Source organism: Cetorhinus maximus, chromosome 19, assembly GCF_964194155.1.
Source record: "Cetorhinus maximus chromosome 19, sCetMax3.hap1.1, whole genome shotgun sequence".
In the NCBI taxonomy this organism is placed as follows: domain Eukaryota; kingdom Metazoa; phylum Chordata; class Chondrichthyes; order Lamniformes; family Cetorhinidae; genus Cetorhinus; species Cetorhinus maximus.
In genome coordinates, this window is record NC_135897.1 from 95206061 (window position 1) to 95321135 (window position 115075).

General features: G+C 44.3%; 1 protein-coding gene across 1 annotated transcript; it reads left to right on the forward strand.

The window, feature by feature from the left end:
- Nucleotides 1–33381: 33381 nt before the first annotated feature.
- LOC144694125 (uncharacterized) lies at nucleotides 33382–98197 on the forward strand. Its single transcript, XM_078564481.1, has 12 exons — nucleotides 33382–33409; nucleotides 34966–35028; nucleotides 51088–51217; nucleotides 53141–53231; nucleotides 57661–57763; nucleotides 60878–61480; nucleotides 64986–65113; nucleotides 67106–67150; nucleotides 67401–67538; nucleotides 76905–76984; nucleotides 79123–79202; nucleotides 95164–98197. The coding sequence occupies exons 1-12, from the start codon at nucleotides 33382–33384 to the stop codon at nucleotides 95172–95174; spliced, it is 1500 nt and encodes a 499-aa protein (XP_078420607.1). The 3' UTR covers nucleotides 95175–98197.
- Nucleotides 98198–115075: the final 16878 nt, after the last annotated feature.

A 115075-nucleotide genomic window follows, 5' to 3' on the forward strand; every position in this document is an offset into this window, starting at 1 on the left:
CACCCCCCTCACCCCTCTCACCCTCACCCCCCTCACCACTCTCCCCTCACCCTCACCCCACCCTCACCCTCACCCCCCATCCCCCTCACCCCCCGTCCCCCTGACCCTGACCCTCACCCCCCGTCCCCCTCACCCTCACCCCCTGTCCCCCTCACCCTCACCCTCTCCCTCCCCGTCACCCTCACCCTCCCTGTCACCTTCCCCCTCCCCTCACCCTCTCCCCACCCCCCTCACCCTCTCCCCACCCCCCTCACCCTCTCCCCCAACCCCTCACCCCCCTCCCCCACCCCCTCACCCCCCCTCCCCCACCCCCTCACCCTCCCCCCCCCCGTCCCCCTCCCCCTCACCCTTGAGAGGGTGCAGCAATAATAATTTACATTTCAAAAGCACCTTTTAACGTAAAACATCCCCAGGAATGTGTACAGATCAAAATTGACAGAGTGACTAATAGATTAGTCATAAGATCATAAGAAATAGGAGCAGGAGTAGGCCATTCAGCCCATCAAGTCTGCTCTGCCAGTCAATAAGATCATGGCTAGGCTGATTGTGGCCTTAACTCCACTTTCCTGCCTGTTCCCCATAATCCTTGACTCCCTTGTCAATAGAAAATCTATCTAACTCAGCCATGAATATAATTGAATGACCCAGCCTCCAGTGCACGTTTTGGAAGAGAATTCCAAACACTAACAACCTTCCGAGAGAAGTCAAAGAGTTGGGATTTAGGGAGGACCTTAAAGGAGAGAGAGATGCTGGAATTCAGTGAGGGATTCAAGAGCTTGGGGCCCAGGCAGCTGAAGGCACAGCCACCAATAGGATGTGGAAGAGGGCAGAATTGGGTGAGCACAGAGTTCTTGGAAGGTTGAAGGGCTATGGAAGTTATGGGTGTAGAGGGGTCAGGCCAGGGGGGGATTTGAAAGTAAAGATGAGATGTTAAATTCGAAGTTTGGTTTAACCAGGAATCAGTGGATGTCAGTGACCATGATGGGTGAATGGGAGTTGGTGTGGATACTGGTTTTGGGGAATCAAAATGGTAAGGAAATGTTAAGCAGCATTGGGATGGTCCTGTGCCAGGAGAGGAATACTGACTGGAATTGGCAGAGTTTGCAGTGGACATGAGTTAAAAGCAAGGTTAGGATTGAGGAGCCAAGCAACAGCTTTTAAGAAACGAACACAGAACGTGTTGGGAAGAGTCAGCATGTCAGGCAGCATCTGTGGAGAGAATGGAGGTGTTGGCGTTTCAGGTATGGAGCCTTCATCAAAGCTGAGTTTTGACCACGAGTCCACACCTGAGGCAGCACCACCTCCAGAACATGAGTTCAGATTCTATGGGACAATCTGAGGAGTTGCATTTAGATGAATAAAATCTGGAAATAAAAGACCCGTCTCAGTAAAAGTCAGCATGAAAATGCTTGATTGTTGTAAGAGCCCACGTTGTTTGCTGTCCCTCGATTCGCGCCCACGTCGCGTGAATGAATAAAAAAAAAAGACATCATAAGGGAGTCACTATCATTTACAACAGCTTTGCCAGTACAGCCCTAAGTTAATGAAAGCATCCTACAGGATATAGACATCACTGCCAAAGGCCAACCTTTATTACGCATCCCAAGTTGCTAGAAAACTTCAGAGAGCCATTAAAATTCAACCATGCTGCTGTGGGATTGAAATGATTTAATCGGCCCAGACTGGGCAAGTTTTATGCTCGGGGACGAGTTTCTGCCATGGGTCTTCATGTGACTGAACAGGTTGATTCTTGACCCGCAGAATTTTGGGCACATGGGGCAGGATGTCCCACAAGATACTGGATTGCACATGGGTTACTAATGTCATTCTCAGGCCAGCATTTATTGCCCGTCCCTAGTTGTCCTTGAGAAAGTGGTGTTGAGCTGCCTTCTTGAGCCGCTGCTGTCCATGTGGTGTAGGTACATCCACAGTGCTGTTAGGGAGGGAGTTCCAGGGATTTGACCCAGCGACAGTGAAGGAACGGGGATCTATTTCCAAGTCAGGATAGTGAGTGACTTGGAGGGGAAATTCCAGGTGGTGGTGGTGATGTTCCCATCTATCTGCTGCCCTTGTCCTTCTAGATGGTATTGGCCGTGGTTTTGGGAGGTGCTGTCTAAGGAGCCTTGGTGAATTCCTGCAGTGCATCTTGTAGATGGTACACACACTGCTGCTACTTTGTGTCAGCGGAGGAGGGAGTGAATGTTTGTGTGAAATGTCTGCTGTTCTAATTGTGACATGATATCTAAATTATCTTGTGATAATACAAAAGCACTTATTGAAAAGTCATTGCTAAAAAATGTCACAGTCAGCACGTTAGATATTTGTATCTGTGCAAATCGTTTTACCAATGTTCCCCATTCCTCCTCTGAAGACACCTTATTCAGGGGCTGCGAGCTATTTTGTGTTCATAATTACTTCACCATGAAGTTCTTTGATGAGCACATATCAGCATAAATTGACACATTAACCCAGGCCAGACAGAAAGAGAAACTTCCATTTCTAAGGAACCTTTCATGATTTCAGGGTGTCTGAAAGCACTTTACAGCCAATGAAGTGCTTCTGTCGCTGCTGTAATGTAGGAAAAGCAGCAACCAATTTATGTAGAGCATGGCCCCACAAATAGTAATGAGATAAATGACAAGACAATCTGTTTATTCCTGGCGTAGATTGAAGGATAAATGCTGACCACGATACCAGGGGAAAAACCTGCCTGCTCTCCTTCAAATAGTGAATTGGAACCTTCCATACCCACCTGAGTGGGCCTGACATCTCACCTGAAAGACAACACTGTCGAGATGATGTTCTTAAGTCACTGGAACTTGAATCCACAACCTTCCCAATCCAAGGCAAAAAATGCTTTTTAGTTAATGCTGCAATTGAGGCAATGAGTTTGCTGCATTTTCAGCAAGACTTATTTGGATTTGCTAGAGTGAAAACTTCTTCCTGTTTCCTCAGAGTAATGATCTAAAAATAAAATATGCACCATTATTTTTCCCTGGAGCCCTACATATATGTAATAAAATCATTGGAGCAAAGAGAGATTCCTATAGTCCTTTGTGGACTATGGCTGATTGCATGAACTGTAAACACATTTCAGTCACATTTCCACAATCATCAGTTGCAGTACAACTATTATTCAGACCATCTTCAGACTGTCCTAGGATCACTTTACCTTCATTGTATTATTAAAAGCAATGCAGGCAATTAGCTACTGGGCAACTGAAGTTCAAGAGACCAGCCTGGGTTCATCTCCTTCCTGAGATTTGCTTCATTGCACTGTCATAGGAACAAGAGGAGACCTTTTAACCCCTTTAATTTGTTCCGCCATTCAATGAGATCACGATTGACCTGTGACAAACTCCGTATACTCACCTTGTCCCCATATCCCTTAATATTTGGTTAACAAAAACCTCTCAATCTCGGCTTTGAAATTAGCAATTGATTTAGCATCCATTGTTTACGGAAGAGAGGCAAAGGTCAGCTGTGAAATCAGGCCACTTATAGTGATGGTCTTTTGCGTAAAAAGAGATTTTTACTGACTGGCATAAAATTCTGCACCGACCTTTAACTCCCAGAGTGTCTCTTCATTGGTGCAGAAAGAGGAACTAGAAATAGTTACTAGGCATTTTAATCATCTAGACATGTCAGAGATCGCTGAGGTTAATATGCTCAGCACTTGTGATGCTCCCGCTCATTTCTGCTCCCTCTGCAGTAGGAATGTGCAGGTTATGGTCTTGTAAAAATATATGTTAGTGTTGTCACCGGCACTGCAATGAAGTGTAATGCTTGGTGTGTGAAACTGGCATGCTGTATCCACCTGAACTGTAGAAAGTAAACAGTTCTGTCACTATATAACACTGGGGTACAGAACTAGTGGATACAAGTCAGTCATTGTATAACACGGGTACAGTACTGGTGGGACAAGTCTGTCACTGTATAACACTGGGGTACAGTATTGGGGTGGGGACGGGTCTGTCACTGTATAACACGGGTACAGTACTGGTGGAGATAGGTCTGTCACTGTAGAACATTGAGTACAGTATTGGGGTGGGGACAGGTCTGTCGCTGTAGAGCATTGAGTACAGTATTGGGGTGGGGACAGGTCTGTCACTGTAGAACATGAATACTGTGTTGGTGGGGGACCATGCTATCTGAACTCTGATGTTCCTCCATGTGTATAGCTGAAAAACGCTTCCTGTTCTTCTAGGGCAGAGGGACCGTTACCTTGTGAGCAACAGGCCTAGGTTGGAATTCTGAGCATGGATGGATATATTGCTGATTTTCTCAATTATAGTTTGGATCCGGAATATTTGGTATCATACTATTGTTTTAGATTTTAAGCAATGGCTAGTGCGTGTGTTGTGGTACCGTGCATTATCTGATAGCTGTATCATTGGGCTGTTGATCTTGTTCCATACTCCACGTATATAGCTCATCATTCACATGATGTTTCTGGAGGGGTTGATGAAATTTATCCTGTATTTTGAGAGAGAGAGAGAGATGCGCATGTCTAATATTTGAATGGTACGCTCGTTCAGGCAGTGCCTTGCTGACTCACATCGCTCTCTTCTAACGGAATATGGTTTCTTATGTCTGTTGCGTTTTGAAGCAGTGATTTCATTTGGCACGGTTTGCATTGTTTTGGGAAGGGTAATTGGCTCCATGAGGATTTGGTTGTCTACAAACGTCCTGTAGCCCCACTTGGGGTCAAAGTGTCTTTAAATATATTGTTGTGTAGATGAAGAGCTAAGTTAGTGGGCAAAGGTTACATGCCTGATTTTCAAAGGTTTGCAGTTGTTTGATGCTTTGGTGGTGCCGCCTAAGGTCTTGGGCTGCAGTGAAAGAGGGATTACTCAGCAGCCAGAGAGCGAGTACGCTGGATCTCTCCAGTGCTTCAGCCAATGAGTAGCTGAGTTGTAAAACTCCAGCTTCTTTCCGCACTCCCTAATCATTGCTCATCTGTTTAAGGACTATAATTTGCTCCTGAAGCTAATAAAGGGCCTTAGTCAAAGTGTCATTATGTGACTGTCAAGTGAGAACAGAATGGGGCTTTGCAGCGATTCATCACATAGTCAAATAGCCTGCCAACACTCAGTGTCAATTCTCAAGTTGGAATAGTGGTCACTTGCATGGGATATTGGATGGTGATCTTCAGGAAAAGGGAAATTGGAATTATTTTTTAACATTTCAGTAAATTTATAAATAGGCTACACCTGGACTAATGCATTTACCAACAGGCTTGAGGTTGCTCTTACTCTTTCATGGGATGTGGGTGTCGCTGATTTCTGAGTGGCTTGCTAGGCCATTTCAGAGGGCAGTTAAGAGTCAGCCACATTGTTGTGGGTCTAGAGTCACGTGTAGGCCAGATTTCCTTTCCTAAAAGAACATTAGTGAACCAGGTAGGTTTTTATGATCGTCTTAGTAACGGTGATCACAAAACTAACTTTCAATTCTCGATTTGTTATCGACTGAATTTAAATTCAACCAGCTGCCAGGGTGGGATTTGAATCCATGTCCCCAGAACATTAGCCTGGGCCTCTGGATTACTAATCCAGTGATGTTACCACTTTGTCACCATCTCCCCTTTTGGGATAGATGGCTATGGAATAAATCATTTTCAATTTTTGTCAACAGCAAGCCTCAGTCAGGCATAACGTATCTGGGTGCATGCCTCTCTCGCATCTGCCCTGACAATGTGCCTCCCTGAACCAGTTTCCCAAAATTGCGGCACACCCACAGCAGCTATTTCTGGCTGCCTAAACTGAATTTGCTCAGGATTTGTAGAGCGTGCAGACTTCTCAACCCAGCTGCCTCAGTCCCAACCCCAAAACTGAAAAGTTAATGCCCAGTGTGCTGCATTGGGTCTCCCAACATTGGCATGTCTCTCTGAACAGTTGAGTATTGACAACTCAAAATATATAAAATGGTTGAGCACAAGATCCAGGAACTTGGTTAAAAGGGAATTTTCACACTCGATTGTGGCTGGGTCAAAATTCTGGAGCTGCCCCCTGAACAGCACAGTGCCAGTATCTTCACCAAATGGACTGCAGCAGTTCAAGAAGGCAGCTCACCACCATTTTCTCAAGAGGAAAACACTTGGGGAAAGGGCCTAGAAAAATCCCATTGGGGAAGATCTGCAAATGAGCAGTCCTAAAATATATGTTCTGAGCAAAAACTACCTAAAGTCGTTCATTTTCAGGACAGCCCCTTCTGAGCTGTGACTCTTTAGACAGGTGAAGGGTATTTAATGTGTGGGATAAGAAGTACCCCCTGTCAAAGACCAAACAGAAAATAAGTTCTCAGTAACAAAAACAGAATTACCTGGAAAAACTCAGCAGGTCTGGCAGCATCGGCGGAGAAGAAATCAGTTAACGTTTCGAGCCTTCATGGCCCTTCTGCCGAAGTTTGCAGATGATGCAAAACTAGGTGGAAGTTTGGGTTGTGTGGAGGATGCAAAGAGGCTTCAAAGGGATTAGGAGAGGTGAAGGGAGTGGGCAAAAATTTGGCAGATCGAATACAATGTGGAGAAATGCGAGGTCATCCACTTTGGTAGAAAAAATAGAGCATTTCCTAAATGGTGAGAGGCTGGGAAGCATTGAACTTTAATGGGATTTGGGTGTCCTTGCTCATGAGTCACTGAAAGGGAACATGCAGCTAACAGCAAATAATTAAAAAGGCATATGATATGTTGGCCTTTATTACAAGAGGATTTGAGAATAGGAGTAAAGATGTCTTACTGCAAAGATATGGAGTATTGTGTGCAGTTTTGGTCTGCTTACCTAAGGAAAGAAATAGAGGGAGTGCAACGAAGGTTCACCAGACTGATTCCTGGGATGGAGGGATTGTTCAATGGGCAAAGATTAAATAGACTGGGCCCTGATTCCCTGGTGTTAGAAGAATGAGAGGTGATCTCATTCAAACATACAACATTTTTACAGGACTCGACAGAGTAGATGCAGGAAGGATGTTTCCCATGGCTGGGGGTGGTCTAGAACCAGGGGGCACAAGTCTCAGAATAAGGGGCAGGCCATTTAGGGCTGAGATGAGGAATTTCTTCACTCAGAGGGTGGTGAATCTTTGGAATTCTCTGCCCCAGAGCCCTGTGGAGGCTCAGTCATTGAGTATGTTCAAGACTCAGATCGATAGATTTCTACATATTAAAAACATTAAGGGATACAGGGATAGAGCAGGAAGATGGTTTTGAAGTAGAAGATCAGCCATGGTCTCACTGAATGGCAGAGTGGGCTCGAGGGCCGAGTGGCCTATTCCTGTATCTATTCCTTATGTTCTTACCCAATTGAAAGGTGGTACAGGCTGGAGCAGCTGATAGGCCTTCTCTTGTTCTTTATGTCAGGTCATCCCAGAAGATTAAGGATCCTCACCTAAAACACTAACTCAACAATTCTAGCCTCAGATGCTGATTGATCTGCTAAGTTGTTCCTTCAGTTTTTTATTTTATTTTTGGCTATAGAAACTGAAGCTGTTTCTAAGTTGGGTGTTGGCTCTAACATCACAGCGTCAAGGCAGTGCTGCACTTCCATTGCCTGGTCTGTGGGGCGTAAGCAGAAAGCTGAACGCTCTGCACATTTACTCAAATTCTATGCAGTTAGCCAGCTGTTGGGATCGTGCAAGTAACCGATGAGGCAGAGTTCAATTTGTGAAATTGGTGCATTGGGCACTGTTAATTATACTGGTTAAAACTTCAACCATTTCCTGCAGACTTCACGTGACCATTTTTGCACTGGGTGTGATCTTGCTTGTGATCTTAGCTACCGTTTATACCGCACTACTGTGTTTAGTTCTGGTCTCCATATTAGAAAATGACCTGTAAGCAGTGGAGCTGCTGCAAAAAGGATTTACTAGAATTATACCAGAATGCCTCTCAACCATGGATTGTGCCCCAGCCAGATGCCAAGTACAATCATGGTGGCTGTGGGAAACTGGCCCCACTGCTAATACATTGAGAACACCACCATTTTCACAACCATTGGATATCTTATTTAAGGAAGGATGTAGATGTGTTGGAAGCAGTTCAGAGAAGGTTTAGCAGACTAACACCTGGAATGGGTGGGTTGCTTTATGAGGAGAGGCTGGACAGGTTAGGCTTGTATCCACTGGAGTTTAGACGAGTAAGAGGCAACTTGATTGAAACATATAAGACCCTGAAGGTCCTTGACAGGGTGGATGTGGAGAGGATGTTTCTTCTTGTGGGAGAATCTAGTACTTGGGGTCACTGTTGAAAAATAAGGGGTCACTTGTTTAAGACAGAGAAAAGGTAAAATTTTTCTCTCAGAAGATCATGAGTCTTTAGAACTCTCTTCCTCAAAAGGCGGTGGAAGCAGAGTCTTTGGATATCTTTTAAGGCAGATGATAAGCAAGGGAGTACAAGGTTATCGGGGGTAGGCAACAACGTGGAGTTGAGGTTCAAATTAGAACAGCCAAAATCTTATTGAATGGTGGAGCAGGCTTGAGGGGCCGAGTGGCCTACTCCTGCTCCCAATTCGTATGTTCGTTTGAAACATTTGGATCAGTGAACTCCTGTGTAAACCTAGTGGGTGGTAGACCAGGAGTACAATGAAGCACTGCATGATGCAGTGGTGGTTACTGGATGAGGAATCCAGAACATGAGATCTCAAATCTGGCAGAATGAGAATTTAAATTCCGTTTAAAAGTTCTGGAAATAAAAAGCTGGCGTCAGTAAAAATGACCATGAAGCTGTCACATTGTTGTTAAAAACCAACTGGTTCAGGGAGGAAAATCTATTACCCTTAACTGGCCTGTGACTCCAGTCCCGTGCTGCTGTAGTCATCTCTTAACTGCTCCCTGCAGTGGCCTAGCACGGCACTCAGTTCTGTCAAACCACGAGCAGCTCAAGGAAGCAGTTCGTCACTGTCTTGCAGGGCAGATAGGGACGGGCAGTTAACGTCAACCTTTCCAGCGACACTCGTATCCCTGGAGTGAATATAAAAAACATACAAAGCTTAAAACAATGTGCCCGTTAATGCAGTTATATCTTAAGCTCCAGACACTAAAAGATCCAAGTGCTTTCATTTAAGATTGACCTACCATAAGGCCACGACACAAAAAAAGCTTTACAAACCTCCGAGCCCATGAAACTCCAAGCAGCACAATCGAAATGAAATGGATCCGTCCGTCTGGAATACACGGGTCAGATTGTCAGGACTTGGTACTCGACCCAGGGCCTGGAGATTGGAGAATCCATTGTCCATTGTTCAAAACCACCTAAATCCTCACACCCACGACCTTGTGGATAAAAACACCACCTGATAAAGAGAAAGGCCCAAGGGCCTGACAATTTTGGGCCTGAACTGAACTAGGTTGTGCCAGCTGGGGTAATGGTTAGGGTGTTACAGCCATGAGGTTAATGAGCCTCAGCAGTGCTTTAAGAGGAGAGAACAAATGGAGGTTGGAGGTTCTGCCCTTGATGGCCATGCAGTGAGCCCTAAAACTGAGTGTGTCAGACCCAGTGTGATGCTGTCAGTGTTGAATAGTTTGTGTAGAGTGGCCGTCCGCCTGAGGTACTAGCGGATGATCTCGGTGTAAACCCATTCTCCAGTGAATCAGAGTGTGAGAGCAGGTCGTGTGTTGGAAAGAGAGAATGTGAAAGTCAGGGTCAGGAATAAGTTAAAGTCAGCACACAAATGGGCACTTCCAGAAATTTGCTTTGACTGAAAATAAAACCGAGAATGAGCTGGTTATTTCCTTGCGTGTGGGTGGGGATGCTGCATAGAGCTGATTTGTATGGAGACCGCTGCATGTGTTCACCTCTGCCGTGCAATCCAGGAATGAAGATGTTCAAAATTCCCAAAGTGCAGATTTTTGTTTCAAATTCATTTGAAGAATTGTTTTTTTGAAGAAGAGCTTTCTAAATCTGAGCATGATCTTATCTCAGTTGTGAGTTCTGGTAAAACATTGATATATTTCCCTTTTTGTCATGTAAGTTTGAACAAACACTGCTTGAACTTAATTGACTAAAGTCTTTCTTTAAAAATACACAACTTTTAGTCATTTCTTGTTGCTTCCCAGCATTTTAAAGCAGATGTGATTAACTGGTACATAGTGTGTGTGTGTGTGTGTGTGTGTGTTTGTGTGGCACGTGGCGAGTGTGTATGTGGCCGGTGGTGGGAGGGGGGTGGGGTGGGGGGGTGCGGGCGTGCGGTGCGTGTCATAGAGTCACAGACTCTGTGAGGGGGGCACCGCGAGTTTACATTGGGAAGGGCAGGTGACTCTGGCCCTCTGATTCCCTGAACTCTTCACCACTGGGGTTTATCTCGCCTCATGTCTGGGTGTGTTGTAGATGAAGATTGATCATTGTGATTAATCAATAACTATTATTGTTCCACAATTGCCAGGGAGGCGTAGTGGTATTGTCACTGGAGAGGGTCCAGAGGAGGTTCACGAGAATGATCCCAGGAATGAGGAACATTTATGATTCTGGGTCTATACTCGATGGAGTTTAAAAGGATATGGGGGGATCTGATTGAAACTTACAGAATACTGAAAGGCCTGGATAGAGTGGACGTGAGGAAGATGTTTCCATTAGTAAGAGAGACTTGGACCCGAGGGCACAGCCTCAGAGTAAAGGGAAGACCTTTTAGAACAGAGATGAGGAGAAACTTCTTTAGCCAGAGAGTGGTGAATCTATGGAATTCATTGCCACAGAAGGCTGTGGAAGCCAGGTCATTGAGTGTATTTAAGACCGAGATAGATAGGTTCTTGATTGGTAAGAGGATCAAAGGTTACGGGGAGAAGGCGGGAGAATGGGGTTGAGAAACTTATCAGCCATGATTGAATGGCAGAGCAGACTCGATGGGCCAAATGGCCTAATTTCTGCTCCTATGTCTTATGGTCACCACACTAGTAATCTAGAGATCCAGGGTAATGCTCTGAGGACCTGGGTTCCAATCCCATCATGGCAGATGGTGAAATTTGAATTTGATAAAAAATCTGGAATTAAAAGTCTAATGATGACCATGAAACCATTGTCAATTGTCGTAAAAACCCATCTGGTTCACTAATGTCCTTCAGGGAAGGAAATCTGCCCATCCCTGGCCTACATGTGACTACAGACCTACAGCAATGTGATTGACTCTTTTATGCCCTCTGAAATGGCCTCGCAAGCTACTCAGTTCTCAAGGGCAATTCGGGGTGGGTAATAGATGCTGGCCTAGCCAGCGACGCCCCCACCCCATGAACGAATTTTTAAAAAAAATTTCCACCACCATACCCGTCTGCCACTACCTTCAACATTTACTCCCTTCACCACTGCCGCACAATGGCAGCAGTGTATACCATCTACAGGATGCACTGTAGCACCCCCCACCCCAGTCTCCAAACCCGCAACCTCTCTCACCTCGTAAGACGAAGACAGCCAAGACATGGGACCACCACCAGCTGCAAGTTCCCCTCCAAGCCCTGACTTGGAAATATATCGCCGTTCCTTCACTGTCGCTGGGTCAATATCCTGCAACTCCCTCCCTAACAGCACTGTGGGTGTACTTACACCACATGGCCTGCAGCGGTTCAAGAAAGCGGCTCACCACCACCACTAGTACCTTGTCAAGGGCACTCGGGGATGGGCAATAAATGACCTAGCCAGTGACGCTCGCATCCCATTGGAAAAGTAAAATAAAATGCACCCACAGTGTGCTGGGAGGTGAATCAGATTGGCCTTGGCTTTTTTTGTTTAGCAATTCCATTGCGCAAAGTTGAGGCTCAAGCTGAGACATTGTGGCTGACGTGTGTGTTGGGCAGGTCAGAGAATGTCCCAGTTGTGCAAATAGGCAAGGAATGCTTTGTCTAAACTGTTGCTGCACTTGATATCTGAAGCTAATGCATGTAATGATTAAATGGGCAGGTACAGAAGTGTGGAATTTTACTATATTAGGAATCACTAAATTTCTGGCGGGGAGGTAACTGGCCAGATACAATAGTTTATTAACTCTGAAATGAAACTGTATTGAGGAGAGGGGGCAGGGCAGATGCTGTACCCAGTTTGGGCTGTGGAAATTCCAACTTTAATTTGAATTTAGAAAATGTGTGTGATCTGTGGGGTGACTCAGACTGCTTCCGACAGTTTGCCTAATTTGGGTTATTGTACTGTTCCAATTCGGTCACATTTCCTGCGTTGGTCACTCAGAATGCGCAGCTTGTATTTTTAGTAATAGTTTTCACCAACCAGTCCAGTTTGCAGTGAAAGGCGATTGGCATTAGCTCAAAGACAGACTGAGAGATTTACAAATGTATGATCTCTGTGATTGGGACTGATAAAACATCTCCACCTGATCAGTCTCAGGTTATCTGGACCTGGGTACTCCACTCCCTGAGATTCCCCTTGCTGCAGAATAATGACATTTCACTTAGTACTCTCAACATTCCAGAGAGTTTTCCCACCTTTCCTTTCCTCTCCAGAAGCTCTTAACTCAGTGTGCAGTTCCACAGATGCCAGCTCTCCTTCAGAGGACTCCCAAAGTGTGCAGTCATGATATCCATGAGGATTGATGCACTATTCAACTCGACGAGCGAGTAGACTGAAGCCTGTTTCTGCCCTTACCATGCACTCTATCACAGATCACTGAATAGCATTGGTAACTGTGAATCCCTTACTAATAATTTATCATCTTTCTTAACAAGGAGCTCCAGAGATCAGTTGTTGTTGCAGCTCTGCTGTCAATCTGGCTGGTGTAGCTGCTGGTGTTGAGCAGTGTGTCGCCAGCTACCTAACTATTCTGTCCTACAGTGGGCAGTACATTGACCAACAGGGCCATGGGAAGAACATATGAACAGAAGGAGGCTGTTCAGCACCTGGAGCCTGTTCTGCCATTCCTTCAGGTCATGGTTGGCTTATAGCTCATTCCCTCAATGCCCTTGGTCAACAAAAATCTCAGACTTGAGAGTTTTTTTTGTACCAGAATCCACAGCTTTCACAGGAGAGGGAGGTCAGATTTCCACCATCTTTTGGGTGGAAATATTGCTTTCAGATTTTGCTCCGGAATAGGCTAGGCTAGCTCTAATTGTAAGATCGTTCGTTGTTGTTGTGGATTCCCTCAGAGTAAAGACTTTCTTCGTAGTCAATCTAGCAAATCCCTTTATCATTTCAAACACTCCAGTTAGATCACCCCTTAACTCTCTAACCTCAAGGGAATACAAGCCACATTTGTGTAGCTTGTTCTCATAATTTCTCTCTTCAAGGCTCAACCTCAGTTACACCAGCCTGTCTTCATTGGTGCGGTTGTTCTATTTCAGGAAATCGCTGTACTAACACCTCCCTCAGGGGAGGTGGTGGTGTAGTGGTATTGTCACTGGACTAGTAATTCAGAGACCCAGGGCAATGCTCTGGGGACCCACGACAGATGGCGGAATTTGAGTTCGATTTTTAAAAAAAAAGAAATCTGGAATTAAAACTCTAATGATGATCATGAAACTATTGTCAATTGTTGTAAAAAACCCATCTGATTCACTAATATCCTTCAGGGAAGGGAAGGGAATCTGCTGCCCTTACCTGGTCTGGCCTACATGTGACTCCAGACCCACAGCAATGTGTTTGACTCTGAAATGCCTCCTGAACAAGGGCAACTAGAGATGGGTGACAAATGCTGGCCTGGCCAGTGACGCCCACATCCCATGAACAAATTTAAAAAAAAAACAGATTCTGTGCTGTACCCTCTGCAAGCTCAGTACAGCCTCTGAGTATGATATCCAGACTGACCCAGAACTCCAGATGGAATCTGACTGAGGCTCTGTTCAGCTGAAGTGTCGCTTCCTCATCTTTTTTTATTATTTGTGTGTGTTTGTTAGTCTTTTACAGCTTTGTGTAAACCACTGACACAGCTGGTCTTAGCTGCTTCAGGGAGATGGGCAGTGATGACAGCCTCAGTTACATCAACCTTGATTGATGCGGTTATTTTATTTCAGGAAGCCACTGCAACACCTCCAACAGCAATGAATGTACCTGCTTCCTCTGGCCAGTCAACCTGTGAAGTAACTTTCCGAGGATGTAATTTGGAGCCTTTAGCACTGGGTGGGCGCAGTCCGAGCTCAAAGGCTGAAAATCTGTGCCAAGCTCCCTCCCCATTCGGAGTGAGTTTAGCTTGTACAGATACTGTTCTGATTTTTACATGGTTGCTTCAGTAGGAAGGTATGGCTGCAGGTTTTTGAGAAATCAAGGGAGAGAGCCAATGGCAGATCAGAGGTGCTAGATGATAAAGTGGTGGTTAGATGATGTCCAGCTTGGGTTTTACAGGACTGTAATTATATGGAGAGGGGGAGATGGGGACTGGAAGAATTAGTGTTCCACAATGTTGAGGTCTTCGGAAAGAGTGAGGACAGAGAATGATTTGATGAGAACAAAAACAGAATTACCTGGAAAAACTCAGCAGGTCTGGCAGCATTGGCGGAGAAGAAAAGAGTTGATGTTTCGAGTCCGCATGACCCTTCAACAGTTCTGTTGAACTGTTACTATCCATCCGGCACATCATTGAAGTGTGTGGGAAGGTTTAAATGAAATCCTGGCATGAGTTAGGATATTGAGGTGAAAAGAGTTTTACAAAGATGATCCCAGGGATGAGAAGCTTTAGTTATGCCTTCATAAAGCCTGTAACTGCCTGTTCTTTAGTGCTATGGAAGTCAAAGTGCACTCCACTCGACCCAAGTTCAAAAATGCCAAGCTCCATCACAGTTCAAGTGGGTGAAGATTTTACACATCTTGGACTTGATGAAATCAAACTCTTGGCAGCGTCTCACTGAAAACAGCTCCAGCCCAGCCATCTGTTCATGTTGCTCAAAGTTTGTGGCTGGATCATTTCCTTAAACATTGTGGCTTGGATGTGCCAGGGCCATTTTGGACAAGACTTGTAAACATTGATAGATTTTATTTTTGAAAACCACAAAATGGATGCAGTTGGTCTCTGACATGAGCCTTACACACTGTGTGCGGTGATTGGCTTGTTGCCCTTGCTCTTAGACCAGTCCTGCTATACTTGAGCTACAGTCGCACAGCAGCCTTGGCAATGCTGAGAAGCTGAAAATCCTGTTTTAATCTCTGATTAATGTGACATTTCACAACAAGGGAAGCAGCTTCTATGGCAGTCTTTCTCTTGTGTTAATTTCTCTTGCCATTTTTTGCCTGTCGTTGATGACAATTTATTTGGTGCTCTGTGCTTTCCCTTCTTGTCAAGCCGCCACTTTGGCCCCTGCAAACCCTGCATTGAAATCAAGGCTCCCCGTGCTGCCTCATGTACTTTACCCATTCCTTTTCCAGCACTGTAAAAAAGGAATCCCCTCGCCTTCCATGGTTCTTCATTTTTCCTACAAGCTGCACTGGAACAGGAAATGGCCATTCAGCCCTCGAACTAGTTCTGTCCCATGGTTGCCCTGTACCTCAATTCCATTCCTCTGCCCTTGATCATAGGAAGATAGGAACAGGAGTAGGCCATTCAGCCCATCGAGCTTGCTCTGCCATCCAGTTAGACCATGGCTGATCATCTACCTTAACACCACTTTCCTGCAGTATCTCCATATCCCTTGGTGTCATTAGTCTCCAGAAATCTATTGATTTCTGTCTTGAACATGCTCAATGATTGAGCTTCCACAGCCCACTGGGGTAGAGAATTCCAAAGATTCACCACCCTCTGAGTGAAGAAATTCCTCCTCATTTCCATCTTAAATATCTTGCCCCTTATGCTGAGTCTGTGTACCCTGGTTCTAGACTCACCAGCCGGGGAAACATCTTATCTACATCCACCCTGTCACACCCTGTAAGAATTTTGTAAATTTCAATGAGGTCACCTCTCATTCTTCAAAATTCCAGAGAATACAACCCAGTCTCCTCAATCTCTCCTCACAAGACATGGATTAATCTGGTGAACATCAGGTCGCATCGTCCACATGCCTGACACAAGACTCCCGAAACAAGTGCTCTGCTCGGAGCTTCGACACGGCAAGTGAGCCCCAGGAAGGCGGAGGAAATGCTTCAAGGAAACCCTCAAAGCCTCCTTGACAAAGTGTAACATCCCCACCGAAGTCTGCGAATCCCTGGCCCAAGACAGCCTGAAGTGGAGGGAACGCATCCGGGAAGGAGCTGAACACCTCGAGTCTCATCGCCAAGGGTTAGCTGAAGCTAAGCGTCGACAGTGAAAGGAGCGCGTGGCAACCCGGGCACCCCACCCACCCGGTCCCCACATCACTGTCTGCCCCACCTGTGACAGAGACTGTAGGTCGCGCATTGGACTCTTCAGTCAACTGAGAACTGAATTCTTAGTGTGGAAGCAAGTCATCCTCGACTCCGAGGGACAGCCTAAGAAGAAGGATGGCAAGTATATCCCTCCCTAGATAAGGGACCAAAACTGTACCCCAATACCCCAGGTGAGGTCTCACCAAGCCTCTACATCTGCAGCAAGACATCTTTACTCTTGTTCTCAAATCCCCTTGTGATGAAGACCAACATACCATTTGCCTTAATCCATATCCCTGGTGCTCTTACTCAATAAAAATCTAATCGATCTCAACCTTGACAGTTTCAGTTGACACCCTGAATCAACAGCCTTATAAACCCAAGAGAATACAAACTAAATTTATGTTACTTGTTCTCATAATTTATCTCTGTAAGCCCCAGTAGATTCTGTGCTGTACCCTCTCCAAGCTCAATACAACCTCTGAGTACAACGTCCAGACCGAACCCAGAACTCCAGATGGAACCTGACTGAGGTTCTGTTCAACTGAAGCATCGCTTCCTCATTTAAAAAATAAATGTTTTGTGTGTGTTTGTTAGTCTTTTACAGCTTTGTGAAAACCATTGAAACAGCTGGTCTTAGCTGCTTTAGGGAGATGGGCAGTGATGACAGTCTCAGTTACATCAATCTATCTTGATTGATGCAGTTATTTTATTTCAGGAAGTCACTGTATAACCACCAACAGCAATGAATGTACCCACTTCCTCTAGCCAGTCACCTGTGAAGTAACTTTCTGAGGATGTAGTTTGGAGCCTTTAGCACTGGGTGGGTGCAGTCCGAGCTCAGAGGTTGGGAATCGGTGTCAAACTCCCTTCCTATTCGGAGTGAGTTTAGCTTGTACAGATACTGTTCTGATTTTTATGTGGTCACTTGAGTAGGAAGCTATGGCTGCAGGTTTTTGAGAAAACAAGGGAGGGAGCCAATGGCAGATCAGAGTTAGATGATAAAGTGGTGGTTAGGTGATGTTCAGCCTGGGTTTTACAGGACTGTAGAATATAGAGAGGAGAGAGATGGGGGACTGAAAGAATTAGAGTTCCATAGTCTTGTGGGGGAGTGTGTTTCAGATTTCTGCTGCCTTTGTATTCCTGAAGGGTAATGCAGGCTTTTAAACACTGAGCCTCAGCATTAGCTAATCATTAATTGTATCCTTCTGTCCTTCCTAATCTTAGTGCTTATCACAGATCCTTGGCATTCACCCAGGTTTTTTGGTTTCACACTATGTGCAGTTGGGATTTTTTTGAAGGTTCCCTGCTTTCCCCTGATGGATGCCTCTTGTGGAGTTGGCAGCAATCAAAAGAATTGCAGTTTGGTGAATTCCAGGCTGGTAGCAGTGGTTTCATGCAAACCAGTGATGAGAGGGTCAGAGCAACGGTTTGCCGCCAGTGAATTACTTTTGAAGTGTAAGCAAAAGCAGCAGCCAATTTATAGACAGCAGAATTTCACAAGCAGCAGTGAGGTAAGGAACCAGCTGATTTATTTTGGTTTCGGGATGAAACCGTAGCCTGGAAACTGGCAGAGGCTCCTTTTATTTTTTTTTTGAATTGTGGCATGAGGTGATTTTGCAATAATTTCAGTAGGCAGACTGGGTTTGATGCTCCCTCCAAAAGATGACTTCTTCAACGTTGCATCGCCCATTCTGTAATGTGCTGCAGTGTGAACTGAGATGATGTGCTGATGTCCTGGAGTGGGGTTTGAACCCATGACTTTCTGACTCAGACTGAGCCAAACTGAGTGCTACTTAAAGCATCATGGGGCATGTTACCATGTTAAAGACGCTAAATAAATACAAGTTTTGTTCTTCAATAAGCCATCGGTGTGTACCTCTTTTCCAGGAGTCTCAGTTTGTAGCATCAGGCTGATTGTAGAATTGTTGAAATGTCAGTGCAGGAAGAGGTTATTGTGCTGGTGCTAGCTCCCAAACACAGCTCCTTAATCTCGGTGTACTTTTTTCTTCTTTCTCAAAAGCTTGAATATTTTTAATTAAACTGTTTGTCTGACTCCCTTAAATGTGGTGGCATTTATCTCTGCTTTGGTCCTTCATTCTCGAATCTTCTATCTCTTTCTCCCAAATGTTTCTCGTGCTAATCCTGAGACTGCGCCATGACTCATTTAGCAGCCAATAGAAATAACCCTTCACTCTTCACTCCCTGTACTCTGATTTACACACAGCTGTGCTTGCTGTGTTATAACAGGGAAGCCTCACATATGTTCTGTATGTCCTAAGTTCATGTGTTGGCTTGTTTGACTACCCCCACTTAGTTTCTGCAGATAATGCTCCAGAGTACATAAGAATATAATGGGTGCAGGTATAGACCATACAACTCCTCAAGCCTGTTCAGCCATTCAGTACTATTGTGGCTGATCTCCTGATCTAAACTCCACTTTCCTGTCCACTTGCTATATCGCCTGATTCCATGAGAGACCAAAAATCTATCTCTTTCAGCCTTAAATAGGTTCAACGATGGAGCATCCACAACCCTCCGAGGTAGAGCATTCCAAAGATTCACAACCCTTTTGAGTGAAGAAATTACTCCTAATTTCAGTCCTGAATGACCAGGCCATTATCATGAGATTCTGCCCCCATGTTCTAGATTCCCCAGCCAGGGAAACAACCTCAGTCAAACCCCTTCAGAATCTTGTATGTTTCAATGCGATCACCTCTCATTCTTTTAAGTTCCTGAGAATATAGACCCAATTCACTTAGCCTCTCATCATAGGACAACCCTCTCATCCCAGGGACCAATCTAGTGAACCTTGGCTGTACTGTTTTCAATGTAAGTATATCCTTTCTTAAATATGGAGACCAAAACTATGCACAATATTCCAGGTATGGTCTCACCAAAGGCCTGTACAATTGTAGCCTTATTCTTGTACTCCATCCCCTTTCATAACAGCCTATATGCCATGTGCCATCCTAAGTACATGCTGTCCCTGCATGTTAGTGCATCTGTTCCTTGCACACGTTCACCCAAGGCCCTCTGGATGTCAGTATTTACAGGTTTCACACATGTATAAGAAGTATTCCACTTTTCTATTCTTGCTACCAAAGAAAATAGCCTCACACTTCCCGTGTTATATTTCATCTGCCACCTTGTTGCCCACTCACTTAAGCTGTCTATATCCCTTTGCAGCCTCTGTGTCCACCTAACATTCCCACCTAGCTCTGTATCATCAACAAATTTAGGTACCTACTCACTCACTCTTCATCTAAGTTATTAATATAGATTGTAAATAGCTGAAGCCCCAACACTGATCCTTGTGTCACTCCAGTAGTCACAGCCTGCCAAATTGGAAATACCCCGTTTTTCCCTACTCTTTGTTCCTTGTCTGTTAACCAATCCTCTATCCATAATAACCTCAATTCAACACAATGACACACTAACTGTTTATAACCCAAGATCCCCATGCCATTGGACTGTGGAGTCCCCACTTAATCCCAATAATGCACTTGTCAATGGGGAGAAAATTATAGAATCATAGAATGATGCAGGATAAGAGGTGGCCGTTTGCCTGCTGGCTTTTTAAAAACGCTATCCAATTCGTACCATTCCCTTTCCTCGTAGCCCTGCAGTTTTTTCCTTTCAAGTATTTATCCAATTCTCTTTTAAAGGTTACTGTTGAATCTGCTTCCACTACCTGTTCAGGCAATGAGTTCCGGATCACAATTTGCTGTTTAAAAATCGGAAGTCTCCCCCCTTCCCCTTCTGTCGTTTTGCCATTCATGCTAAATCTCTGTCCTCTGGTTCCTAACCCTCCTGCCTTTTCACTGCAATTCTTAAAGAAATGAAAATATAAGTGTTTCCGAGCAGTTCCACCATAAGTGACACTGAAGGTTGTTTTATAGTTGCAGGTTTTGGGTTGTAAAAGAAACCAATTTTCAGAGCCCACTTAAATGTCATCTGACACTCCAAGATATGGAAGACTTGACAACAGGGGGTTATTGCCTTTTGGTGGGAATAGAATTTGGAATAGTTCCGTTAATTTTAATAAACGCGTCTCACAATCTGTGAATTTCACAAAAACAAACTGAACCATTATTCTTCCCTTAACCAAAACAAAACTGACTAACTGATCAAGCACCTCGGAACTATTTTTGAGGTTGTGTTACAGGCAGAACAGCAGTGTCATCTGCTTAAATACCAAATGTGGTGTTTAAAGCCATTGTGTTCAAAACATGTTAAGACTTTTTGCAACAAAATACCACAATTGCTAGGGTTATCGTAATGACTGGTACATCTGCGACGATTGTCAAAATTAGTTAGAAATTCTTAAGAATAAGAACATTAAACAAAGTAGTATTACCTTGGTCACTGACAGCATTGGGGGTGGCCCTAAGAATTGCCAGTATTGGCATTAGGCTTGGTGTTGAGCCAGTACTTTGAGGTGGGCTCCAAGTATCTGGATGCACTAGAAGGGTGGCAGATCCTGAACTCTAGGATTCACTGGAAGAATCCTAGAACCTAAGGACTTTAGCATAGGGGCTTTGTGTCTGGGAGCATTGGGGTGATCATGGAATCTGGAAACAAAAACTAGGCACTTCTGAGTATTGGGAAGTGACAGGGGAGGAACCCTGATGAGGGAGTTCAGCAGGACTTAGGAGGAGAATTTGGAGCAGTGGAGATTGCTGGGATCTGGCACTATATGGGCTGAGGGGGCAGGAATGGGGTCATGCCTCCTTGTGCGACAGCGAGTGCCCAAGAAAATGTGGCCCAAGTGCTGTTGACCCCTTTTAAACTATTAGTGCCCCACCCCCACCGCACACATTCCTTCATGTAAGCCATTTCTGCTCTTGCCTTCAAGCATTGAAGTATAAATTTTCTGCGTGTTAAAATTAATGGATAGACGATCATTGGAAAAAGCAAAGAAACTCAAATCCTCCCAGGGTGAGAAGCCACATCCTACGGCTCCCTTTGATATGCAGGTGCCGTGTTAGAGAATACCACAAAGTGCACATGTTCAGAATGTACCGATGTGATTATAATCTCTCTGTGAAAATCTCTAGTTGAAGCCCAGGTTTTTCAGATCAAGTAAAAATTTTAATGAAGGCTTCGGAAGACCCAAAAGACAATTCCATGGTTAATTTTAACTAGACTATTGTGAAATATATGAACATACGAACAAGGAGCAGGAGTAGGCCATTCAGCCTCGCGATACAATTAAAACAACAGTACGTTTAAGCCATTATCTGGGATGTTCAAAATTTCTTACTAAGTAAAGAAATGGCAAGTTTTCAGAAAGGTTTTTGAGAGAATTGTGGGAACTGGACAGTTAGATTATGTAGGAAGAATGGTGAATTTACACAGGCAAATCCTGTTGGAAATATGAATATGGGATTTCTAATTGGGGGAAAATATGCATATTCAGCAGCATGGCAACAGATGCAGATAGGAACTCCGCGTGGCCACAAGATTTTTAATATGGATGTGTAGTACTCTTAGTTTCTTTACTTCTCTTCTCATCCCCTCCAGCCCCACTTCTTGTCTGCATGTTTTCCCAGCGTTGTACTGCTGTAGACTTGTAAGCATCACTATTTGATTTACATCAGCACCCTCCGTTTCTAATATCCATGTGAAACCACCTTTCACTGTTTGCTTAATAAAGAATGGGCTGAATATAAATGGAGGATATAAATCTCATCCTTCAGAATAAAGATGCATATTGTTACAATTTGCAGCGTCATCTCCTGGATTAAGCTGCAGTTAAGTGCTTGGCCGATGGCCATTTCACAGTCCCCTCAGCCAAAGGCCTCCTTCAGTGCTGTAAATCTTCCTATGTTTCTAATTACTCCACTTAATTTTTATCTTTCCAGAGTGAGCCAAGGACTGAGTCAGGGATAATGCTGAAATTGGAGTGCAGTCCTGTGTTGCGATTTGTAGCTGTCTGTCTGTGCTGTCGCATGGAAATAGGAAAGCACTGCAAATAAAAGGAATGTTGATCAGCGTCAGAATCGAGGAAAGGCAGGCTAGTGTTCCAAGTGCAGACTATTCATTAAAACTGAGGGTCTACACCTGAGATGTGAACCTTGTGTGCTTCCAGTGTTGTAAAGCAAACTCTTAATTGCTTCCACATTTCACTTCCCTGCCTCCCATGCAAAAATCACAAGCTTCTATCTGCAAGCAAGGAGTGTCACTGGGATTAGTGCATACACTCGCTGTGTGTGCTTTTGCCCTTGCGATCAGGGTTTGGTATCTGCCTGGTTTAGTTGGTATTTGCTTTCTAAGAATGGTTTTGAGCTTATTCCTTATTTCACCAATAGAGCCTGTAATCCAGACCGACACGCCTGTGCAGCCCTGAGCAAGTGCTGCATCACCAGCGCTGCTGCCTTTCAAAAGAGACCCCCTATTAAAGCGAGCCCCCTGAGCAAATAGTTTAGGTGGGGTTTAAGATGCAGTTCCACAATTCAAAGAGCAGGAAGTTATTCCTGTACACCATCCCTGAACCAATGCCACCAAGCAGATTCACTGGCCTCAACTTGGCTGGTCTGGGATTTTGCTGTGTGCACATTGCCTCTTCAATCACTGTAATTCAGTATGTGTCTTGTGCTCTCAGAGATGTGATTAGGTGCTGCATAAATGCAGCAAAAGCAGTTGATGTTCTTTTCCAAAGGACTTAAGATACATATTTCAGCAATGCTTTCTGTTAGACAGGGTGGTTCATTCATGCCTGGAATTCTAAAGGGAGTACAGTTGGTCAGGACTGTACATGTGAGCTCTAAGATTCAAAACAATTCTTGATCCATTTCAGGGAGTCTGTTAAATCTAACCTTGGATTAATGACATGTTAAATTAATGTCAATTAGAATTCCCAACAATGCCATCACTGGATTTCAGTAAGTTTCATGGCTGTCATGTGATATTTTCAGTACAATAGTAAATTCCACATTTCAAACTTCTGCCTGCAGAGCTGAACTCTGTGAAACAAATGGTTAGTGACAGATTTGTCAATGCATAACACTGGGGTACAGTACTGATGGGGACAGGTCTGTCACTCTATAACAGTAGGATACAGTACTGGTGCGGACAGGTCTGTCACTCTATAACAGTAGGATACAGTACTGGTGCGGACAGGCCTGTCACTGTATAACAGTAGGATACAGTACTGGTGTGGACAGGTCTGTCAGTGTATAACAGTAGGATACAGTACTGGTGCGGACAGGTCTGTCACTGTATAACAGTAGGATACAGTACTGGTGCGGACAGGTCTGTCAGTGTATAACAGTAGGATACAGTACTGGTGTGGACAGGTCTGTCAGTGTATAACAGTAGGATACAGTACTGGTGTGGACAGGTCTGTCAGTGTATAACAGTAGGATACAGTACTGGTGCGGACAGGCCTATCACTCTATAATACTGGAGTATGGTACTGATGGGAAAGTTCCCTCCAGGCTCTGCAGCAATCCTGAAGATACCACACAGTGCAGTAAACGGGCTGTGTTCAGCCAGCTTTCCCTTTTAAGATACGTACGCACGTGGACCCATAGCAATTTTAAAGGGATGGCCCCGTGCAGCAGTCACTACTTATGTGAGGAGTGGATTATATCTGCAAAAGGCAGATCTGTATCTGTTCTCCAGTTGCATTAAGTAAATAAATAAGGCATGAATAGTGCAACCACGTGAACTTCGACTTGCAGCTTGTACAGGGATTTAATGATGATCATGATCTTTGCTTTCTGATGTTGTTAATCTGAATTATCTGCAGTTGGAGGAAAGTGATCGGCTTTCTCTGTTGCACAGGGAAGGCGATGGCGCAGTGGTATTGTCGCTGGACTAGTAATCCAGCGACTCAGGGTAATACTCTGGGAACCCAGGTTCGAATCCCACCACAGCAGATGGTGGAAGTTGAATTCAGTAAAACAAATCTCGAATTAAAGGTCTGATGATGTCGATTGTTGTTCACTGATGCCCTTCAGGGAAGGAAATCTTGCCGTCCTGACCTGGTCTGGCCTACATGTGACTCCAGACCCACAGCAATGTCTGAACTAGGGGTGGGTAATAAATGCTGGCACTGGCCAGTGATGCCCACATCTCATGAATTTAAAAAAAAAGCACAGTTATCACCTTCAAAGTAGATCGACCTGCTTAACCAAGAAGCCTCTAAAATATTGCATCATTAGCAGACTGCCACTTCATCCCCATCTCCTTTGCGGTTTGAAAAAGAGAAGAATTAAAAGGCTGGTGTAAGTGTGGGTTGTTCAAAGCACTCCCCACATTATTGATTTTTAAAAATGCACTGATTTAAAATATAGCTTGATGTTTTGTCATCTTTGCACCCCTGATCCAGGCCCAGTTAGTAGTTTTTATGATACTGGGCTACTGAATCCACAAGGTTGGAGATCAGTTATCACTGCGGCGAGTTGTGATATTGAATTCAGTTAAGTTGGTAATTTCTGGCTGGCACCAGAAAACTGCCGTTAAAGCGGGCGGGTTGTTTTAAAAAGTGGCTCCCTGATGTCCTACAGGGAAGACAGCCCGTTACTCTACCTGGGCCTGAGTTTTACTGTCCACCTCAGTGCTGAATCTTAATACTTTCCAACATTGCCAAATCAGCCATTCAGTTGTCAAATTAACTAGAGATGTCCAATAATGTGGTCTTGCCAGTGCCGCCCACGTTCCCAGCCCTTATCGTTAAGCTTGCTTTCTCCAGGGTCGGGCTGCTCCCAGTAGATTCCAGCGCTGGTATCAAGCCGCAGTTCTCGTTGCAGTGAGGAGAGACTATTTAGCTAGTTGTGGATGAGGAAGTCCATTCAACCCTTCTAACTTCATCCACCTAGAAAGGTAATAAAATCCTCCAGTGCGCTATCTAAAGAGAGGTTTTTGTTTTTCCATTTCGAAATGGAAGACCATCCATACACTGATTGCTCTGAAAAATAATTTTCTGGCATCAATCCTAAATTTATCTGTGCCCACTTGTCCTTTTTTGACCATTTAGTATCCTCGGTTTCCCTTTTCTGTTGTATTAACTGTCTTCTGTATCACGATGTGAGCACCACGTATTTACACTGAACAGCCCAAGTTGCCCCCAGTGTGAGGGATCAACTTCATGGCCCATCTCTGCCCTGACTCTAGAGTATCACAGAATCACAGTGCAGAAGAGGCCCTTCGGCCCATCGATTCTGCACCGACACATGAGAAACACCTGACTTACCTACCGAATCCCATTTACCAGCACTTGGCCCATAGCCTTGAATGTTATGATGTGCCAAATGCTCATCCAGATACTTGTTAAAGGATGTGAGGCAACCCGCCTCCACCACCCTCCCAGGCACTGCATTCCAGACCGTTACCACCCTCTGGGTAAAAAAGTTTTTCCTCACATCCCCCCTAAACCTCCTGCCCCTCACCTTGAACTTACGCCCCCTTGTGACTGACCCTTCAACTAAGGGGAACAGCTGCTCCCTATCCACCCTGTCCATGCCCCTCAATCTTGTGCATCTCGATCAGGTCGCCCCTCAGACTTCACTGCTCCAACGAAAACAACCCAAGTCTATCCAACCTCTCTTCATAACTTAAATGTTCATCCCAGGTAACATCCTGGTGAATCTCCTCTACACCCCCTCCAGTGCAATCACATCCTTCCTATAATGTGGCGACCAGAACTGCACGCATTGCTCCAGCTGTGGCCTCACTAAGGTTCTATACAACTCCAATATGACCTCCCTACTTTTGTAACCTATGCCTCGATTGATAAAGGCAAGTGTCCCATATGCCTTTTTCACCACCCCACTAACATGCCCCTCCACCTTCAGAGATCTATGGACACACACGCCACACGCCAAGGTCCCTTTGTTCCTCAGAACTTCCTAGTGTCATGCCATTCATTGAATACTTCCTTGTCAAATTACTCCTTCCAAAGTGTATCACCTCACACTTTTCAGGGTTAAATTCCATCTGCCACTTATCTGCCCATTTGACCACCCTGTCTATATCTTCCTGTAGCCCAAGACACTCAACCTCACTGTTAACCACCTGGCCAATCTTTGTGTCATCCGCGAACTTACTAATCCTACCCCCCACATAGTCATCTATGTCGTTTATATAAATGACAAATAATAGGGGACCGAGCACAGATCCCTGTGGTACGCCACTTGACACTGGCTTCAGTCACTAAAGCATCCTTTTGTCATCACCCTCTGCTTCCTACAACTAAGCCAATTTTGAATCCACCTTATTAAAAGTCTCCCATGTGGGACCTTGCCAAAGTCTTTGCTGAAATCCATATAAACTACATCAACTGCACTACCCTCATCTACACACCTGGTCACCTCCTCAAAAAATTCAATCAAATTTGTTGGGCATGACCTCCCTCTGACAAAGCCATGCTGACTGTCCCTGATCAAACCTTGCCTCTCCAAGTGGAGATAGATACTCTCCTTCAGAACTTTCTCCAATAGTTTCCCTACCACTGACGTGAGACTCACTGGCCTATAGTTCCCTGGCTTATCTCTATAACCCTTCTTAAATAGCAGAACAACATTAGCTGTTCTCCAGTCCTCTGGCACCTCCCCTGTGGCCAGAGATCTCCTCCCTTGCCTCCCTCAGCAGTCTGGGACACAAATCATCCGGACCTGGAGATTTGTCCACTTTTAAGCCTGCCAACACCTCCAATACGTTGTCACTCCCTATATCAATTCGCTTAAGAACCTCGCAGTCTTTCTCCCCGAGTTCGAAACCTTCATCCTCATTCTCTTGGGTGAAGACGGACGTGAAGTATTCATTCAATACTCTAGCGATGTCCTCTGGCTCCACCCATAGATTGCCCCCTTGGTCCCTAATGGGGTCCCTACTCTTTCCCTGATTATCCTCTTCCCATTGATATACTTATAGAATATCTTGCAATTTTCCCTACTTTTACCAGCCAGAGCTTTCTCATATCCCCTCTTTGCTCTCCTAATTGCTTTCTTAAGCTCCACCCTGCACTTTCTGTACTCCACTAATGCCTCTGCTGATTTGCTTCCCTTGTACCTGCTAAAAGCCCCTCTTTTCCTTCTCATCGTAACCTGAATATCTCTGGTCATCCATGGTTCTCTGGGCTTGTTACTCCTTCCTATCACCCTAGAGGGAACATGTTGAGCCTGTACCCTCCCCATTTCCTTTCTGAATGCCCCCCACTGTTCCTCTGTAGATTTCCCCACAAGATTTCCCCAGTCTACCTTAGCCAGATCCTGCCTTATTTTACTAAAATCCACTCTGCCCCAATCCGAAACATTTTTTTGCAACTTGTCGATTTCTTTGTCCATAACAAACTTAAACTGTACCATGTTGTGGTTGCTATCACTAAAATGCTCGCCCACCACCACCTCAGCCACCTGTCTGGCTTCATTCCCCAGAATTAGGTCCAGCAATTCACCGTCCCTTGTTGGACCCTCTACATATTGACTTAAAAATTTCTCCCGTACACATTTCAAGAAATCCACTCCATCCAAGCCCTTAACACTATGTCTATCTCAATTAATGTTGGGAAAGTTGAAATCACCTAATATAATTACCCTATTATTATTGTTTTTACACTCCTCCACAAATTGTGCACATATTTGCTCCTCAATCTCCCGTTGACTATCTGGGGGTCTATAATAAACATCTAACAATGTGGTTGCCCCCTTTTTATTCCTAAGCTCTACTCACAAAGCTTCATTCGATGCCCCTTCCAAGATATTATCTCTCCTTACTGCAGTAACTGACTCCTTAACTAATAATGCAATGCTTCCTCCTCTTTTACCCCCTCCCCTGTCTCGCCTGAAGATTCTATATCCCTGCCAGTTGAGCTGCCAATCCTGCCCTTCCCTCAACCACATCTCAGTGATGGCTACATGTGGCCACAATTCCACATGTCAATCCTCACCCTTAACTCCTCCGATTTATCTGTAATACTCCTGGCATTAAAGTAGAGGCCATCCAGCGTTGCCTTACTCCCTTGAAGCTTATTGCAGCTGTACTCCCTCTGACTTGATTGCTTTACTATCTTTGTTATCAGAGCTGGAAGCAGCCTTTATGATCCAATCCAGTATAGGGCACTATAACGTTTGACTGTAACTTCCTCAAACTTAACTTGTACTGTTTAGCTATGTAGAATATTGTAAGAACATTTGAATTCGGAGCAGGAGTAGACCCTTCGAGCCTGCTCCACCGTTCAGTAAGATCATGGCTGATCTGGTTGTGGCCTCAACTCCATTTTCTTGCCTACCCCCGGTAGCCTCCGGCTCCCTGGTTGGTCAAGAATCTACCTACCTCTGCCTTGAAACTATTCAATGACCCTGTCTCCATCGCTCTCTGGGACGAGAGCTTCAAAGACTCATAACCTTCTGAGAGAAAAAAATTCTCCTCTTCTCCATCTTAAATGGGAGACCCCTTATTTTTAAACAGTGTCCCCTAGTTCTTGTCTCTCCCACAAGGGGAAACATCCTCTCAGCATCCACCCTGTCAAGTCCCCTCAGGATCTCATATGTGTCAATAAGGTCACCTCTCATTGTTCTGAACTTGAGTGGATACCCGCCCTGCCTGTCCAACCTTTCCTCATAAGATAACCTCCCCCCATCGCAGATATCAGCTGAGTGAGCCTTCTCTGAACTGTTTCTAATGCATTTATATCCTTTCTTATACAGGGAAACCAAAACTGTACACAGTACCCTTGGTGTGGTCTCACCAACACCCTGTACAACTGTAACAAAATATCCCTATTTTTATATTCCATTCCCCTTGCAATAAACGTCAACCTGCCAATTGCTTTCCTAATCACTTGCTGTACGTGCATACTGACTTTTTGTGATACATGCACCAGGAATCCCAGATTCCCCCGTACCTCGGAGTTCTGCAATCTCTCTCCTTGTAAATAATATGCAGGTTTTTTTATTCTTCCTGCCAAAGTTGACAAGTTCACATTTTCCCACATTATGTTCCAGTTGCCAAAATGTTGCCCGCTCATCTAACCTATTTATATCCGTTTACATGCTCCATTTGTCCTCTTGACAACTTATTTCCTGCCTATCTTTGTGTCATCAGCAAATTTTGCAACTGTATATTAGGTCCCTTTATCCAAGTCATTGATATAAATTGTAAATAGTTGAGACTCCAGCACTGATCCCTGTGGCACTCTACTTGCTGCATCTTGCCAACCTGAAAAAGACCCACTTGTGCCCACTCTGTTTCTTGTTAGCTGACCAATCTGCTATCCCCTACACCATGAACTCTTATTTTGTGTAGCATCCTTTGATGTGGCACATTGTCAAATGCCTTCTGGAAATCCAAGTGCTGCACATCCACAGGTTCCCCTTGTTACAACCACAGATGATGTTATTGCTGAGCAAGCCAGACCCCAGAGTGAAGTGTGTCTCACTGATCATAATGACACAAAGCTGGGTGGGAGGGTGAGCTGTGAGGAGGATGCAGAGATGCCTCAGTGTGATTTGGACAAGCTGAGTGAGTGGGCAAATGCATGGTAGATGCAGTATAATGTGGATAAATGTGAGGTTATCCATTTTGGTAGCAAAAACAGGAAGGCAGATTATTATCTGAATGGCTATAAATTGAGAGGGGAATGTGCAACGAGACCTGGGTGTCCTTGTACACCAGTCGCTGAAGGTAAGCATGCAGGTGCAGCAGGCGGTAAAGAAGGCAAATGGTATGTTGGCCTTCATAGCGAGAGGATTCGAGTACAGGAACAGGGATGTCTTGCTGCAATTGTACAGGGCCTTGGTGAGACCACACCTGAAATATTGTGTGCAGTTTTCGTCTCCTTATCTGAGGAAGGATGTACTTGCTATAGAGGGAGTGCAGCGAAGGTTTACCCGACTGATTCTTGGGATGGCGGGACTGACATATGAGGAGAGATTGAGTTGATTAGGATTATATTCGCTGGAATTCGGAAGAATGAGGGGGGATCACATAGAAACCTATGAAATTCTAACAGGACTAGACAGGGTAGATGCAGGAAGGATGTTTCCTCTGGTGGGGGAGTCACAGTTTGAGGATACGGGGTAGACCATTCAGGACTGAGATGAGGAGAAATTTCTTCACCCAGAGAGTGGTGAGCCTGTGGAGTTTGTTACCACAGAAAGTAGTTGAGGCCAAAACATTGTATGTTTTCAAGAAGGAGTTAGATATAGATCTTGGGGTGAAAGGGATCAAAGGGTATGGGGAGAAAGCGGGAGCAGGCTATTGAGTTGGATGATCAGCCATGATCATAATGAATGGCGGAGCAGGCTCGAAGGGCCGAATGGCCTACTCCTGCTCCTATTTTCTATGTTTCTATAAACTTTTTTTGTTATTATGAAAATGAGGAGAAAGAGCCTCTGACCTCAAAAGCATTGAACTCCAGTAACACCTTTAGAATTTTAAAAATTAAAAGATTTATTACAGAAGGAAGAAAAGACTCAAGCACACAAGATAAAAGTTACACAATTAAAACAGCCTTCTAGAACAACCCCCGAAAAACATGCTTGGTCAAAAATACACCATTAACTACTTTTCTGGCAACAAGCCCTTATAGATTTTTAATCATAAAAATCCAGTAAATATTACCCAAGTCAAGGAATTGCTCTCACTTTAATAAAGGTATACCTCACGACTTCTCGGACACTTCCACTCTGATGTGGAATTCCAAAAGGAGGTTCAGAAACAAACTGTTTCCTAAAACATAGGCTCCCCTGGCTCTGTCTTTCTCCACAGAGGCTGCCTGACATGCTGAGTATTTCCAGCATTTTCTGTTTTTATTTCAGATTTCCAGAATATGCAGTGTTTTGCCTTTGTGAACACAGGTTTGTTGATTGCAGCTCTGTGTTGATGGGTCGCATTGCGTATTGAATAGCCAGACAGCCTTCCTGCTCCCTTTGCTATTTCAGCATTATCCATGGAGTAGGTGTACTCGTTTTTGCTTCTTGCGTACACTCCTTCACACTTATCAGCAGCAATTTTCATCTGCGATTGTTCTGCCCATATGCATGTTTTATCCAAGTCATTCTGTAATACCTTAGCCTCCAGTACTGTTTCCACAGCCCTTTCTACTTCACTATCATTTGCAAAATTGACCACTTTGCATTGAGTTCCTCAATCTAGATAGTCCGTGTAAATCAGAAACGGTTGGCCCAGTATTGAGCCCTGGGATACTTAGAACCATAGAAAAGGTATAACATAGAAAGAGGCCATTCAGCCCAACGTCCCTGTGCCAGCAAAGAGAAAAATAAAAAAACTAGCCACCCATTCTAATCCCACCTTCCAGCACCTGGTCTGTTTCCTTGCAGGATTCAGCGCTTCAGGTGCAGATCCAGGTACCTTTGGAATGAGTTGAGGGTTTCTGCCTCCACCACCAAACCAGACAGTGAATTCCAGGCACCCACCACCCTCTGGGTGAAAAAGTTTTTCCTCATGTCCCTTCTAATCTTTCTACCAATCACCTTAAATCTGTGCCCCTGGTAACTGACCCCTCCTCTAGGGGGAACAGTTCTTTCCTGTCTACTTCACTCAGTATTCCTCTCCTCCGACCCAACATGATTCTCAACAAGTACAGTATTCTACTCTCCAATTCCTCATCCACTCCCACTATTTACTTTTAATCCTTGCAGCTTTGAGGTTAAATATTATGCTTTTGTGTGGAACTTTTCCAAATGATCTTTGCAAGTGTAAGCATGCTGTGTAAGGTCATTATATAGTGGGACACTGAGGAAGTGGGTCAAGTGGGATCTGTAACTGCTGGTGGCCTTTTAGTATATAGGCACTGAATTGAAATGTTTCTAATTCACAGTGCCCAGTTACTACCTCATAATTGTCAGTGTCTCACCAAGCTCCTCTCTTGTCTCTCGGTCCTCTGTGATAGATATTCGATGCATGGTGATTTGTTTGTCTGGAGCCCTTTTAATTTAGCCTTTGTGCAATTTCCAACTCCATTACACTTGTTATTAATTTTACATGGGGTTTGCTCTTTCTGGCAAACTTGATGTTCATGTCTTCTCCTGGGAATCATGGAGCGTGTATTAATTGCAATTATCCTAACCCTCAGTTTCCTGTCTAATTGTCTTTCTTTCCCCTTTGAACTAGTCCCTTTCTGTTGCCCCTGACTCCCTGCAGGACTTGAGAAGCTTATTTAATTTCCATGGATTGCCTCTAACTTGTTTATTAATCTGTTTCATGCCCTGTTTGTTTAGCTTGACCTTGTTGACTTTAAGTATCTATTTATCCTTTCAGTGATGTCACACAATACAGACAAGGGGACAGAGTGTGATAGCTCTCTGTTTGGATAGAGGTGTTTACCTCATTATTCAGATATTTTTCAAATATGCTGGGAGGGAGAATTTAGTAAGAACAACATAGATCCTGTATTTCTCTTCAGCTTTAAGGCTTCAGGGTCACCAGGTAGCGGTGTTATCTGACATAAGCTTTGTGATCAGTTCGAGGAGCTGACAGCAGCTGACACTGAATGTCGGGAGCAGAAATGCAAGGCTCAGTGGATAAAAACATCAATGGTTGAAAACGTGAAATAAAAGAATATGTTGGACTAAGTAATCCATCCTGACACCCTGCAGTCCTGAGGGAATACTGCACTGTCTGGAATGCCGTCTTTCAAATAAGATGTTAACCTGAGGCCTGTCCAGGTGGTTGGAGAGGATCACTATTTGAAGAGTAGGAAGCTCTCCTGATAACCTGCCCAATATTCATCCATCAGCCAAAATTGAGAGCATCTGAATGAGTTATTTATCACATTGCCATGTGCAATGTAGAATACATGTTTGCCTGAGTAATAGTGACTTAGTTTCAAAAAATAATTTGCTGGCTGTGAAGTGCTTTTGGATATCCTGGAAAGATGAATTGTGCCATGTACACTTTGCCCCTATGGTTCCCAAAGCTTTCCTCCACTGGGTAGTTTTGTCCTGGTTGTTGTTTGCAGACTAATTGATGGTGATTCATTGATATGATTAGCCAATACCTCAATTATCATTGCACTATTGTTACAAAATGGAACTTAGAAGATTGTGGTTTGGGGCTGTCTCGTTCATTCCTCCATTTTACTTGAAATTAAGGGGTCATGTGACCTGTTCTGAATTCTGCCGGACTTGGGTGGCTTGGTTATCCAAGGTTAAAGGGTGGGGAGAGGGGGCAAGTTATTTGACTGGGAAGAAGATGCAAGTTGTTCACACCTGTAGACGATGGCAAGAGCATCTGCGATGACTATGGGTCAGCTGTCCATCTCCCAAGTCTCACAGGGAAGTGTTAGGAATGTCAAGTTTTGTAAACGGTTATACTTTAAACTGTCTATTTAATTCCAAGGTGGAATGGAGTTGGGGGTTTAGGAGATAGTTAATCAGAATTTCTACCTGGAAGCAATCTTACAAGCTTCATACTTGTAACAACAGTCACTGTTGTAGAAAGTGATTGTTGTCGGAAGCAGGAAATGCCGAAGGTTTTGGGGGCTGCTCGGTGAAGGTTGGGACTGTGTAGGAGGAGCTTTGCTTTGTCTCCTAACTGTGCAGTACTCTGACACTGTTCTAAAGTTGGGAAAGTGTTCTGCTCCTCAGTACAGACATCCTTCACTGTGACAATACATTTACAAATGAAATAGCTGTCTTTATATAGAAAAAAACAGAACCCTATTTGCCCAATTATTTGATCATGGCTGAATTGGGATGGAATTTCCTTCCCCGTACTAATGCGAGCATATTTTAGCTATAACCACCAAGGGATGTGATAGAGATTGAAATAGAATGAAAGAGGAAATGTGTAGTCTTTACAAACTGAATAGCTTACAGCAGCTTAGTATCCAGGGAGATATCAGATGGGCTTGTCTTTGTCTCTGTACTGTGTATGTGGGAGGGGTTATGGAATGGGTTTTCTCAATAATTTCCGAGTATTCCCCTGTCTCTCCCTAAAACTATTTGTAACAAAGGGAGGGGGAAAATAAGCTTCTGCTTTTTGTTTAGTTCCTAATTCCACAGCAGAGTGAAGGTCCCACTGTTGCCTTGGTTTAAAGGCTGGGCCAGTGTGATTGTCCACTTCCCATTCAAATTTCCCAACTATCCCTTGCGTGGAAATCCCATCTAAGTATCTGTCCATGAAAAATTTGGCAAGGAACTTTCAGCATGTACACTGTCATGTGTTGTTTGTGCACACGTCTGCTGTTTCTTGTGCATACATGAACATACTGTTGTGTGACATGGTGCCCCAGATTAATAATATAAGAAATAGAAGCAGGGGTAGTCCGTCAGGCCCTTCAAACTAACCTTTTGCCATGATTCCACTTTCCTGGTCTCCCCCTATATCCCTGGGTTTCCCAAAGATTCCAAAAATCTATCTGTCTTGAATATGCTCACTGACTGAGCATCACAGCTCTCTGGGGTAGAGAATTCCAAAGATTCACAACCCTTTGAATTTGAACAAATTTCTCCAAATCGCAGCCCTAAATGCCCGACTCCTTATCCTGAGACTGTGCCCCCTATTTCAGGCTTCTCCTGCCAGGGAAAACAACCTCTCAGTATTTATCCTGTCTGGGCCTCCCAGAATCTACTATGTTTGAGTGACATCACCTCTCACTCTTCTAAACTCCAGAGAGTAGAGGCCTGTTCTATTCAATATCTCCTCATAGAACCACATCGCATCCCAAGGGTCAGTCTAGGTAATCTTCATTGCTCTGGCAGAAGTAATTTCAAAATGTTTGGTATCAGTTTCAAGATAACTGATGTTGTGCGATCTGCTCAGAAAGGACTCAAACTCTAGACGCATGTTTTCTCTTTCAGTTTGTCGGGAGTTTGCAGTTCGGGAAGATCACAGTCTGGCCCACACCCTTCAGGAACAGGAAAGTAAGTACAGTTAAGGCACTTTTACACATCATACTGTGATCAGAGGGCTAAATTGTTGCAATTGAAAATAAATCTGGAAATAAACAGCCAGTATCAGTAAAAGTAACCCTGAAACTGTGGAATTGTCTAAAATCCCAGCCAGTTGACTAATATGTATTTACAGAATGAAATGTGCCATTTTCACCCAGTCTGGGCCTAGAAGTGATTGGAGCTAAGCTTGAACTCCTCCTCCTCACCTGGTTCCATGTGTGTCCAGTCCCAGCAGCAGGTGCTGGATGATGATCTGGAGCAGGAGTTACTGCTGCACTTGGTCAGCAGCTCTAAGACCTGTTCTGGAACCCTGACCACTAACTCTGGTCTGGTAGGAACATAGGAACAGGAGAAGGCCATTTAACCCCTCCACCAAGCCTATTCCACCATTCGAGGAGACCATGGGTGATTTGTGACCTAACTGAATGGAACTGCTTTTGTCCATATCCTGCAATATCTTTGGCCAGCAAAAATCTAACAGGGTCATATTTTAAATTAACAATTGACCCACCATCATGAGGGGTTTGTGTAATAAAGTTCCAAACCTCTCCAAACTTTGTGAGAAGTGTTTCCTAATTTCCTTCCCGAAAGGTCTAGTTCTAATTTTTAGGCTATTTTCTGACATACAAATTAGGAGCAGGAGTAGGCCACTCGGCCCCTCGAGCCTGCTCCACCATTCAATAAGATCATGGCTGACCTGTCTGTCACCTCGACTCCACGTTCCTGCCTACCCCTGATAACTTTTCGCCCCCTTGTTAATCAAGAATCAAACTAGCTCTGCCTTAAAAGTATCCAAAGAGACACTTCTGCAAAAGGCAGTGGAAGCAGATTTCCCAAAGTCTCTCCACCCTCAAGGAAAAAAAATTCTCCTCATCTCTGTCTTAAATGGGCAACCCCTTATTTTTAAACAGTGACCCCCCCTCCCAGTTCTAGATTCTCCATAAGAGGAAACCATTCTCCCCACATCCACCCTGTAAAGACTCCCTCAGGTTTCAATCAGTCTCTTACTCTTCTAAACTCCCACACTCCCCAGCCAGTGGAAATGGCTTTTCTCGATCTACCCTATCTGTTCCTCTTTATTTTGAAAACTTCAAATTACCCCTTAACCTTCTAAATTTCAGAGAGCACCGTCATCGTAATTTATTCTTTGGGCCCAGGCATCACTCTGGTAAATCTGTTTAAGGATTGGATAGACTGGGGTTGTTTTCCTTAGAGCAGAGGAGGCTAAGGGGTGAGGCGTACAAAATTGAGGGGCTTAGATAGGGTAGATAGGAAAGACTTGTTTCCCCTAGCTGAGGGGTCAGTTACCAGGGGGCATAGATTTTAGCTGATTGGTAGAAAGATTAGAGGGGACATGAGGAAAAACTTTTTCACCCAGAGGGTGGTGAGTGTCTGGAATTCACTGCCTAAGTTGGTGGTTGAGGCTGAAATGCTCAATTCATTTAAAAGGTCCCTGGATCTGCACCTGAAGTGCTGTAACCTGCAAGGATATGGACCAGGTGCTGGAAAGTGGAATTAAAATGAGCGGCTAGTTTCATCCACAGGATTTGTTTAAGCCTGTTGTACCCTCCAATGCCATTCCAAAGGTGAATGCTGAACAAGATTTTTTGTGGTCTACCATGACCTAGAAGCTCCCCCACCACAAGTCACTCACCATCCTGACTTGGAAATATTTTGCCATTCCTTCAATGTCGCTGGGTCAAAATCCTGGAGCTCCCTTCCTAACAGTGCTGTGGACGTACCTACACCACATGGGCTGCAGCGGTTCAAGAAGACAGCTCATCACCACCTTCTCAAGGGCAACTAGGGATGGGCAATAAATGCTGGCCCAGCCAGTGACAATCACATCCCATGACTGAATTAAAAAAATGGCTCTCTAAACACGCCCTCTCGGCAATTCCCACAACTGTCTCATTGAAACAATGAACAGCAAGGGCACTGGGAGCTGAATCAACAGGTGCAACTAGATAGACTAGGCAGTGACTTAGATGAATGACTATAGCTTAATTTAACTGGCTTGATTGTAGGTCGGTAAATACTGAAAACTACACCACTCGTTTGCCACAGAAACTGTTGAAACTTGGATTCAAATTAAAATTTCAAACCTGAGATTGATAGATTTTTGTTGGGTAAAGGTGTTAATGACTATGCAACTGTGGTGAGTAGATAAAGTGGAGGCATAGATCAGCATCATATAATTGAATGGTGGAAAAAAGCTTGAGGAGCTGAATTTCCTCCTCCACTCTGCAAGTTCCGTTCATGTTGAATTTTAAGGGGGGTCAATCTGGGGCTGATAGCCGCGTTGTCACTCCAGAGCGAGCTTGACCATGTTAAATTCATTATTGTGCTCTGTGGACGGGCACTTAGGTGCCTCAGTAGTCAGACCTGTCAGACTCACTCCATCCCTCCACAAGGTGCAGCTTTGCGGCAGCTGCCACAAAGTGGAAACCGTGATGCTTCTGGGCTTTGGCCAGCAGCTGACTAGTGGCTGTGTGACTAATTGAGAGGTAACATGCAGACCCTGTCATTTCAGACAGGAGCTGCTGGCAGTGCTGTCTGAAGCACCATGTATGGGCAATAGGGTAATTTATAACTTGCCATATAAGCGCCTGTACGAATGAGGCACTGAGCAGTTTTCGAGAGGTTTTGCTGCAGTTGTCAAGATGTTAATGTCAGTGGTTTGTGTTAATAATAATGAACTACAGTTTGAAGCCGCTATACATTTTCCCACGGAACCATAGAAAAGTTGCGGTGCAGAAAGAGGCCATTCAGCCCTTTATGTCTGCGCCGGCCAAAAAGAGAAAGAAACTAGCCACCCATTTTAATCCCACTTTCCAGCCCCTGGTCCGTAGCCTTGCAGGTTGCAGCACTTCAGATGCAGATCCAGGTACCTTTTAAATGAGTTGAGCATTTCAGCCTCAACCACCAACTTACAGTGAATTCCAGACGCCCACCATCCTCTGGGTAAAAAGGTTTTTCCTCATGCCCTCTCTAATCCTTCGACCCATCGCCTTAAATCTATGCCCCCTGATAATTGACCCCTCAGCTAAGGGAAACAAGTCTTTCCTCTCTACCCTATGTAGGCCCCTCATAATTTTCCACACCTCAATTAGGTCACCCCTTAGCCTCCTCTGCCCAAAGGAAAACAACCCTGGCCTATCCAATCTCTCCTCGTATCTGCAATTTTCAATCCCTAGCACCGTACTTGTAAATCTCCTCTGCACTCTCTCCAGAGTAATTATGTCGTTCCTGTAATGTGACCAGAACTGTACACCCAATTCCAGCTGTGGCCTAACTAACATTTTATATAGTTCCATCATTACATCCCTGCTTTTGTATTCAATACCTCACCCAATAAAGGAAAGCATTCCATATGTTTTCTTGACCACCTTGTCCACCTGTCCTGCTTAAGGACCTGTGGACATGCATTCCAAGGTCTCTCACTTCCTCAACCCCTCTCAATAACTTCCCATTTATTGAGTATTCCCTTGCTTGTCTGGGAAAAAGTGTCCTGCAGTCAGCAATCGCGGTGAAGCAGTCTGGGAAGAGTGTCCTGCAGTCAGCATCGCAATGAAGCAGTCCGGGAAGAGTGCCCTGCAGTCAGTTATTGTTGAAAACAACAAGAGTGACATCACAAGACAGCGCGAGAGAACGGCGGAGAGATCAAAACCTGTGCGAGTGTGGGGAAACTTCAAAAAGTGATGTCAGCACAAAGGTGAGAGCTGATTGGTAAGTAGTGGGTAAGAGTTTTTCTCCAGTTTTTTTTCTCCAGTATTTCTCCAGTTTAAAATACATTAAGCTAAGGAAAGGTAAGGGTTCTAGTTTTTATTTAAATTACCTAAATAATTTAACGTATTTTTACTGTGTTTAGCTTAAAGTAAGGGGTTTTTTTTCAACCAGAGACATGACAGGGCAGCTCAGCCCCGTGTTACGTACCGCCTGCAACATGTGGGAGGTCCTAGGCACTCCTTGTGCTCTGACCGACCATGTGTGCAGGAAGTGCCACCAGCTGCAGCTACTTGAGCTCCGAGTTTCAGAGCTTGAGTGGCAGCTGGAGGCACTGAGGTACATCCGCGAGGCTGAGAGTTTCGTGGATAGCACGTTTTTAGACGTGGTCACCCTACAGCTGACAAAAGTGCAGATAGAGAGGGAACGGGTGATCATCAGTCAGAAGAAAGGCATCAGGATACCCCCAGGGTGCAATTCGCTCGAGAACCGTTTTTCTGTGTTGGAAAACGGTGAGATTGACGGTTTCTCTGGGGAGTGCAGCCACGTTCATGGCACTGTGAGTGGCTCAGCTGTACAGGGGTGGGAGGAAAAAGAGAGGAAGAGCAAAAGTGGTAGGAGACTCGATAGTAAGGGGAACAGACAGGCGTTTCTGTGGCCGTAGACGTGACTCCAGGATGGTATGTTGCCTCCCTGGTGCCAGGGCCAAGGATGTCACTGAACGGCTGCAGGGCATTCTAAAGGAGAAAGGCAAACAGACAGAGATCGTGGTACATATTGGTACCAATGACATAGGTAGAAAGAGGGATGAGGCCCTGCAAGCAGAATTTAGGGAGCTAGAAAACAGATTAAAAAAACGGGACCTCAAAGGTAGTAATCTCTGGATTACTTCTGGTGCCACGTGCTAGTGAGTATAGAAATAGGAGGTTAGTCCAGATGAATACGTGGCTGGAGAGATGCTGCAGGAGGGAGGGGGCTTTAGATTTCTGGGACATTGGGACCATTTGTGGGGGCGGTGGGACCTGTACAAGGCGGACGGGTGGCACCTGAACCGGAATGAGACCAGGAGAGGTTTGAGAGTGCTGTTGGGGAGGGTTTAAACTAACTTGGCAGGGAGATGGGATCCTGAGAGGAGGTTCAGCAGGGGGAGGTGCACAGCTTAAATTAGAAGAGAGAGCTAGTGAGTCTGGAAGGCATAGAAATTATAGGCCAGTTAAAGCACAAGGGAGTTTGGCAAGATTGGATGGTATTTATTTTAATGCGTGGAGTCTGACGAATAAGGCAGATGAGTTGAGAGCAATAATTAACACATGGAAGTATGATGTCATTGCTATCACAGAGACATGGTTGCGAGAGGGGCAGGATTGGCATCTCAGTATTCCAGGATATAGGGTCTTCAGGCAAGACAGGGAAGGAGGTAAAATAGGAGGTGGTATCGCAATATTGAACAGGGAATCAATTACAGCAGTAAGGAGGGATGACATCTTAGAAGGCTCCTCAAATGAAGCCATATGGGTAGAACTGAGAAACAAAAAAGGAGCAATCACATCGCTGGGAGTGTACTATAGGCCCCCAAACAGTCAGAGAGAAATAGAAGAGCAGATATGTAGGCACATTTCAGAGAAGTGTAAAAATAATAGGGTAGTAATAGTGAGGGATTTCAACTCCCCCAACATTAACTGGGTTAGTCACAGTGTGATAGGTTTAGAGGGAGTGGAATTCTTAAAATGCATCCAGGAGAGCTTTTTAAGCTGGTATGTGGAAGGTCCTACAAGAGAGGGGGTGGTCCTAGGCTTAATTTTAGGGAATGAAGCCGGGCAAATGGCAGAGGTTATCAGTGGGGCAGTATTTTGCAGATAGTGATCATAACTCTGTTAGACTCAAGGTTGTTATGGAAAAGGACAAGGATGGGCCAGAAATCAGAGTTCTAAATTGTGGGAAGGCTGATTTTAATAAGATCAGATATGATTTGGCCAGAGTGGACTGGAAGCAGCTACTTTTAGGTAAATCTGCGTCAGAGCAGTGGGACTCATTCAAGAAGGAAACAGGGAGAGTACAGGGCCAACATATTCCAGTAAAGACAAAGGGTGGGACCAACAAATCCAGGGAACCCTGGTTGTCGAGGGATATACAGGATTGGATAAAGAGTAAAAGGGAGGCTTATGGCAGATACTGAGGGCTCAAAACAGCGGGAGCCCTGGAGGATCATAGAATGTGTAGGGGGAACTTAAAAGGGAAATTAGGAGATTAAAAAGGGGGCATGAAAAAGCATTGGCAGGCAAAATAAAGGAAAATCCAAAGTTATTTTACAAGTACATTAAGAGTAAGAGGATAAATAGGGAAAAGAGTAGGGCCCATTAAGGACCATAGTGGTAATTTGTGTGTGGAGCCACAAACCTGACTCTGGCTGCACTTCTCCAAGGAACCATCGCCCTCACTGGTATCCAAAGTGGAAAAACCAATTGGTGAGCGGGACTCCTGCACTACCTGCTTTGTTTTCTTGGACTGCCTGGCAGTCACCCATTCCCTTTCTGCCTCCAGGCTCTGAAGCTGCAATGTGACCACCTCTCTGAGCGTTCTATCCACGTAGCCCCCAGCCTTGCAGATGCGCCACAGTGACTCCAGCTGCTGCTCGATCTCTGAAACCCAGGACTCAAGGTTCTGCAGCTGGTGACACTTCCTGCACATGTGGCCATCTAGGACACTGGTAGCGTCCACAACTTCCCACGTATTACAGGGCATGCATTCCACACAACCAAGCTTTCCTGCCATGGCTTCGATTTACTGATAAAAATCCTGGAACTCCCTTCCAAACAGCACTGTGGGTGTACCTACACCACATGGACTGCAGCGGTTCAAGAAAGCAGCTCACCATCACCTACTCAAGGGCAGTTAGGGATGGGCAATAAATGCTGGCCCAGCCAGCGAAGCCCACATTGCATGAATGAATATAATATTTTTTTTAAATTCCTTGCGTTAATTTTACTTTCCTTTGGTTTACTTATGCAACTTTATTTTACCTGGCCTCGATTTAACTTTATTTCCCTATTGCTTGTGTTTCTTACTTAAATGTAAGTTGCCCCTTCTTTTAAAAAGAATGTACTTCCTGAATTCTCAGCCACTTGATGACACTCCCTAACAGCATCTTCTCACCAACCAATGAACCTATGTTTCTCCTGTGATTTTAGGTGCTAGGTTCTGCTGACTGCCTGGCCTGGGGCCCTCCTCTCTCACTACCTGTACCTCTTTCTTTTTCTGCTTTTCTGACTGGGCAGAGTCAACATGGATTTAAGAAAGGGAAATCGTGTTAGACAAACCTTACCGGAGTTCTTTGAGGATGTCACTTGTAGTATAGATAAAGGAGAAGCAGTAGATGTGGTGTATTTGGATTTTCAAAAGGCTTTTGTTAAGGTCCCATACGGGAGGTCAGTAAACAAAGTTAAGCACATAGGACTGGGATAAATATACTGGCATGCATTGAGAATTGGTTAACAGACAGAAAACAGAAATAAAAGGCTCATTCTCAGGATAGCAGGCTGTTAGTAGTGGGGTATTGTAAGGATCAGTGCTGGGGCCACAGCTCTTCACAATCTGTATCAATGATTTGGATGTGGGGACCAAATGTAATATTTCCAAATTTGCTGATGACACAAAACTAGATGGGAATGTGAGTTGAGGAGGATACAAGGCGGCTTCAAGGGGATTTAAACAGACTAAGTGAGTGGGCAAGAACATGGCAGATGGAATATAACGTGAATAACTGTGAAGTTGTCCACTTTGGCAGAAAAAAACAGAGTCAAAGTATTTCTTCAATGGTGAGAGGTTAGAAAGTGTTGATGTCCAAAGGGACCGAGATGTCCTTGTTCATGAATCACTAAAAGCTAACATGCAGGTGCACCAAGCAATTAGGAAGGCAAATGGGATGTTGGCTTTCATCGCAAGGAGATTTGAGTACAGGAGTAAAGATGTCTTGTTGCAGTCGTGTAGAACCTTGGTTAGATCGCACCTGGGTACTGTGTACAGTTTTGGTCTCCTTACCTAAGGAAGGATGTACTGGCCATAGTGGGAGTGCAACAGGGGTTCACCAGACTAATGCCTGGAATTGTGGGATTGTCCTATGAGGGGAGATTGAGGAAAGTGGGCCTCTCTCGAGTTTTGAAGAATGAGCAGTGATCTCATTGAAACTTATAAAATTCTTGCAGAGTGTAACAGGGTAAATGTAGATAGGAGGTTTCTCCTGGCTGGTGAGTCTAGAACCCGGGCACACAGCCTCAATAAGGGGCAGGCCATTTAAAACTGAGATGAGGAGGAAATTCTTCACTTCAAGGGTGGTGAATATTTGGAATTCTCTACCCCAGAGTGCTGTGGAAGCTCAATCATTGAGCATGTTCAAGACAGAAATTGATAGATTTCTGGACAATAATGACATCAAGGGATATGGGGATCTTGGGGGAAAAATGGTGTAGAAGTAGATGATCAGCCATAATCTGTTTGAATGGCAGTTCTGGCTCAACGGGCTGAATGGCATACTCCTGCTCCTATGTCCCAATGCTTTTTCTTTCCTTCTCTCCTGAAAGCACTGGCTCTTATCAGATACTGTGCAAGGTAGGGAGAGAGCAAAATTCTTAAGTTGCATCCAGGAGAAGTTTTTTAGCCGGTAGGTAGAAAGCCCAACAAGGGAGGGAACAGTTCTGGACCTAGTATTCGGGCAGGTGGAAGGTGTTATCAGTAGGGGAGCATTTTGGAGATAGTGACCATAACTCAATTAGATTTAGGATAGTTACGGAAAAGGATAAGGTTGGGCCAGGAATAAAAGCTCTAAACTGGGAAAGGCTAATTTCACTAAGATGAGATACAATTTGGCCCAAGTGGACTGGGAGCAGCTACTTGCAGATAAAACTGTGTCAGAGCAGTGGGAGGCATTCAAGGAGGAAATAGCGAGAGTACAGGGCAAATATGTTCCCGTAAAGACAAAGGGGGGATCAAGTCCGGAGAACCCTGGATGTCAAGGGACATAAAGGTTAGGATTAAGAAAAAAAGGGAAGCTTATGGCAGATACCGAGGGCTCAAAATGACAGAGTCCCTAAAGGAGTATAAAAAGTGCAGGAGGAACCTAAAAAAGAAATTAGGAAAGCTAAGAGAATGCATGAGAAAGCATTGGTGGGTAGAACAAAGGAAAACGCAAAGGAGTTTTTTAAATATATAAAGAGCAAGAGAATAACTAGGGTAAGAATGGGGCCAATTAAGGAGCATAGAGGTAATCTGTGTGTGGACCTGGAAAACGTGGGTACAGCCCTCAATGAACTGGAAAAGGACAATGCAGGTATAGACATCAGGGTGGAGGACTGTGACATATTAGAGGAAATTAACAGAGAGAGAGGAGGTACTAGTGGGTTTAGCGGCCTTAAAAGTGGATAAATCTGCACGCCCGGATGAGATGTATCCCAGGCTGTTGAGGGAGGCAAGGGAAGAGATATCAGGGGCCCTGCAGTAATTTTCAAATCCTCGCTGGCCACAGGTGAGGTGCCAGAGGACTGCTAACGTTGTCCCATTATTAAAAAAGGAGGGGAATGGATAGACCAGGAAATTACAGGCCAGTCAGTTTAACCTCGGTGATGGGGAAGTTACTAGAAAGAATTCTGAAGCACAGGATATATCTGTACTTGCAGAGACAAGGATTAATCAGGGATAGTCAACATGGATTTGTTAAGGGAAGGTCATGTTTGACAAATTTGATCGAATTTTTTGAGAAAGTAACCAGGAGTGTTGATGAGGATAATGCATTTGATCTGGTCTACATGGAGCAAGGCTATTGATTAAGGTCCCACATGGCAGACTGATCAGGAAAGTAGGAGCCCATGGGATCCAAGGCAAAGTGGCACATTGGATCCAAAATTGGCTGAGAGGCAGGAAGCAGAGGGTGATGATAGAGGGATGTTTCTGTGACTGGGAGTCTGTTTTCAGTGGGGTTCCACAGGGCTCGGTGCTGGGGCCCTTGCTATTTGTGGTGTACATAAATAATTTGGACTTAAACATAGGGGGTATGATCAAGAAGTTCACAGATGACATGAAAATTGGTATGGTGGTAAATAGTGAGGAGGATAGCCGTAAACTGCAGGAGGATATCAATGGACTGGTCAGGTGGGCAGAGCAGTTCAAATGGAATTCAACCCGGAAAAGTGTGAGGTAATGCACTTGGGAAGGGATAACAATGCAAGGGATTACACTACAGATGGCAGGACCCTGGAAAGTACTGAAGATCAGAGAGACCTTGGTGTGCATATGCACAGACCCCTGAAGGTAGCAGGGCAGGTAGATAAGGTGGTTAAGAAGGCATATGGAATACTTGCCTTTATTAGCCGAGGAGTCGAATACAAGAGCAGGGAGGTTATGCTGGAACTGTATAAAACGCTGGTTAGGCCACAACAGGAGTACTGTGTGCAGTTCCAGTCACCACATTATAGGAAGGGTGTGATTGCTCTGGAGAGGGTGCAGAGGATGCTGCCTGGGCTGGAGGGTCTGAGCTATGATGAAAGATTGGATAGGCTGAGGTTGTTTTCCTTGGAGCAGCGAAGGTTGAGAGGGGACCTGATAGAGGCATATAAGATTATGAGGGGCATAGATAGGGTGGATAGGGAGGCACCTTTTCCATTAGTAGAGGGGTCAATAACCAGGGGGCATAGATTTAAGATAACGGGTAGAAGGCTAAGAGGGGAGTTGAGAAATTTTTTCACCCAGAGGATGGTGGGTGTCTGGAACTCTCCCTGAAAGGGTGGTTGAGTCAAGATCTCTTGTAACATTTAAGAAGTATTTACATATTCACCTGTGTTGACATCGCCTCCAGGGCTATGGGTCAAGCACTGGAAAATGGGATTAGTGTAGTCAGATCTTTGCTGACTGACGCGGACACGATGGGCTGAATGGCCTTCTGTGCTGTAAATGTTTTAGTCTGTTCTCAGCCACTCTGGTACCTCACCCAGTAGCAATTTACTTTTCACAAGTCTGGTGACAATGTCAACATTCTATGTAATGATGTGTTACGTTGCAAAAAAAAGTCGCGTCCTCGTCCAATATGAGAGAACAGCTTCCTGTCTGGATCACTGAGGGAGAATGAACCATTTTTCCCCCTCTCTCCTGAGCCCCAGGAAACATTTGGAATACCTCTATGCAAAAGCAAAAAATTCTGAAATATTCAGCAGGTCAGGCAGCATCCGTGGAGAGAGAAACAGAGTTAAAGTTTTGGGTCAAAGACCTTTCATCAGAACTGAAATATCAGAAAGGTAATATCTGTACAGTCAGACTGGTTATGTGTGACTCAGCACAGGTGGAAGTCGAATGCAGCTCTCCTGGTCAGCTCAGTATCTTGCTGGATGGGTAATGCACAGTGAGTCTCCACAGGAGATTGTTTCAAGTTTCTGTCATGCTTTTAGGTCAGGAGTTGCAGAGATCCTGTGCTTTGTAACAAACACCTTACAAACTATTGAACAGGAGAAACAGCCGACCTTAGTCCTGCCTGAAATATAACACATCTAAACTGTTAACTCAGAAAAGGCTTTAAAAATGAAAGGAGATGGTTCAAAACAGTTCACGCTCTGAACGATATTACCTGACGAGTTGTTCTGTTTCTAATTCACTAAGCTCCATTCCCAGCACTGCCTGACTGCTGCCCACTTGGGTGTGAATCTGATGGTAGTCGTGTTGCTGAGCAGCAGGTTAGAATGGAAGTCCCGGACCCATAAAGAAACAACCAGCTGTCTGTTTAAGAAAAACATACAAGTTGCAGCATTGGATCTTGAAATTAAATACTAGCAAAACCCAAAAAAAAGTCGAGGCTTATTCTCTTGTAGATAACCTGGAGAGCCACCACCCAATTGCCTGTGTGGGGAACAGTGTACAATAAACTGTCACTGTAAAGGAGAGGTCAGCCATTTAACCCAGAGTGTGCAGCTTTGCTTTCCAGTTTCTTGTCAGGGGCTTGTGCGGTGATGCTTTACAATTGCTTCATGGCCTGGTTAACACAGTAGGTAAAACACCCAGATTCAGATTTGTCAGTGCCCTGTAAGACTTACATGAAATGTGCCTTGCCAATTTCCATGTTAATTTCCACTGGACACATGGAACAAAATTGTCTCCTCCGATAACCACCAGATGCCTGTCTGCGAGGTGGCTGTTATAAACCAGAAAATCAGGAGGTAACAGATAGAACTGGAGCCAATTTTTACGATTTATGTGCATTTATTTACACATTACAAACATGAACTTCCTAATCACACAACCACAGCTTTAGTCTCTTACTATAGAGAAGAGCAGAAGTGAATCCCCAGTTAATGCCTGTCACCTGCATACAACGAATGTACAATTAACAGATTGATGTGAGAAATGGAAAAATGCATCAAGTAGTATTCTTTTGAGATTGGCACTCTGACACATTTCAGGAGCAGAAAGAGCTTTACTCAATCTAACCCCGTGCCGTAACTGACCTATGAGTGTTTGATGGGACAATGTAGAGGGAGCTTTACTCTGTATCTAACCCCGTGCTGTACCTGTCCTGGGAGTGTTTGATGGGGACAGTGTAGCAGGAGCTTTACTCTGTATCTAACCCCGTGCTGTACCTGTCCTGGGAGTATTTGATGGGGACAGTGTGGAGGGAGCTTTACTCTGTATCTAACCCAGTGCAGTACCTGCCCTGGGAGTGTTTGAGGGTGATCCTGGGGTGTGAAATGGAGAAAGTTCCATAACATCTCTAACCTGGGAGGGAAAAAAGTAGTGTCTTATCTTCACAATCATGGCAGATGGGTGAGGCAGTGGGTGGGAGGGAGGGAGGGGGTGCTCCTGCCTATGAAACCTTCCTGAGCGTAAGGGAAGATGAGAAAATTCTTAAGTTTCACTCTGTGCATTAATAGTCGAAGCTATAGGATTTGATATAGAATCAAACAGATCAGTGTATTTGCAATTAGTTGGAATTGCTACACTATCTAGCAGCTTTTCTTTGCTGTATCCTGTGGTACTGCTTTTAATTTGCACGCAACAAACAGTTTAAACCACTTTACTGTTATTTTTAAAAATTGTGTACTTTGTCTGTCTCAGTGCACTCGTTGTCTGGAGGGCATTATGCATTGGGAGAGAGTTAATCAATGTTAAACACCAATGGGAGTTATTGTTTAATTATCTTGGCAGAAGGACAGTGATATTTTGTGCTGGGAATTATTTCAAAAAGTGAGATCCTCAAAACTGCTGAAAACTGATTTCTCCAAATGGAGAGAGCGCAGTTTTTTAAAAAAAATCGTGCAAACACCTAGCATAAACCTTTCCGCTTGGAAAAGCGAATAAACCTTGAATGGATGCTTGAAGGTTGGAATGAGTGACAGAGGGGCATGAAACTGGATTGTGTGTCTTGAGCATGACCTCATGAGCTCTCTTTTTTTCCCTAATCTTGTATATTTTTGTTTGCCAGCAGTAACTATTCTATTTTGTGAGTTTTGTACATAGTGACCCTGTGTCCTGGGCCATGTAAAAGTAGTGGACCTCATACATCAACCGATTTGCTTTGGTATCCCACCCTTTAAAAGCCTCCTTAAGATGCATCTCTTTGATCACCTCCCCTTAGCCTGCCTCCCGCTTAATGACTTGCAACCACTGTGAAGTGCCTCAAAATGAATTGTTGCCTCCAAGTTATTGAAGACATGTGAGATTAAAACTTCACCAAATATTTCTGGCAACTGAAAGTGGGCTGTTTACATGGAGTTACATGTTAGCTGATTCTACATGCCCTATAAACTCTTGGCTCATCCACGTGATCTCGTGTCCGGTTTCCTACATTCATGCTAGAACTTGGGGATAATTGATGATGATAAATGCTAAACTTCCTTTCCATAGAGTTATAGAGGTCTACAGCACAGAAAAAGGCCCTTCGGCCCTTCGATTCTGCACCGGTCAAACAAGTGCCGAACTACTCTAATCCCATTTTCCAGCACTAGGCCCATATCCTTGTATGCCATGGCATCACAAGTGCACATCCAAATACTTCTTAAATGTTATTACGGTTTCTGCCTCTATTACCCTTTCAGGCAGAGAGTTCCAGATCCCCACCACCCCTGGGTGAAATAATTCTTCCTCACATCCCCTCTAAACCTCCTGCCCCTTACCTTTAATCTATGCCCCCTGGTTATTGATCCCTCCACCAAGGGAAAAAATTCCTTCCTGTTTATCCTACCTATGCCCCTCAATGTTATACACCTCAGTCATGTCCCCCCTCAATCTCCTCTGCTCCAAGGAAAATAGCCTATTCAATCTCTCCTCAACTAAAACTCTCCAGCCCAGGCAATATCCTGGTAAACCTCCTCTGCACTCTCTCTAGTGCAATCACATCCTTCCTATAATGTGGATTCCAGAACTGCACGCAATACTCTAGCTGTGGCCTAACCAGCATTTTATACAGTTCCAGCATAACCTCCCTGCTCTTATATTCTATATCTTGGCTAATAAAGGCAAGTTATCCCATATGCCTTCTTAACCACCTCATCTACCTGTCCCGCTACCTTAAGGGACCGGTGGATATGCACACCAAGGTCCCTCTGATCCTCGGTACCTCCCAGGGTCCTACCATTCACCGTGTATTCCCGTGCCTTCTTTGTCCTGCCCAAGTGTATCACTTCACACTTATCTGGATTTTCTGCATTATTAAAGCTCAGTACCCTGTATTTAAATCCTAGAGGTGGTACAGGAGAAAGCATGAGCCCCAGTGTTAGAGTAAAGAATTAATTTAATCACTGGCAGGGCTGGCATTTATTGCCCATCACTGAGAAAATAGTGTGGGACTTCTTGAAACACAACTAACACACTGAGTGCTCGCTTCACAGGTGAGTTAAGAGTTAACCACTTCAATATGGGTCTGGAGCCACATATATACCCAGACTGGGTAAGGACGGCAGGTTTCTTTCTCTAGATGGCATTGGTCAACCAGTTGAGTTTTTCCCACAATCTAATCATGGTCACTTTTACTGATACCAGCTTTTTATTTCCAGGATTTTTTGAATTGAATTGAAGTTGTCAAACTGCGTACAATGGATTTGAACTCTCAGTCTCTGGGCTATTAGTCCGGGCCACTGGATTACGAACCCAGTAATCTATCTAGGACCCCCGAAGAAAACCTGGTCTCACCAGTGTTGAAAGGAAGTGACTGAGGGAGATTTGTAAATAATGCAGTGAGGGTAAATCCACCACTGCTTCAAGGAATGCTCTGAGAAAGGACAGGATCACTGCTATAAACCTGTTGATGGAAAATGGCAGGAAGCTTTTCACGTGAAAGTTTGGAATTGAGTTTTGAGCTATCACTACCGCACTTGCCTGAGGGGGACGAGTTCAAACACCATCCCCAGTACTTCACCTAGTCTGTGCTCCAACCCCAGCGCAGTACTGAAGGAGTGCTGCACTGTCTGAGGTGCTGTCATTCAGATGAGACCTGAAACTGGGGCCCCTACATTTATTGAGATGACAAAACCATTCCAAAGCACCAATCAATGAAGAGCAGGATTTCTTCCGTTGCCCTGGACAACATTCACTTCTGGACCAGCATCTCTAATAGAGCTTTTCTGGACATTTACCACGTAACTAATTGTGGAATCTTGCTGTGTGGAAATTTGTTGCTACGTTTGTATACATAACAATGGTTACTCCAGTTCAAAAGCATGACATCGGGTGCAATGTGTTTTGGGACATCCGGAGATTGTAAAGCAGCTATAGAAGCTCCAATTCTTGCTTTCATTTTGTTCAAGTTGAAGTATATTTGAAGTGATATAGCTCTTGTAAGGTCAGGAAATGTGGCAGCCAGTTGTACACAGCAAGATGATAAAGAATCAGTTCCTCTTTCTTAGTCATGTTGGTTGAGAGAGAAATGTTAGCTAGCACACCAGGACAGCTGCTGCTCAGTCCAACTGCAAAGACAAAAGATGGCCCCCTCCATGTGCAGCGCCCCCACCCCGCTGGCCCTCTGACAGCATGGCACCCCTCATCACATTGGTCCTCAGTGCCACGCTGGGCGTGGCAACCCCACAGCACTGCACTGAAGAGTCAGTCAGGATTATGGACTTTAGTCTCTGGAGGGGGACTTGTACCCACAACCTCCTGACTCCAAGAAGAGAACACTACCCAGTGAACCAAGGTTAACACTTGTTTGTGAGGTTTCGAAATGGGAAAGAGTCTATTTTTGTGTGTATGCACATCCATAATGTTGCATTGCACATGTGCTTCTGGCACAGGATTCCGCTGTAAGCTTAACTGATTTTGTGCCACTCTCTCTCCTAGTTGAGCATCACTTGGCGTCCAATGTACAGAGAAACCGTTTGGTTCAGAATGACCTGCAAATGGCCAAGAAGCTGCAAGAGGAGGAGAACAAAAGAGCCCAGGCCCGCCTTCAGAAACAGCAGCGAGAGATGTAAGCACTGGAGTGTGTTTGTACATCATAAAAACTAGCTGAAGGGTTTGAGAATGAGATGAATCAAAAAATGGATTGGCAAGACCAAGATAAAAGCAAAAAACTGCAGATGCAGGAAATCCAAAACAAGAACAAAAATACCTGGAAAAACTCAGCAGGTCTGACAGCATCTGCGGAGAGGAACACAGTTAACGTTTCGAGTCCGAATGACCCTTCAACAGAACTAAGTAAAAATAGAAGAGAGGTGAAATATAAGCTGGTTTAAGGGGGGGGTGGGACAAGTAGAGCCAGTGATAGGTGGCAAGATAGATAGCAAGTCCTTGTCCTGCTTTCTACCCTTAATTAGCACATTCCTCAGATAATATCACCACCTTCAACATCTCTTTGTCCTTTTGTCTGACATCTTTTGGTTATCTCCACCTATCACTGGCCCTCTATCCAGCTCTACTTGTCCCATCCCCCCTTAAACCAGCTAATATTTCACCTCTCTTCTATTTTTACTTAGTTCTGTTGAAGGGTCATTCAGACTCGAAACATTAACTGTGTTCCGCTCTGCAGAGGCTGCCAGACCTGCTGAGTTTTTCCAGATATTTTTGTTTTTGTTTTGGCGAGACCAAGTTTGGATTTTAAAAGCTTGTAGATTGTCGGAGAACCAGAATGCTAAGAGAGGCAGTACCTTCACTGCCCTGATAAGCATTCTCCCCTCCTATTTGTGACTGCTCCATATTCCCTGCTCCCTGTTCTGAGTTAGTGAACTTGCAGGAGCATTCTGGGCAGCAAACTGTAATGAGAGATATTTTCATTCTTATTCCGAGTAGTTTCAGGAACCCAGCTGGTGTTGGGAAGTTTGTGCAAGTTATGTTGGTGTATTTTAGGGGAGGAGGGGGCGGGGAAATGTCTTTGAGGTTGGATTTCATTTTGTTAGACAGTGTCAGTGCAGAGGAGCAGGGCCTACAACCTTTATTTGACCTGGATTGGATTCATAAAAGGTGAAAGGTTGCCATTTGAGGGATCAGCCCCCATCTGGAGCGTTTGTGTGCAATTTTATGCACCTAATCACAGGAGAAGGGAATTTTAATATTTGTTCTTGGAATGTGTGCAGTGCTGGCAAGGCTGGCATTTATTGCCCATTCTTACTTGCTCTTGAGAGGGTTTTCCCTTTATAACAACACTGTGGGGTGTACCTGCACCACATGGATTACAGTTCAAGAAAGCAGTTCACTACCCCTTTCTCAAGGGCATTTATGTATGGGCAATAAATGCTGGCCTTGTCAGCGGTGCCCACACCCTGTGAAAGAATAAAAAAAAGATGCAAGGTTCAAACCCCATGGGGCACAAGTTGTAATTTAAGTTAAGAAGGGAAATCAATCAAAGGGTGACCAAGTTGCAGAATAAGTAATCAGGTAAGAGCATCGAAGCAGACATATAAATGGAGTTGAGGAATTAAATGTGTGCTGAGAGGATATGCATTGTTGGGTCTAATTACCCTTTCCATTTCTAAATGTACTGTATCTTTTGCAGCACAAAATTAACTGACATACAAAGTATTTTTTTTTTTAATTTTACCGACATAGCTGATGCACAAGACAGCCAGAGGAATTATGTTAATGAGTAAATTAAAAGGCAGGAGGTGGGGTTGCTGCATTCCTGCTAAGGGGCATTGAGGGGTAAGGAGTTATGCGGAATGGTGTTTCAGCAACCGTCTTGCATATCAAGCAGCCTTTTTAACCACACTTCACTGGGTTCTCCCTGTGGGCACAAGGGACCTTTTAAAAGGCCAGCTCTCTGTTAAAAGTCCCAGTTTGTTCTGGCATTCTGCTTTCTGAAGTTCTGATGGTATTTACCCTGGAGTATCATTATGTGTCATCGCCTTTGCCTCGATTTGTCGTGTCCAGGCTGACACCAGTGTTTGTGATGTTGCAGGGAGCGTCGTGACAATCAGATGGCTCAGGTAATTCAGGATGAGCTGACATTGGAAAGTGAGAAAAGACGACGCCAGGAAGAAAAGGACGAGGTAGGAGTCTGTGGTTGGCACTAATTTTCCCATCCTTTGGCATTCTGGTGCCCGAACGGTGTCCTGGAGAGAAAACAGAGCACTGACATGAGCAAGTCTAATTAAAATGCAGCACAGCGCAGTAAGGCGAGGAATTTGAACATGTGCAAAATGCGATAAAATGAGGGAGGTGAAACATTTCTGAACCACAAGGAAGCTGAATAAGATTCACACTGAGCAAACTCTTCTTGCTAAAGTCTAAACATGATACTGTTTTTGCTTTTCATAAAGCTAGATATTTCCCAGCTTTCGGCCCTGGTAAAATGCAAGCTCACAATTGGTTTTCTTTTTGTGCGTGCTTGTAAATGATGGATGAATTGTGAGGAGCAGAGTTGTCAAAGTGATTCATGGATCAAATCCACTTCAGCGTTTGCTGCCTGTAAGTCAGGCATATCTTTACTTTGTTCCATGCTGTAATCTACTTCAGTGTGCCATTCCGAAACTGCTGGCTATATAAATGATTGCACTTTAAATAATTGGCACGTGCGCACAGCCGCAATTAATGCAACACTCGGTCAGGCTATCCTTTAGATTAGCTGTTTTACTCACTGTGATTGGCTTTGCTTCTCTATTCCTCACCCATTTCCTGCAGTTGTTGGTGAGTCTGGTGCTAAAACAGGTGGAATAAAACGTGATAAAGGCAAAAATGGCAAGAACACACAAATTGGGAGCAGGCCATTCAGCCCCTTGAGCTGCCGACTCCGTTTGATAAGATCGTGGCTGATGTGATTGTGGCCTTAACTCCACTTTCCTGTCTACCTCCCATAACCCTCGGCCCCCTTGTCAGTCAAGAATCTACCTAACTCGTCCTTAAAAAAAATATTCAATGGCCCTGCCTCCATTACTCTCTGGGGGAGAGAATTCCACAGACCATTTTCTCTGAGAGAAAAACATTCTCCTTTCTGTCTTAAATAGAAGACTCATTTTTAAACTGTCCCCTAGCTCCACTCTCTTCTACAAGGGGAAACGTCCTTTTCGACATCCGCCCTGTCAAGTCCCCTCAGGATTTATACCTTTGAATAAGATCATCGTCCAGGGTAAATGTCTATGTGAATCACTTGAGCAGATTGGCCTGTTTCTGTGACGTAACTGTGGTTAATTTTTAGTATTAAATCTTCCAATACTTCATCCAAGCGGCTGTTCATGTTTGAAGCTTGAACAATGAGTGTCAGTGGGCCATTCAATTATTCTGGACGTCATATCTGAGCCTGGTCTTTTTGTGTATCCAATATCCATTTGCCCTTTCAGCAAGAGTTGCTGGCAACAGTTAACCATTCTCTGGTTTTCCTGCTGCTAATCCAGGGAGCTGTGGCCAGTGGTACCCCCACTGCCACTCTACTTTGCTCAGCTAACTTGGCACAGACTTTGGAATAACCAGCGCTGTCCAGTTTAGTATTGCTCAGTTACTGGGCAGTGCATTTAGCGAACAAACTACCAGGAAATCATTTTGATTCTGCCATCTATCTATGAAGAGAGTTAAATGTTTTATGATCGATGCCATAGAATCACACAGCAAAGGAGGAGGCCATTTGGCCCATTGTACCTGTGCTGGTTCTTGAGAAGTGTTATTTAATTAGTCTGACTTTCCTTGTCTGTCCCATAGCCCTGCTAATTATTCATTTTCAAATTGACATCCAGTGACTGGAATTGCCCTGGGTTTTGTACTGTGAGCAACTGAAGTTGTCACGTCACCTCATTTTCAAACTGGAAGCTGAACAAATATTATTAAAGCAGTGAGTGGAAGTTGGAAGTTGTTATTTGTGCTCAGCTCATTGTTGACACTGGCATACATGTGCACTTCCACATTTGTATCAGAGCATCTAGTTAGAGATTCTTTCCATTTTCTATCAAGGGAACTTGATACCGACACATTATCATCCTTTCTGTCAGAGTTGAAAATTCAGCCTCGTTCTATGATAGCTGATCAAGTTGAGGAAGGTGATTTCCAGGGGAGTTTGATGGATTCGATGTGAAGATTTTCATAGTTGTGTGGTAATGTTTGGTGAACAATCTGTCTGATACTGGAACTCATTCTGTCCCAGAATGGGGAATTATTTACTCCTCCTTACAATCAAATGCATTTCAAAATCTAAGTTTCGCTTCAGGCAATCACTAAATCCTAATTTATGCTGTTACATTCTTTGGTTTAACCCTTTGTTCTTGCTGATGCCCTATATTATGGGCTTCAGTTGATTTCCCACGAAGCATATTCTTATGCAGTAGAGCTTTGAGTTTACTGGCAGATGATCAACTTAAAGCTGTAAGCACAAGTGCTCAGGCACTTAACTTCAGAAATGAGATTGGAGGCTTCTTTGTCTTGAAGAAGAATTTAACATATCTCAATCCCATGCCCGCAGTGGCCCCTATTGGTAGCCTCTATGATCCCAACTGTATTTACTTTCTAGGCGTTAGTTGCTCTCTCTCCAGAAACACCTACAGGCCTCTTGAACCCATTTACTTTGTTCGCTTCAGTATTAGCTTATTCCTTGCTCATCTTTATTCAATTTCATGAAGAGAAATTCAATCTAACTTCCTTCCCTGTTCCTGAATTGCTCTTTGAGCCAATCCAATCAGTAGTTTGGGCAAAATGTCTCTTCCATCTCAATGCTTGGAACCTGGAGCTATCCCTACCTGGTCCAGGACTGATAGTTGGAACAGATCATTCATGGTGTCCACTAAATAGAGCTGACTTGATGGAGTATGTGGTACAGAGAATGCTGCAACATTACTGTACCTGCAACCATTGCATCAGAGCCTCTGTGCTTGTAGATTTTGGAAATCTGAGAGAAGTGTCACCAGTTCTGGTGCAGCAGAGATGGTGTGTGGAGATTGTATTGAAGCACCTAGCACAGTCGATAGTAATGTGATGTTAACCTGTTCAGTTGGCCCTGAGATCTGGTTCTGTGCCTGACTGAGTTGTAGAGGGAATAACAGAGTTTGTTGCCAAAATAACTCATCCCTGAGATTGCCTTCTGCTTCACAATGGATTAGCTGGGAAGCTAACCTTGTGCTGTGAAATGTCAAAAGTGACTCAATCATATCATCTGTTCTATTTTTAAAATTTATTGCCTCCCTTCACACCCCCACCTTCCATTGACTGCCTACCCTCGGAATTCCCCCTCCCATCAGCAACCACTTCCCTCATGCATTGTGGTCTAAAGTAGCACTCCCACTGTTCCTGCAGTGCAGTATGAGGATCTGACCGGAGATGATACTGTCCAGTGTGGCTCAGCTGTTAGTCGGCCCTTGGGAGTGGCAGAACTGCTTCAAGAAGTCAGATAGAAGGCAGCACTTACAGGATGCTGCAGGCATTTTCCATTTATATCGCAGCGCTGAATGCTTCATTAGCCTTGCTTCAAGAGGCAATGTGCAATCTGCAGCTCGTAAAGTATAATTATCCAGAGAATCACTGTTTGTTCACAGCCCTGCAAGCAGTCCTTTCCATTAATAAAAAAAAGTCCAAACATTTACTTCACACTGTAATATGTAAACACCCCATTATTACTTTAATGCTCAGTTACCTAGTAACCAGTTACACGAGCATTTGGAAATGATGGGTTTTTATTTGTTGGTACTACAAGTGTCAGAAGAAAAGATGTGAACAGCCTGGGTGGCAGAACATCAAGCATATAATTAGTTTTTCAAATTAACATGTTTTCAGTGATGTGATTAAGAGGTTTTGTAAAGTGATTTTGCTGTTTCTATATTCAGTAAGTCTGCGTGTGACTCAAATACTGGGGGTTAGTTCAACAGGAGTCTTGTTCTGTTGTGAGGCTTTGAGAGTTGCAGCAGGCAGGTAGATTGTACTGACCTTGTCGACCTGCACTATTTGAGTATTTTCCCCCCTGCCCTGATGGTACTGGTTTGTTATAGTTCTACATCCACAGGTCCCACCTGCCTTCAGGTATAAGGATTGGAATATCGGATTGCTCAACCAGGAGAAATGTAACAGTTGAGCCTAATGCTATCCAAACTCAACATCCAAGCCACGTTCCTTTCCTCCTGTTTGGGAAATGGCGTTTCTTTCCGTTTATTCACTTTCTTTTATTCATTATTGAACCTGTGGCATTCGCTCTCATGCTTAGCATCATCGCCATGCAGTGCATTTATCCACTGAAATTCTTTGCTAGTGTACTGTTCCTTTTATGTCGGACATTTTCTGCTTCCTGTCCAATTGGGCAGTGTTTGCGTTTAACCCCCTCTGACCAGGCTACTGGAGGGTCAGATCGGGGAGCCTGATCCTATCTTTGTCCATGTACACGTTCCTGGTTTCCACAGGTGGTGAGTGAGCTTGGGAGGCTGGAAGCAAACATTTTCTGTTTCGTTTGACGGTACCTCTCCAATGTTGAACATACTTTAAAAGTGTCTCTTCCTAAATTTCTTCTTGTAGGCCATTGCTCGGAAACTCCAGGAGAAGGAAGAGAAACTAAGACGGAAACAGCAGGAAGTGACAGGCCATGAACCAAATGATGTTGGCTTTGAAGAAAATGGAGGTAATGCTTCAAAACACATTCAGGTGATTCATGTAAAGTGGAATGATGGGCATTACTATTGTGGGTGAAACACTGTGTTAAAGGGAACATTTAGTTCAACCAACTGGGGCATCTTCAACTTGCTGAATTGGAGCTTCCTGTGTGTTCTGCTGCAGGACCTGCTGTGCTAACACAAGATTTTGGTTTGGTTTCTGAGAGAACTGAATGGAGATGGAACTCTTTACAGCTGTTTACAAGTAGCTGTCAAAAGAACGAGTATAAGCTGGATTCGTTCAGAGAGCACGGTCTTCTGGTGACTTTTCTGGTGTGGGCAGTGTCATGGAAACCAGTCGTCAGTGGGCTTGTTACTAAGTTAAGTTATGCACTGCGGGTGAATGGCTGGTGGCTCTGAGTGCACTCACTAGTTGGTGGCTCTGTGGCATTTTTGGTCTGGTGGTGGCGGTTTTTTGGCAGTGATAACAAGCTTGGTGGCGAATCTGCGGTGAAAATCAGTAAATGATCGAGAAAACGATGGCTGTTCAGTTCAACGCTCGCTGCAAAAATCAGATGATCGGAAGCTTCTGGAAAATGCTTAATGCAGTAATTTTTCTGCCCAGTCAATAACACTGACTAACCTGTGCTCCTGATTTGTCATTTCTATCCTGCTTGTGTCTTTCCTTTTCTGTAGTATTGAATGTTACTTCATGTCTTGTTTTTATCTGCCCTGTGTCATTTGGTACCTTGAGTTGATTGGAGGCCCCACACCCACTCTGAACCATTCACTCTCTGTACAGCGCACGCACAGCCAGAATTTCTTAGTAAACAGTCAACACACTGGTAAACCTGAGACAGTTACACAATCGTTCATCTGGCCAAAAGCTAACATACGTGTTCAACAGGTGATAGGGAAGGCAAATGGAATGTTGGCCTCTATTTCAAAGGGAGTGGAATATAAAAATAGGGCAGTCCTGCTAAAACTATGTAAGGAACTAGTTGGGCCACACCTAGAATACTGTGAACAGTTTTGGTCCCCTTATCTAAGGAAAGATACACTGGCATTGGAGACAGTCCAGAGAAGGTTCAATAGGTTGATCCCAGATATGGAGGGATTTTCTTATGAGGGGAGGTTGAGTAGGTTGGGCCTGTGCTAATTGGAGTTTAGAAGAATGAGAGGCGACCTTATTGAAACATATAAGATTCTTAGGGAGCTTGACAGGGTAGATGCTGTGAAGTTCTTTTCCCTTGTGGGAGAGTCTAGGGCCAGAGGGAATAATCTCAGTGTAAGAGGTTGCCCATTTAAAACAGAGATGAGGAGGAATCTCTTCTCTGAGATAGTGAATCTGTGGAATTCTTTACCGCAGAGGGCTGTAGAGGCTGGGTCGTTAAGTATATTCGAGGCTGAGATCGACAGATTTTTAATCAGTGAGAGAACCAAGGGGTCTGGGGGCAAGGCAGGAAAGTGGAGTTGAGGATTATCAGATCAGCCATGATCTCATTGGCGGAACAGACTCGATGGGCCAAATGGCCTACTTCTCCTATGTCTTATGGTCTCCTACAACTCCTACCCATTGGTGAATGCACTGCCCAGGGTCAGCCAAAGCAGTTTCACAATTTGATTATCACTTGGAGCTAAGTTAGCTACTGATAGTTGGGGCTGGATGATTGACCCCAGGGATAAAGAGTGGGAAATCATACCTGGGTTCCCATTCCTGGTCACCATCCAGTGACCTTTGCCAAGCCCCCTTGCACTTGATTTAATAGTTCTGGTTCAGGGGGAGGTATTGTCACTGGCCTGGTAATCCAGAGACCCAGGGTCATGCTCTGGGGGCCCAGGTTCAATTTCAATAAAAATCTAGAATTAAAAGTCTAATGATGACCATGAAACCATTGTTCAAAACCCATCTGGTCCTAATGTCCTTTAGGGAAGGAAATCTGCCTGACCTGGTCTGGCCTACATGTGACTCCGGACCCACAGCAATGTGGTTGACTCTTAAATGCCCTCTGAACAAGGGCAATTAGGGATGGGCAATAAATGCTGGCCTAGCCAGCGACGCCCACACCCCATGAATGAATAAAAGAAATTTAATGTATCTAGCTTAGTAAAATTAAATGAAACAATCAAAAAGAAGTATAAATATTTTATAACTGGGATAGAATATAAAGGCAAGGAAATTCGGCTGCAGCTGTACAAAGCACTAACTAGACCACACCTGGAGTACAGTGTTCACCATCAGAGGTTATATTGACCTTGGAAGGAGTGCACCATTCACCAGAATGTTACCAGGACTGCGAGGCTTAGATTGAATTTAGAAGATTAAGGAATGTTTTGATTGATATTATACTGTTTTGAAAAGAATTGATATGCTAAATTAGAGGCTCTCTTTCTGTTGGTGAGGGAGTCTAGGACAACGGGATATAATCGAAGTCAGGACATTCAGGAAAGAAATTTCGTGCCAAGGTAGATATGTGGAACACTTACAGAAAGTAGTGGATGCTGAGGCTCTATTCATAATTTAAAATCTCTAATTGATAGATTTTTGCTAGGCAAGAGACATTGAACCAAAGTAGCTGGATGAAATTAGAATACTTATAAACCATGATCTAATTGAATGGTGGAACAGGGTCGAGGGGCTGAATGGCCTCCTCCTGTTCCTATGTCCCTTAACTAATTGTATAGTTTAAAATTGAAATTAAGTGCTGTCCTTTAAATAACCCAATCTTGAAATATTTAAATTGAGGAATTTGGAGCCTGTGAGCTAATCCAGCTAATCTCCATCTGATTTAGCTGTCTACTAAATGTGATTAAAGCTTTGTGTACCAGGCCGTTATTGATCAGCTTGCTTGTTGCTTTGTTCATTCTGTATGTTACCATGTTTAATGTGGGGCTTATCCCATCCAACTGTCAGTGCAGTGCTGTGTATGACCAGTGCATTCCTGGGATTGGGTTTGGGGGAAGGAATGAACAGCAGGCATTTTTAATGGGATATTGTCATCTACCCGCATGGCTTTCTGTGAGCGTGTCTTGTATGTTTATGTTTTAACATCCAGTCCCTCTTGAGTTTCATCCTTGTTTTACTTTGTGTTTAACATTTGCTAACCAGTTTTCATATCCTATTGTGTCCACGTGCAACTCAGATCACATGAAAAGCAGGGTGCACAAGCATAATAGAAACAGCAGGCTTGGAAGTGACTCCTATAGAGATAGAGATTTAAGGTACAAAAGGGACAGTCAACTGAAAGGAGCTGCAGTAGGACCAAGCTCAAAATCTCCAATTGATGACTGGGCCACAGAGCCAGCAGCGCACGGCTCCAGTGAGAAGTCCCAGTGTTCAGAAGCTGAGCGGGTTAATAACGATCCGGACACTGACAGACGGAAACTCGAGAGCCGCCCTCGCAAAAAGGAAGCACCGAGGAGACCTCCTCCCCCGGTCCTGAGCTCAGCCCAGGAGGCTGCCTCCAGCTACTACAATCAGGGTGCTCGGCCTAAGGTGATGGACACTCCGGGTGAGTGCTTTGACTTGCCCGAGCGTGATGCTCACTGCCAGAAGCCCGTTGACAGAACCCCGTGCGACCATAGCCCCGAAACGTTCGGGGCTTGCACCCTCGATCCCGAGGAAATCCTGAGAAGAGAACGCAAACACAGAGAAGAGGACAGGACGACGAGGAAGGAACGGCAACGGGCAGCACGTTCACGGTCACCTGGCCTGCGGGAGCAGAGCAACCTCTGCCAGGAACAAGGTAGCAACTTTTTGGTTTTTGTTTATATTTCCATTCAGAATGCGCGACTTTCCCTCTGGCGTCTCCACCTTAGTACTTCAAAATAAAAGAAAGAGAACAAGTTTGATGAAGGAAAGTGACTTTCTAGATTTGCACCCTGTGCTTGGGCAGCCTCCCTTATCTGTACGCATGGTGAGGATAAATTACTTCTGGTAAAACTGTGGCTAACGCTGCATTGAGTCTTTGGGCATTTTAATGTAGAGAAAAAAAGTTTAATTGGCTCAATCTGATAAGTTAGTAAAATAACAGTGAAATTGGCTGCCATCGTGCTGAAGTATCAGAACCCAGAGAGCAATGTTCTCTTTAAACTGCACAAGGTACATGACCATGCAGCAGTCTGGATGTAACCCACAGTGCAACAAATAGAGTACACATCTCCAGCATTCCCTTTAAGATGTATGCATGGCAACGCATCGGTCTTAAAAGAACCACCCAGTTCAACCAACAAGCTGTGTACAACAAAGAAAAACTGAAGAGAACATTACCGATGAGTGTTTTCAGTCCCCCTTTGACACCTTGGAAGTGAAGTTGTTGTGGTGGTGCAGGAAATGGTAAAAGGGCAATAATTAGTTTTATGTCGATATGGTAAATGCCCCATGACCCCAGAGCAAATCTCGCATTGTAGGGCAATTGACACAAGGACTATGATTTTTGACTGTGCAGTTGCCACCCTTCAATTTTCCATCAGTTAAAATGAGTGAAGAGGTGGGTGGAGTTGTAACTCAAAGAAAAACACAGCCCCCCTGAGACCTCCCAGAGGTGAAGTTGAGAGTCTCTGAGCATACCTGGGGAATTCCAGATTACTTGCCCTAACCATTTGATTTGTATATCCAACCAAAATGGTGGTCTTCAACATTGCCCACTGTGACCCCTACCACTTACCCCCACTGCTGCCGGGTCTAATATAAGCAGCTATCCCTCTGAAGCTCAACAGCTCCTATGTCTTCCTAGCCACTTAATCACAACTTGGGCAAGGCCAGTAGGATTGTGAATGTGTATAAAGGATTATATACCCATCATCCCAACTCTCACTTATTCTGTGTGCTTCTCCAAGTCAGTTTCACTATCCTTGGTTTCAGATACTCCCTTTATTCTTTCATGGGATGTGGGCATTGCTGGTAAAGTCAGCATTTGTTGCCCATCCCTAATTGCCCTTGAACTGAGTGACTTGCTCGGCCATTTCCAAGAGCTGTTAAAAGCCAACCACATTGCTGTGGGTCTGAGGGTCATGTAGGCCAGACCAGCAAAGGGCGACAGATTTCCTTCCCTAAAGGACATTAGTGAACCAGATGGGTTTTTACAAGATGCGATGGTAGTTTGATGGTCACCATTACTGAGACTAGCTATCAATTCCAGATTTATTAATCGTGTTTAAATCCCACCAGCTGCTGTGGGATTTGAACCAGTGTCCCCAGAGCATTAGCCTGGGTCTCTGAATTACTAGTCCAGTGACATTACCGCTCACTGTTGTCTCCCCCTTGTTCCATGCAACTTTAACCTCGGTGATCTCCCTCAGCTCCACCTCCCTGCTTGCTCGTACCCTCCATGTTGCTGTGTTCCTTTCCCATCCTCTAACCTCCATTAACAGTGACTACATCCACCCCACCTCCAACCCCCAAAATCCTACCCTAAATCCCTCCACTGCATCTCCTCCCAGGCTGCTTTCAGGATTCTGAAAATCATCTCTCTTATTTGGTCTATTCCTTAACCCCAGTTAATTCTTAGTTCCTTACTGTCACACACTCATTAATTTCTGATTTTCCCTTCCCTACAGTAGCATCTATCTCCGAGGTCAGAGATCAGATGCAAATAGGAGTGTTCATTGTGGTGGCCTCACTCGGGAGTGAGAAAGCCCGTTGTAACTTGTTAGCGATTTTTGCTCCTTTACACAATCCAAAAAGGTATGAGCACATAGAGAAACACCACAAAGATTAATCTTTGTGACCAGCACTTCAATGGTTAATTGTAATGAAGGGCCTGAGCTGCTGGCTTTGTCCTGCTTTGAGTTTTCGGAAGCTCACTAGAGACCTCTGGTGGAAGGGAGTGAATCCTTTTGCTCCTATTACTTTGTGAAGTGTTGAATAGCTGATCAGTGTCCTTCACATTCACTTCAACTCGATTGTTCATATGGTGGTCCGTAGTACAGGTGCCAGCCTTGGCTCAGAGCGTGGAACACTTCCCCCAAGCCAAAAGGTTGTGTGTTCAAGTCCCAATTCAGAGACCTGAGCGCACAATCTCTATGCTTCAGTGTAGTACAAGGGGGCACTGCACTGTCGGAGGGTCAGGACTGAGAGGGTGCCGCACTCTCAGCGATGCTGTCTTTCAGATGAAATGTTTAACTAATACCTGTCTGCCCCTCGGCTGGACATAAAAGTGCTTTTTAAAGAACACTTGGGAGTTGTCATCTGTATCCTGGGGCTGCAGTGGTTCAAGAAGGCAGCTCACCATCGCATCCCCAGGGCAATTAAGGATGGATAATAAATATGGTGGCCTTACTAGAGATAGCCACCTTCCAAGAACAAATTGAAAAAATCACAAGAAGGGATTTCCGCACCTATAGTTCACCATCGCAGGACAGAGTTTTGTGTGAACCACTGGGGATGGCTGTGCCACTGGGGTAGATGTTAAACCTGGGTTTCAGGCACCATCTCTTGGTGCGTGATTTCTGATCACTCACAATCGCCCCCGACAACACAACTCCGCAGCCTCGCAGCCGCTTGGGAATGTCCATAGCCACAAGCGGGGGTCTTGAGACCCACTTTGCCATTGACTGCAGTTATGCATGAACCCTCAAGGCACTGGGTCTATCTGCACTGGAGAGACAAGACTAAGAGATTTAATAGATCTTGATATCTGTGCAAAGTTTTGATCTCCACACTGGATGGGATCTATTGATTTGAGACTGTCAATTTAAAATGATCACTGAGTGAGGAGAGAACTTGGGAGTATCGAGGGTTAAAAACCCTCTTTACACGGAGGATTGTTGGAATGTGGAATGCTTTGCCTCAGAGTGGTTGAAGCAGAGAGATCACTGCATCTTTAAAGGAAGATTAAATAGATAATTGAAGCAGAGGTAGAAACAGGGCTCTGAGGAAAAACTGGGGCAGTGGCATTAAGTTTGAATTTGCCTGGCAAAGAGCCATCCCAGATTTAATGGAGCAAATGACCTCCTTGAATGCTGTAAATTTCTGTGGTTCTAGTGGCTGCACATTTGCTTGGAGCAGCTGATGCAGTGGAATCTGTGTCTGGGTGCGAACTGAAGCACCAGAGAGGCCCAGACAGTTACAGAAGAGCACACACCTGAGCTGTTTGTGTGAGACACAGAGACACTCTGTGCGGCTGAAGAGAGCCCCACAGGGTGGATGATTAAATCACTGGAAATGTTACTCGGGGTGGGGAGCTGGGCCTGTCTGTCTGTGTTTTTTTCCTAATGATCTGCTCACTGGCAATTTTTAACCATCTCCAGCAGGGCTGAATCCAAGAATGGATGATGCCATGAAGGAAGCCATGCATGGCATTTCAAGGATGAGTGCCAAAGATCTGGAGTGGAAAGATGCTGAACTAGCACGGAAGCTTCAAGAGGAAGAGATCATGGTGTGTAGATAAACTTGCTTGTTTGCCGTTTATTTAATGCCTGCTCACATTAAATGCCTCAAAGCTCTTTGTGTAACAGAGTCAGCTTTGGCTCAATCAATTCATTCTCTCAACTCAGTACAATATCTCAACTAATATCCCCAGTTTTCTGGGAATGCTACACTGTCGGAGGTACCACCTGTCTAATGAGGCATTAAGCCTGAGGCTCTATCTGCCTACCTTAGCAGGGTAAAGATCCCATTACAGTGTTCAGCAGAACAGGATAGTTCTCCCCAGTGTCCTGGCCAATATTTACCCCAAATCTTCTTTTAAACAGATTAGCTGTTTATCTCATTCCTGGTTTTGGGACCCTGCTGTGCACCAATTAGCTGCCCTGTTTCCTAGTATTGCAACAGTGACTACATGTTAAAGTTGTATGAAGTTGTATAAAGTTGTACTTCTCTCAAGGACATTCATAAGTGGTTGTAAAACACTTTGTGGTATTTTGTGCTAATGAAAGGTACTGGTCCAAAACACAAGTCCAAAAACTAGACATTAACGTTAAAATTTAGTTTCACATGTTTTCTTTTTTGGTTCTGTTAAAATCTGAGGGGAGTTGCTGACGTTGTGGTAACGTCAACTGACTGCCAATCTAGAGATTCATGCTATTCCTCTGGGGAAAATGGGTTCAAATCCCACCAAGGTAGCTGGTGGAACTTCAATTCAATAAGAAATCTGGAATATAAAGCTATTGTCAGTAACGGCGACCACGAAACTATCATAAAAGCAAAATACTGCGGATGCTGGAAATCTGAAACAAAAACAGAAAATGCTGGGAAAACTCAGCAGGTCTAACAGTATCTGTGGAGAGGAAAAACAGAGTTAACGTTTCGAGTCCATGTGACTGTTTTTCAGAACTATCGTCATTTGTTGTAAAAACCCATCTTGTTCACATCTTTTAGGGAAGGAAATCTGCAGTCCTTACCTGGTCTGGCCTACATGTGACTCCAGACCCATGGAATTGTGGTTGACTCTTAACTGTCCTCTGAAATGACCCAGCAAGACACTCAGTTCAAGGACAGCTAGGGATGGGCAACAAATGCTGGCCTTGCCAGCGATGCCCAACATCCTAAGAATAAAAACAGACTTTGTTTTAATTCTTGTATTAATTGTGCCTCCCTGAAGCAAAGGGCAACATGCAAATGTTTCTCTGTTGACGGCACTGAAGCAACCCAGCATCATCTCTATCAGTCAATTCAATGGAGGCAACTGAAGATTCTCCTCTAACCCCAGCATCCAGTGTCCATTCTTAATTGCCTGTAAGGCATTAGGTATCAACTGCATCATGTGGGAATTGGAGCCTCAGGTAGGGCTGGACCAGGTAAGGGTGGCAGGTTCCCTTCTCTCAAGGACATTCATAAACCAGTTTGGCAACGTGGCAGTTTTCATGGTGCTAACTCTTAAATGATCAGATTTATTGAATTGCGTTTATGTGGCGCTTTTCATGACCTCGAAGTCGCGAAGCATTTCATAACCTACATAAATACAAGTTATGTTTCCTTGTATCTTTTTGGAATGTTTTATTCTTGGAAACCTATTCTAAACATTAGATTTCCCTTTTTGAAGTGATGCAAAAACTAAGAAGGGAGTTCCCTGTCAGACAATTTTCTCTTCCTCTCTCCCTTTCGCTCATTCCCCTCACTCTCCCCCCACCTCCTGAAGATGCTGGTTTGGGGTTCAGCCACCCTCCAGTACTCCTCCAGATGGTTGTCAGGTCCATGGACCCGCGATGTCCGTGCCAGGGCCTGCACCATCCTCGCACGCCCCACGGTGCCGCAGAGGTAATTGATAAATACCAAGGCGTAAACCTGGCTGACTACACCGTTTTCCAACCATGTATAAAATGGCATTGTCACTAAGTTTCCAGTCCAGATGGAGGTGTTGCTGTGAAGGAGCACAGTCACTGAGCGGAACACCCACTGATCAATTTGTTTCTTTTTCTCCTTGTTCCAGGCTATCCAAAGTTCCAAGAGAGCAGCTCAGATGGCACAAGATGAGGTAAGACTACCCTCCACAGGCCATGCCATTTGGGGATTTGCCAGGTAGACATTGGATGATGTAGCTTCAGATTATCGTTCAGATTAATTTTCCATGTGTTCCCCATGTCCCCCATGTGTTGTCTCTGATGTTTAATGCAGTGGACATTGTCTTTTATTCTCTGAGATATTAGAATTGGGCTCGATGGAGTTGTGTGGCACTGAAGGACCTGGAATTAATGGTCAGATCTTTTACTGGCTGTCAATTGCAGGAGATCGCCTGGTTACTAATGGAGGAAGAGAAGAAGCAGCCTCACAAGAAATCCAAGGATAAAGATCCTGCATGGAGAGCAGAGGAAGACAGGAGGAAGGGATCTTCAGAACGCAAGAGGCATGAGCAGGAAAAGAAGGTAGAGGTGGACCACAGTTTGATTAGAATCTAATTTAAACACATGAGAATCCTAATACTGGGTGAGATTTGCTTTTGGGTTGTTTTCAATTATTAGAATTGGGGGAAACGTCCATGTTGACTCCTTGTGAAGAATTTTCATTTATGTAGTGTTTTACCACGTCTCTGAGCACCTCACAACCTGTAAGCTACTTGTTCCTGAAGAACACCTTTGTCTTTGAATGGTGCCATGGGATCCTTAACAAGGTGGCATAATCTGCTGGGCAGGACCTTGCTTTAGCACCTCATTCTAATATAGCCATTCCATTAAAGCAGTACTCCCTCAGTATTGCCCTGAAATGTCACCCTAGACTATGGCTGAAGACCTAAAGTGGGACTTGAGCCCACATCGTCTTACCCCTAGGCGATAGTGAGTGACTGTGAGCCAAGCTGTTATTTGGGATCCACTCTGATTAAAGCATAAATAACTTGCTGCCGCATTCATTAATACTTTTGCATACTCATGGTAATGGGCCAATCATGTAGAATAAAACCACAAAACGTTTACACTAAAGAAAGAAGTAATTCGACCCGTCATGTTGGTGCTGGCTCTCTTCAAGAGCAGTTCACCTCGTACCACTCCACCGCCTTTTCCCTATAACCTTGCAAATTGTTTTCACTTCTTATCCAATTCCCTTTGAAAGCCATAATTGAATCTGCCTCTATCACACGCTCAGGCGGTACATTCCAGATTCTAACCACTCGCTGTGTGAGAAAAAAGTTTTTCCTCATGTCACCATTCCTCCTTTTGCCAATCATCTTAAAGCGGTGTCCTCTGGTTCTCGATCCATCTGCCAACTGGAACCGTTTCTCCTTATCTAGTCTGTCCTCATGATTTTGAACAACTCGTTCAAATCTCCACTTAATCTTCTCTTCCCCAAGGGGAGCAGCCCCAACTTCTCCAATCTATCCACGTAGCTGAAGTTCCTCATCATTGGGATTATTCTCATGAATCTTTTCTGCACCCTCTCCAATGCCTTCACATCCTTCCTTAAGTGTGCTGCCTAGAACCGGACACAATTAAGTACTCCAGTTGTAAATGAACCAGTGTTTCATATAGGTTTATCATAACCTTCCTGCTTTGTACTCTATGTCCTTATTTATAAAGCCTAGGATGCTGTATGCTTTATTAACCACTTTCTCAACCTGCCCTGCCAACTTCCATGATTTGTGCACATAAACCCCCAGGTCCCTCTGCTCCCGCACCCCCTTTATTTCATACTACCTTGCCTCATTCTTCCTACCAGAATGAATCATTTCATGCTTCTCTGCATTAAATTTCATCTGTCACTTGTCAGTCCATTCCACCAGCCTGCCTCTCTTGAGTGTTGCCTTGCCACACACCCCCTCCCCACCCACGTTTGGGCTTCTTTCAGTCTTGTGTCCCAGGCTGCATGCTGTGGTCTTCCACCCCTGGACTCTAATGTTGCTCCGTTTTGCTCATGTTAGCTGTAACTCATTGGTGATGCTCTTGCCTGAGTCTGAAGGCTGTGGATTCAAGCCCCACTCCAGAGACTGGAGCTCAAAACCTAGACTTGATACTTCCAGTGCAGTACTGAGGGAATGCTAGGTTGTTGGTTAGGTGAGATGTTAAAACGAGGCCCCATCTGCCTTTCATGTAAAAGATCCCACAGCACTATTCGACAAAGAAGGTGGGAGTTCTCCTGGTTTTCTGGCCAATATGATTTCCTTAACCAACATCATATTTAGGAAAAGATTGTCTGGTCATCATCACAATTATCTGGGGATTAGCTGCTGCATTTCAGAGACTCCGTCAGTACAACTCGAAATAATGTCATTGGATGTAAATGATACTGGGACTTTGGGTCATCCTGATGTCATGACAGGTTCTCTAAAGGCACAAGACTTCTCTATTTCTGACATGTGCATGTGAATTTGGGTGCTTTTGCCTGACGGTGCCTTTTTCAGTATTGATATTGGAGCAGGTGGAGCTAGCAGTCGAACCTCAATTTACATTGAGACAATAACAGGTTTATCATGCACTGTCACCTGACAACAGGGTGCTATGCAAACTTGTCTTCTCAGTAAAAATTGCGACAGGCATTAGTTTTGAGGTGTTAATTTGATGCAAGGTTCCAGATGATTGCAGTAATAACAGGTTGAACTTCAATCTTGTGGCCCATGAGAGGAGAGTTTCTGGGTGAGATCATTCACCCAAATTTGCACTGTGGTTTCCCTGGTGTTTAATTTAATCTGTGTCTTGGTGAAACGGCCCTCAAGTGTAACGCAATCAACTCGAAGAATGCTGTTCACCTTCCCCTCTTTAATTAGAAAACAAAAGCAAGAATCTGCGATTGCTGGAAATTGGAAATGAAAAACAGAAAATGCTCAGCAGGTCAGGCAGCATCTTGTCTCAAGAGAAAAATCGAGTTAACGTTTCAGGTCATGGAACTTCAATCCAAAGCCATTTTTGTGGGTTAAAGTGAATAATGTCATGTTTGACCTCTTGAGCTTTTGAGCTGATACCTGCACCATCACTACATGGGACTTAGGAGAAGGAGTAGTCCATTTGGCCCTTTGAACCTGCTCCATTACTTAATAAGATCATGGCTGATGTGGTTGTGGTCTTGGCTCCACTCTCCTGCCTGCCTCCCATAACCCTTGACTCCCTTGTCTATCAAAAATCTATCCAGTTCAACCTTGAATAAATTCAATGGCCTAGCTTCCACTGCTTTCTGGGAAAGAGAATTCCGCAGACTAATTACCCACAGAGAGAAAATTTCTCCTTATCTCCATCTTAAAAGGGTGTCGTCTTACTCTTAAACTGTGAGCCCTAGTTTCAGTTTCCCCCGTAAGTGGAAACATCCTCTGGGTATCCACCCTATCAAGTCCCTTCAGGATCTCATGTTTCAATAAGATCGCCTCTCATTCTTCTAGATTTCAACCGGTATAGGTCCAACCTGTTCAACCTTTCCTCATTAGATAATCCTTTCATCCCAGGAGTGGGTCTAGAACTCAAGAGACAGTCTGTTGTGCCTGCTGCACCATTCAATACAATCATGGCTGATCTTGGGCTTCAACTCCATTTTCCTGTCTGTTTCCCATATTCCATAATTCCCTGGGGGACCAAAATCTGTGTATCCCAGATTAAATATATTCAACAATGGAGCATCCACAACCCTCTGGGGTAGAGAATTCCAAAGATTCACAACCCTTTGAGTGAAGAAATTTCTCCTCATCTCAGTTCTAAATGATCAATCCCTTATCCTGAGACTGAGCCCCCGAGTTTTAGATTCCCCGACCAGCGGGAACAGTCTCTCAACGTTCACCCTATCAAACCCCCTCAGAATCTTGTAAGTTTCAATGAGATCGCCTCTCATTCTTCTAAACTCCAGAGAATATAGACCCAATTTACTCAGCCTCTCATCACATGTCAACCCCCTCATCCCAGGGACCAATTTAGTGAATCTTCGCTGTGTCATCTCCAATGCAAGTATATCCTTTCTTAAATGTGGAGACCATAACTGCAGACAGTATTCCAGATGTGGTCTCACCAAAACCCTGTACAGCTCTAGAGAGACTACTTTGTTCTTGTACTCCAATCCCCTTGCAATAAAGGCCAACATGCCATTTGCCTTCCTAATTGCTTGCTGCACCAGCATGCTAACTTTCTGCATTCCTTGTACAAGCACACCCAAGTCTCTTTGAACATCAACACTTACAAGTTTCTCACCTTTTAAGAACAGAAAAGGAGAATAATTTTATGACCAAAGTGAATAACTGCACACTTCCCACATTATACTTCATCTGCCAACATGTTGCCCACTCACTTAACCTGTCTACATCTGCTCTCCCCCACCAGGGCTATGGGCAAAGCGTTGGGAGGTTGGAATGAGTTGGATAGCTCTTTCAAAGAGCCAACTTTTTTATTATTCGTTCATTGGATGTGGGCATCGCTGGCTGGGCCAGCATTTATTGCCCATTCCTAGTTGCCCTTGAGAAGGTGGTGGTGAGCTGCCTTCTTGAACCGCTGCAGTCCATGTGGTGTAGGTACACCCACAGTGCTGTTAGGAAGGGAGTTCCAGGATTTTGACCCAGCGGCAGCGAAGGAACGGTGATATATTTCCCAGTCAGGATGGTGAGTGACTTGGAGTGGAACTTCCAGGTGGTGGTGTTCCCATCTGTCTGCTGCCCTTGTCCTTCAAGATGGTAGTGGTTGTGGGCTAAGAAAGTGCTGTCTAAGGAGCCTTGGTGAGTTCCTGCAGTGCATCTTGTAGATGGTACACACTGCTGCTACTGTGCGTCGGTGGTGGAGGGAGTGAATGTTTGTGGAAGGGGTGCTAATCAAGCGAACTGCTTTGTCCTGGATTGTGTCGAGCTACTTGAGTGTTGTTGGAGCTGCACTCATCCAGGCAAGTGGGGAGTATTCCATCACACTCCTAACTTGTGCCTTGTAGATGGTGGACAGGCTTTGGGGAGTAAGGCGAGTTATTTGCTGCAGGATTCCCAACCTCTAACCTGCTCTTGTAGCCACAGTATTTATATGGCTAGTCCAGTTCAGTTTCTGGTCAATTGTAACCCCTAGGATGCTGATAGTGGGGAATTCAGTGATGGTAATGCCATTGAATGTCAAGGGGAGATGGTTAGATTCTCTCTTGTTGGAAATGGTCATTGCCTGGCACTTGTGTGGCACGAATGTTATTTGCCACTTGTCAGCCCAAGCCTGGATATTGTCCAGGTCTTGCTACATTTTGACGTGGGCTGCTTCAGTACCAGAGGAGTTGTGAATGGTGCTGAATGTTGTGCAAACATCCCCGCTCCTGACCTTATGATCGAAGGAAGGTCATTGATAAAGCAGCTGAAGATGGTTCTGGCTAGGGCACTACCCTGAGGAACTCCTGCAGTGATGCCCTGGAGCTGAGATGACTGACCTCCAACAACTACAACCATGTTCCTTTGTGCTAGGTATGACTCCAGCCAACATAGAATTTTCCCCCTATTCCCATGGACTCCAGTTTTACTAGGGCTCCTTGATGACACACTCGGTCAAATGTAGCTTTGATGTCAAGGGCAGCCACTCTCACCACACCTCTGGAGTTCAGTTGTTTTGTCCATGTTTGAACCAAGGCTGTAATGAGGTCAGGAGCTGAGTGGCCCTGGCAGAACCCAAGCTAAGCCTCAGTGAGCAGGTTATTGCTAAGCGACTGCTGCTTGATAGTACTGTTAATGACCACTTCTGTCACTTTATTGATGATCAAGAGTAGACCGATGGGGCAGTAATTGGCCGGGTTGATTTGCCCTGCTTTTTGTGTACGGGACATACAATTTTACAAATTGTCGGGTAGATACCAGTGTTGTGGCTGTATGGGAACATTTTGTCTAGGGGTGCAGTAAGTTCTGGAGACATGGCTATGAGAGGCCAAATGGCCTTCTGAGGCTGTGCTCTTTGGAGAAGAGAAGGTTGAGAAGAGATTTGATAGAGGTGTTCAAAATCGTGATGGTTTTGGACATAGTAGATCGGGAGAAACTGTTCCCATTGTCGAATGGATCGAGAACCAGATGATACCAATTTAATGTGATTGGCAAGAGAAGCATCAGTGACATGAAGAAAGACAGTTTTGGGCAGTAAGTGGTTAGGATCTGGGATGCATTGCCTGAGAGTGTGGTGGAGGTAAATTCAATCATAGCTTTCGAAAACAGAATTGGATAAGTACCTGAACAGAAAAAAAATTGCTGGGCTAAGTGGAAAAGCTGGGGTGTGGGACCAGCAGTGTTGCTCTTGCAAAGAGCCAGCAGGGATTCGATTGACAGAATTGCCTCCTCCTGTGCTGTAATCATTCTATGATTCAAAATATTCAGAAGTTGGAAACTGCAGAATAAAGCTCCTGCTAGTCGTCTCTATAAAATACCTGAGCCAGCTCACCCCAGGTGCAAAGGAATGACATTTTTGCTACGCAGTCACCCTCATGTGAGGTTCTCACACTTGTAACAAACTATCTCATCATTTGTTGGTGCAGGATTGATACTTCACCAACTCGGAGAGATGGGAAAGCTGTAACTATCCTGTTATCATGAATGTGTTAACTGTTTACAGAGCAGCTTTACAAAATGGTCAGAGTAGAGGAATTGATTATGTGCTACTCTGAGACTGTGGCTTGCCTAGGAAATGGAGACATGGCTGCAGGGTGACCAGGGATGGGAACTGAACATCCAGGGGTATTCAGTGTTTAGGAAGGACAGACAAAAGGAAAAGGCGGTGGAGTTGCATTGCTGGTTAAAGAGGAAATTAACGCAATAGTGAGGAATGATATTAGCTCCGACGATGTGGAATCCATATGGGTAGAGCTGAGAAACACTAAGGGGCAAAAAACGTTAGTGGGGGTTGTATATAGACCCCAAACTGTAGTGGTGATGTTGGGAATGGCATTAAACAGGAAATTAGAGACGCATGCAATAAAGGAACATCTGTAATTATGGGTGACTTTAATATGCATATAGATTGGGCAAATCAAATTAGTAACAATTCCGTAGAGGAGGAATTCCTGGAGTGTATACAAGATGGTTTACTGGACCAATACGTTGAGGAACCAACTAGGGAACAGGCCATCCTAGGCTGGGTATTGTGTAATGAGAAAGGAATAATTGGCAGTCTAGTTGTGCAAGGCCCCTTGGAGATGAGCGACCATAATATGATAGAATATGAGAGTGACGTAGTTTATTCTGAGACTAGGGTCCTGAATCTTAATAAAGGAAACTACGATGGTATGAGCGTGAGTTGGCTATGATGGATTGGGAAACGTTACTTAAAGGGATGACAGTGGATAGGCAATGGCAAACATTCAAAGCGCGCATGGGTGAACTGCAACAATTGTTTATTCCTGTCTGGTGCAAAAGTAAAACAGGAAAGGTGGCCAAACCATGGCTTACAAGGGAAATTAGAGATAGTATTAGATCCAAGCAAGAGGCATACAAATTGGCCAGAAAAAACAACAGACCTGAGGATTGGGAGCAGTTTAGAATTCAGCAAAGGAGGACCAAGGGATTGATTAAGAAGGGGAAAATAGAGTACGAGAGTAAGCTTGCGGGGAATGTAAAAACTGACTGTAAAAGTTTCAATAGGTATGTGAAGAGAAAAAGATTGGTGAAGATAAATATAGGTCCCTTACAGTCAGAAACACGGGAATTTATAATGGGGAACAAAGAAATGGCTGACCAATTAATTACATACTTTGGTTCTGTCTTCACAAAGGAGGACACACACAATATACCAGAAATGTTGGGGAACACAGGATTTAGTAAGAGGGAGGAACTGAAAGAAATCAGTGTTAGGGAAATGGTGTTGGGGAAATTGATGGGATTGAAGGCCGATAAATCCCCAGGGCCTGATAATCTACATCCCAGAGTACTTAAGGATGTGGCCTTAGAAATAGTGGATGCATTGGTGGTCATCTTCCGAGATTCTGTAGACCCTGGAACAGTTCCTACAGATTGGATGGTACCTAATGTAACCCCACTATTTAAAAAGGGAGGTAGAGAGAAAACAGGGAATTATAGACCAGTCAACCTGACGTCGGTAGTGGGGAAAATTCTAGAGTCCATTATAAAAGATTTAATAGCTGAGCACATGGAAAACAGTGACAGAATCGGACAGAGTCAGCATAGATTTACGAAAGGGAAATCATGCTTGACAAATCTACTGGAATTTTTCGAGGATGTAACTAGTAAAGTTGATGAGGGGGAGCCAGTGGATGTGGTTTATCTGGACTTTCAGAAGGCTTTTGACAAAGTCCCGCATAAGAGATTAGCATGTAAAATTAAAGCACATGGGATTGGGAGTAGTGTATTGAGGTGGATAGAAAACTGGTTGGTAGACAGGAAACAAAGAATAGGAATAAATGGGTCTTTTTCCGAATGGCAGGCAGTGACTAATGGGGTACCGCAGGGATCGGTGCTGGGATCCCAGTTATTCACAATATATATTAATGATTTAGATGAGGGAACTAAATGTAATATCTCCAAATTTGCAGATGAGACAAAGCTGGGTGGGAGGGTGAGCTGTGAGGAGGATGCAGAGATGCTTTAGTGTGATTTGGACAAGCTGAGTGAGTGGGCAAATGCATGGCAGATGCAGTATAATGTGGATAAATGTGAGGTTATCCACTTTGGTAGCAAAAACAGGAAGGCAGATTATTATCTGAATGGCTATAAATTGAGAGAGGGGAATGTGCAACAAGTCCTGGTTGTCCTCGTACACCAGTCACTGAAGGTAAGCATGCAGGTGCAGCAGGCGGTAAAGAAGGCAAATGGTATGTTGGCCTTCATAGCGAGAGGATTCGAGTACAGGAACAGGGATGTCTTGCTGCAGTTGAGACCTGGAATATTGTGTGCAGTTTTGGTCTCCATATCTGAGGAAGGATGTACTTGCCATAGAGGGAGTGCAGCGAAGGTTTACCAGACTGATTCCTGGGATGGCGGGACTGACATATGAGGAGAGTTTGAGTCGGTTAGGATTATGTTCGCTGGAGTTCAGATGAATGAGGGGGATCTCGTAGAAACCTATAACATTCTAACAGGACTAGACAGGGTAGATGCAGGAAGGATGTTCCCGATGGTGGGGGAGTCCAGAACCAGGGATCACAGTCTGAGTATATGGGGTAGACCATTTAGGACTGAGTTGAGGAGAAATTTCTTCATCCAGAGAGTGGTGAGCCTGTGGAACTCGTTACCACAAAGTAGTTGAGGCCAAAACATTATGTTTTCAAGAAGAAGTTAGATATAGCTCTTGAGGCAAATGTAATCAAAGCATATAGGGAGAAAGTGGGAGCAGGCTATTGAGTTGGATGATCAGCCATGATCATAATGAATGGCGGAGCAGGCTCAAAGGGCTGAATGGCCTACTCCTGCTCCTAGTTTCTATGTTTCTAAATAGTGAGGGAGGGAAGGTCTGAACAGGGGCAAATGGCGATGAAAACATTTCTTATACAATAATTCTCTACCCTCTTCACCCTCCCTGGCCTCAAAAGCAAGTTGGTATTGTGGAATTTATTAGGAATTCTTGCTGGGCATGGATGGTTGTTGTACAGATCGTGACTGTGGTGCTTTGAGGGGATCCATCAGCTCCAGTTCAGGGAGGGAGGGACACTGAGCAATGTGTGAAAACGAGCAGTGTTATCATGTGTCTGACCAGATCTAGCAGTGGATCCATTGGAAATATTCACTCTCCTTGACGGTGAATGTTATAAGTTGAGAATCAAGTTTTAAGACCACAATAACCCAGTGATTATTTCACTTGCAATAGTTCACTGTTTGTGCTCTAGCATCCTGTCTTGTGTCCTGTTGTGACTGTCCTACCTCCTTCCCCATGCAGCACGGTGCCAGTGAATACATCAGGCCCAAGCCTCGGGAAGGACCGGAACAACTGACAGCGAAGCCTGAAAAACCAGGAAGGTAATTTTTCTTGTAGCTTTCTCTCCTTTCCCCAAACTTCTTTCAGTGTGATGGTTGGTTCTATGTGTTTCCCTGATTACTAGCGACTGCCTTGTACACGCAGCCATCTTGAGTGTGCGAGGCTATACAGTGAAGGTCAGCAGGTTATTCAACTCTGGAAAGTATCACGTTCTCTAATCTGGAATCTTTTTCTTTGTTCCCTTCCCCAGGACTCAGATTTGTTGTATTCCACTGCTTTGTGAACAGGGATTAGTTTGACTCTGCACAGAGCCAGGATGTGAGCTCAGACTTTGCTGGTCCATAAAGCTCCCTATCTCGCATCCATCGATCCATCAGGGAAGCCTTCGTAACACCTTTTAATTTGTTAAAAAACCACATATATTAATGTGTTTTGGTCGTAGGTTTTTTTTACTCCCTGGGTTAGTCCAGCCTCCAGTTCACCAGCTACAGGGCACGCATTTTGCTTATTTAGTGTCATGTTATTCTTTCTGTGTTTTTAGTCACTGACATCACCCGACATCACTGCCAGGTCAGATATGTGAGTCCAATCTCCTGGACCAGTTTCCCATCATCTGAGAGGTGTTTTCCAGAGTACGTTTTCCCTTATTTGGCCTGATTTTTTTGTTTTCTAATTTTTGCCTTTCCTGGGAGGTTACACAGCTGGGGCCCGGTGGGTATTACAGTTAGTGCACCTGCAATTTTCTCATCTACTTCCTTTAAAACCTGGGATTGGAACCACCTGGCCCCGTGGTTTTCTTACTCCTGAGTGCTATTCTTTTCTTCATTGTTGTTATTTGGCTCATAATTCCCTGTCCCTGATTCAGTATTAGTTATCTCGAGATGTCCACCATGCTATTGTCTAACGCTACTGTACATACTGCCACGCAGTATTTATTCAACAAGTTCACGATTTCCTTATTTTCATTGACAACTATCATTGTTATCGATTTTCAAAGGGCCCACATTGCTCCTGATCACACTTTTTTTCTAACATAATTGTACACAATGTATGTGTCGATTTTGATATCCTTGCAAATTTCTTTTCATATTTTTTACACAGCTCTCGCTATCTGTTTTACCCTTTTCTGTTCTTTGTATCTTTCCCACTTGCCGGATCTGAGCTACGTTTTGCATTTTAATAAGTTTTCATTTAGTTTTATGTTGTCACATAGCTCTTTAGTCATCCATGGCTGTTTTTTTTGGCAAGTAGCCCCTTGGGAGTATAAACTGGTTCTATATTATGTTAAATTCTTCGTGAGAGATAGATACCCTGATACCAAACCTGTACAGCAACCATTGGGCTGAACTTGAAGCATATCCCAAGCCATCAAAAGCCTTTTCTCTGACTCATCCTGTCTCTTCCCTCCCCCCTGCCCACTGGCCATTCCCAGCAGCCACCAGATCTCTGATCAAAGAGAGCAGTGCGGGGAACGAGAGCACAAGAACTTTTAGTTAAGAGGAAAATCACAAAAAGCTTATCTCTAACCAAAAACACAGCTAATACTTATACACTCCCTATCAATTAAAGCAGCCACAATGAAAATGGAACGGTTGTTATATTGAAATTATATTTTTAAAAAATAACAATGTTATATTGTGTGAAGTGTTGTGTTTATTTCTGGCTGAAACAGCTGTGTTTATTTACTCGCCCACATCTGGTTGAGGTGCACTGAATGTAAGACCAAATATAATGTTAAGAAATAACGCCCTATTAATGCTTAATTACTTGTGTATTTAATTTTCCCTTTATGAAGTGGGGTTACAGTTTGTAAGCTGCCTGCAGTTAAAGTAAAGCTGTGGCTGAGTGGAACTTGTCAGCAGTTTAAATACTGCGACACAAGATGGATCACTAATGACTGAAATATTATGCTAATTTTATACTGTGTTATGGCAGAAGAATCATTGTAGAGAATGATAATGAAATGCTGTTTGCTTCAGTGGTGTAACTCATCCTGCAGCTCTTGTATTATCTTTCTGAGCGAAATAGTTTTCTCACCTTTCTCACTGACTCTAAATGCCTCCATTTCTGACCTGGGTTCGAATGTGCTGTCCTGTTTGATCCCAGCTGGATGATGTCGGATGGGAGATTGACGCTTGCCACAATTCAGTAAGCTTTATGCTAGTTTTCACTCTTGCAGGCCTCCTACGTACCGAGAAGAGTCAACCCCACAGCGCCCTCCTCACCCTGCTTCCCGATCCTCGGAATCATCACAGAAAGGTACAGTCCGCTAGAAGGCTGAAGTCTCGAGCCTGGTGGGCCACATGCCTGGTTTTGAGCGGGATAGTAGGGGAAGCAATTTCACTCTCAAACATTCAGTTTTATTAAAGCTGCAGATCCATGATTTATGGATTATAGTTGCTCTATACGTAGACATAGCTGTAGTGATGTGCCAAAGGACAATTTCCCTGCTTATCTCTCCATGCCTCGGGGTCTCGTACTTTCCTGCTCAGCCGTTCGAAGGAGTCTGCCATTTTCAATTTCAAGTTGTCTCACATCATTCTCTTTCTCCCTCTTGGCCTACATCCCTCCAATCTTCTGTCAATTACCTCCTTCAGCAAGTCCTCATGCATAGACTCGTAGGCGTTTACAGCACAGAAGGACACCATTCAGCCCATCATATCTATGCCAGTCAACAAAGATCTGACTACACTAGTCCCATTTTCCAGCGCTTGGCCCAAAACCCTGGAGGCCATGGCAACACAAGTGAATATCTAAATACTACTTAAATGTTACGAGAGTTTCTGATTCAATCACCCTTTCAGGCAGTGAGTTCCAGACTCCCACCACCCTCTGGGTGAAAAGATTTCCCCTCTTAGCCACCTACCTCTTACCTTAAATCTATGCCCCCTGGTGATTGACCCCTCTACCAATGGGAAAAGTGCCTTCCTATCCACCCTACCTATGCCCCCTCATAATCTTATACACCTCTTTCAGGTCCCCTCTCAACCTTCTTTGCTCCAAGGAAAACAACCCCAGCCTATCCAATTGTTCCTTGTAGCTCAGACCCTCCAGCCCAGGCAGCATCCTGGTAAATCTCCTCTGCACCCTCTCCAGTGCAATCACATCCTTCCTATAATGTGGTGACCAGAACTGCTCACAGTACTCCAGTTGTGGCCTAACCAGCGTTTTACACAGTTCCAGCATAACCTCCCTGCTCTTGTATTCTATGCCTTGGCTAATAAAGGCAAGTATCCCATATGCCTCCTTAATCACCTTATGTACCTGATCTGCTATGTTTACGGATCTGTGGATATGCACACCAAGGTCCCTCTGATCTTCAGTACTTTCCAGGGTCCTACCATTCATAGTGTAATCACTTGCCTTGTTAGCCCTCCCAAGTGCATTACTTCACATTTTTCCGGATTGAATTCCATTTGCCACTGCTCTGCCCACCTGTCCAGTCCATTGATACCCTCCTGCAGTTTACAGCTATCCTCCTCACTATTTACCACCCTACCAATTTTGTGTCATCTGTGAACTTCTTGATCATACCCCCTATGTTTAAGTCCAAATTATTTATGTACACCACAAACAGCAAGGGCCCCAGCACCGAGCCCTGTGGAACCCCACTGGAAACAGACTCCCAGTCACAGAAACATCCCTCTACCATCACCCTCTGCTTCCTGCCTCTCAGCCAATTTTGGATCCAATGTGCCACTTTGCCTTGGATCCCATGGGCTCTTACTTTTTCGACCAGTCTGCCATGAGGGACCTTATCAAAAGCCTTGCTAAAGCCCATGTAGACCACATCAAATGCATTACCCTCATCAACACTCCTGGTTATCTCCTCAAAAAATTCGACCAAATTTGTCAAACACGACCTTCCCTTGACAAATCCAAGCTGATTATCCCTGATTAATCCATGTCTCTCCAAGTGCAGATATACTCTGTCCCTCAGAATTCTTTCGAGTAACTTTCTCACCACCAACTGACTGACCTGTAATTTCCTGGTCTATCCCTTCCTCCCTTTTTTAATAATGGAACAACGTTAGCAGTCCTCTGGCACCTCACTTGTGGCTAGAGAGGATTTGAAAATTACTGCCAGGGCCCCTGATATCTCTTCCCTTGCCTCCCTGGGATTTATCCACTTTTAAGGCGGCTAAACCTGCTAGTACCTCCTCTCTCTCTGTTAATTTCCTCGAATATTTCACAGTCCTCCAGCCCGACGTCTATACCTGCATCGTCCTCTTCCATTGTGAAGAGCAATGCAAAGTATTCATTGAGGACTGTACCCACGTCTTCCAGCACCCCCCCACACACATTATCTCAATGGTCCCTAATTGGCCTCACTCTTTCCCTAGTTATTCTCTTGCTCTTTATATATTTAAAAAACCCCTTTGGGTTTTTCTATATTCCACCCACCAATGCTTTCTCATGCACTCTCTTGGCTTTCCTAATTTCCTCTTTAAGTTCCCCCCTGCACTTTTTATACTCCTCTAGGGACTCTGTCATATTGAGCCCTCGTATCTACCATAAGCTTCTCTTTCTTTCTTAATCCCAACCTTTATGTCACTTGATATCCAGGGTTCTTTGGACTTGGTCCCCTCCCTTTGTCTTTATGGGAACATATTTGTCCTGTACTCTCGCTATTTCCTCCTTGAATGCCTCCCACTGCTCAGACACAGTTTTATCTGCAAGTAGCTGCTCCCAGTCCACCTGGGCCAAATCGCATCTCACCTTAGTAAAATTAGCCTTTCCCCAGTTTAGAACTTTTATTCCCGGCCCAACCTTATCCTTTTCCATAACTACCCTAAATCTAACTGAGTTATGGTCACTATCTCCAAAATGCTCCCCTACTGATAACACCTTCCACCTGCCTGGGCTCATTTCCGAATATTAGGTCCAGAACTGCCCCTTCCTTGTTGGGCTTTTTAGGTACTGGCTAAAAAAGTTCTCCTGGATGCAGTTTAAGAATTTTGCTTCCGCTTTACCTTGCACGCTAAAGCTAACCTAGTTAGTATTTGGGTAGTTAAAATCCCCTACATAAAAAATAATTACAATAAAGTGTAAAGAGCAGGGATACTAGAGTAATTAATTAATAGTTTGAATAAAATACGATAGCGATGGCAGGATGGGTGATGTGTTGCTGCTGCAGCATGTGGGAGCTGCTGGACACCAAGGTGATCCGGAGCAAACACGTCTGTACCTGGTGTTTGCAGCTCAAGGAACGTCAGATCCGAGTTAAGCAGCTGGAGTCTGAGCTACAGACATTGCACCACATCAGGGAGGGGGAAAGTTACCTGGACACTTTGCTCCAGGAGGCGGTTACACCCCTCAGATTAGGTAAGTCTTTGGTCTGTGATCGGGGACAGGAGGGTGTGACTGCAGGTGAAGCAGGTATGGGGACCCAGGGGGTAGCGCTCAAGGAGCCTCGGCCCCTGCAACTGCCCAACAGTTACAAGGTTCTTGCAAGCTGTGTGGACAAGAGGGGGACTGCAGGGAGGATGAGCAAACTGACACAGCACGATGGTACAGGGAGCCATTCAAGTGGGTGGAGGAAATAGGAACATAGAAATGGTAGGGGACAGTATAATTAAGGGGATAGATACTGTTCTGAGCGTGAGTCCCAAAGGCTGTGTTGCCTGCCCGAAGCCAGGGTTAAGGACATCTCCTCAGGGCTGGAGAGGAACATGGAGTGGGAGGGGAAGGATCCAGTTGTCGTCATCCACATTGGTACCAATGACATTGATAGGACTAGAAAGGAGGTTCTGCTGAAAGGAGCTGAATTAAAAAGCAGAACCTCCAAGGGAATAATCACTTGAACTGTGCTGGGACCAGTGTCCTGGTGCATCGAATAACTAAAGAGAGGACTTCAAACTAAATATAGGGGGGGAGGGTTCTGAAGAGGGGATACGTAGGCTAACAAAGCAAAAGGATATGGCAGCCTCGCAGGGCAACTATTTAGGTAATGATACCCAGAGTGTGACAGGAAGGGACAGAGTGTACAAACATAAAAAAGCAGCAGCAAATAGGGGAAAAAATGGTAAAAAGGCAAAATGGCAGACATTTAAGAAAATAGTTCATGACACACAACAAAGATATACCCCAGTGAGGAAGAAGGATTGTAGGAGGGGGATAAACCAACCGTGGTTAACCAAGGAAGTTAAGGATAATATCAAATTGAAAGAAAAGACATACAAAGTAGCAATGATTAGTGGTAAGCCAGAAGATTGAGAAAGTTTTAAAAACCAACAAAAGATGTCCAAAAAAAAAAATAGAGGGAGAAAATAAACTTTGAGGGTAAACTAGCAAGTAATATAAAAATGGACAGTAAGAGCTTCTTTAAATATATAAAAAGGAAGAGAGAGACCAAAGTGAACAGAGGCCCTTTACAGAATGAGGCTGGGGAAATAATAATGGGGAACCAGGAAATGACAGAGGAGTTGAATAAATGCTGCAGTCTTTATGGTAGAAGTCACTAATAGCAATCCAATACTAAATAATCAAGGGGCAAAAGAGGGGGAGGAAATAAATACAATAACAATCACTAGAGAAAAAGCACTAGGTCTAACGACCGATAAGTCCCTGGACCTGATGGGTTGCATCCTAGGATATTAAAGGGAGTAACTGCAGAGATAGTGGATGCACTGGTAGTAATCTTGAAAAAATGCTTAGATTCTGGAAAAGTCCCAGAGGATTGGAAAACTGCCAATGTAACACCCTTATTCAAAAAAGGATGGAGACAAAAAACAGGTAACTATAGGCCAGTTAGCTTAATATCTGTCATTGGGAAATGTTAGAGTTTATTATAAAGGATGCAATAGCAGAGCATTTAGAATTACATAATCTAATCAAGCAGAGTCAGCATGGCTTCATGAAGGGGAAATCATGCCTGACAAATTTATTAGAATTCTTTGAGGAGATAACTAGCAGGATAGATAAAGGGAAACCAGTATATATAATATATTTGGATTTCCAAAAGGCGTTCGATCAGGTACCGCACATAAGGCCACTTAGTAAGATAAGAGCCTATGGTGTTGGGGGTGGTGGATTAGCATGGATAGAGGATTTGCTAACTTATAGATGACAGAGAATTGGGATAAGGGGGGACTTTTCAGGATGGCAACCTATAACTAGTGGAGTGTCACAGGGATCAGTGTTGGGGCCTCAATTGCTTACAATTTATATTAATGACTTAGATGAGGGAAGTGAATGTACTATCACTAAATTTGCGGATGATACAAAAATAGATGGGAAGGCAAGTGGTGAGGATGACACAAGGAATCTACAGAGGGATATAGACAGCTTAAGTGAGTGGGCAAAAAAAGTGGCAGATGGAATATAATGTGGGAAAATGCGAGGTTATGCACTTTGGCAGGAAGTATAGAGGAGCAGAATATTATTTAAATGGAGAAAGACTGCAGAAGGCTGCAGCACAGAGGGATTTAGGAGTCCTCATGCATGAATTCCAAAAAGCTAACATACAAGTTCAACAGGTAATCAGGAAGGCAAATGGAATGTTGGTCTTTATTTCAAAGGTAATGGAGTATAAAAATAGGGAAATCTTGCTAAAACTATACAAGGCACTCGTTAGACCACACCTAGAATACTGTGAACAGTGTTGATCCCTTGTCTAAGGAAAGATATACTGGCATTGGAGGCAGTCCAGAGAAGGTTCACTAGGTTGGTCCCGGGTATGGAGGGATTTTCTTATGAGGAGAGGTTGAGTAGGTTGAGCCTGTACTCATTGGAGTTCAGAAGAATGAGGGGCAACTTATTGAAACATATAAGATTCTCAGGGGTCTTGACAGGGTAGATGCTGAGAGGTTGTTCCTCTTGTGGGAGAGTCTCAAAGTAAAGGGGTGCCCATTTAAAACAGAGATGAGGAAGAATTTCTTCTCTCAGAGATAGTGAATCTGTGAAATTCTTTACTGCAGAGGGCTGTAGAAGCTGGGTCATTAAGTATATTCATGGCGGACTTGGACAGATTTTTAATCAGTAAAAGAATCAAGGGTTATGGGGAAAAAGGCAGGAAAGTGGAGTTGAGGATTATCAGATCAGCCATGATCTCATTGAATGGCGGAGCAGACTCGATGGGCCGAATGGCCAACTTCTGCTCCTACGTCTTATGGTCTACTATTACTGCCTTATTATTCTTACACTTCCCTGAAATTTGGTCCTCTATTTCTCCCTGACTGGGGGCCTATAGCACACACCCAACAGTGTGTTTGCTCCTTTTGTGTTTTTTACTTCTACCCATATGGCCTCTTTTGATGATCCTTCCAAGATATCATCCCTCCGCACTGCTATAATCGATTCCTTGATCAATATTGCGACCCCCCTCCTCTTCTATTCCCCTCCCTATCACTTTTGAATACCCAATAACCAGGAATGTTGAGCTGCCAATCCTGCCCTTTTAGCCAATTCTCAGTCATAGCTATGATATCACACTCCCATGTGTCTACCTGTGCCCTCAGCTCCTCTGTCTTATTCCTCAGGCTCCTTGCACTAAAATATATTCCATTTAGCCTTGCTAAACTCCCTTCTTTCTTATCCAGCCTATGTTTCCTCTGCCTTCCACACTCACTCACTAGTGTTTTAACTTCTAATTCCATCTCAGCTTCTCTCCCCTCTGAACTACTTTTCAGGATCGCATCCCCCTGACAATTTAGTTTAAATCCACCCCAACAGCATCAGCAAACCTCCCCGTGAGGATGTTGGTCCCGTTCCTATTCAGATGTAGCGCGTCCAACTTGTACAGGTCCCACCTCCCCCAGAAATGGTCCCAATCCCTCAGGAATCTAAAGCCCTCCCCCCTGCACCATTTCTCCAGCCACACATTCATCTGTTCTACCCTTCTGTTCCTATACTCACTACTGTGTGGCACTGGGAGTAATCCAGAGATTAGTACCTTTGAAATCCTGCTTTTCAATTTCCTACCCAACTCCCTAAAGTCTGCTTGCAGGACCTCATTTCTCTCTCTTCCTATGTCATTGGTCCCAACATGGACCACAACCTCTGGCTGTTCACCCTCCCCTTCAGAATGCCCTGCAGCCGTTCCCTGACATCCTTGACCCTGGCACCCGGGAGGCAGCATACCATCCTGGAGTCATGTCTACGGCTGCAGAAGTGCTTGTCTACTGCCCTCACCAATGAACCCCCTACCACTATTGCCATTCCACACTTCCTCCTCCTCCGAGCAGCTGGACCACCCACAGCGCCATGGCCTTGGCTCTGATTGGCCTCCACAGAGGAACCGTCACTCTTGCCATTTTCCAAGGCCGAAAAATGGTTTGTGAGTGAGATGCACTCGGGGGATTTGCTCACTTCCTGCCTGGTCCCCTTCTTCTGTCTGGCGGTCACCCATTCCCTCTCTGCTTGCACTCCCTTAAGCTGCGGGCTGACCACATCCTGAAACGTGCTATCCACAAACCTCTCAGCCCCGTGAATGCACCGTAGTGCCCCCAGCAGCCGCTCAAGCTCCAAAACCCGGAGCTTGAGTTACTCCAGTCGGAGGCACCTCCTGCACACACATGGTCACCCAGACCGCCAGGAGTGTCTAGGATTTCCCACATAGCGCAGGATGTGCAAATCACGGGACTGAGCTCCCCAGACATATCTTAACGAAATAGAATATGGACCCTTGCTCTTATTTTACCCTTACTCCTACATGAGTATAGACTAGATGATAGATCCTGTAGATAGACTAGATCCTCTAGGTGCTGCTGACTGCCTGTCCCAGGGTCCTCCTCTCACACTCTCCTCATGCCTTAGAATGTGGCCAATCAAACGTGTTGCCTTTTATTGATGATAAACGAATGACCTTTCCTCTTCACCATCCGGCGCAATGTTTCAGGATTCCTGCTAATTTATTTTACATCTTTGTTTTTGGTTTAAGGTTCAAGATCTACCATTCTATATGAAGTCTCTGAGTGAATGTTTTGCAACAATAAATTTAGTGAATTGTCATCCATAGTACTGTCTCCAGCTTTACAAATATGTTAGCAGGATAAGGACAGAATTATTCTGCACACATCTCCAGGGAGCAATTTCCTTTACTTCTCTAAATGGAATTTTAACACAGCTCATGAGAACTGCCTGTGCATTTATCTTGTGACCTGGCAACTGGGTCAATACCAAATACAAGGATTTCGCAAAGTGCAGTGATTGTTCTGAGGGCAAGCATGGCAGACAGAGTCATTACAGCACCGAAGGAGGCCATTTGGCCCATCAAATCCATACCGGCCCTCTAGAGCAATAGTCCCGTTTGCCCAATCTGCCCTGGAGTCCTGTAAGATTATTTCCCTCAAGTGCCCATCCAACTTCCTTTTAAAATCGCCCACAGTCTCAGGTAGAATCATTTTGTGTACAGCAGGACACCACATACAGCAATAAGATGTGTGACCTGTAGTTCTGTTGTTGGTGATGGTTGAGGGGAACAGTTGACCAGGAGAACTGTTGTTCTTCTAGAGTTCCAAGTGCTATTTGTGTTGTAACAGAGAGAGATTTTGTAATTCAAGAATATTTCTAAATTTTTGGTGACCCCCAAACGTGTAGCTGAATGGCAAGGTCACATCATTTTGCAATATATTTCTGGATGCCTGGTCCAGAATTTGAGCCTAATGGAACTAAAATACTTGCTTCATTCTGGTCATCCTGTTGGAGGAAGTTTGTAGCATCTCCAGGAAGTGGGTCCAAACTAAGTTCAGGACTGTTTGGTTCCTGACTCTGTGATATGACCAGGATATTAACCAAGCTTGTACTGAGGTGGAGGATCATGGGTGATCTGTACCTCACCTCTGTTCATTCACCCTTGCTCCATATCCCTTGATAGTCTTACCCAACACAAATCTGTTGATCACAGTGTTAAAAACATCAGTTGTTCCCAGCATTCATAGTTTTTTTGGGGTGAGTGAGTTCCAGGTTTCCATGTATCCTTAGTGGAGGAAAAGTGGTTGCTAATTTCACTTTTGAATAGCCTAGCTGCAATTGTAAGATTGTGCCCACCCTTTCCTGGACTCCTCCACCAGAGGGAATGGTTTTTTTATATATCAACCCTGTCGAATCCTTCAGTCGTCTCAAACATTTTGATTAGGTCACTTCTTAATCTCCTATACTCAAAGGAATCCAAGCCTATTCCAGGCAACCTGTCACTCTTTTACCCCTGGTATCATACTGGTGAACCTGCACTGTATCCCCTTCTTGGCAAATATATCCTTCCTGAGATGAACCCAGTACTCCAGCTGAGCTCTGACCCAGGTTCAGTACCAGTCTTATCACTTCTGTTTCCCATTATTAATTGGAGTTTGTGTGTTCAGTTTCTCATTACAGGCAGTGACTGAGAGAATTGAGCAGATCCATAAGTGAAGAGGATTAAAGTTTTGAGAGTTTCACCAGTTTCTGTCTTGTTGGATTAAGCCCAAAGTTACCAAAAGAGTTTCACCCAGTGCTTCCCTCGGATACGTCAAAGTGGGGATTAAAAAAAACAACTGGATGTTATCATATCTGACACAGCATTGTAGTGAGCTACCTATCAGTACAGACCTGGTCTTGTTTTGGAGTGTAAAATCTTTACTGCTAATGTGTTTGCACAAATAACCCAAGAGATAGAACTTTTTAAATGTTTTTAACAAAAATTAACTAGAATGTTAAGTTGTATTAACTTTTTATTATTATTATATATATATATATATATTTGTTTTTAACAGTTCAACTCAGGCTTTCACTCTGTCTTCTAAACAGCTGTGCTCAGCAGTTTGAACCACTTCCAGTTGCAGCAAAATTTTAATCACATGATGGAAGTTTGTGTTTTCCCTCTATCTCTTTCTCTCTCTCTCTCTCTCTCTCTCTCACATTTTCCTGTCTCTGCTCAAATTAAGTCCATCTGATCTACTGTGGCCACAAAATTTCTTGGATGTGCACAATTTGGCTGAGTGTTATAGTACAATTCGTAACTTACTATTGGTGGGACTCCACAGATGCCTTTGGTGTTGTTGTGGGCGAGACCTATTTCCCAGTTAAACAAGGGCAACTAATCTTGATCGAGACCAGGCTCTATCAAGCAAACTTCACAGCACAAGACCTTTCGGTGTTTAGGAAGATCACTGCATACATGTCCTTTCCATTTTGATATATCTTGAGCACAACTGTCAAAATTATTTACCACCATATATTTCTGTGCCTCCTCTCAAATGCTTATAATAGTCCTGAACTCCATTTGCATTCTTGCTTTCACATATCTGTACATTAAAATGCTCTGTCTATGGGCAGTCCCATTAGTATTTTCCCATTATAAATTCTCATGTCCACATTTAAAATGGAAATTGCCTATGTCAACTTATCATGCTGTAATTACACCCTTCCTCCATTGGAGGCATAGCAGCATCACAGGGATTTATAATGGGAATATAAAAATATGGACCGAGTAATAATGACTGAGTGGGAACTGAATTAAGTCTTTGTGTGCTATGTTATCCAGCTTTACCTGAAGGCTTTTCTTGGTCTTGACTCCCTGCGTGCAATGACTTACTTTGTTAAAAAAAAATGCCCTCTTCAAATTTTTTATTGTGGATTTGGTACTCTTCCTAGAACTGAGATTCTACCAGTCCCTCAAATGTGCAACAGCTTGGCTGGTTAGAAGAATTCTTCCTCTTTTTTTTTTTGTTTAAATTTGCTGGTATTTGAAGGACTGTTTTTCAGAAGTTGCAATTTTCAGGCATTGCTAAAAGATGTTTGTTCACAGCTGATCTAGTTATAGTAGGAACATGGGATCAGCCTGGAAAGTTCTATACAGAGTGTGTGAAATACTGATGAGTAATTCACCACTGGCTGCTTTGTTGCTTGGGTATCTATAATTCCAAATGTAGGATGTTCTCAAATCTGTAACATTTTGAGGAAAAGCACACCTAACCCGAGTCCCACCATCACCCACCAAGAATCCCAAAGCCCCTCTCTCTCTCCACACCTTCCTTTGAAATGTCTCACAAATTATCAATCAAATGCTGTTTTCTTAGATGTGTAGGAACTAGTTTAACAGCTTCCCTCTGTGACAAAATACAGCCTTTTTGTAGTTTGATTGGATTTTGCAGGATCCATTACTGTCCCTCTCTAAATGAAGGTGCTACTCTCTCCTGCCTGTATCTGCATGCTGTGTGTGTGTGTGTCAAGCCAATCTAAGTCACTGCTGCATGTCCTGTGTTTATGCTGCTTGTGCTTCATGTATGTTGAGCAGCAGGGGTGAGCAGTGGTCTGAGACAGTGCCAAGGTGCAAGACCACAAGTTTGATGAGCTACTGAAACAGAACGCAGTATTTTTAACCCAAAGTAGTTTGCAAACGTTTTAAGCTATGATAACCAGTAGAAGGGAAGAAGTTAAACTCTTAAATGGTGAGGGATAAAATTGGTGAATGCTGAAAATCTTCAAAGGAAATAAACCAGTGTCTCAGTATCTGGCAGAGACCGATTTGTTTAGTGGCACTCTGTGCCATTAACTTATCGCTGTTCTTTGGATGGCAAGCACTTTGGAGTGCACTCCCTTTTTTAAAACACTTTGTATTCGCCAGACATTTTTGTTCACCCCCTTCCCTCGTTGGTGACGGTACAGCTGCCAGTCACCCCGAGGATCCACATGTTTCCCTCTGGGGAGGATGCATGAGGAGAGGCAGTTTATACCAGAGCAGCATTTGAGAGTGAGTGAGGAAGCATCATGCCTATGCTGTGCCTCAGGAACGCAGAATTATACCATCGTACTTGCTTTTGTTCATCAGCGCAGGGCATTCATTTCCCTCTAACTTTAGCCCCCTCAAAACAAATAAGTTACTCTGTGTTCTTAATGTCCACAGTGTGACTGAAGCAGTGCAATACAAGGCCACGAGGGAGCCATCACTTAGTCCCTTTCCGCCATATCGACACCAAGTATTTAGAAATGGTACCAAGGTTTCTGTGCTTTATTTTGTGGACCAATCCTTGGCAGCTCAGCCTGACTGGTACTAAAAGTCTAAATACTAATGGGTAAGAGTAGGCTGCTGTGGTGAAGTTTTCACTATCGATTGCCTTCTGTGTTATGACGGCTCTATGGCCAGGATTTTTAGGATGGTGGGGTCTCCTCTCCTGCCATCCCGACTGCTGGCATTGCCTGACTTCACGCTCCAGCGAGCGTTCGTTGGCTGAGAGAGTTTGGGATGTCAGAGGTGGGGGGTGGAGGGAGGTCCTGCAGTTACTGGACCTTAATGGGGTGGTGAGGAAGGTGCTTAAAATTCAGGCCCACAAATGTATTTCTTTGCCTGTCTGGCCTGTGCTGACCAATTCTGCATGTGCAGATTTGAACTTAACTTTTAAAGAGATATTTTCTCTCATGGGCTTTTCCTGCACTGGTGGCTCTACTGTGCCCTGCACCTTTTATCTTCCATTGTACTTTGTACTAGGGGAAGGTAGCGGCATAGTGGTGATGTCACTGGACTAGTAATCAGAAGCTCAAACTCTGGGGATACAGGTTAAAATCACACCACAGCTGCTGGCAGGATTTAAAATTCAATTAATAAACCTGAAATATAAAGCTAGTCTCAGTAATGGTAACTATGAAATTATCATAAAATACCCATCTGGTTCACTAATGTCCCTTTAGGGAAGGAAATCTGCTGTCCTTACCTGGTCTGGCCTACATGTGACTCCAGATCAACCACAGCAATGTGGTTGACTCTGAAATGACCTAGCAAACCACTCAGTTCAAGAGCAATTAGGGATGGGCAGCAAATGCTGCTTCTTGCCAGTGACACTCATATCCCATGGAAGAAAAAAAACGTGTGTTATTGGGATCTGTATCTACATCCCTGTGTGTCCCCTGATGCTGTCCTGGGATCTGTACCTTTATGTCCCCCTCATACTGTCCTGGGATTTGTGTCTGTGCCTCTGTGTTCCCCTAACACTGTCCTGCTGGAGCATATACCACTGCCACATTCACATTGCTCTTTCTGCCCTGTGTGGAATCTCTCACTCTCTTAACTTTCCTCATGCCCTGCTGAACCCGAACCTGCTCTGCTTGGATTTGTACGTCAATGCCCAATTGCCCTGTGCTGGTCATTTACACGAGAATCAAAGCCAGGATTTCTGTTTAGCTCCCGGCACTTTTTGACGGGTAATTTTCATCCTCCTATCAATCTTAATTTTAAGAATAGTTTTGTCTTAGTTGTCGCCACTTTAGGTGTGTGCATTAGTGATGTTCTTGTAACTTCATTTTCAATAACAGAAATCTACTAACCATCTCCGATTTCTGCCCAACATTAAATCTCCCTGTCATTCCACGCCTTACAGTCAGACTCCTGTAGATAAGTGCTTCCATTGCCAGTCATTCGATCAACATTCAAAGTGTGACTCTATAGCAAAGTGGACAAAGCACTGTCAGCAATAACTCAGAGCAATACAAATCCTCATCTCAGGTAGCAGCCTCAAAGTAGCCAGGTTAGCAAACCTTAAAATGCTTGATAAAATTAAGTGAAGCTTTAAGTGAACTTTTTACACTAACAGATATTAGTGTTTGCAGTGGCAGTTGATCTTAACTCTGTATTTAGTGATGCTTCTAAATCTGGTGGTACTCGCACTAACCCTCCCCCCCTCGGTTTGTGTTTAGTGTGGATGAGCTGAATGTTTGCCAAGCATTCACCAAAAAAAAACTCCCTTAATTGGTTTAGAAATTAACGTGTTTTTAAAACTCGCCTCATTGCCCCAATCGAAGGCAGTGACAACCTGACTGATGAGTTCAGCGAGTGATTTCTCTGACAGAATTCAGCATGCCAATCCTTTCTCTATACCTAGTGGGAAGTAACTTAGGGAATCAATCAAACTCCCTGCTTAGGTGTTGAACGTCCCTGCTCGAACCTGGAACTCAGCTTCCTCCGACGGAGATCAGCTTTAACATGGCCACTGTCACTCCCACTTTGCTACTCGACAGTATAGCTATGGTTGCTGTCCTATCACTCCCTTCACCAAGCTCTGCCCATTCCTCGTCTAATCGACTTCAACATCTGTCCTTCCTCAGTGATTCTCCGCTTGTACCATTCTCCCTAACTTCCTCCAGTGTTTTGCTCCTTTTTGATTAATTCTCAGAATGTGTGCACCACTGGAAAGGCTGCCATTTGTTGTCCTGTCCCTAGTTGCACAGGCAAAAGGTGGTAGTCAGGTCTTCCTCATTGATCCGCCAACAGTTTAATGCAACTAGGCTAATTCAAAGGAAAATTGACAGTTAAGCACATTGGCATGGGTCTGGAGTCACATATAGGCTCAGACTAGGTCAGGATGGCAGATTTCCTTAAGTGAAGAGCACCAATGAGCCAGTTGGGTTTTTACCACAATCCCAACAGCTTCATGGTCACTTTTACTGAGACCAGCTTTTTATTTAACATTGTCAAACTGCCAGAATGGAATTTGAATTTGTTCTCTGGATTAGTAAGTTTGCAGATGACACAAAGATTGGCCGGGTGGTTAACAGTGAGGTTGAGTGTCTTGGGCTACAGGAAGACATAGATGGAATGGTCAAATGGGCAGATAAGTGGCAGATGGAATTTAACCCTGAAAAGTGTGAGGTGATACACTTTGGAAGGAGTAATTTGACAAGGAAGTATTCAATGAACGGCATGGCACTGGGAAGTTCTGAGGAACAAAGGGACCTTGGCATGTGTGTCCATAGATCTCTGAAGGCACAGAGGCATGTTAGTGGGGTGGTGAAAAAGGCATATGGGACTCTTGCCTTTCTCAATCGAGGCTTGGATTACAAAAGTAGGGAGGTCGTGTTGGAGTTGTATAGAACCTTGGTGAGGCCACAGCTGGAGCACTGTGTGCAGTTCTGGTCGCCACATTATAGGAAGGATGTGATTGCACTGGAGGGGGTGTAGAGGAGATTCACCAGGACGTTGCCTGGGATGAAACATTTAAGTTATGAAGAGAGGTTGGATAGACTTGGGTTGTTTTCGTTGGAGCAGAGAAGACTGAGGGACGACCTGATCGAGGTGTACAAGATTGAGAGGCATGGACAGGGTGCATAGGGAGCAGCTGTTCCCCTTATTTGAAGGGTCAGTCACAAGGGAGCATAAGTTCTAGATGAAGGGCAGGAGGTTTAGGGGGAATGTGAGGAAAAACTTCTTTACCCAGAGGGTGGTGACGGTCTGGAATGCACTGCCTGGGAGGGTGGTGGAGGCGGGTTGCCTCACATCCTTTAAAAAGTACCTGGATGAGCACTTGGCACGTCATAACATTCAAGGCTATGGGCCAAGTGCTGGTAAATGAGATTAGGTAGGTAGGTCAGGTGTTTCTCACGTGTTGGTGCAGACTCGATGGGCCGAAGGGCCTCTTCTGCACTGTGATTCTGTGATTATTCGTGCAGGCTCCAGAGTACCTGTCCAGTACCACAGATACCACACTGTCGTATCCAGTGTTGGATTGCCCCTTGTTGCATCCTCTCCCCACCCCCACCTACATCACCAATGGCAGATACTCTTTTAGCCTCAGTGATCTTATCCTGTGAAACTGCTCCTCAGTCCCTCCCGCTTTCTCTTCCACCAAGCGGGTTGGTTTCTTCCTTCACTCTTTCTGTCTGACCTTTTTCCCCACTTTTGCACTGTTATGTTTTACCCACTGCCCCATAAAGTGCTCTGAGACATTGAGATATCTTTGTGTAACTGAAGAGTGCTGTAGGAATGTCAGTAAATAAAAACAAAAGTGCTGGAAGAACTCAGCAGGCAACGTCTGTGGGGAAAGAAACAGAGTTGACATTTCGAGTTCATTATAACTATTTCCCTCGGCACAGATGCTGCCAGACCTGCTGAATTTTTCCAGCACTTTTGTTTTTATTTCCAATCTCCGTCCACGGTATTTTGCTTTTATAGTAGAAATGTAAGTTATTGATCTGTGCTTAGGATTGAAAACTATTGTCATCGTGAGTATTTCAGCCTGGACTGTTCCCCTGATTAGAAATTTCCCTCTGCATGGATTTCACAGCAGCTTCCTCACAGTTTTAGAATGTATATGTTTCAAATCAAGTATGAGCCATGCTTTGTTCCCACTGCAGTATTTATCTACCAAGTGAAGGGATATAAATAGATCTGTAAAAGATAAGTTCATCAGTGAAGAAGCAATTTAGTCCAGTCTTCCAGGGATGATAAATGTACGTTGTAGTTATGTACAGATTGGGGTTTTATGTGAGTTAGTGAAATGACTCGAGCCTTACAACAAACTTCATTATTATACAGGATATCTTTGACTCGCTCAACTATGTCTCCTCAGAATGCCCACTACCCTTTGGAAGCTTCGCTAATGTGAGTTGGATCAAGACTGGCTGCAGACAATGATTTTCTGATGCATAATCTCAAAGGCAAACTACTTTTTACCAGGGTTCAGTTTGGGGTCAATGTTAAGCTCATTCCTCAAGAAAGCAAGGTGCAGGCCACCATTGGGGTTGAAAGTAGAAGATGAGAAATCATTTAATGATTAGTTGATGCCACACTTGGGTCTTAGAGATGCATAAGATTGTAGTAAGTTGGTGGAGGCTGAGGGAGGTGAGGCAATTCCCAGAATACAGAGTCAAATTGACTACTTATTGCAATTACGGGCTTTCTCAACCAGTGTAGAATGCCAGACCAGTATTCGGACAGTTGGGTCTTCCTCGTTGTCTTAAACAGTGTTATTGGTCTTTCCTCTGCTCACCCCAGCTCAGTAAATGTATTCCAGATATGACCAAATATTGAGTTGGTAGCAGCATTTATTTGCCAAATTTTTACTTTGCACGATTGTTCCGAGCACACTTCAGGTGTGATGTCTGACATTACGAACTGTATCAGTATGTATTTCTGTATGTTACCAACAGTTAAGGAATTGCCTTTGTTAATGTCATCCAGATTATTTTTGTAAATTCTTTTTAATTATGTTTAAAATTATTGCTTCTGACAATAAACTGATGAGATGCTGCTTAAAAATGGACTAGTGTTGGATACATTTCATTCTCCAGCACTTCCATAGACGTGTTCTCCACCTTTACCTTATTTATAATTGGTTCACTGATCCCCCCAGACAGCTCCTATTTTGATGAAGAAACATGGGCTGGCGACCTTGATTATGCAACAGAGGAAAAGAAATAATAACTTTACAATGCTGGAACATCCCTGGGTGTTTCACGGCCAATGAAGAATATCCGAAGTGTAGTCGCTGGCGTAATATGGAAACACAACAACTGATTTACTCACAGTAAGGTCAAACACAAACAGCAATGTGCTCATGATCAGATTATCTGTTTTATTGATATTGGTTGTGGGATAAATATTGATTAGGACACAAGGGAGAACTCAGACTATTTGATCTATCAAGCCTGCTCCACAGTCACAATGCTTGAAGCAGAATGAATAAACCCCACCGCCCCCAGCTGCAGCGTTGGAATCACCTAGGAGAGGAAACAGATGAAAAACCCCAGACCAGCCAGGAGAAAATCCATAAAACTGACTTCCAAACAGAAAATGACTTTCCCTTATTCATTATATCAGAACTCTTCATGATTTTAAAAACCTCTCTCCAATCACCTCTGCCCCTGTGGAAATAGCCAAGTCTTTACCCTTAACTAGAGTTACCCATCCTGGGAATTATCCCTGGTGAATCTAAACTGTCCACTCTCATTAGCTTTTATAATTGGATGCCCAAAGCAATCGCAGGTCTAACCAGTATTTTGTGCAAAGTTACTATTGCTTCATAACCCTTACCCAGCTCCTATTTTTAGAGTTTATTCTCGGTGATGTAGACATTGTGAATCAGGTTTCCATTTATTGTCCATTCCTAATTGTAGTGCTTCTCAACTTCTGTCTCCAATTCAGTCCCACACTCCTAATCTTTGTGCAGAAAGTTGCGGGGGGTGGGTGGGGGCAAGGAAGTGATGGGTCTGCTCCTGGACCTGGCCTGGCCCAGGAAACTATACTTCTGGGGTGGCTGCAGCCCAGGGGCACATAGGGAGGGAGGTCACTCTTGACTGTCGATCTCTCTCCCACGGTATTATCCACATTCAGATGATCGTGGAGAGGAAACACGAGTATACTTGGTGTCTTCTGAACTAGAGTGAACAACAGGAATAATAAAGTTTAATTTGTTGTTTCCTTTTATTAAAGAAACACTTTATATAAAAAAAAGTTTGGAGAGATGGGGGTGACCTCAAACCAATCAATTCTCTAAAGTGGCCACATGCTGTGTCAGGGAGCAGTTCAGAGTCAAGCGCATGAGTGTGGGACTGGATTCACATTTCAGCCCAGATCGGCTGAGAATGGCAGGTTTCCTTCCCTAAAAAGGGTATTAGTTACTGGATAACTAGACAGTTTGACAGCTTCATTGGTCACTTTTACAGATCCCATTTTTTTTTAATTGATTTGATGATTTGAATGCATGTTCTCTGGACTATATAATCACTACACAACCACACCCATTTATAAAACCCAAGTCTTATTTGTGCTTTTTTTTTTGCCTTTATCTAGTTGTACTTTCCGGAAATTGTTTTTGAATCACTGGGTCACCCTCACTGTTTGGCCTCGTTCTGTCACCTGTGAGCTCCAATCCTTGTTTCCCCTCTCAAAATACATTATCTCTGTTATCCATGTTCAGTCGCATCTGATGCCCAACTGCCCATTCTGTTGTCATGAAGCTATTAATATATATAATATTTTGGAAAATAATTATCTTTTAAAATAGAGGTTTAGCCTGTGGGTGTGTCTTAATTGGATTAAAGCCAGCTAGTCTGGGTGCTTTGTGTACTAGTTTTGAGATGTAAGAGAGGGAGCATGCATTTGCATTTTTTTGAATAGAGCATTCAAGAAGTGGGGTGAAAACTGACACCTATCTAGCAGATACCAAGCCATATGTTAATATTACCAATAAAATTAGTGCCATGAAAGGGGTTTCATTGTTAAAAGGTGACGTTCAAAGAGGCTGGTGAGACAATGAGAATTTGAATTCAATCAGCAGTGGTAGGTATAGCTTCAGCAATTTTCGGGTGTGCAGAGCAGAAACAATGAGATCAAATGGCAGCTGTAAGCCTCTAACTGGGTCCACAGGAACCAAAGTGAAAACCTCGTTTTGAATTCATACGGTGAAAATGCTTTGCCTGGTGTTTGGTTAAGTCTATGAGTTGCTGTTGCCTTAATGGAGATTAGTTTGGGAATTTGTTAAAAGTTATGATGGTTATTTGTAGCTATGTGTATATATATTTTTAACCTGTGTAAATTAATAAAATGTTTCATTTAGTTTAATGTGAAACCTCGAACTGATGGTCTAATTCCTGAATTTAGAGTTGCATCTCAAACATAACACCTTAAAATTATAAGTTATGACAGTTATTTAATTTTCCCTCTGGGATTTTTAAATAACTCCTCTTCCCCAACCACATCAGTCATAACACTGTTAATCATTTAGGTTCCCTTGGAGACTCTGCTTCTAAGAGGCATGCTTAATAGCCCCAGCTTCCAACAATGCTAAGCTGTGGCCCTGCCAAAGCGTTCATATCTTCAAGTGGAAGGTTCCGGTGGACTGTGTCTTTAAATATGGTGCAATGTTTCCTGGACGCTGGGTCTCAGCAGAGTAATGATTTGTGCACTCCACCCAAAACAGTGACTGAAGTCCCTGAATATTACCTCAGGCACTGGTTCAGGTGAGGCGGACAATCCACATAGAATCTTCCAGAAATAACGGCCTCCTCTCTGCAAAATTATCTGACCGATTTCCCTTCAATGAATAAACAATTTCTCCGTCAAATCTCCGTTACGCAAATTTCAAGTCGAGTACTTTGTTTCTTGAATAATTCAACTGACCCAGTGGTGTATAATGTTACTGAAATGTGCTTTTATTTTAACTTGTTAGATTTCATGAATAAATGTAAGGATCGTGTGGTTAGAAATAAAATAATTCCTGTGTAATTAGAAGACAACGACATCCCCCTCAGCCATGGTTCATTAGATACAGACACGGCTGGTGTGATTGCTGGTCAATTTACTACTGCTCAGGATTCTCTAACTTAGCTCTTATACACACCCGATTACTGCCTGAATTTCCGCTGGAAATTGGACATGGGGTAACAGCAGGCAGTGCTCACTTGCCTAGGATGATAATTGGGTGAGGAATCGGAGGAGAATTGATAAACACAATACCTTTGAGAGAGAGGATGGGATTGGATCATTATTCTCTCCTGGAGAAACAATGACCTGTGGTTACTCGAGAGGGGGGTGAGTTTTACTTGTGCTCTTTAAGGGAGAACGTCATTGGGGTAATTGGTGAAAGGGGAAAAATTATAAAAAGGACACTTTAAATACATGAATAGGATGGGAATAGAGGGACACGGACCCCGGAAGTGCAAAATGTTTTAGTTGACGGGCAATATGATCGGCGCAGGCTTGGAGGGCTGAAGGGCCTGTTCCTGTGCTGTACTTTTCTTTGTTCTTTGTTCTTTATTGATTTTTCCATGGTGATGAGAGTGAGTTATTGCTGCATGGTTAATCCATTGAGGTTTCTCCGTAATGATTTTTCAGTTTGGATGACATTGCCCATCTAAACTGCAAAGAATCACTGCCTTGCACCATCTTAAGTAGCACTAAATGCCAGGGACATTTGCGTCCATGCGGTTTGTATACCCTTTTGAGCTGGTTATTGTAATAATTTACAGCAACAGCTAAAGCATCTTTAACATAGTATTTTCCGAGGTTTTTCACAGGAACACTAGTTGAAAATTTGACACCAAACCATTTGCAAAGTGTAGAAGAGGCAACCAAATATTTAGCCAAAGAGGAAGCAGTTAGGAGAATGGAGAGGCCAGAGAGGTTTAGAGGGGGAATCCCAGGGCTTAAGGCCCAGGCAGCTAAAGGCTGAAAGAAAGAGGCCAGAATCAGAGGAACGCAGAGACCTCAGAGGGTTGTCAGGCTGAACGAGATTACAGAGCTCGGGTGGATCAAGAACATGGAGGGATTTGAAAATCAGGATAAGAATGATAAAATCGAGGCATTGTGAACTGAGCGTTATGTAGACCAGAGGGCACACATGGACAGTATTTGACGCGAGTTAGGCACACCCAAGTTTTGGATGAGCTAAAGTTTACGAAGGGTACAAGGTGAAAGGCCAGTCAGGAGAGAGTAGAAATAGTTAATATACATTGAGTGACGTGACCGGTGCAGTGGAAATGGCTGGTGAGGATGGGTTCGATACTCAACAGTCCCTGGGGGAAATTCAATACTAGTTGTCATGAACCTGTAGAATTACACCATAACGCTGGACACAATTCCATTTGGGAAAACCTCAATTAATTTACGCAGTAAGATGGAAGGGTCTAGGCAAGAGTACAAGGTGCTACTCATGAAAAATCAATTTGTTTGAGGCCTGCGTGCTGCTCCCAGGATCATTAGGAAAAGGGGGAGGCCATTTCAGTCCCTCGAGCCTGCTTCACCATTCAGTGAGATCATGGCTCATCTGCAACTGAACTCCATTTGCGGAGTAGTCACTGAGTACACGATGACTATGCAGCTATACCTTAACAATATGTAATGGGAAGATGAACGTGTATTTTCTGGATGTGAAGGCAGCTGTGAGAGTTGGTGTCAAACCTGAAGCTTCAACCTTGGGAAAAGACCAAAACACTCCTGAATGTTCATTGTCCTTCCTCCGCCTCCCCTGAAGGTAGTGAGATTAGGGTTCTACTGAGGCAGACTCTCCCTCTTATTATCCCCCCTTAAAAAAGACGTGTATAGAGAGAGAGAGAGAGATTTCATATCTCAAAGTCCTTTACAGCCAGTGAAGTACTTTTTGAAGTCACTCTTGTAATGTAGAGAATACAGCAGCCACTTTGAACACAGCAAGATCCCATAAACAACAATGTAACCAGATAATCTGTTGTTTTGTGATGTTGATTGAGGGATAACCAGTTTGAAGAAGAGTCATACGGACTCGAAACGTTAACTCTGTCTTTCTCTCCACAGATGCTGTCAGACCTGCTGAGTTTTTCCAGCAATTTTTGTTTTTGCTTTTGTTTGGGATAACGCCCCTGCTCCTCTTCGAAATAATGCCATGGGATCTTTTCCATCAATACAGGCCGGCAACCCTAATAACAAGAGCAGCCATTTTAAAAATCAAATCAAACCACATTATCTTAACGACCGCAATGCTTGTTACTCAAATGCCAATAATAATGAAAAACAAGACATTTACGTTTCAACATATTTTAAAAGGTTTTTACAAAAAGATTGTACTTTTGAGAGAGTATCATTCAATTAACAATGTTAATAAAAGTTTTAAAAAACCAAACAAGCCATTTAATTGCCAATAAAATGTTTTTTACTGATTAAGGTCTGGAACTGTATGAGTCCTTAATGAGCTGTGGAGTCTTTAACAGATCCCTGTTTAATGTCTCATCCTAAAGACAGCACCTCCACCAGTGCAGCACTCCTCAAAGCTTTCCGCCTTGATCTTTGTGCTCACGCCCTGGAGCAGCACCTGAATCCAGAACCTTGTGCCTGAGGCAAGTGTGCTGCCCACCCCATACCACAGCTGACAGGACAGACGGACTGTCTATCATGGTAAAGCCCTGGTCCTAATCAGTGTCTACAATTTGACAAATATAATCACTGAATTATGATCAGGAGCCAGAAAAGAGCTGAATTTCCAAACTATGGTTATTAAAGTCTACTGTAATACACCAAGTGTCACTGCAGCTGAGATTAGCTAACTCTTCATTGACAGTCAATGTTTTGGGTCAGTTATAAACCGCCATTATCATTGGGATACCCTAGAACGTTCATTCAACATTATTTAGGCTTTTATAAAAATAAAAATTGAGAATCTAGGGACCAAAGCCCAAAATGCAGGACACAATGTAAAATAGGCGGGGTGGGGGTGGGGTTCCAAAGTTTCGAGGCTTTGGGAAAGACTGTTGGGGGAGGGGCTCCATGGCCTCCTAGGGATCCATGAGAAGGTTTGAAAGATTTGTTCCCATTCGCTCGCAATGCTGCTTCTCCGGGTATCAGAGATATCGAGGTGAAGGCTCTGGTGAATACAGACAGCTCTGATTCTGTAACAGTAAAAGCTTTGGTCTCTTTTTGAGCAACCTGCTGATACAAAGTTAGATTTTCAGCAGTAATCTTAGTGAAAGGTTTGAGCTGACAAATGACAAGTAACATTCACGCCACACAAGTGCCAGGCAATGATCATCTCCAACAAGAGAGAATCTAACCATCGCCCCTTGACATTCAATGGCATTACCATTACTGAATTTCCCACTATCAATATCATGGGGGTTACCATTGACCAGAAACTGAACTGGACTAGTTACAACAGGTCAAAGGCTAAGAATCCTGCAGCAAGTAACCCACCTCGTGACTCCCCAAAGCCTGTCCACTGTCTACAAGGCACAAGTCAGGAATGTGATGGAATACTCCCCACTTGCCTGGATGAGTGCAGCTCCAACAACACTCAAGAAGCTCAACACCATCCAGAACAAAGCAGACCACTTGATTGGCACCACATCCACAAACGTTCACTTCCTCCACAACTGAAGCACAGTAGCAACAGTGTGTACCATCTACAAGATGCACTGCAGGAATTCACCAAGGCTCCTTAGCACCTTCCAAACCCATGACCACTGCCACCTAGGAGGACAAGGGCGGCAGATAGTTGGGAGCACCACCATCTTGAAGTTTCCCTCCAAGTCACTCACCATCCTGACTTGGAAATATATCGCTGTTCCTTTACTGTCACTGGGTCAAAATCCTGGAACTCCCTCCCTAACAGCACTGTGGGTGTACCTACACCACATGGACTGCAGCGGTTCAGGAAGGCAGCTCACCACCACCTTCTCAAGGGCAATTCGGGATAAACAAGTGCAGAATAATTAAGGGAAGCCAGCATGGATTCATCAAGAGAAAATCATGTTTAACTAACTTGCTGGAGTTTTGTGAGGAGATAACGGAGAAGGTTGATAAGGGAAACACTGTTGATGTGGTGTACATGGATTTTCAAAAGGCTTTTGATACAGTGCCACACAACAGACTTGTGAGCAAAATTCTAGGTAATGGAATAAATGGGAAAGTAGGCACTTGGATAAGAAATTGGCTGAGTGACAGGAAGCAGAGAGTACTTTTCAGATTGGGGGAAGGTTTGTAGTGGAGTTCCACAGCAGTCAGTGTTGGGACCCTTGCTCTTCCTGATATATATTAATGACATAGACTGTGGTGTGCAGGGCATGATTTCAAAATTTGCAGATGATACAAAAATTGGAAATGTTGTCAGCTGTGATGAGGATAGTCTTGAACTTCAAAAGGACATAGACATGTTGGTGGATTATGCAGACAAGTGGCAGGTGTAGCTCAATGCAGAGAAGTGTGAGGTGACAAAAACAGAAAATGCTGGAAAAACTCAGCAGGTCTGACAGCATCTGTGGAGAGAGAAACAGAGTTAACGTTACAAGTCCATGTGACCCTTCTTCAGAGATACAGAGAACTAAAAATTTATACTGTTTAAGGGGGTGGAGTAGGTGAAGCTGGATAGAAGGCCAGAGATAGGTGGGTGCAAAGGAGAGATTGACAAAGATGTCATGAACAAAAGGACAAAGGGGTGTTAATGGTAGGGGTAATAGCTAAAAAAGGTGCTGATAGTGGCATTAAGGTAAGAAAGCAGAATGTAACTAATAGCAGGACATGTGTGAGGTGATTCGTTTTGGCGGGAAAGATATGGTGAGACAATATAAAATAAAGGGAGAGCCTCTAAAGGAGGTAGAGGAGCAGAGAGACCTCAGTGTATATGTACATAGGTCATTGAAGGTGGCAGGGCATGTTGAGAGAGTAGTTAATAAAGCATATAGTATCTTAGGCTTTATTAATAGGGGCATTGAATACAAGAACTTGTATAAGACACTAGTTAGGCTTCATTTTTTAAAAATTCATTCATGGGATGTGGACATCGCAGCATTTATTGCCCATCCCTAGTTGCCCTTGAGAAGGTGGTGCTGAGCTGTCTTCTTGAATCGCTGCAGTCCATGTGGTGTAGGTACACCCACAGTGCTGTTAGGGAGTTCCAGGATTTTGACCCAGTGACAGTGAAGGAACGGCGATATATTTCCAAGTCAGGATGGTGAGTGGCTTGGAGGGGAACTTCCAGGTGGTGGTGTTCCCATCTATCTGCTGCCCTTGTCCTTCTAGATGGTACTGGTCGTGGGTTTGGAAGGTGCTGTCGAAGGAGCCTTGGTGAATTCCTGCAGTGCATCTTGTAGATGGTACACACACTGCTGCTACTATGTGTCAGTGGTGGAGGGAGTGAATGTTTGTGGATGTGGTGCCAATCAAACGGGCTGCTTTGTCCTGGACGGTGTCGAACTTCTTGAGTGTTGTGGGAGCTGCACTCATCTAGGCAAATGGAGAGTATTCCATCCCACTCCTGACTTGTGCCTTGGAGATGGTGGACAGGCTTTGGGGAGTCAGGAGGTGAGTTACTTGTCACAGGATTCCAAGCCTCTGACCTGCTCTTGTAGCCACAGTATTTATATGGCTAGTCCAGTTCAGTCTCTAGTCAATGGTAACCCCAGGATGTTGATAATGGGGGATTCAGTGATAATAATGCCATTGAGCGTCAAGGGGAGATGGTTAGATTCTCTCTTGTTGGAGATGATCATTGCCTGGCACTTGTGTGGCATGAATGTTACTTGCCACTTGTCAGTCCAGATCTTGCTGCATTTGGACATGGACTGCTTCAGTCAAACCGGGCATCAGTGAACAGGTAATTGCTAAGCAAGTGCTGCTTGATAGCATTGTTGATGACCCCTTCCATCACTTTACTGATGATGGAGAATAGACTGATGGGGCGGTAATTGGCCAGGTTGGATTTGTCCTGCTTTTTGCGTACAGGACATACCTGGGCAATTTTCCACATAGCCGGGTAGGTGCCAGTGTTGTAGCTGTACTGGAACAGTACATTGCTCATCTGGAATACTGTGTCCAGTTCTGGGCACCATTCTTGAGGAAGGATGTGAAGGCATTGGAGAGGGTACAGAGGAGATTCACAAGAATGATTCCTAGGGTGAAGAACTGTAGCTATGGGGATAGATCGGAGAGGTTGGGACTGTTTTACTTGGAGAAAAAAAGACTGAGAGGACACTTGATGGAGGTATTCAAGATCCTGAGGGGTATGGACAGGGTAAATAGTGAGAAATTGTTCCCACTCAAGAGAGCATCAAGAACTAGAGGGCACAGATTCAAAATAATTGGCAAAAGGAGTATATGTGACGTGAGGAAAGATTTTTCACCCAGGGAGTGGTTGGAGTCTGGAACAAACTTCCTGAAAGGGTGGTGGAGGCAGGTTTGATCGAGATATTCAAAAAGGAATTTGGATTGTTACCTGAAAAGAGAGAATGTGCAAGGTTACGGGGATAAGGCAGGGGAGCGGGACTAGGCAGAATGTTCTTTCAGGGAGCCAGTGCAGACTCAATGGGCCAAATGCCCTCCTTCTGTACTGTAAAGATTCTGTGATACTGTAATTGTAGAATTAATTTATGACAGAAAACGTGTGTCACTGGAGGCCATGGAATTTTTATATCACTGGCAAAAGGCCTCGCTATTGAAAAGGGGGTGGGAACTCCCTGTGTGAAGAGTGGGAGACAGGGAGACGGGTAGGGGAGATGGGGTGGGGTCAGTCAGTATTCAATATAATTGATACACCCATCGGGGAAGATCCTAATTCCTCCATTTTAGTTGTTATTTGATCCCAGGATTTTTTCTTCCACTCCTCCTGTGACTTTATTACACGTTGATCACTTGAAGTGAAAAGGAATTCCCTGATACCAGTTCTCTTCTTTCACGTTCCCTTTTTCTGCCCACAGTTACATCAAAGTAACATTTTCACAGAATCACAGACTGGATACAGCACAGAGGAGGTTATTGAGCCCATTGTGTCCCCACCGGCTCTCCGAGCAATTCACCTAGTGCCATTCTCCCCATAACCCTGCACATTCTTCCTTTTCAAATAACTGTTTGACCCTCTTGAATACCTCGAATGAGTCGGCCTCCACCACACTCTCAGGGCCTGCACTCTGCATCCGAATCGCTCAGTGTGTGAAAACCTTTTTCCTCATGTCGCCATTGCTTCTTTTGCCAATTACCTTCAATCTGTGCCCTTTGATTCTCAATCCCTCTAACATGGTGAACAGCTTCTCCCTATCTGCTCTGTCCAGACCCCTCATGATTTAGAACAGCTCTATCAAATCTCCTCTCAGCCTTCTTCTCTCCAAGGAGAACATTCCCAAACTCTCCAATCTATCCATGGAACTGAAGTTCCCCATCCTTGGAACCATTCTCATGAATCTTTTCTGTATTTTCTCTAATGCCTTCACATCTTTCCTGAAGTGTGGCCCAGAACTGGACCCAATACTCCAGTTGAGGCAAAACCAGTGATTCATACAGACTTATAACTTCATTGAGGTAACTATTTCTACATCCTTAACAACTAGATGGTCACTTCCCAGGCACCTGGAATCCACGGTAAGTCTCTTTGAACTTTTGTCCTAACTCATGATGTTGCAGTGAATGAAGGTAAAGGTTGGTGTTGGGGATCTGCTGGAACTCAGCCAGCTCTGGCTGCACAGCATTAGCTCCCAGGTTTCCTGCTGCTTGTCCAAACATCACCACCCTCCCCATTGGAGCATCTGGTTGTAATGATACCCGGAGGGCAATGAGATGGAGCAGAGATGAGCGGAACTCATTTAGGGTCCATTAATAAGCCCGGCTGGATACTGCAGTCATGTCTACATAAGCTTTCAGCTAAGACACGCATAGAAACACCTTCTCACTCATACAGTGATATCGCCACAGAGACGCACTCACACCCTCGCACAGTTGCACTCACCCCCTCGCACAGACGCACTCACCCCCTCGCACAGACGCACTCACCCCCTCGCACAGACGCACTCACCCCCTCGCACACTCGCAGACGCACTCACCCCCTCGCACACTCGCAGACGCACTCACCCCCTCGCACAGACGCATTCACCCCCTCGCACAGACGCACTCACCCCCTCGCACAGACGCACTCACCCCCTCGCACAGACGCACTCACCCCCTCGCACACGCACAGACGCACTCACCCCCTCGCACACACACAGACGCACTCACCCCCTCGCACACGCGCAGACGCACTCACCCCCTCGTGCAGACGCACTCACCCCCTCGCACCCTCGCACAGATGCACTCACCCCCTCGCACCCTCGCACAGACGCACTCACCCCCTCGCACAGACGCACTCACCTCCTCGCTCCTTCGCGCAGATGCACTCACCCCCTCGCACAGACGCACTCACCTCCTCGCTCCCTCGCACAGACGCACTCACCCCCTCGCACAGACGCACTCACCTCCTCGCTCCCTCGCACAGACGCACTCACCCCCTCGCACCCTCGCGTAGACGCACTCACCCCCTCGCACAGACGCACTCACCCCCTTGCACAGACGCACTCACCTCCTCGCTCCCTTGCACAGACGCACTCACCCCCTCGCACAGACGCACTCACCTCCTCGCTCCCTCGCACAGACACGCTCACCACCCTCACACAGACACACTCACCACCTCGCACAAACGCACTCACCTCCTCGCACAGACGTCCCACACACACACACACACACACACACGTCCCCCCCGCACACACACACGTCCCCCACCACACAGTCACACGTCCCCCCCCCACACACACACACATGTCCCCCCCCCCCACACACACACACACACATCCCCCCCATCCACACACACACACATCAGACAGACACTGATACAGTCACACCAATGCACACAGACACACACAGATACTGATACAGTCACACCAATGCACACACACACACACAGATACTGATACAGTCACACCAATACACACACACACACAAAGATACTGATACAGTCACACCATGCACACACACAGAGATACTGATACAGTCACACCAATACACACACACACACAGATACTGATACAGTCACACCAATACACACACACACACAAAGATACTGATACAATCACACCATGCACACACACAGAGATACTGATACAGTCACACCAATACACACACACGCAGATACTGATACAGTCACACCAATACACACATACACACACACAAAGATACTGATACAGTCACACCAATGCACACACACACACACACACAAAGATACTGATGCAGTCACACCAATACACACACACACAAAGATACTGATACAGTACACCAATACATACACACACACACATAGTGATACAGTCACACCAATACACACACACGCACACACACAAATACTGATACAGTCACACCAATACACACACACACACACACACACAGATACTGATACAGTCACACCAATACACACACACACACAAAGATACTGATACAGTCACACCATGCACACACACAGAGATACTGATACAGTCACACCAATACACACACACACAGATACTGATACAGTCACACCAATACACACACACAGATACTGATACAGTCACACCAATACACACACACACACAGATACTGATACAGTCACACCAATGCACAGACACACACACACACAAAGATACTGATACAGTCACACCAATACACACATACACACACACACAAAGATACTGATACAGTCACACCAATGCACACACACACACACACAAAGATACTGATACAGTCACATCAATACACACACACACAAAGATACTGATACAGCACACCAATACACACACACACACAGATAGTGATACAGTCACACCAATACACACACGCACACACACAGATACTGATACAGTCACATCAACACACACACACACACAGATATTGATACAGTCACACCAATACACACACACATACACAGATACTGATACAGTCACACCAATACACACACACAAAGATTCTGATAGTCACACCAATGCACATACACACAGATACTGATACAGTCACACCAATACACACACACGCACATACAGAGATACTGATACAGTCACACCAATACACACACACACAGATACTGATACAGTCACACCAATACACACACACAGATACTGATACAGTCACACCAATACACACACACACACAGATACTGATACAGTCACACCAATGCACAGACACACACACACACAAAGATACTGATACAGTCACACCAATACACACATACACACACACACAAAGATACTGATACAGTCACACCAATGCACACACACACACACACACAAAGATACTGATACAGTCACATCAATACACACACACACAAAGATACTGATACAGCACACCAATACACACACACACACAGATAGTGATACAGTCACACCAATACACACACGCACACACACAGATACTGATACAGTCACATCAACACACACACACACACAGATATTGATACAGTCACACCAATACACACACACATACACAGATACTGATACAGTCACACCAATACACACACACAAAGATTCTGATAGTCACACCAATGCACATACACACAGATACTGATACAGTCACACCAATACACACACACGCACATACAGAGATACTGATACAGTCACACCAATACACACACACACAAAGATACTGATACAGTCACACCAATGCACATACACACAGATACTGATACAGTCACACCAATACACACACACACACACACATACAGAGATACTGATACAGTCACACCAATACACACACACACAAAGATACTGATACAGTCACACCAATGCACATACACACAGATACTGATACAGTCACACCAATACACACACACACACAGATACTGATACAGTCACACCAATACACACACACACACAAAGATACTGATACAGTCACACCAATACACACACACACACACACAAAGATACTGATACAGTCACACCAATATACACACACACAAATATACTGATACAGTCACACCAATACACACACACACAGATACTGATACAGTCACACCAATACATACACCCACACACAGATACTGATACAGTCACGCCAATACACACACAGAGATACTGATACAGCCTCACCAATACACACGCACACAAAGATACTGATACAGTCACACCAATACACACACACAGATACTGATACAGTCACACCAATACGCACACACACACACAGATACTGATACAGTCACACCAATACATACACACACACAGATACTGATACAGTCACACCAATACACACACACACACACACACAAAGATACTGATACAGCCACACCAATACACACACACGCAGATACTGATACAGTCACACCAATACACACACACACAAAGATACTGATACAGTCACACCAATACACACACACACACACAAAGATACTGATACAGTCACACCAATACACACACACACAGATACTGATACAGTCACACCAATACACACACACACACAAAGATACTGATACAGCCACACCAATACACACACACACAGATACTGATACAGCCACACCAATACACACACACACAGATACTGATACAGTCACACCAATACACACACACAGATACTGATACAGTCACACCAATACACACACACACACACACACACAAAGATTCTGATAGTCACACTAATGCACATACACACAGATACTGATACAGTCACACCAATACACACACACACACATACAGAGATACTGATACAGTCACACCAATACACACACACACAAAGATACTGATACAGTCACACCAATGCACATACACACAGATACTGATACAGTCACACCAATACACACACACACACACAAAGATACTGATACAGTCACACCAGTGCACATACACACAGATACTGATACAGTCACACCAATACACACACACACACACACATACAGAGATACTGATACAGTCACACCAATACACACACACACACAAAGATACTGATACAGTCACACCAATGCACATACACACAGATACTGATACAGTCACACCAATACACACACACACAAACACAGATACTGATACAGTCACACCAATACACACACACACACAAATATACTGATACAGTCACACCAATACACACACACACAGATACTGATACAGTCACACCAATACATACACCCACACACAGATACTGATACAGTCACGTCAATACACACACACACACAGATACTGATACAGCCTCACCAATACACACACACACAAAGATACTGATACAGTCACACCAATACACACACACAGATACTGATACAGTCACACCAATACACACACACACAGATACTGATACAGTCACACCAGTACACACACACAAACAGATGCTGATACAGCCACACCAATACACACACACAAACAGATACTGATACAGTCACACCAATACACACACACACACACACACAGATACTGATACAGTCACACCAATACACACACACACAGATACTGATACAGTCACACCAATATACACACACACACACAGATACTGATACAGTCACACCAGTACACACACACAAACAGATACTGATACAGTCACACCAATACACACACACAAACAGATACTGATACAGCCACACCAATACACACACACACACAGATACTGATACAGTCACACCAATACACACACACAGATACTGATACTGATACAGTCACACCAATACACACACACACAGATACTGATACAGTCACACCAATACACACACACACACACACACAGATACTGATACAGTCACACCAATACATACACACACACAGATACTGATACAGTCACACCAATACACACACACACAGATACTGATACAGCCACACCAATACACACACAAACAGATACTGATACAGTCACACCAATACACACACACAGATACTGATACCATCACACCAATACATACACACACACAGATACTGATACAGTCACACCAATACACACACACACACAGATACTGATACAGCCACACCAATACATACACACACACAGATACTGATACAGTCACACCAATACACACACACACAGATACTGATACAGTCACACCAATACATACACACACACAGATACTGATACAGTCACACCAGTACACACACACACAGATACTGATACAGTCACACCAATACACACACACACACACAGATACTGATACAGTCACACCAATACATACACACACAGATACTGATACAGTCACACCAATACACACACACAGATACTGATACAGTCACACCAATACATACACACACACAGATACTGATACAGTCACACCATGCACACACACACAGATACTGATACAGTCACACCATGCACACACACACAGATACTGATACAGCCACACCAATACACACACACACAAAGATACTGATACAGCCACACCAATACACACACACACAGATACTGATACAGCCACACCAATACATACACACACACAGATACTGATACAGTCACACCATGCACACACACACACAGATACTGATACAGTCACACCAATACATACACACACACAGATACTGATACAGTCACACCAATACACACACACACACAGATACTGATACAGTCACACCAATACACACACACACAGATACTGATACAGTCACACCAATACACACACACACAGATACTGATACAGCCACACCAATACATACACACACACAGATACTGATACAGTCACACCAATACACACACACAGATACTGATACAGTCACACCAATACATACACACACACAGATACTGATACAGTCACACCAATACACACACACACTGATACTGATACAGTCACACCAATACACACACACACTGATACTGATACAGTCACACCAATACACACACACACTGATACTGATACAGTCACACCAATACATACACACACACAGATACTGATACAGTCACACCAATACACACACACAGATACTGATACAGTCACACCATGCACACACACACACAGATACTGATACAGTCACACCAATACATACACACACACAGATACTGATACAGTCACACCAATACACACACACACTGATACTGATACAGTCACACCAATACACACACACACAGATACTGATACAGTCACACCAATACACACACACACACACACAGATACTGATACAGTCACACCAATACATACACACACACAGATACTGATACAGTCACACCAATACACACACACACAGATACTGATACAGCCACACCAATACACACACAAACAGATACTGATACAGTCACACCAATACACACACACAGATACTGATACCATCACACCAATACATACACACACACAGATACTGATACAGTCACACCAATACACACACACACACAGATACTGATACAGCCACACCAATACATACACACACACAGATACTGATACAGTCACACCAATACACACACACACAGATACTGATACAGTCACACCAATACATACACACACACAGATACTGATACAGTCACACCAGTACACACACACACAGATACTGATACAGTCACACCAATACACACACACACACACAGATACTGATACAGTCACACCAATACATACACACACAGATACTGATACAGTCACACCAATACACACACACAGATACTGATACAGTCACACCAATACATACACACACACAGATACTGATACAGTCACACCATGCACACACACACAGATACTGATACAGTCACACCATGCACACACACACAGATACTGATACAGCCACACCAATACACACACACACAAAGATACTGATACAGCCACACCAATACACACACACACAGATACTGATACAGCCACACCAATACATACACACACACAGATACTGATACAGTCACACCATGCACACACACACACAGATACTGATACAGTCACACCAATACATACACACACACAGATACTGATACAGTCACACCAATACACACACACACACAGATACTGATACAGTCACACCAATACACACACACACAGATACTGATACAGTCACACCAATACACACACACACAGATACTGATACAGCCACACCAATACATACACACACACAGATACTGATACAGTCACACCAATACACACACACAGATACTGATACAGTCACACCAATACATACACACACACAGATACTGATACAGTCACACCAATACACACACACACTGATACTGATACAGTCACACCAATACACACACACACTGATACTGATACAGTCACACCAATACACACACACACTGATACTGATACAGTCACACCAATACATACACACACACAGATACTGATACAGTCACACCAATACACACACACAGATACTGATACAGTCACACCATGCACACACACACACAGATACTGATACAGTCACACCAATACATACACACACACAGATACTGATACAGTCACACCAATACACACACACACTGATACTGATACAGTCACACCAATACACACACACACACAGATACTCACACATTGATCGATAAGTGATATTCCGGTCAAATTATAAGAAATGGATTTCGGGTTTTCCAATCTCTTTACCCCGGGACTGAGTTGAGGATTAAACACTAACATGAGCTCCCGGAACAAGTTAAAACTCACGCGATATTCCGGAGTTTGGGTTAAATCTACTCTGGCCAGTGATAAACCCCCTGAAATGGTCAATGCGGGTATTGGGCGGAGGGCGGACAGGGCTCCGGGGGGTGAGGGGAGGGTGGGGGGATTGAGGGGGGTGAGGGGAGGGTGGGGGGATTGAGGGGGGTGAGGGGAGGGTGGGGGGGGATTGAGGGGGGTGAGGGGGGGGGGGTGAGGGGAGGGTGGGGGGGGATTGAGGGGGGTGAGGGGAGGGTGGGGGGGGATTGAGGGGGGTGAAATGGACTCAGACTCAGTCCCGCTCCCGTTTCCTTTGCTCCTTATCCCTTCCCCGCTTTCCCTGCGCTGCCCCGGGACTCACCTGTCCAGGTGTGTGGCTGCCCCGCGCCGCCAGGTTGTGTTGAGGGAGCAACTCCTCTCTCTCCCTCTCCTTTACTCGGGGTGTCCCATTCCCCCCATCTCTCTCTATCCCTCCTCCCGGGATCGGTGCTGATTCTGACAGAGACTTAGAGGCGGAAACCGGTTTAAGAGAGAGGGAGAGGGTGTGGAGGGTGGAGGGAGGGAGGGAGAGGGTGTGGAGGGTGGAGGGAGGGAGGGAGGGAGAGGGTGTGGAGGGTGGAGGGAGGGAGGGGGTGATATTCAAATCCATTTCATTTTCACTGTAATTGGGATCCTGGGACCGGGTGAGTGTAACAGGAAAACCCAGTTGCT

Bases quoted from the DNA above. Each gene is read 5' to 3' on its own strand.
- LOC144694125 (XM_078564481.1), top strand. From the start codon at position 33,382: ATGGCAAGAGCATCTGCGATGACTATGG. The intron at 35,029-51,087 runs GTAAGTACAGTT...TCTCTCTCCTAG, and splicing joins CACCCTTCAGGAACAGGAAA to TTGAGCATCACTTGGCGTCC. The intron at 76,985-79,122 runs GTAATTTTTCTT...TCACTCTTGCAG, and splicing joins AAGCCTGAAAAACCAGGAAG to GCCTCCTACGTACCGAGAAG.